General features: G+C 32.9%; 4 protein-coding genes across 5 annotated transcripts in view; 2 read left to right on the top strand and 2 right to left on the bottom strand.

Moving 5' to 3' along the window:
• Positions 1–3916, bottom strand: part of LOC129905157 (uncharacterized) — a 6357-nt gene extending 2441 nt beyond the window's left edge. Inside the window, exon 1 of the mRNA XM_055980561.1 lies at positions 1–3916. This exon is cut by the window's left edge and continues 1303 nt beyond it. The gene's annotated coding sequence lies outside the window, so the exon portion shown is untranslated.
• Positions 3917–29036: 25120 nt separating this feature from the next.
• LOC129906406 (LIM/homeobox protein Lhx3) lies at positions 29037–117202 on the top strand. Of its 2 annotated transcripts, none has more exons than XM_055982169.1 (7): positions 29037–29703; positions 99446–99620; positions 99688–99887; positions 99953–100145; positions 100225–100379; positions 116118–116309; positions 116369–117202. In XM_055982169.1, the coding sequence occupies exons 1-7, from the start codon at positions 29595–29597 to the stop codon at positions 116557–116559; spliced, it is 1215 nt and encodes a 404-aa protein (XP_055838144.1). In that variant the 5' UTR covers positions 29037–29594; the 3' UTR covers positions 116560–117202. The 2 variants fall into 2 exon arrangements, with proteins under 2 accessions (XP_055838144.1, XP_055838143.1); XM_055982168.1 differs by having other exon boundaries at positions 29048–29703; positions 99685–99887; positions 116369–117200.
• Positions 83485–85726, bottom strand: LOC129906408 (uncharacterized). Its single transcript, XM_055982170.1, has 2 exons — positions 85618–85726; positions 83485–85552 (listed from the first exon to the last, which is right to left on the bottom strand). Exon 2 carries the CDS (start codon positions 84661–84663, stop codon positions 83641–83643), a length of 1023 nt encoding a protein of 340 aa, XP_055838145.1. The 5' UTR covers positions 84664–85552; positions 85618–85726; the 3' UTR covers positions 83485–83640.
• LOC129906409 (uncharacterized) lies at positions 111458–112400 on the top strand. Its single transcript, XM_055982171.1, has one exon. It carries the CDS (start codon positions 111471–111473, stop codon positions 112398–112400), a length of 930 nt encoding a protein of 309 aa, XP_055838146.1. The 5' UTR covers positions 111458–111470.
• Positions 117203–144179: the final 26977 nt, after the last annotated feature.

Genomic DNA, 144179 nt, shown 5'->3' with positions numbered 1-144179 from the left:
AGTTTAAAGCTATTTTAAAGTTAAATAAGCAGTCCGGACATTGTATTTTATTCTCAAATACAATTGTTTGATAGACTGGGGCTAAAAGCAAAATTGCATAGGTATCCATTTAAAAACTAATTTCACATCCGTTTATTTTCAAAGTATGATAAGTCCAAAAGCGTTTTTATCTTTTGAGCTATCGCTCCAAAAATTAAAAACGAAACGGTATTTTGTAGCTAGGCAAGAGTTCTACAGAATATATTTTTTATAAATTTTTCTACGCATATCAAAAGAAAATAGAACGTTTTTTTCTTCTCCTGAAAAATTTAAAATCATGGACTTATCATGTTTTGCAAATAAATGATTCAATTGTAATGGTTAGTGAATGAATGTTTTGAATCCAACACCACACCGAGGTCAGAGAAACTTGAAAGACTACATAATTGAGACGTGTTCAACAAATAAGTATATGACAGGACATTGTGTTTGCGTGTAAAACGCATTATTTTACACTTGTCAATATTTAAAGACAGACGATTAGTATTGCACCATTCCCAGAATTTTTGAAGATTTCCTTGTAAAAGTTGACAGTAAGTTACTGAGTCAATTTTTCGAAATATTTTCACGTCATCATCGGCATAAATTAAAGACATAGAGCTACTTAAAATAGAAGGAAGATCATTAACAAATAAGACAAACAATAAAGGACCAAGGTGACTACCTTGAGGTACACCAGAATTAACTTTAAACCATTGGGAACATTCGTTTCTAAATACAACACTATATAATCTATTTTTGAGATACGAGGAAATCCATAAAATAAAGCGATCGTTAAGTCCAATGTTGCTTAGTTTCTTAAGTAATATTTCATGATCAAGTTTGTCGAATGCTTTACTGAAATCAGTAAAAACACAATCTACTTGCTTGTACTTTTCAAAAGCATCTAAGCAGAACGTTGTAAACTGTAGTAAATTTGTGACCGTAGATTTCTTTTTGACAAAGCCATGTTGGTTTTCACATATAACAGAGGTACAATGAAATGACAGAATATCACAGACAATGGGTTCGAACAGTTTAGGGATGACAGAAAGCTTGGCAATAGGGTATATTGCCAAGCTTTAGGTAGTTTGTCACTAATTTTTTTGGACCTTTCTTATGAATGGGAGTAAGAAATGCATTTTTCCATATAGCGGGAAACGTAGAATTACTAATTGACGTATTGAAAAGCACAAACAACGGGTAAGACACATATGTATATTGCACATTTTTTTCAAAATAAAAGATGGCAAGCCATCAGGGCTGGGACTGAAACACTCGTCTAACTTTTCGATATAATCAAGAATAGTTGCTTCTGAAATTGCAAAATTAATCGAGTTAAGATGTGAAATTTTATCAATTGAATAAGTTATATTTGAGTCATTTGTAAAGTCATATTCAAAAGCACCCTGGAAGAATTCGGCGAACATGTTGGATATAACCTCTGGGGAATGGCTAGTAGAATTATTATAAGTCATATGTGCTGGGTAACCGTCAGATTTTCTTTTACAATTAACATAATTCCAGAAGTTACGTGGATTAGATTTAATTAAGTTCATTTTCTGTTTTAGATATAAAGCTCGTATAGAGAAAGTTAGAGTAGCTTATAAATCCATCCCTTAAATGAATGTAACTATTACGGTTTTTATCAGTTTGTGATAGATTGAATTTTATCCAAGCCTTGTTTCTTTTGTTTTTAAGCTTTTTTATATTTTTTTTTTTTTATAATGAGCGCGCACTAAAGGGGTTTTGGGTACTCTTAATATGTATGTATACACAGTACGAGCTTTAGGAAAAGAGGAAGGGATGTAAAAGGAGATACCGATGCACATTGGTTTTAAAGTTCTGAACATTAAAATGGGAGGAAAAAACTGAGGCGGGTAATGCATTCCACATTCTAGTAGTGCGACTAAAGAAAGAATCTCTGTATTTGACGGTACGTCCGAAATTGGGCTCAAGTGTAAACTGATGGGCATTCCTTGAAGTACGAGTATTACGGTTGAATTGTTTAAGGGGAGGAATGCAGCTAGCTATTTCATTTGAACATTTTTTAAAAAAGTACCTATAAAATAAGGACAGGCATGATACATTCCGGCGGTGCTCAAGAGGTGGTATTGTATCAGTAATGGACCTATCACCTTTCATTTTAAAAGCTCTATTTTGAATTCTATCCAAATAACTCAAGTGGGTCTTAGGAGCACCTGCCCAGATATGGGAATTATACTCGAGCTTTGGACGAATATATGCTTTATAAATTATAGCTAGATCAGAAGGGGTGAAATATTTCTTACATCTTCGGAGGAAACCTAAGCATTTCGCAGAGTTTTTGGCTACATCGAATATGTGCTCATTCCACAAAAGGTGGTTTGTAATGGACATACCTAGAATCGAAAGCTGATCAGTTTCCTCGATGCAAGTACCACCCATGGATAGTGGCAAAGGGGGAAGGTTTCGTTTTAATGATAGTAAGCAGCATTCTGTTTTAGAAGCATTAAATTCTACGCGGTTTCTTATTCCCCATTGGACAATGCATTCGAGATCAAAATTTAATGAGCTTATCATATTTTGCCGTTGGAGTTCCACATCCGAAGGACATGGGTGTGAATCTTCAAACGAATATGAAAAGCTGAGTACTATCTATACTGCGAAACAATTTAATGGATTAGAAGTTTCAGAGAGCAAATCATTAATGAAAATGAGAAGGAGAGTCGGAGACAAAACGGAGCCCTGGGGCACACCAGCGTTTATTTTGTGGGTTTCAGACTTGAAACCATCCAAAACAACTTGGATTGAACGGTTCGAAAGGTAATTTCTAATCCAACGAAGAAGAGATTCATCAATACCGAATGCAAGCATTTTCGATAAGAGAGCTTGATGCCAAACTCTATCAAATGCCTTTGAAATATCAAGCGCAACAATCTTACTTTCTCCAAAACGATGTAAAGATTTGTTCCACTGATCGGTGAGATAAACCATCAAATCACCAGTGGATCTATTGCTACGAAAGCCATATTGCCGGTCATTAAGAAGCTTCCGTTCTTCAAGATTTCTTAAGTTGGAAATTAAGCAGCGTTTCCATGACCTTGGAAAGAAGGGACGTAAGTGCAATCGGACGATAGTTAGAGGGTGAAGAAGATTCGCCTTTTTTAGGGACAGGCTGGACAAATGCTGTTCTCCATCCACTCGGAACGAGACCAGTAGTGTAGGACAGATGGAAAAGCTTACGCAGTGGTTTTGCCAGCGGATTTGTGTATGTCAAGGTCTTTAAGAACTCTTGCCACTGCACGAGTACGAAAAAAGATAGGTCCCATAAAACTATTTACTCGCTCAAATGAAGGGGGAGTCATGACACTTTCTGTTAACGTTGAATTGGCAGCGAATTGTCTGACGAGATGGTTGGTTTTCTCAAGAGAACTAACAAAAGGAGTGTCATTGTAAACGAGCGTTGGAACCGAAGATGTTGTAGAGTTTCGAATATTTTTCACAAATGACCAAAAATTTTTACTACCTGTGGGACACTTTAGTATTTTTTGTCTTAATTTTTGCACATGCAAAAATTTGATTCGTCGAATATGGGCGTTGCTGGCCTTTCTAGCTTGCTTAAATCTTATCCGATTTTCCTCAGTGGGGTTGGCTTTATAATAAAGGAACATTACCTCTTTTTCCCTGATAACCTCTTTACAGCTCGAATCAAACCACGAATTCTCTTTCGGTTTGATTGTTTTAGCCCTATTCGGGATAAAATTTCTCATTCCGGAGAGAATTAAGTTTGTGATCATATCTGTACTGGAATCAACGTCACTATTGAGGAAACATAGCGATCAGTTAAAGTTTTTGAAAAAAGCGTTGAGACCCTCCTAGTTGGCTTTCTCATATTGCCAAACAGTTCTCTTAGGAGTTTTTTCTTTAACTGGATTTTTTTGACAAGAGAAATTCGCAGATATGACACAATGATCTGAAGTGTCTAGAGGCGATAATACACTTACAGTGTATTTATCAGGGTCAGAGGTAAGAAACAAGTCTAGAGTATTTTCAGCCCGACCAGCGACGCGTCGCGACGTCCGAAATTCGAGTCGGCTCGTTAACTAGTTGAGTTAAGTGGTTTAACTCAGCAAAAATCTCAACATACCTTCCTTCTGGTGATGTCTGGCCCGAAAAGCGAAGCCAAGAAGAATTGTGTACATTGAAATCGCCCGTAATGACGATTTCAGTGCGAGGGTGAAGGGTAACAATCCTTTGAATGGAGTCGGATAGAGCATCAAATTCATTAGAAGTTGAATTACTATCCAGATTTGGACTTCGATAAATAAAACATGTATGGATGATGCGCTTGTTAATTGTAAATTTGAACCACATGAAATTAAAATTAGTGTTAATGCACTGACCGTATTGTGGTTGAAGTTGATAGGCAACATCATTTCTAATATATATGGCGAGACCGTGGTGAGAAAAGAATAATGGCACCAAGCAATACCCATTAAGATTGAATTCAGAGCATTCTGAATTTTCACTTATCTGGGTCTCACCTAGTGCCAAAACAGCTGGCCTGTTTTGCACAGTATAAATGTACACATCGCAAAAATTCGATCTAAGCCCACGAATGTTGGCATAATCGACCCTGAAATTACCTATCATTTAAATATACTAAAACTTTAAAAAACCTTATCCGTCAATTACCTATATTGAATGTCTTACATAAATTCCAATTTGAGCTTCAACAAAACAAATTGTCACTAGTGTTATGCCTTAGTGACAATTTGTATCGATCCGCCCCTGGTTATTTATTAACACACACAATAATTTATCCGGAGTCGAACTGATAACGATTGCGGCATTATGAGAAGAAGTTCCACTCACAACAACACAATCATTAAGCTAATTTGACTGCGAGAATGTTGGGGGGAAGGAAAAGAAGGAAAACTCGTTATGCACATGCACTGAAGATTATTATTTGGAGGCGCGAGACTTTTTTTTTGTGATTTGGCGATGCTAAGGTTGTTGTTGTTATTGTATTTGCATTTTTTTGGTATTACATATATTATTTGGTTAGGGATAGAGAACTATTGTTGTATTTTTTTTTTCTTATAGCGGGAGAGGTACTGAGTTGTTGTTGTTTGTTATTGCACTTTATATGAACTTATTTTATATGCACGCCGCGAGGTTATTTTGTTTTTTTTTTTTGTTTAATTTGTGGGTTTTATATATTTATGTATGTTTTTGTTTAAAATGGGCTATTGATTTTTTTTTTTTGGAATTATTATTTGTTGTAAACATAAAAACACTAATGACAGGAACTATGTAAAACTAATTAGAACACAACGAGAACACTCTATGTAGATCGAACCATGGCGGGCTGCTATTAAATACACGTCTTTTGCGTAGAGGGACTGTTTCTAAAAAGCAAACAAATAATAGAGGTATTCACGATCCGATGCAACTGGTCTTGTATCATTGCAAAAGTGTAAAATCTTACAACACTACAACAACAAAATATACGGATTAAAATTTTACAAAAGTCTTGCACTTTTGCTATACCCTAGACCTATTGCAAAATAAAAATACAATAGAGTAAAATTATTTTTGACAGATGGCAGCTCACCGTCGCGTCGCCAATGTTAACAGATTGTCTTTTTTATTCTGTTTATTATAGTTGTCGGCTTGTCGGTACTCATGTCCCGTAATTTAGTTTCTTTTGATGTAAAATAATTTGGGAAAATTAATTAACCCGAACAAAACAAAGAATTAAATTATAAAAAATGGAAAAAAAAGAAGCAACAGTGGAGGAACAACCCGGTTAAAAAAAAACATCATGGATTTCATTCATGATTCAATATTTACTATAGATAAGAAAAGGGGCGTTCACGATCTATTGTAAAAAAAATAAAATTTTACATTTTAACTAGGCCTGTTGCACCAGATCGTGAATACCCCTAATATTTCATACAAATGTAGAATCATTTCGTCAAAATTAACATTACAGAAAACAGAATCCCAGTTAATGTCATTGAGTAAATTAAACAGTAGAGTAAAATTACATTTTTTAAAATTGAATTCATGCAGATCCTTACAGGCCGCCCCCACAGGAGATATTTTTCTCTAACTCAATGTCTAACATCTACAACAGGCATGTCAAACTTGCGGCCCGCGGGCCGCATGCGGCCCACAACGAATAACTTTGCGGCCCGGCCCTGTCCACATTTTTATTAATTTTGAGTTTTAGATTATAATTTAGATTTTATGTTCACAGCTTTTGACACACATGCACCTCCTTTTTTTTCTAATCAACAAATAAATATGGGACAAAACCAAACAAAATAGTAAATTTTATAAGATCTCGTGGCTTAAATCAGGGTAAGTTATGTGATTTCTTAAAGTGAATATTCTGAGTTAACCTACAAACGATTTTGGGGCTTTGGAATATTTTTTTAGTTTTTAATGATAAAAGTCTTTACGCCAGCATGTCTTGCTATCTTAAATGGTTGCAGAGTTTATAATTCATGATACCTACCTAGATGTAGCAAAACATTTATTGAGTTAAACTCAAAACTGGGAACAAAATTCATAATAATAACAAATATGTGAACAAATGCAACATTAAAATGCAAATTTGCATTCAAACGCAACCTAGCTCTTTTGGAACATCAGAAGATAAACCAGGATTTGATGTAACAAAAATACTACGCCAAAAATCTAAACTATAAAATTGAATACGAAAAAGACTTGCAGAATATTTCTTGAAAGATAAGTTCTCTTAATTTTTTTCGATTTGTTCCATAAACATAGAATTATTGCCGAATTTGACTTCGAAATAAGTTCCAAATTCGTTGAAATGCCCGATTTTATAAGTATTTTTGTGCACTTGAAAACTGCCATATAAAATCGCAGTAGGTACCTTACCTGTCGATGCGAGCAGTTATTTCAGTTATTAAGAGGAATGAGTTACCTGTGTCCCCTAGAATCAAAAACAATCTATTCAATAGACCCCCCCTTCCCATAGTAAAAAAATGCTTGTATTTAACTCCTCTGCAAGAATCAGTTACTAATTTTCTCCGCCTTAGAAAACCATTTTTGGTTCAAATTTTTTTTTTGTATTTTATATTTTTTGGGGAAATTGCGATAGCTAAGGCGGGGAAAATTAGTAACAGATTCTTGCAGAGGAGTTAAAAAACCTACAAGCATTTTTTACTATGGGAAGGGGGGTCTATCTCCCCCCGTTTAGGAGGGAGGGGCAATTTTCTAAAAAAGTAACTCAAAATAAAAAAAAATTATTTAAAAACGACGGCAGCACCTACAGTTATGAGTGATACATTTTTCAAAAGGCAGAATATTACACTTTATATTAGTTTTTAAATCAAGTTATTTTAATCAATACTTTTTGAAATAATCGATTACAAAGTCAAATTTTGGGCAAAAAAAGTTGAAAATTAAACTTTCAAGGTCAAATATATATATGATGTGGAGGTGCACCGCTGAGGCCTGCCAGACCAAGATTTTCTTACTAAGCATGCTGAAAACTACCACTGTACGAATTTTCAGCCTTAAAAGAGCTACCTTAGTCAAATGTGCCACTAGCTCTCCTACTATAGGGGACACACCTATAAAATCCTGAATAACTAACTTTGGTCTGAGAAAAAAAGGTAAATGAAAAAAAATTGGTTCCTCATTTTTGCTGTTTTTTTTACAAAATTTTTTTACATATAAAAATTGTAGCTTAACATGCTCTGCGGCCCACACAAATTTTTATCTCGCTGTTTTGGCCCCTTGTAACCATTGAGTTTGACATGCCTGATCTACAACATAACAATTTTCATTTTCTTGGCTGGGCAAATTTTGTTCGGAATGCCTCGTTCGCCAGAGGATGATGTATGATTTTTTGCGGACAAAATTTATTTTATATGCCGTCAATTATGTACGAATACTTCTTTTTGTTAAATTTTTTCAATTTATACATGCACTCATCGACAAACTATGCATGTACCTATTACTCCAGTCAAAGCGTCATTTGACCTTGCGCACAGAGGCATTGTTAGTTTTTATTTCATGGATCGATAGGGGTATATTTAAAAGGCTTAAACCCAATTTCTCACCACCTGATCATTCTTTTTAGCGGAGTTATTCACAAAAATGCATTTTTTGGGATATTTTACTTCTAAGCTAATATCTTTGCTCCAGTTTGTCGTAGACCAAAAACTGAACATTCATTCTCTTCCTTATAATATTTTCTATTGGTGTATGTAATTTTATTGTATTTGAGTGCGTAAATACAAAATGGCAGCCATTTAAAGCCAAATTTTTGTTGTTAAAAAACACATTTTCGTTTTTATTTCGAAAAAAACTTATATCATGGTTGACATTTTTCTAACTTGTTTTGTAGCCCTGTTCATGTCCTGCATTTTAAACCAAAGATGGCCGAGCAATTGATAAATGAACGCATGCAAAACCGGTGCGAAAACACCCAAAAATATCGTTTTTTGGGAATAACTCGGCTTCAGAATGTCCTACGACAAAAAAGCTTTTGATTGTTTGTTACAACATTTTCTATCGATTTAGTGCACATTATTTTTGTTGAAACAAATAAAAAATAAGTAATATTAAGCCAAAGACGTTTGTTTGTTTAGCAAACTCTTGCCTTATTATTTTGTAAACGGAGCAAGTATTGGCTAAAAAAATAAAATACTGTTGTAGTCCTTAAAATTATCTACAATTTAAAAAAAAAATTGGCAAAACAAAAAAATAATACAGTAAAATAAGGTGAAAAAAGGGGTAAATCTCGGAATGAATGCTAATAGAATTTTTTTTTTGCTCAATATCTTCCTTTTGCTTATGTTATAGAATGATAACATACCTCAAAAGTCTAGAAAAATCTCATGTCCGCGAGTCGCGATTTTCAAGGTCAAAGCGGGAAAGGAGATTTTCAAAATTAGCAATAATAGACAATGGTATTATATACACATATGATACATGTCTTCGAGGTATTTTTTAATGCTGATGCCAAAAAATCTAAAATCAAGACAATCTGGTCTCTGAAAAAAGTTATACCAGTTTTTCATCTGTCAACCTATATTATTATAACAGTTGTAAACTTACTACCGAAAAACCCTTAAAAGTTATGGTAGAGGAACCAAATTTTGCATGAAGGTTTTCATATCCATTATTATTAAGAATCAAAAAATGCAATGAAAAAAACATTCATATCTATGAAAAATTGGTATTTTTTGAAAAAAGGGGAAATTTTGGGATATGCACTAAAAACATCCTGGTACAATCTTGGAATGAGTGCTAATAGGCTAATTTTTTTGTTTCTATCTTTGTTTAGATATTCTATATCTTATGTCAAAAATCTAAAAAAATCTCATGTTCGCATGACAAATAAGGTGAAACCCTTATTTGACTGGATTAAAATATATTTTGTAGTCCACTACTACGGAGACAACCTTGCTCATGAGACAACAAAAAATAATGAAAAAACTACCCTTCCAAAGGAAAAAAAAAGCACATCTGTCAAATTCAATGGTAGACATTCGTGTTCAAACAAAATCGAAGAAACGATTGTCTAACATTGAATCATAACAAGAAATGGAGAGCCTCCACAAGACATTTCTTGTTAAGACACGTCAACATGACAAAAATTATCTCCTGTGGATGCGGCCTCATACGAAAGAATACGTGATATGGCCGATTGGCAATTTCTTCCTGAATAACCCCGTAACCCGTATATGAACGTACATACATTTTCATATCAACATGCAAATGTATGTATACATTTTTATATCAACATGAAAATGTATGTAGGTACTAGGGATGTTACGAATATTCGCATCCGCAAATGCGTAACTTCCGCATGATTTGGGACATCCGCCTCCGCATCCGCAATAATCAATGCGGATTTTCATGCGGATGCGGATGCAAAGAAGATGCGACAAGAAAGAAGTTGGGTGGAGCCAGCGAATGGCGCGTCTCACCGAGTAATACGTCTGTTATAGTCTTAAATATAGTCCGTTTTCACTAGAGCATTAAGTCGAATTTAATATTTTATAGTAATACAGTCAAATAAGGAGAAAAAAGGGGTAAATCTCGGAATGAATGTTAGTAGAAATTTTTTTTGCTCAATATCTTCCTTTTGCCATTCTATAACATATCTCAAAAGTCTAGAAAAATCTCATGTCCGCTTGTCGCGATTTCAAGGTCAAATCGCGAAATGGAGATTTTCAAAATTAGCAAAAATAGGCTATGGTATTATATACACATATGATACATGATTTCAAGATATTTTTTAATGCTGATTCCAAAAAATCTAAAATCAAGACAATCTGACGTCTCTGGAAAAAGTTATACCTGTTTTTCATCTGTCAACTCATATTATTATAACAGTTGCAAACTTACTGCCGAAAAACCCTTAAAAGTTATGGTAGATGAACTAAATTTTGCATGAAGATTTTAGAATCCATCATTATTAAAAATCAAAACAATCCATTACAAAAAATATATATACCTATACGAAATAATGGTATTTTTTGATGGAGGGGCAAATTTTAGGATATGCACTAAAGAAGATTTTTGTTCATCTTAGGAATAAGTGCTAATAGGTTAATTTTTTCATTTTAATCTTTGTTTGGATATTCTTTAACTACCCTCAAAAATCTAAAAAAAATCTCATGTCCGCAAGTCCTAATTTTCTTGGTTTGAAGATAAGGTGCAGATTTTAAAAAATTAATAAGAAAAGTTTAAATTTTTATATGTATAGCAACATAAGCGACATGAGTTAAAGGTATTTTTAACACTTATTCCAACAAAACTCACAAACAAGTCAACCTGACCATCCCTGAAAAGTAAAGCACCTTATTCATGTTGATCTGACACAAATATCTGAAGTGTAGTTTTTCAATTTTTTACGAATGCTTTGACTTATTGTTTTTTGTATTCATTAATGTGATATTTATGTATATTTATTCATAAACTTGTAAAAATGTGTACTTATTAATTTATTCACTTTGTTTATTAATTTATTACTTAATTATTGTTTATTTATTTATTTATTTATTTATTTATTTATTTATTTATTTATTTATTTATTTATTCATTTATTCATTTATTCATTTATTATTTATTTATTTATTTATTTATTTATTTATTTATTTACTTATTTATTTATTTATGTACTTATGTTTTTATCTATTTATTTATTATTTTTTGTATTTATTTATTTAATTTATTTATTTATTTAATTTATTTATTTATTTATTTATCTACCTATTTATTTATCTGTTTACTTAAACGTTTATAAACTATTTATTTATTCTTGTTCTAATTTTTATTTGTTATAATGTTATATGTTATTTATTTACTTTATGTTATTTATTTATTTATTGTTGTTTTTTTTTTTTTTGCTATTTTGTTTTTTTTTTTTTTCTGTTACCTTATTTATTTGAACATTATTACACCTTCGTGAATATTTACTTTTGTTTTCTAAATTGTTCTTTGAATAAAATTTATTTATTAAACCTAATTTAATTAATTCTTTTTTTTTTATTACTTTTGAATGAATGTTTTTTTTCGTATTTTCCTTCGATATATCCTTAATTATATAAATTTGTTTGTTTCTTTTTCTTAAATAATATTTCAGTTGTAAGATTAATTATATCAAATCTCTGAATTGTAAAATGCGCGGTCACAGACCTTTTTGAAAATATTATAACGAGATAAAAATATCTATCTATCTATCTATCTATCCATTTCGCGATTTGACCTTGAAATCGCGACAAGCGGACATGAGATTTTTCTAGACTTTTGAGATATGTTATACAGTGGCGTAGCTAGCCCTGTGGGGGCCCTGTATCCAATTATTTTGGGGGCCCCTCCCATCTTTATATAATTTTTTGGAAAAAGAAAATTTGAAAGCTGGAATTTTTTAGCAAGTGTCCATCAACTTCTAAAAAAAAAATAACTATCCCATTTTCAAAAATTTCATAGTTAAAACAATTTTTTTTCATTCCAAAATGTTATTTTTAATTTATATTAAAGCTTTTTAGTAAATGCTTTTGTAATAAAACTTCATTGAAATTGAATTATAGTGGCTTGTAGACCAGTGAAAATAATTTTAGCAAGAAAAAAAAATTAGCAGCAAATGGGTGGTTGGAAAATTCGATATCTTGGCACTATAGAGGCATTCAGAATGTCAAAGCAAAGACCATTAGAAAAGTTTGAGTGTAAATTCACAAACGCATCACTGCAGAGATGTTTTATGATCATTCCTGTAGCACGTTCATAAATGCAAATAATTAGCATCACTTAAAATTTCAATTGTTCATTATTACAAAGTTGGATAAACTGATGCGCAAATATCAAACAAAAAAGCATCAAGAATTTTCTTGATAAGTAGTTGATGCCGACGCGAGTTGGAGTAAAAATGGGGGAAAAGAAAAAGTATTTAATCAAATCCTAAATTGTTTATAAATAAGTTAATTTGATAAAATTCAGGGAATATTTTACCAGCGCACAAATTAAACTACTAAAAGAAACCAGATTAAAATATAAAAGTGAATTTATTGTAGGCAGAAAATCGAAGTCAGTATTGTGGAGGAAAGTTCTGGAGGAGATAAAATGTGTGGCTCCAGATTGTAATAACAACAAAGAGTTTTTATTAGTTGGACGTGATACTCATAAAAACTCTTTGTTGTAATTAAAATCTGGAGCCACACATTTTATCTCCTCCACACTAAGCAAAAAATGTTTTTAAACGTAAAACTTTTTGTCAATCAGCGTCGCATCGTAATCAGCTGAGCAACGATCAGCATCGCAAAAAAGCAGTGATGCTTACGGACATATTATTCACTAGTTTAAAAAATTCATCTGGATGTAAAGAAATTGAAATGTCAAAAATAAATCCAAATCCATGATATTCACTATCACACAGACAAAAAAATAGTCATTTTTAACTATTTTTACCGACTTCCAAAAAGAAGGAGGTATTCAATTCGGCGTTTGTGAATTTATCCTGAGTTTCTGTGTAAAATTTTTTCTCGCCAATATTACTGTCGTTTATGGAAAAATCGATCTTAAAAATCGTATTTTCGAGCTAAATTTTAGTCGAACTAAAACTCCCATACAAGTTATCGATAGTTTGTATGGTAATTTTTATATAATTTGTATGGGAGCTAAAATTTATCTGGCACAGCGTACCAGGCTTAAAGAACGAAATTCCAAACATTTCACATGGTAACTTTGGTAACTTTTTTGATTGAAAAATAAAATTTTGATAAAACAACATTTAAAATAGGTAAAAAACAAACCCAATTTTTTTTTTTTAATTTTTCTCAATATTACTGAGGTTATTTAAAAAAAGTTAAAAGTTTTAGATCTTTTTATTATCTGTTTGCGGGCAATTTATTTGTTCCCTTTGATATCCCATTATCCAAAATTTTCTCAACACCCTTATGCTGATAATATTTTTTTCAACTTTAGTTCCTTATACACATATAGACGAACTTGCGAGACCTACTTTTGTGTTGATTTGCGTGTCTTCGAATTGAAAAAAATGATTACTGGTTGAATTTGTTGTAGGGGAAAAAAAACTATCGACGCGAAGAAACTTAGCCGCGTGTACAAAAAATACTTATCATAACAATTTTAATAATAAAATATTTTAAGTTTATAGATTTTAGTGAATGTTTTTGCACGCTTCTTGTGCTCTGTGTCTTTGTGGGCCCCTATATCCCGGGGGCCCTGTTACATGGATACAGCTGATACAGCGCACGGTTGTCCAAAATGACTTATCTCGTTGCAAAAATCATAACTTTTGAACGGATTGAGTTGGCGGTACAATTTTTTTTTTTATTTGAAGGACATTTCTAGGGCTGTTATACCAATGAATTTCAATAAAATTATTTCACAGGGTGTTTCGGAATCATCGGCCAAAAACAGATTTTCTTTAAAAAAAAAGTTTAAATTAAAATTGGTATGCCATTTTGTAGAAATCACTAATCCACATTTAAAAACAAAATATCAAAAAAATACAATGTCCCGTTTTCGAAAATTTTATTTTTCAAAAAAAAATTTCAAAATTTTTTTAAAAATCCAAAATTTATTTTTTTTTAAATTTTATTTTTGGCTTATATTTGAGTTATATAAGTGCTTCTTCACAAAAAGTTTCGTTGAAATCGAATAAGCCGTTTCGGAGAATATCGGATTTGAAAAAAACGGTTTTATGGCAGGTACCGTAAAAAATCCATTCGGTTCCATGCATTAAGCCGAATAGGGTATGTGTACCAATCAATTGTTGATCCAAAATAAAAATATTTAGCTGCGCATGCTTGCGCACTGCCGAGATTTTGTACTTTGAAAAAAAAATGAAGGCAGAAGGAACAGATTTTCTTTAAAAAAAATGTTTAAATTAAAATTGGTATGCCATTTTGTAGAAATCACTAATCCACATCTAAAAACAAAATTTCAAAAAAATACAAAGTCCCGTTTTCGAAAATTTTATTTTTCAAAAAAAAATTTCAAAATTTTTTTAAAAATCCAAAAATTATTTTTTTTGAAATTTTATTTTTGGCCTATATTTGAGTTATATAAGTGCTTCTTCAAAAAAAGTTTCGTTGAAATCGAATAAGCCGTTTCGGAGAATATCGGATTTAAAAAAAAACCGTTCTATGGCAGGTACCGTTAATAATGATTTTCCAAAAAAATTTTTTTCATTAGAAGATAGACCTTGTTTTCAAACTTACATTTGAATTTTTTAAACAAAATCGTTGGAGCCGTTTTTGAGCAATTACAGCTTTACTGAAATTGGTGTATGACAAGTACCGTTATTTTTGGCCCAAAAAAATTAATTCCAAAAACCCCTCTGGAGGGTCTCCAAAAAATGCTACATACCAAATTTGAAGTCAATCGGTCCATCCGTTTAGGCTGTAGACCCTTATACAGACAGACAGACGGACTTCCGGGACCAACTTTTTTGGCATTCTCTACAATCGTAATATCATGGAAAAGTGTAATCTGAACTTTTTTTAGATGTGAATTAGTGATTTCTACAAAATGGCATACCAATTTTAATTTAAATATTTTTTTTTTAAGAAAATCGGTTTTCGGCCGATGATTCCTAAACACCCTGTAAAACAATTTTCTTGAAATTCATTGGTGTAACAGCCCTGGAAATTTCCTTCAAATTAAAAAATAAACTGTACCGCTACCTCAATCCGTTCAAAAGTTATGATTTTTGCAACGAGATAAGTCATTTTGGACAACAGTGCAGCGGTAGCTACGCCACTGATGCTATAGATGGGCAAAAGGAAGATATTGAGGAAAAAAAATTTCTACTAACATTCACTCCGAGGTTAAACCCTTATTTGACTGGATTATAGGAAATTTTTAGAATTTGGAATTCGAACTGGCCTAATTTGCGAAAATATAAAATTTGGGGTGAAAACAGGCTATTAATAAAGATCTTTCTTTCCGGACAAAAAAAAGTCCCAGTAAAGAACTTAACGACAATTTCTATCCACTCCACAAGCCAGTCTTCCTAAGGAACAATTATTTAGTAGTGGGGCTTAATTAACCAACCTCTGTGTAACCAACTTGATGCAGAAAGGTGGCGGTATTACTTTTTATTAAGTCCGCATCTGCAGATGTTAACTTTCAAAAATCCGCATCCGCATCTGCATCTGCGGATGTGAAAAAATCCACATCCGCAGCATCCCTAGTACGTATATATACGTGGTTATTCAGGAGGAAATTGCCCAGCTTTTAGGAAAACGTATGGGAGGGTCTACCCCTAGTTTAGCGGGAAGGGGCAATTAAAAAAAAATTCATTTAGTTTGGAAAAAAAATTATTAAAAATCAACGATTTTACCTACAAAAATGTGCTATACCTTTTTGTAAAGCAAAAAACCTCGTCTTTTATAAAAAAAAAATTAATAAAGCCATTTTATTGCATAGTTTTTGAAAAATTAATTTTCTAAATCAAAATTTTGAAAAAAAAATTGGAAACAAAAATGTCAATAAATTTTTTTTTCAAAATTTTATGATATGAAGTATTAATGCTGTTATTTGTTTTTAAACAAAAGCATTAGAATTGAAAACCCCACATATGTTTGGTTAAAAGAGCACTGTGAACTTCAAAGTAAGATAATTAGAAGAACTACTTTTCAAGAATAACCCAATTATAAAAAAAAATAACGTCAGAAAGGTATATGGAAAAATGTCATTTCCACCTTGCGAAACTAACCCACATTTCTAACAATTATAAAATTGAATTTAATCAACTCACGGTTCACTTTTGTATATGATTTTGTACCTACATAATAATACATTTTTTCTAGCTTCAGATTAAACATGAGCACCCCAAAAACCTTCAGAAAAGTATATTTTGGTGTTTGTGCAAAAAAAAAGTTGTGGGAAATTGACAGTTGTACCAAAGTTACTATAAGAACTTTTTCGCTCAGATGAACCTAAATTAAAAAAAAATTTAAACCCACTTTCATCTCCGAAAATTGTACATATTTTCGTCAATAGTTTTTTTTTTGGAAACATTGCAAAAAAATTTATAATAAATACGAATAAAAGAATACGCTTTTCTACAAAACAAGATAACAAAATCCATTCCACTTAAAACAGGAGCCGAGAAAATCACAAAAATGCATTTTTCACGCACGCACGCGATATCAATCTACAGTACCTTGCCATATTATTAGGCCCAAGCGAAAAAAAATACCATTTTTTGGTTCATGTTGCTGAATTTTTAAAGTTTTAGTCCAAACAAAAATTTTGGCGTTTCGTCCCGGTGGAGCTCACTTGGACTCATCAGTTGACTTATCGTGAGACACCTTGTCAATACGCAAATTTTGTTTTTATTCAGTTCAACTTACATAGATTTCTTAACGAAAACTTAATGTGAACTACACTTAGGAGCAAAAAAACGGAATCAAATAAATTATTTTTATTAAAAACCAAAAATGCAATGGATAAAATAATGTTTCTTCAAGTTTCATGGTTTCATCTAAAAGCTTGAATTTTTTATTTTTGAATTGTTGGTAAAACATAAAAATGCGTACGATAGTATCATCGCTATCTGTCAATCAATTGCACTTAATTTTTGTCTAAATGTTGAATTTTCTTGATACTCTCTACTTCAATTTCAGTTTTTTTTTCATTACGTTACTATTGACGTTATCTGTCAATAAATTGCACTTCATTTTTTTAAAATGGTAAATTTTTCAGATACGCTCTGTTTCAATTTCAGTTTATTTTTCCTTACATGCTTCATTTATGTTGATTGGATCTTTATAAAGTGAACGGTTTTTTTAATTCCTAGCATTGATTTAAAGCTTTTGTTTTAAGCTTTTTAATGGTGCAATTAACATTCATGTGTGTCAATTGCATCCTCACCAATTATCGTTTTTGCAGAACTCATTTTTTGATTCCATTTTTTTGCTCCTAAGTGTATATCCAGCAAGATTAAGATTTTAATCATTAAAACTGGAACAAAAGTTTTGCCCGTGGCCTGGCTAGTGAATAAAGAAGAAGAAGATTGGTTTATAATACAATAGCTCTGCTCGTCTGATGTTATAAGGAAGAAAAAAGTATCTCAAATCTTAGAACATTACTTCTTTATTTATGTAAGATGGGGACCTTGACATAAAGTTTAGAATGTCACGTTATTCCTCGATACAAAAATTTAAGTATTAGACCGGTGTGGTAATTTTCTAGGCATGAAGTCCATAGAAAACGTCTTTTGGAGCTTTTCCCCTTTTGTACGTTATTTTGTATCAAAAAGTATCAATTATTTGACTTTTTTTTAGTCAATCCGAATCTACATGATAAGTGTAAGTAAATGAGACAAAAAAAAATTTGAGTTGTTTCGACAAAAACTTTAAAAATTCAGCAACATGAACCAAAAAATGGTATTTTTTTCGCTTGGGCCTAATAATATGGCAAGGTACTGTAAATATGCAAATCTCTCATTGTAAACATGTTAAATGTCAATACATATTTTTACACACACAAACAAGTGCATAGTATCCAATGCACTGCACACACATATCTCATCTTTTACCTATATCCCCGCACGAGCGATATGAATATTAGACAATGCAAAGAATTTCGCTGACAAAAAAAACAACACAAAAATGTCAAATTTGTCAACTCTCACGCGCAAGTGCGATATTATAAACACGAAATTAACTGCTAGGAAAAACTACAAAGATAGATTATAGGCGTGTTTTTTGGCACAGCTATCCGTATTTGCAGTTGGAGCTTCCATGTATAACAAATACAACAACCAGCTGCAGATAAAACTAAAACTTAAATCTGGCTGCGGATAAGAAATTGACATTTTTTCGAGTATCTATACACGATCGGTGAAAATTTCGGATAATCGGATAACTCAAAGAGTCTCGAAGGCTATGTTCGCAGAGTGCCACGCACTTTAAAGCACATACAATTATTTCTACATTTCATTTATATACATATTTACTGTTGATTGAAACTTGGCCTACTCTACTCTTTAAATGTTTTTTAGTAAAAAACAAGACAACGAAATCAAGGGGCACGGTAGTGCCCAGCCAAGGTCTCTAGCAACTTTGGCACTACACCCTTATTTACAGGAAACAACTCAGGCCATTTTCGACCCCCCTCTAACTTCCACACCAAAGATGCTAGAAATTTAAAACTCGCTCAACTTCGTTGAGCTGGTCAAAACCAAACTCCTCACAAAATTTCAGCCTCTTACGATGAGTAGCTTCTGAGATATAGGGCTTCAAAAATCGCAAAAACCGTAACTGACTGCCTCACTGACAGATCATCAAAATTATGGAGAACTTCCCGTTAACGTAGAAACTTGAAATTTTACACGGTGGTAGGACTTGTGGTGTAAATTTTTATGTGGTATGTTATAGAATGCCAAAACGAAGATATTGAGCAAAAAATTTCTATTAGCATTCATTCCGATTTAACCCCTGTTTTCACCTTATTTTACTGTTTTAGCTACATACATATAGGAAGAATCATCATCAATAGAAAATCGAATAGTATTTTTTTTTTTGTGTGTGCATGCGCGGTTTGCAGATATTTTTTTTTTAATTCAAGAAGAGACATTTTTTTTTTTTTGCTTATTATATTAAGATAAGTTGAAATTAAGATAAATTGTAAAATTTTTGTTTTTAAAAATGCCAGGCGATAATAATGAGGGTGTCATAGGGGAGAATTACGGTGATGATCAAAAACCTCCACTTTCAAATGTCAATGTTAACTCTGTGACTTCTGTCTCGGTAAAGTTACAACCTTTTTGGCCAAAATCACCAGCAGTTTGGTTCATACAGACAGAGGCACAGTTTTCGATCGCGAAAATTAAAAAAGATATTGAAAAATATAATTATGTTCTTGGCGCATTGCCACAAGAAGTTCTCGAAACTGTTATTGACTTCATTCAAACCCCACCTGAATCTAGCATTTACGAGAAGTTTAAAAAAAATTGTTGGAATTCAATAACTAGTTTATTAAACGGCAACACTGTTTGCCTTATCATAATCTCTTATCAGCTGTCATTCTCGTTATCTATTAATTCTCCATCTCTTCCTGTTTGAACCTTTCAATAAGTAACATCACAAATAATTATATACAGATGTCTCATCTTTAAAGAAAAAAGTGACATATGAAACTGAAAATCACCACTTTGAAGAGCTTTTAAAAAAGCTCTTTTCAATGAAAAATTTGAGAAAATTTAAAATGCTTTTTTCTCTTTGGAATTTTGATTCTTTATTCTCTAATTCTCTTTTGCGTGGTCTTTGAGATTGAGTATCATGCAGTGGCGAAGGGTTCATATAACTCGATTATTTCCGTCTTACCTTTTGAAATTCTCAAACTCAACAACATTAACTTCTGGCAACATGAATATAATTTCAATCAACACCTGCACACGCTGTCAACATTATTTCAAATACTTTTCTTTCAGTAATACTCTACACACCTATCTGTTTTTCAACTCACTCCATAAACAAACACAAAACTAGAGCAAAAAAAAAAGGTAACCCGAAAAATGTCGTCTTATAAACAATAGAACAAATTTGTTTTCTTTCCTCTTTTTTCATTTACTTATTACTGCACTTGTGACCTCTCTGTTCAATACACGCTTTCTTATGGAAGAAAATAAGACGATATTCTTCGTCTTACTTTTTGGTGAATTTTTATGTATCTCTCATAATTTTCGCTCTGAGTTAATGAATGCGCAGTGCGCATGTCTGCTTGAGGTAGGTTTCATTTCTCATAGGAAGAAAAAAGGTAGAATAAGACGGTTTCCTCCGACTTATTTAGGGAATTTGTGTGTATCGCGCAATGAGCTGATGAACCAAATTATGTTGCGCAGGTTGTGGGTGAGGTAAGTTTTATTTGAAGAAAATCAGTTGGGAAAATATAAAAGGTATGGAACAAGAAAATAAGACGCTCCTTTCCGACTTATTATCTGAATTTGTATGTATCTCTCCACTGGGCTGCTGTGTCAAAGGTTTCCACTATGATAAGAAATATGCGTGGATGTTATATTTAATGTCATAAGGTATTTTTGTTGGCAGAAAGTGCATAAAATAACTGCAATTTCCATAGAGTGGAACAACTGCCCCAATTGAATTTAGCAAGTCCCAACTCCCAAGAAGAACGCAGTGCAATTTTGAAAATAATAAAAATTTAGATGATGCAAAAATTGTGAAAAGTTTTTAGATAGTAAGATTTAGTGTTTTGATTATGACTTTAATATCATTGTTCGACAAACAAAAAAGTCGAGAGCAAGAACTTTGCTTTGAGATTTTTTCTTAATTTGGTGCTCTGAATTCAGAAGTCACAAATTGTCATTTGCTTACCTCTAGGATTTTGAAATATAAGTTTCTATTTGCAATATTCTTTGAAAACAAATAATTTTGAAAAGAAATAAATATATTTTATACAGTAAAATACGAGTATGACTTTTTGAATTCCACTTCAAAATTACCGAAAAATAACGTTTTCTACCAGTTGAAATTAAAGTATTTCACAAACGTGGCGGTCCAATGCAATTTTCACTTCGGGAAAATCCTTAAGATAAGTATGGTTTTGTCCAAGCTCTATTTTGTATTTTTATATGTATTATTTTCTCTTAGAGGATTCGAATAATTTTAATCAGTTTAGTTTTATGAAGAAAACAAAATTGTATTTAAAGGACGCTCTTACTTAAAGTTTTGTATACACCTAGATAACTGTTGCTTCTGTCGGCGTCGAGAGATCTTTTTAGTTCTAAGGCGATTTCATGCATAGAAGATAGACTTTCTGATCTAGCACTTATATCTATAGGTAGAAAAAAACTTCTTTTAAATTCTAATTACTAAAAGTAGACTTGACTTTTAAGAAAAAGTTCTTGCTGAATTTTATGAAAGAAAAACGTAGAGCTTTGCACACTTTTTAATGGAAACTTTATTAAAAAAAATATAAGGCGTGTTTTTGACAATTCGTTTGAATTGATTAATTTCATGGCTTGAAACTCAGAAATGCATTAAAAATTTGGAATTGAATTTCTTGGTGACTTATTTTTCTTCGACTTACCATTTGAAATCATTCACGCCTCGCCACTGGTATCATGTCATCACAAATAATTATATACAGATATCTCATCTTCATAGAAAAAAGTGACATATGAAACTGAAAATCACCACTTTGAAGAGCTTTTAAAAAAGCTCTTTTCAATGAAAAATTTGAGAAATTTTAAAATGCTTTTATTTCTCTTTGGAATTTTGATTATTTATTCTCTGATTCTCTTTTACGTGGTCATAAACAAAAAATACCAAGACTGGAAACTTTCGTACGTCTTTCCCCTCAAAACCCTTTTGTGTACAGTGTTGTCTGTGATTATATGTGAAAGCTACCACGTTGGTAAATGACGTTAACACGCACACATTTATAGATTCACGACATTCACCACTCATCGGACACGAACACAACGATAGGTTCACGACATTTACCACTCCTCGCAGCTTGTAGGCAAACGTCAGTTGACTGCCGAGTTTCCAGTCTTGGTATTTTTTGTTTATGGTACTGAGTAAGGTCATGGTCGTAAGAGATCCTTTTTATTGTTCTCTTTTTAAATTAAAAAAAAAGCTTTTTTGTCGGCTGAAAAATTCTCTTCTCCTTTTTGATTCCAATTTAAAAAGCTCTTGTCGGCTGAAACCACGGTTGCCGGAGTGGGTAGGATCCTACCAAACTGGGTAGGTTTTTTTACTTTGGGTAGGTTGGTAGGTTTGAAGTCAATTTGGTAGGTTTTTCCAAGTTCTTTCTCTAAAATAATTTTATTTTTAATAATTGACAAAAAAAATTGTAATTATGTCAAATCTACCCAAAATATTTGTGCCAAACAAATGTGCCCATCTAAACCGAGAGTAATAATATTAAGTAGTGTATGTAAACCCAGTATCCTCATTGTTGGTGTCTGAACTCATCCATTTTCATGTTTTGTGTTGACACTAACTTCACATTCTTGATTAGTGATTTCTACAAAATGGCATTACAATTTTATTTTAAAAATTTTTTTCCAAAAAATTATTTATAAAAAATTGTTTTTTTAAAAAACATTTTGAAATTTTTTTTTCTAAAAATGCATGTTAATATATCAATCAAAACTGCATACTTGTTTTGGAGGGCAATTTAATTTCAGATTTTATTTTATTTTTTTAAACGAATTTTATTTTTTTTTCCAAATTTCTATATAAAAAGTCTTAAAAATTTAAGCAACTATAACTCCAAGAGCAAGTTCGTGCGACCCAGTCGTGCATTTTTTTTTTTTAAACAAGAATTTATTCTCTTAAAATCGAAAATTTTCGTTGGGTAGGTTTTTCTTTGAATTGGTAGGTTTTTTTGGAAACTTTGGTAGGAAATTTTTTATGCGAGTGGCAACCGTGATTATAAGTACAAAAAATCCAACATGTATAATTTATTTAAAACATTGATTAACAGTCACGATTGTGGAGCACTGGTTCGAAACAATTTTTTAAACCCATTTTCGTCAAATTAAAGTCTAAGGATGAATAGTTCAAGTTAAAAAGTTTACTCATGCGACTAAGAGGCTCATTAATACCATAGTTTGTTCTATGAAAGTCGATATGCAAAGGTTCAAATCTTCGTAGGAGGTGAGATCCACCCGGATAATTTATACCAATACAATCTAATAGATCAGGGGCGTCAATTTGGGAATTAATAAGCTGATGAAGAAAGATTAAATCATTATTTACACGTCTCTGTGCTAAAGTTTGTATCTGAAGAAGTTGAATGCGATGTTCATAAGGTGGCAAGTTGAAAGGGTCGGTCCAAGGAAGACCTTTTAGAGCGAAGCGTACAAAATTGTGTTGAATAGATTCGATTCGGTTTTTATGAACTTCATAAAAAGGACCCCATACTTGAGAAGCGTGCTCAAGATGGGGTCGAACGTAGCAGTTGTACAAAGATAGAGTAACAAATGGATCATCAAATTCCTTTGCCCAACGTTTAATAAAACCAAGCATTGGGCTCGCTTTATTTACTATAAAATTGATGTGTTCAGTAAATCCTAAATTTGAACTAAATTGGACTACCAAGTCTTTGAAGCTAAATACTCGACATAGCTTATGTTGTAAGATGTAGTAATCAAAAATATTAATGACTCGTTTTCTCGAGAATGTAATTGTTTGGCATTTAGCTGGGTTAAGTGAAAGGCCATTTTTACCACACCAAACATTAAAACTGTTAATATCGCTTTGTAGAAGGATACGGTCATTGTCAGACTTAATTTCTTTAAAAATCTTCATATCATCAGCAAATATGAGAATATCACTTGAAGTTATGCACGAGATTACGTCGTTTATAGTTAAAATGAATAAAAATGGGCCTAGGTGACTTCCCTGAGGGACGCCAGAGTTGGCTATAAAAAGATCTGAAAGACAGTTTCTAAATTTGACCTGATAGGATCTTTGGTTAAGATAAGATTCTACCCAGGCAATAAAAATACGTGGAAAACCAAAAGCTTTTAATTTGAAGATTATTATTTTATGACTAAGTTGATCAAATGCCTTTGAAAAGTCAGTGTAAACGCAGTCAACTTCATTACCTTTTTCTAATGCATTTGAACATTTATTTAAGAAGCTAAGAAGATTAGTTGTAGTAGATCTTTTTCTTACAAAGCCATGCTGCTTTTCACTTATCAGATTTTTACTATAAAATGCTAGACTGTCACAAACAACTTGCTCAAAAACCTTTGGAATGCAGGATAGTTTCGAAATAGGCCTATAATTCTTTATATCTGTCTTATCACCCTTCTTGAAAACAGGAGTGAGGAATGACTTTTTCCAGATGGAGGGAAATTTTCCTGACTTGATGGAAAGTTTGAATAAAATTGTTAGAGGCTGAACTAGGGAGTTTCTACAGTTTTTTAATACTATTGGTGGCACACCATCTGGGCCAGCAGAACAATCATCATTTAAGGATGAAAGAAGGTCTAACACAGTACTTTGCAGTACAGGGATGTTCGTACAGCTCGTTTCGGAATATGAATGTAAATTTTTGAAATAGACTTCGTCAACATCAACAGTCTCATTAACAAATGAATTACGAAAGTTACTGGCGAAAGCATTGCAAATGTCAAATGTTTGATGTAATGTAATATCTTCATGAGTGAAATTTGCTGGATATCCATCTGAGTTTTTCTTTGAGTTAACAAGGTTCCAAAATGACTTTGGATCTTTTCTTAGGGAATTTCCTTTCTCAATCATGTAGTCGGTGTACAAATTTTTTGAATGAGTTTTGAATTCTTCAAATAGTTCAACGTAAGAAGCGTGATCAACTGGTGAAAGGGTTCTTAAAAAAAGTTTCCATGCTTTATTTCGTTTATTTCTTAGTAGTTTTAGGTCTTTTGTGTACCAAGGGTGACTAAAATTATTATTATTATTATTTGATTTTTTCATGGAAATGGAATTTACAAGGCAACTGTTAAGGATGTTATAAAAATTTGTAACTGCTTCATCAATATTAGATAATGTAAGTATATTTTCTATCCCTGAACTAGATATGTTTTCAGAAAGCAACTCGAAATTTGCTTTTTTAAAATCAAGAGTATAAGAGCAATCAAAATCGTTACTGTTTTCAGTAATATGATTGCTCCAGTCAAAGAAGATATCCAAAGGTGGATGGTAACCGTCTATATTAGTAATGCCAGTTCTAGACTCTCTAGAACAAGAGTACTAATAGCGTCAGAGGAAAATACTAAATCGAGAATTCGATTTTTATAGTTTTTAATACAGCTTATCTGCTGTAAGTCAGTATACAAAATTTTGTCTAATAAAGCAAGCTCATTTTGTGAAGATGTTAGTGAAGCTTCTTGATATGTTTCATCATCGGAAGGGACCCAATCAATGTGAGGTAAATTGAAGTCTCCTAAAAGTAATATGTTGCTATTGGAGCAAGACAGGTCAAGTACGTAATCTAAAGCCATCGAAAGCTCTGTATAAGAGGATGATGTACTTTTTGGAGGGATATATACATTTAACCCCTTATTTATAAACTTTGTATAACTTTATACAACTGTTTAAATTTGGAAAATGTGATCAAAAACCATGTTTATTGTTGTCTTATAGCTGTCAAACTTATAAAAAAGAGTAGATTGTCTGTACCGCGAATAATGTGATTATTATTTTTATTAAACAAAGCATATTTCCAACAATTTGAAAAAAGTTATGTAGTGTATAAGTAGACAAAAATCTAATAAATACGACTGTTAGAATATAAATTGATTTAGTCATTGAAGAAATTTTAACGCAGATTAAGTCAATTGAGAGCTTAAACGGGAATGATATGGAAGAAGAAACAAATTTATTTCGAACCGCTACTAAGACACCTCCTCCGAGTTCCTTTGCATTTCCGGCGTGGCGATCTTTTCTGTAAACTAAGAACTCTTGACAAAATAGTCATTAAAACAGAAATGCACCCAAGTCTACGTTTTTTTTTTTGTAAGGCAATGATTTTTTTTTCGTTAACTTATGTATTTTTTCATAAGCCGATGAAGAATTTTCATAAGACATTTATGAAGATTTTCGTTACTTAATGTTGAATTACATAAGTTAATGAATGTTTTCGTTACCTACTTAATTAAAACTTTGATAAAGTAAGCTAAAAATTCTTATTTTTATTCTTTAAAATGAGTATGAAATTTTTCGTTAAGTGATGAATCTTTTCATTAAATTGGATTTTTTGGCACTAGATAGGGAGAAAAAGTGTATGAAACATTTTCATTAATTGATGAAGGTTTTCATATTACGAAAAATTACATATTTTCATTGAGCCAACGAAAGTTTCGTTGGGCCAACGAAAATGTAGTGTATTAACCGATTTTCGTAATTTTACGAAATTTATTATTTTCAGTGTAGTTAAAAAAATATTTTTTTATTGCAAACTGACATGATGAACAATTTTATTAACTTTTTATTAAAAAATACAAAAATACTTTACAAAATTATCACGCCTTGCCCCACGACTAAAATGCTAAAAATGTTTATTTTGACATTTTTCCTTCAAATTAACCGCTCAAACAAACTTAAAATTAAATTTTAGTTATTTCATTAGATTCTCCTAATTCTACCTTATTATTATCTTTTTGTTTCATCTAAAAACACTAATAAATGGTAAAGTCATTCTAAGAAGAGTTTACTCACTCAAAAAACATGAAATTACAACAAATTGACGAAGTTTTTTTTTCAAATAAATAAAAAATTGAAATAGGTGTAATTTGATGAGAACACATTTGATCATTATAAAACAAAAAAAAATAAAAATAAAAAGTTCATAAACAACGGTGCCCCACCAAAATTCTGATTCAATCTAAATTTGCAGGAAAAAATCAATTTCAACTCTTATAAAAATCACAAGAGACTAAAATGTCTCTTGTGATGCAAAAATGTACATACGTTTATTTAGATAACCCTCCTTAAGAGGCCTCCGGACAAAAGTTCGAACTTAGATTCGAAGATTCGTATCTGCGAATAAAAATGAAATAGAAAAAACTCAGACCTAAGAACATATTTGAACTTCGAACGAACATCGTTCGATTGTTAGGGATACAAGAAAAAAAGAAATAGAAAGAAGAAAAGAAGTAGGTACGCATATGCGCAGAGCTCGCACAACGAGTTTTTTTTTTGTTCGTTTGCACGATTTAATCTTTTGTGGAGAAGAAAAAGCGGTGCACACACCAAAGTGTTTTTTAATTTTAATTTAAAACTTAAAACTAATTTAGGTAATTCAAGGGTTTATTTTTCCAAGAAATAATTTATAAAAAAAAAAAACTTGGATTCTGCTATTTTTGGTTCCATGATTTTTCAAAATCGGCTCCTTGCCTCCAAAATATTCTGGCAACACTGACCTATACTACTGTTTTCATGCTTTCTATATTAGCCTGTTTTAATACTTAATTTTAAATCAATTTCTATACGGGATGCCGAACATGCGAAGGTTTTACTCTGTCTAAAAAAGATTGGCAATACAGGTAAGATAAAATAGAACTCTGCGACACGTTTTCTGCATAAGTCTATCACAAAAAAAGCTCACACAGCGATGCCGTATTACGCATGAAAAATGTTTTAAGTTTGATTGAAAAAGTACCTACCAGCTCTACTATCTTGTAAATACAATTGCACACTAACAATTTTTCTTAAAGAAAGAAACAGAGATATCTTTTTCCACACCACCAAAAGGTAATCACTTTACTTTTAGCAACACCCACTTAACGAAATTTCCTGAAAGCGCATGTTAAAATGTTGACATTTACTCTTAAAAAAAAAAAAAAAAACAAATATCCACCAACAACACTTATGATTTTTTTAACCTGAAAGCTCATTTAGACCTAATTTTATGTGGCCCGATCAATTGGAGCGCAACCTCAACCTCATATGCGCAACTGGAGGCAGCTAGCTGGGGACCGAGCAGGCTGGAGAGACTTGTTGGTTGAGGCCCAGATCCATATTTGAGTTGCAACTTATGATGTGGGTATGTATTTCGTAAATTCATATCTTTTTTTTTTTAATTCTAAGAGAAACGAAACTTTAATAAAATTTAAGTTAAATTGGACTCTTATTCTCTACTTTTTTCACTGCGTAAACCGTCACTGTAGAACTTAAATTCTTAAGTTTCGTTTGAGAGCAGAAGGCTTTAATAGTCCTTCATATGTGTAGATACTCAATTATTTAAGTTTTTAGGATAAGTTTTCCGCTCAGATCAACATACCTAGAATGCAACAGTGGATGTCGTTTGATTGTGGCGTACCTACTTAGTTACTTTTAGAAGACATTATATTATATAGTTTTTAACCATCCTTTCAAAATGACTAGGTACCGTGTCTAGAAATTATATACTGCGAAGAATATTTATCTCTTGATTCTACCACACAATGGCGTTTCAAGAAAAAAATAAACATTCAAATTGTTTAAATTCAACCTCCCAGTCTACGCAGGGCTTTTTGTACTACATAGTACGTGTGTCTACCTACAATCAACTCAAACCTCCTAAATATATCACCAATAAAGTTTTTTTCTAACATTTAAACATGCCTTCTGCTTTTGTTTTCAATAGAAACTCATAAAAAAAATCATTTGGGGGTGGTTGGGAGTGCATTGAGGCCTTCATTATTTCTTCCCTTTACACAAGATTCACCACCCCTTAAACAACAAGTAAAATGATTGAAACTCTCGTGGTACGGTTGTTGTTCTCTTCTCAAGTTTATGCTTAAAAACCTTTACTACCTTATACAAAACTTACTGAAAAAGCGAATTGTTTGTAGTTGAATTATCTAACGCAGTCCTTATAGTATCCAATGTACAGTAACGATTTCCCCCATAGATGCTTATATAAAATAACACCATTTGTATAAAAGCCACACCCTTAATTGTAACCCAACAACCAATCCAGACTTGAATTGTATAATATTTTTTTATTATGCGCCCTCTATGTGTTCTCTCAAATGTAGATAGACATTATTAAAGCTGTGCTGTTGGAAAGCATTGAAAATGTTACGATTCTATAGAGATATCTCGTGTATTATATTTTTCCATCTTCTAAAAAAAAGGGGGAAAGAATTTAAGGGTTGGATCGACCAAACACACCCTAGTTCATTCCAAAATTTCCAATGAAAACTGGAAAGGAATATTGTCATCAGTTTTTGGAATTTTTCGAATTCTGTTTTAGTCTTTGTCATGACATTGACTACGCGGTTATCAATTTAAACGTGGAACTAACAATTTGTCAAACTTACGGGTTAAGAACGGTGAATTGCCTACTACATATAACAAATAATCAATGTAATTGTTTCCGATTCCGCATATAACTTCATATACATACGTTTGTGATGGATTGAATAGTTTTTGAGTGCTGAAAGTGATACCCCTCCAAAATAATAACTGTGCATCAATTAAACCATTGAAAAACCTATTGAAATGGATAACAACACAGCTGCGCACGACATAGTTTTTACATTACCTTCACCAACAGAAACTTAATGTTTTTTAAGTTGATTTTAAAGCTAGTGAGCTTATTTTAACAAACCCCAAACTACAATGGAACTATTAAAGTTAATGATGTACAAAAGTGAATTTTTAAGTAGTTGCAAGAATGAAGAACGCGTTCCACCAATCAATTTGGATCAGTTACCAGTGTTTTTGCTGTGTAAGTAAGATCTACGTATAACAAGTTATTAAGTGCCCTTTGTTGTTTAAAATTAACAATTAAAATTCTCAATTTATCTATAAAATTATTCTTAAAAACGCGTTTTCTGTACGCAGACAACAGAAATTAAATAAATATAGGAAAAGGTGGTCTTAGATGGCTTCCCCCTAAGGAAAGTGTCCTATTTCTCCAAAAAAGTTACATTCTAAATTAAATGTTATACAATTCTCAACGCACTGAACCCCAAAGACGGATCACTAGTGAGAAGCAGATGAGAGGTAGAGCTATGATCCTCTCGAAACCGGATCATAATAGACCCGAATTAAAGGAAGAAGAAGATACTTCTTAGAGTTTAAAGTAAAATTAAAGTATATAATACTTTTGTTTCCATGTTACTTATTGTTCCGTTTTGTTACACTTTTTTTTCAAAGCAAATTTGTGTGTTTTTCTAGTTGAAATAGGGATATCGGTGGAAGAAAAAAGTGCTTCCACTTTAACTTTTCTATCTGTTTCATTGGAGTCTACTAATAATAAATGTTTTGGTTGATCTAGTACTATTCATCTACTCATGCTCTTCTGCCCGAGTAGATACGATTTGTATTGAATTCGTTGAAAGTGCGTTCCATTGAAAATCGCTAGTAAACTAGTACTAGTACCTACTTTGCCACCTCCCAAAGGATCAGGGCTGATAAATAAATTTGTTTATTTGCACAGACCATAATTTATGCAAACTGTTAAACTATGAGTGAGAATGAACTTTGTCTTTTTTGCAGGCAACATAAATAAAGTACCTATAGACCAGTGCCAATCCGGTTTTCAGAGGGCAAAAGTTGAAAAAGTTATTAGCAGCATAAGGGTGCTTGGAAAACTTAGGATAAATGGTATATGAAAGGGGATAAATAAATTGCCCACAAACAAATTGGGGGAAAGGGGGTGGATGGGCGAAAAAGTGGGGTGGGTGTCAAAAATCGTGGTTTTTTACGATTTCTGTCAAAAGTAGACCTCCTAGCGAAAAAAGTTAAATGCAACAGTCGTAGATAGTAAAAGTGTCTACAACTTTTACTCAAACTATTTTTTTTTTGTATATCCTCAAAAATATTGAAAAAACGCAAAAATACGATTTTTTTATTTTTTATTTTTATCTCTTTCAGAAATGGTTGGATTTTAACAAAACATAGTAAAAAATTACTTTGTTGTGTTTTCTATCTATTTTAAATATTTTTTGAGCAAAAAGTTAATTTTTGCATTTTTAACGAATTTAATTTGAAAAAAAAGCCTATTTTTCAATCAAAAAAGTTACCGAAAAATTTTTTAATTTTTGAAAAGTTTGGAATGCATTTATTTAGATTAAAATCTTTTTTTTAAGATTATGGGGAAAAACTATACTTTTGTTTTAGAAAATATTGAGAAAAGTTGAAAAAACCAAAAAAACGATTTTTAAGATCGATTTTTCAGCAATATTGTCGAGAAATAATTTTCCATAGAAACCAAATTATATTTTTCTAATGGTCTTTGACTTTCTTAATTTGAATCTAGCATTAGAATAGAATAATTGATTTCTATAAAAAAAACTTTTTGACTAGTGAAATCGAACAAGGCTTTCGATTTTATTTTCCGTGGTTGATTTCACTAGGGGTTGGGGTCGAAATTCTGTATGTTGCAAAATTCTGTATTCAAAATACTGTATGTCAAAGTTCTGTATGTGCAAAATCGGGTTTTCCTTATTGTTTTAAAATCTGCACTTGTAGGGTTTTGAAAAGAAAAAAAAAACGACGAACAGGACGGGAATCGAACTGGAGACTTCAATAGTCGCCCACCTTACCACCTGAACCAACCTGCCATGAAAATAATGATCGCGATTTTTGTTCTATAAAAATAATAAGAAATCTCCTTAAAAAAACCTTATTAATCGTTGATTTTAATAAGATTTCCTTTATTATGAAATGTATGGACGGTAAAACAATATGTTAGTTTTTAGCGGGTCATATTTTTCTCTGTGTGAAAGTCAAAATTCTGTATAGCAAAATTCTGGTTGGTCAAAATATTGTATTTCAAAACTCTGTACATCAAACTTCTGTATATCAAAATTCTGTAAAAATGATAATGTAAAAAAGTGCGCGCGCACTTTTTTACATTATCAAAACGATATTTTTTACAGCATTTTTACAGAATTTTGAAATACAGATATATTTAAAAGAGGGTTTACTATGAATTTTTAAGAGATCAACTTAATAAAGAGGCAAGCTTCTAATGCTGATAAATCTAGGTACTTTATTAGGAGCTACGGAAAAAAGAGAGAGAAAACAAAACTTCACTTATTTAAAAAAAAACAATCTGAATTAAACCACGTTGCATACCTAAAACGGATTTAAAAAACATTAAATTTATATTGATTTTGAAATTTTTTTTTGTAAAATGTATTTTGAATGTTTAAGAAAAGTTTGATTTGTGTTCCTAGAAGCATTTACTTTTTTACTTTAATAATTATGTTTGTATAAAATTACAACTTTACTGTCAATAATTATATTTAAAGCTAGTATTTAGTGTTTTTGATCAAAGGAAATTTCTTTAAAAATACTGAATTGAAAATACAGTATTTTGCCGTACAGAATTTTACAAAACAGAATTTTGCAAGTCAGTATTTTGTTCATACAGTATTTTGACGTACAGAATTTTGTATTTACAGTATAATGACTTACAGAATTATGGTCTTACAGTATTTTGACCCCACAGAATTTTGTCGTACAGAGTTTTGACAAGCAGAATTATGACCCGCTCCCTTTCACTAGTCAAAAAGTTTTTTTTAAAGAAATCAAAATATATTTTTCTAATGGTATTTTGTGCACTTTTTGTTTTTTCTCTCTTTTTCTTCAATCTTTTTCTTGCGGTTATTAGTGACAGAAATATAATATACCTTGTAAGATAGAAGTGTGATTTTTTACCGGAGCTGCTTACAACTCGACTTAATTTTTTGATTAGGTAAATTTAGAACTATGACGGAAGTTGGCGGAATTTCCCGTCCGGGAGGATGTGAATATATAAGAATGTAATGGCATGGAATAAACTGTAATTGGCGGAGAGGAACTTATTCTGTGTTTCAACTGAACGAAACGGAGGGGCACAGAGCTCGCAACCGCACTCGACTGAAGCAAATTTATATATGCAAAATATTATTCAAATTTATTTTAAACCTTGATTTATATATGGTAACACTGTCTCAACCTGCTGATCTTCTTTCTCTCTTTTAACAATTATTATTACCATAGCTTTAAGTCAGTTGAAATGTAATAGTCAAATAAGAAAGATGAATAAAGAATACAACATGTCGCAGTCGGAATAAAAAAAATATATATCTTCGAAAATCTAGAAATTAAAAAGAACTAAGGGCCCGTTGTACAAAGGTGGTTCAGCCTCGGATCAGGAATTTAACTCGCTGATTTCTGCAGATTAGCAGTGGATCAACTTTGGTTCAAGAATGTATTTAGCTATTTCAACCTATATGGACCTAGAACCAGTGCTAAATATCAATTTTACCACTGAATTCGGAAGATAAAAGTTGCTGAACCATGGATTAAATGTTTTTACAACTGGCCCTAAATTGTTTCAAAGTTATTTTAGTAAAAGACATAAAAACAAAAGCAATAATAGCCCAGTAATTTTAGGTTTTATCTGTGGAAAAATTCCTACTGGGCTGAATTTTGGTATACAACTACGTTACGTAGTGAAATCGCTCTATTCTATTCCGAAAACTGTTGATTTTACAAAAAAATGCATAAGGCAATATTTGTAGATAATTTTATAACGAATAATTTTTCTACAGACCCTTATTGACCTACGAGCAACACGTCGCGAGATATAAGCGAAAAACTGATTTTCGTGACCTTTTAACCCATATAACTTCTAACGCCAGCACGATATCAATGTCGATTTTTCACATCTTCGTTAAAACGTCGTAACGAAGGTATATACCAAAATTCAGCCCAGTAGGAATTTTTCCGCAGATTGGGGTTAAAAATGCCTAAAATTACTGGACTATAAAATATAAACAATATAAAATAGACAATTTTCTTAAAACAAAATAAATAGATACGAAAAAAAATCAACAAAATGAGTGGCATACATTTTCAAAAGCCGGGTCCATTGTCAATGGATGGAAATATGAAAGAAAACTGGAGAAAGTTTGAGGTTATGTGGGAAGTGTACTTGGTGGCATCAAAGACAAGTAGTAAAGTCCAAGAAATACAAGTTGCTCGATTTCTCTCCTGCGCTGGAGAGTAAGCGATTGAAGTCTTTGGAACTTTAGGATTATCCGAGGCAGATAAAAACTCCTAGATGTTGTTGTTGTTTAGGCTTTTAAGGCTTATTGTGTACCACGAAGCAATTTGTATATGACCAATATTTATTTTTTTTGCGTTATCAACATGATGGGGAGCCGTTTGAACAGTTCATAGCCGATATTACAAAATTGGCAGAAAACTGTGAATTTGAGACTCAAAAACAACACATGATTAGGGATCGCATAGTCATTGGTGTAACGGATCACAATGCAAGATTGCAGTTACTTTAACAAGACAGTTTGACCTCGGTTAAGGCAAAGGAGATTTGCCGTGTGGTTGATGAAACGGGAGTTCAAGCGAAACGAATGGAAGCAGAACGAGTCAGTAACAGCTTTGAAGAAGACAACGGCGAGTCATATTCGAGATGAAAATATGTTAATTCTGTTAACTCTAGCTCTAATTTCAGATTTTATAGAGAGAGAGGGGACCAGCACAGACTGATGAGTTACGATACCAGTAAAAATACACTATGTTTTAAATGTAATAGATCCCATTTATTTGGAAAATGCCCAGCCCAGGGAAAGAGATGTATGTCTTGCGAAAAATTAAATCACTTTGCCAATGTTTGCAAAAGTCGGAATAATTTTGGAAACCGAAGAATGGTTACGGTTAATGAAGTTTGACACAATAATAATGAATTTGAGGATTTTGGTGCTGATTCAGACGATGGTTGGGTGATGTATCTAAGAACTGTGAGTGTTGCCAGAATATTTTAGATGCAAGGAGCAGATTTTGAAACACTAGAAGCCAAAAAGAGAAGCTTTCAAAAATTGGTCAAAAAACGCAGAACAATTTTTTTTGGGAAGAGATTTTCGATTTTTTTTTTTATTTTCAGACAACTTTAGCTTATCCGTTTTGTTAATATATTTTGATTTTGATGCTCGTTGACGGGCGTGAACTTAAATTTTTAGTACCTACTAGGTACTTTTTTTTGGGAAGAGATTTTCGATTTTTTTTTTTTATTTTCAGACAACTTTAGCTTATCCGTTTTGTTAATATATTTTGATTTTGAAAGTTCACGCCCGTCAACGAGCATCAAAATCAAAATATATTAACAAAACGGATAAGCTATGGTAACTTTAGCTTATCCGTTTTGTTAATATATTTTGATTTTGATGCTCGTTGACGGGCGTGAAAATTTAAGTTCACGCCCGTCAACGAGCATCAAAATCAAAATATATTAACAAAACGGATAAGCTAAAGTTGTCTGAAAATAAAAAAAAAAAATCGAAAATCTCTTCCCAAAAAAAATTGTTCTGCGTTTTTTGACCAATTTTTGAAAGCGGCTCTTTTTGGCTTCTAGTGTTTCAAAATCTGCTCCTTGCATCTAAAATATTCTGGCAACACTCACAGTTCTTAGATACATCACCCAACCATCGTCTGAATCAGCACAAAAATCCTCAAATTCATTATTATTGTGTCAAACTTCATTAACCGTAACCATTCTTCGGTTTCCAAAATTATTCCGACTTTTGCAAACATTGGCAAAGTGATTTAATTTTTCGCAAGACATACATCTCTTTCCCTGGGCTGGGCATTTTCCAAATAAATGGGATCTATTACATTTAAAACATAGTGTATTTTTACTGGTATCGTAACTCATCAGTCTGTGCTGGTCCCCTCTCTTTCTATAAAATCTGAAATTAGAGCTAGAGTTAACAGAATTAACATATTCTCATCTCGAATATGACTCGCCGTTGTCTTCTTCAAAGCTGTTACTGACTCGTTCTGCTTCCATTCGTTTCGCTTGAACTCCCGTTTCATCAACCACACGGCAAATCTCCTTTGCCTTAACCGAGGTCAAACTGTCTTGTTAAAGTAACTGCAATCTTGCATTGTGATCCGTTACACCAATGACTATGCGATCTAAGTGAAATCTTCAAAAGCCTATTTGGCGATAAATAGCCTCTTGCAACTCTGACATTGGGTACAATAATTGTATTGCCTACAAAACATAAAAACCAAGTTGTTTATGTTTAACATCTTGTTGTTGCTGGTTCCACTTCACCGATTTTAGGATTAAAGTCGTGTATAGAATTTAATTTGATATTTAGGATAGATGCACTTGAAAAAGAGGTAATTAAAGATTTTTTGATAAAATATATAGATAATTTTCAAGGTACAGATAGATTTCTAGATAAGTGTGATTTGATTTTAAAACAAAACTCTACACCAATTTATAGACCACCGAGACGTATACCTTTAGGGTTGTAAAATAGAGTTGAGCGAAAGTTAAATGAGATAGAAAAAGGCGGGCGTGCCGATCGGTTTCGTTATTAAAAAATAAATTAAAACAAAGTTAAAAAGATAAGAAAATTAATTCTTTTGCTTCTTCAAACATTTGTTTAGTTAAATTATTGAAAATAAAAAAGTATGTACCTACATTGTACATTTATTAGTTTATTACAAAAAAAAAAAACAGATTTCGCTACATGAATACTCGTACATACGTAAATAAATAATATACGAAGAAAAGTGTGAAAAAGTTGTGAAACAAATATGAACAACAAGTGAAAAAAATAATAAAAAATTAATATTTTAGTGAAAATAATAAAATAAATAGTTCGGAGCACAGCTTGATCTTTTAAACAAAAATTTGCCTCTGAACGTTCAAAGCTTCAAATTTGTGTTTCTTTTTCTGAACATGTCTGACCTTGTTCAGAGTGCGTTCGTTTGTTGTGTTTTAAAATGACGTCTTAGAATAAAATTATAAGAATTTTAAGATAATTAAAAAAAAATTGATGCACACATTTTCCATTGATTTTTTTTCAATGTAGTAATTTTCCGTAGTAAAATTTCTTAATACAAACTTTTCTTATTTGCAATAATTTTTTAATTGTAAGAGGAAGCAATTAAAAATTGCATTAAAAATGGCATTGTACGACCCTGCAGGCGTGTATGTATTTAAACGTTATGTTATGCAATAATTTTAAATTGTATACTAAATCATTAACACTATTAAGACTATATACTAACGTCAGATTGCTTTAAGTTTATTAAGTACATATTATATCCGATGTGGAAACATTCTCACTATGCTTAAATTTTAACTTTAACGTTCATATCATTAAAAACTCCACGTTTAGTAAAATTTAATCATTAGCCAGATGTGTCCCTACTGTTGTTTATGTACCTGGAAAACAATTGCATGTCGCTGACCTCTTATCAAGAAATTCAGTACATGATCAAACAGTTAATACAGAAACACTCTCAAAGAATTAGTCCACAGTATGCGATGCAAAGAAAAAATTATTTCAAAATAAAACGAGAACTGATGATACCCTGCAGAAAATAACAAAAAATTATAAAGAAGGGTGACCTTAAAATAAAGAAAAACTAGGCGATGATTTAAAACCTTTTTGGCAGCTAAAAGATAGAATTTATTAAGAAGACAATTTGGTATTTTTTGATAATCGTGTCATGGTTTCTAAGAAATCAATAAAATAAATGTTGAACATTTTACATGAATCACATATGGGCATTACTCGTACAATAAGTAGGGCAAAGGAGGTTATGTACTGGCGTCATATGGATGATGATATGTATTCAAAATTTTATAGCTAAATGTCGTATTTGTGAAAAATACAAACCTCAAAATACAATGCACTTATTAAAATCACAACCAATACCAACATTGCCATTTCAAAAATATAAGTTGATTTACTAGAATTTCAAGGTGAATCATACTTAGTAGCTACCTATAGATTATTATTAGAGATGCCGCGAACATTCGGCCACTATTCGGTATTCAGCCTATTCGGCCTATTTTTTTGGTATTCGGCCGAATACCGAATACCAAATGGAGAAGAAAAAAGACATAAATTGTTATAACAAAATGTGAACAAAGGTGAAAAAATTGTAATTTTAGTACTTATAATCTACCAAGGCAAGTTGTGGTGAATGAAAACTAATTGTTCCGCATTTGTTGGTAGTAAACGATTACGTTTATCTTCGTAGACTATTCCTGCTTCGGAAAATAGTCTTTCACTGTAAACACTTGTCCCAGGAGACGAAGGGTAGGCTTTAGCAAATTTTGTCAAAATTGTAAATTTTGTAGTATGGGTTGACCACCACTTGAGTCCGAAGTTCGATCTTGGCGAACAGTCCTCAATTCCATTTCAGATGTCTACCTTTGCAGTAGTAGGTAGTGTGTTCAGACATTTATCTTAAAAATAGTTCAGCTATTCGTCGTTACAATACGATGTTGTTGGTATTTTTTTAAGCCACATCTATTCTTGAGACAGAATATTAAATTTTTGAAATTACCAATGTTTTTTTCTGAGCGTCCTTGGCCGAATATTCGGTATTCGGCCGAGGAGTGTGGCCGAATATTCGGTATTCGGCCAAATCAATGTTCGCGGCATCTCTAATTATTATTGAAAATGGATTGAGTTACACGGAACCAGAGATAAAGCGTTATAAAAATTTTAAATAGAACTGCACATAGCGTTATAAAAATTTTAAATAGAATATTTTCTACTCAAGGTATTTCAAAAACCATTGTTTCTGATAAAATCAACCTTTTAATAAGTTTTCACTAAGAATTTTTGCTACTTTTATGAACCTTGATCAAATACCTACACTAGCCCACGTTTTCCACAATCAAATGGGTTGGCTGAAGAAGACGTCCATATTACAAACACCTTTGTTGGATTATAGATCCATTCCTATTACGGGAATAGGTTTGTCTTCTGCTGAGATGTTAATGTCAAGAAAGTTGAGAACGTAATTTCCTATTCATGAGAAAAAAATAAAACAGGTCACGCCAAGCAGCGTTGCCGTTGAAAATTTTTGAAAAGTCGCTAAAAAATTCGCTTTGAGAAAAAAAAGGTCGCTAATCTGAAAAATTGAAAAAAATTCGCTTTTTTGTCGAAAAAGTCGCTATTTGAAATAAAAAAGTCGCTAAACTGTTTTCATATGTTTTAACATAGAAAAATAAACGCAAGTTGTCTTAAAACAAAGTTTTAATTAATACGAAAAAAAATAACAAAATTATAAACTAAAAAAAAAAACAGTCTTCATGTTAGGAACCTAAATTTAGTTGGAGGCTACGCTTGGGCCTTTAACATTTGAAGTATGAAACATTTAATTTGAACAAGAATAAAATATTAAATGAAAAAAGGCTTTCAAGCTTGCCAATATATTTTTTGCCAATTCCATTTTTTGGTTGGCTATTTTTTCATTGTATGTGTCTATGTATTCTTGTTTGATTTGACATCTGAATATGAATATGGAAGCAGTGCAAAAGAACACACCTACCTACTGACATGCAATGTAATGGACTTTGAGTTTGAATTGAAGATGTGGGTATGGAAATGGATGAGGTTATGGGCAGGCGTTTTTCTCTTTTAACTCAGAAAAAGGCTTTGAACAGAGCCAGAAATTCTGAGCACACTCTGAATAGCCTCTGAGCGCTCAAAATTATTTTTAAAACAAATCTGAACATTTTTCTATGGCTAATGTAAGTCGTCGTAATTTTTTTTTACAGAAACAAGAAATAAAATTTAAAACTTGACTACTGCACTCTTGCGCCATTATTTTATTTGTTTGATTTTTTTTCAATTTCACTTGCTAAATGCTTGTGTTCAGCATTCAACTCAATCTGCTCAGTTATTTTATTATGAGTCCATCGATCGCGCTCTGAACAAGCTGAGCTTGTTCACGTTCAGATCGAAAAAATAAACACAAAGCTCTAAATGTTCAGATAAAAAAGAAATAAAATTTTTAGAAAAAAAGTCCCTATTATGAAATTAGTGAAAAAGTCGCTTTGAATAAAAAGTCGTCTCTTGGTCGCTAAAGCTTCAAAAAAGTCGCTAATAGCGACTAAAGTCGCTTAGCGGTAACGCTGACGCCAAGTAGGTATATACAAAATCTCTTAGAAGTAAAGCAAAACCGAATGGCTAATGTAAGTCGTCCAAGAAAAGAACTAGAATTGAAAAATGGAGAAAATATAGTGTATGGGCATTACAACAAAGGGAAACAGGTGTGGTACTATCTCAACATAATACACCGCGATCATATTGGTTGAAAAATAAAAACAATAATATTATTCGATGAAATACAATGGACTTAAGAAAGTCTCTTAACAAACTTCAGATAAGACTACCCTGCGAATAAAATTTTACTCATGAATCAATTATACCAGTTATTCGAAGTGACAATAATTTAAATGAAGAGCATATCCAACTGGATAACAATACAAATAAAGATGTTCAAAAACCTAAGAACCCAGAATTGTCCTCGTCGACATACATCACTTAATACGGTCGTTCGGTTAAAAAGCCAGATTTTTTCAAACCAACATAAATTGATATTGAATCATAATGGGCACGTTCAAACAGTTAACATAAAGCTATCGGATAGCTTTTTGTTGTTGTAAACAATGTTAAAAATTAGCAAAGAAACGAACCATTTTCTGTCAAAAAATAATCTGAAGGTATCCGAGAATTTCTGGTATACCTCACGTATCCGATTGATCAGCTGATAAACACTTGGCCTTTTTTTATTTTGATTACTTTTTGCGCGACTATTCAGCTTGAAAATAAAATAAATTTGCAAGAAATATAGTTAAATCGAAAAACTAGAATATGTTGAAATTTACCCCTGCGCACTCTTACAAACTAAGTCGCGCACTCTAATACAGTAGTATGTATAAGAGTGCACAAATGACCTAATGTGGTTTTTTGTTAATATCTAATGAATTAATAGTTCTTTGTTACCAGTTTTAAGTTTTTTTTAGTTGCTTTGATTATAAACTAAAAACCATATATAAAAAAAGTAGTTAAATTCTTTTTGTTATTGTTTTATTTGGTGTTTTGTCTAAAGTGCGCACTCTTGTACCACCTTACCCTAAATTATATATAAGTGTAGTATTTACTCGTAATGAAGAAAAAGAAAATGAATTTAAAATGTATATATTATGTGCTTTTCGAAAAACACACAGCGTCGCTTTGAAGAATGGTTCGTGTAACTTACCCCTTAAACTTCTACGTGTCATAAATGTTCTGCCTATCGCCTGCTTCGCCACCCGTTTCAGTTAGAAGCAAGGTCTGTGACATCTGTCATCTCATAGCGTTTTCTGTATTCCCCGTGAACGGTCATATTTTTTTTTAATAGACCAAAGTTAAAATAATATTTTATTATAAAATAATTTACTAAGTGCTATTTATAAATCACTAGCTGACCCGGCGGACTTCGTTCCGCCATTTCTTGTATTTATTTCTAATTTTCGACTCTGTAATTACTTAATTTTCAAATGAAAAAGAGGATCAAAACTTGAAAAGTTCATAAAATGAGTTTAAAAATATTCACTTTTAATCAACTTTTAGCAAAAGTGGCCTATGCAAAATACTCATGCATGCGCATGATTAAAACCTATACTTCCTATAATTTTGAGATTTTTTGCAGACTTTTAAAAATTCAAAAAAAAATAATAAAAGACTACTCAAAAATGTCCCCAAAAATTAGTTGTTTTTCAAAAATTTGTATTTCAAAATACAGGGTCTATGACAAAAATCCCCCTAATATATTTTTTAATATCTTTCTAATGGTGTAACTCAAATTTCTGTGCAAAATTTTGCGTACCTCTAATTAGTCTTTTGTCGAAGGGGTATGACTGCAAAAAAACCTTCACAACCTGGTTTTGAAATTTTTTTGAATTTTTTCAATACCTTTTTTAACTATTGAATAAATTTGTCTATCATTTAAAAAAAAGTCAACACTTTACGACTCACCGTATAGAAAATAGCCTCTTTTTTTCAATGTCGTGTTACCCCTTTTTACCCTATAAAATCTTAAATTTTTTTGCCTTAAACCTTCTCCTCTTATGCCTCTTTGATTAAAAAGAATTAAGAAAATAAGTCAGTCGGTGTGGCCGGTCAGCGAACGTACACAAAACCAAACTTTAATATATATAATAGACTACCTGACCCGACGGACTTCGTTCCTCATTTTTCTAGTATTTATTTCCAATTTTTGGCTTTGTAATGTGTTAACCTTTTCCAATACAAAAAATCGGGCCACAACTTGATATGTGGAGCACAAACATAAAATTGTATAAAGTATTAAAAAAAGCTAACTATTTGTTTGACAGCTATTATAATTTAATTTTAATATTATCAAGGTATAACAACATAAATTTTCAACGGAAAGCAAAATGGTGCTATGTCCTTAACAGATCCTATGGAGTTACAATAATTTTGCTTTCCCAGGCGATATGTACGTTGTATGCATGCCACAGTTTTTTTCTGTTATTGGCACGGGTTTTTTGCGTCAAATGGTTAAAAAATGTTTTTAAAAACAAAATCTTATGTGCCTCGAACTCCTTTCAATCACTTGCAATTGCTACTAAAATTTGATATTTTTTTACTATTTAGGAAATTCAAAAAGGAGCGATTTTTTTTTTGTAAATTGTAAAAAAAACCGACTTAAAGTGAAAAGATTCCGTCTTAATTCTATGCATACGTCTAAATATTAAAATATTTTCTTAAAAAAACTAAATCATTTTAAATTAATGCGGAAATCGTATTAATAAATGGGAGTTGAAACAACTTAAACAAATTTTAAGTTTCAGTTTATCATACCAATTTTCAACTGTGAGATAGCTTAGTGGTAAACAATTTTATTTGGGGAAATAACATTTTAAAGAGTTTGTTTTTTATTAGCCTTGAATATGAGCTTTTTGAACCCCAAATATTGAATTTGGTCATAACTTGACAGCAGCGCCATACACCAGGTCCAACTATAAAACAAAACTTGTCTCGAATGAACCTTATCAAACGCAACAAAATTCATAAAAGTCTATACAGCCGTTCGGACTCCAAATATGGAATTTTACTATAACTTGACAACAGCGTCAAGTCTTCCGAACTTCAAATATGGAATATTTGCCTTTAATTTGACAACAGCGCCACCTAACGCATACAATTATAATTAACAAAACATGGATGGACCTTATCACACAAACAAACTTTCACAAAAATCTGTCAAGTCTTTCGGACTCCAAATATGAAATTTGTCTATACATATTTCGGCAACAGTGCCACCTCCCGGGTCCAATTTATGAAACAAAACATTTTTCGAATGAATTTTATCCGACACAAAAAGGTATTATTTTTTTTGATACAAACCATCTACATATAAATACCTTTCAGCCAAACGGGAGTTTATCGGCCACACACACTAAACGAACTCTCTTTTATATATAAGATTATGAGTGATATACCAGATCAGGAGCAAGAAAGAAAACGACAGCGTGCTCCAGAAAGTGAGGTTAGTAGAAATTACACCTCGTCCGAGTCGGAATCTGGTTGGAATTCTTCAAGACCTCCAAAGAGGAGATCAAAACAACATCCAACGATTGATGCTCTGATTAATCAAGTAAGTTATTTAACCAATTTCATAACATCCCAACAATTTTCATCCTCGGGTGGATGGAACTAATTGAATTTACAATCAACAAGTAAAGCAAGAGACGGCAGTATACCTTTCTTGATTAATCCTGTTCAGACAAGTATGCTCGATTTTGGTGAAGCAAAAACCTCAGTCTACAATAAATATGCAATTAAGCAAGCACCTCATGCTTAAGTGGAGTCTTTAATAAAGCTACAGCATTTTCTTTCTAATTCATGGAAAGGTGTAAAGTACTCGAAGTCGCTCCAGGGTTTCTTAGCTGCTCCTGGCTTTATTGAGATAAGATTAAATGATGAATTATGTCATCTAAATAGAGGTAAAGACTATTTAGCATCGACTGAAAGAGTAATGGCAGGTCTAACAAATGGCCTTTTGGATTCAAAAGATTTGATGAGATCAGGTTTACAATCTGTAATAAACTGGGCAAATAATTCTTCCAGTGAGTTTACTCAACTTACTGGATAAGTTTGTAGAATTATTTGGACCAAATTCTGAAAATTATAAAGTCATGGAACAAATGTTACAAGTTGTCTGTGGAAAGAGGGCCAAGTGCATCGAAGTAAGACGTGAGCGCATTCTATCGGAGATGGGAAATAAAAACTTGCAGTCCACATTACGAAAAGTACCTCCAAGTGCTGAACATCTTTTCGATCAGACCAATTGGGCTCGATAATTAATTCGCTTGGTGGTACATCTATGTGGCTCAATCCGCCTCCTTATTTAAAAGATAAGAAATAAACGAAATACGAGTTTCCATGAACCGCCCTCAAATGCTTTTCATTCATCACGCACTTTTCGTAATAATTTTCGTTCGTCTAATCGAGGCAGAACAATTTCCAAGAAAAAAAGGATTCAAAGAATAATTCCTTTCGTACAAAAGATAAGAAGTGAAGATCAAAACAAATTATTCAAGGGGGGTTGTCTTCAGGATTTTCAAACAAATTGGATTTCCTTGGGAGCAAACAATTTTATAATGAAAATCATCTCCGGTGTTCGAATTCCTTTTTGTCGGAAGCCCCCCTTAAATTTTCCAACCCCCGAACTGATGACAAAATTTTCAACCACCACTTCTCCAGATATGACGAAATTAATAAACGAATTGAAGCTTCAAAAAATATTGGAAACGCCGAACGTCGCAGGCCCAAGTTTCTTGTCCAAAATGTTTCTTGTTCAAAAAGCGACGAAAGCTTTCGTCCTATATTCGACCTTCAAAGTCTGAATTCTTAAATAAAGACGAAGCGTTTTCAACTAATTTCCCATGCATTAGTCCCGGACTTTCTTCAAAAACACTACTGGATAGTAAAAATCGATTTATCTCAAGCATACTTTCATGTTCCCATTTCGATGAGCCATCGTTGTTTCCTAAGGCTAGTTTACAACGAAGAATTACTCGAAATGACTGCGCTATCATTCGGCCTATCTCCATCTTCTCAGATATTTGCTGCTTTAACGAATTGGATCGCGGAGATCCTTCGGAAGCGTGGCATTCGGGTATTAGTCTACCTAGACGACTTTTTGGTTGCCCATCAGGACATAAACAAATTAATTTCACAAACCGCGGAGGTTGTGAATACCAAAAAGCGGTTCTAGATCCAATGCAACAACTCGAGTATCTTGGAGTAACATGGGATACCAAAGCCAACACAATTTTTCTTTCACAAAAGAAAACAGAAAAGATATTACATGCAATAGAAAACTTTTTGACCAAAAAGCTCCACAGCCAGAAACAAGTGCAAAGATTGTTAGGTCAGTTGAATTTTGCAACGTTCGTTGTTCCAAGGGGTCGACTGTACTGCCGTCAATTGCAAATATTTTGTCGCCGTTTCAATCGAAAGCCAACAAAGAAACAAAGGGCTCCACAGCAAGTAATTGTCGACCTAAGATGGTATCGCGGAACCATTCACATGAAGGCAGACTTGCACCCAAAGCCCTACACCAATTTCTTAACGACGGATGCAGCGGACACATGTTGGGGAGCTCAGGTAGACGAAAAATTGTTGTACGGTCTCTGGACCAAAGAACAAAAAAGTGGCATTCGAATCGAAAAGAGTTGTATGCAGTTTATGCGGCCTTGGCTGCAGAAAAACATCATCTGAAAAATGCCCACATTTTTGTCCAGTCAGACAACAAGACATTGGTAGCATACATTCGAAAAGAAGGCGGAACACATTCCTTATATCTACTGGCACTAACACGAAAAATATTGATGCTGGCAGACCGCTTGAAAATTCGTCTGTCAGCACAATACCTCCCGGGGAGGTACAATTCCATTGCGGACCATCTGTCTCGGGGACGGCGTCCGCCAGAGTGGCACCTGTTGTCTCCGGCAACAACAAAAAATTTCAATCATTGGGGCACTCCAGGCGTCGATTTGTTCGCGTCTGCAGAAACAACCGTCGTCAACAGCTACGTCTCATTAGACTGCAAAGATCAATTAGCTCTCTTCTCAAACGCCTTAAGCCATCAGTGGGTCTTCCCACTGGGTTGGATATTTCCACCACCCAATGTTATGCCAAAAGTGTTAGACCACTTGAATTCGGCAAAGGGACTCTACATTATAGTGGCACCAGTTTTTTTTTGAGGTCACGAGCCCTAACAAATCCGATGGCAATAGAAAATCTACAAGAAGTTCTAGTGGATGTGTCAACGAACCTTCCGCCAGCTCAAGACCGTCTGGCCCTTCAGGCTTGGTTAGTTGGAGGTGGGGCCAACTAATAAACAATTGGTCTACTCCTGAAAAACAACTTTTCAATGACAGCTGATGGAGGCTTTCCACACTAAATACATACTATCCAGCAATTAAACGATGGATAGACTGGTGCAAAGAAAAGAAAGTGAACCCGAACTCACCACAATCTCAAGATCCCTACTAGCGCATTTGTTTTTAGATGAAAATCTGGCGTATAGTACAATTTTAGTCCATACATCAGCCATAGCTTCTTTCTGTGTCCAGTTTTCAGAAGAATCATCTGAAAATATTTTGGTTAAACAAGTACTTAAATCAATTGCATCGGCTCAACCGAGGAATGTACAAATGCCGATTTGGGATCCCCAGATTGTTTTCGATTGGTTGGCTTCGTGCAATGCTAAGAATACATTATTCGAAGCATCTAGAAGAACGGCTACAATTCTCTTGTTAGCTTCAGGTCGCAGAGTGCATGATCTAACGTTAGTACGGATTTCAAAAGATAACATGTCTTCAGGGGATGGGGATATGATATTTTGGCCAGTATTTAGATCGAAAACTGATTCCAATACTCATAGGCAGTCTGGATTGCTTTTATCCAAGCATCCTAATCAAAATGTCTGTCCAGTATATTGGATTAATAAGCTCATAGCTATTTCGGACAAAAGTAGAGCAAAGGTAAACGGATTGGCAAATCTTTTTATAACCTTTTCAGGTGATCCAAAACCAGCATCTAGAACTGTAATTGGTGGATGGGTTCGATCAGTGCTCAGAGATGCTGGTATTGAAGCATCACCAGGAAGCATCAGATCAGCTATAGCTTCAGCGAGCTGGGTAGAAAATCATTCCATTCAGGATATACTTGCCAGAGGCAATTGGAAAAGCGAAAACACCTTCAAGAAATTTTACTGTAAGGAGATACAAAAGAAAGAGAAAAATAATTCGAAACTTTTATTTCGAATTTCCGTCCAGATTGAAAATGTATAATGATTTTGATCAATGTTTAAAAAAAAAAAATTAATAAAATGAAGTTTCTTTTGGTTAAATTTTTAATAAAAATTAACCTTTTTCACATAGCGTTTTGTGCCTTATCACCAGCAGATATCAAACACGTCTTCAAAGCGACGCTGTGTGTTTTTCGAAAAGCACATAATATGAAATTTTGAATTACAACAAAATTTTTATTATGTGTTGAAAGAAAAACACACAGCGTCGCAGGAATATCATCCTAGTGAAGACGCTATGAGATGACAGATGTCACAGACCTTGCTTCTAACTGAAACAGGTGGCGTAGCAGGCGATAGGCAGAACATTTATGACACGTAGAAGTTTAAGGGGTAAGCGACGCTGTGTGTTTTTCGAAAAGCACATAATAACAATTTTGTTGTAATTCAAAATTTCATATTATTAGTTATATTATAAGTATTAAAAAAAAAGATGAAAAGAAAAGAAAATGAACTTAAATGTATATATATATTATATTATAGGTAAATTAGTTATATTATAATAAGTATTAAAGAAAAAAAAAGGAAAAAAAATTCTAATTTTATATTACCTATACGATAATAATGAATATTTCATGTATAAATTTGTACAGTATTATATTTCAAATTTAAGTTTATATGTTAATGTATTGGCATGCATCTATGCACATTCTAAAATATGTTTCTCTTCAGTGGGATGACTAAAGGAGGGAGATGATGTATATCAGTGGCGTAGATAGCTTTTTGCTAAGGGGGGGGATAGATCTAGTTCGCAAATTTTTTTTTAAGTTTTAATAATGCTTCTTTGTACTGTTTTTATTCTCTTTACATTGGAGAAAGTTCTTTCGGTAGTTGACGTAGAAACCAGCAGTGTAGCTAATATCTTTAATAAAATATAAATACCAGGACAACTTTTTTCGGTGCAGCTTTCGAGCGCTTTCATAGAGGAAGTATTTTTCTTTCAAAATTTTTTGTAAAAATTTCATATTTTTTCCAACTTGGCACTAGAACAAAAATTGTGACCAATATTTCTATAGTAAGTTGGAATAGGTGATCCCGTACATGATCGTATTTTTTTTATTAAAAAAACAAAACCGACTTCCATGGATTAAAACTGGGTTTTATGGTTTTTCTAATAGTACTGAACAGGCACCAGCTTTTCAATACCTACAAAAAGAATTATCAAAACTGGTTCACTCGGTCCAAAGTTATGAGGTGACAAACAAAAAAAAAAGTACAGACGAATTGAATAACTCCTCCTTTTTGGAAGTCGGTAAAACAGTTAGGAAATCCCGATTGTTTAAATAATATTTCCTTCTTGGATGAAAACTATAAGGAAATCTTATTGTTTTTGTTCTATTTTATGTGGTCTAGTTTTTGGTAAAACTCAACAGTTTCATTAAATTTTTTAGCTGCTTTGTCTATTTCAGACGAAGAATCCTTAGAAAGAACCGGAAACCCTTCTTGTGTGTTTTCATGGTTTGTACATTTTTCTCCAAGGCCCATTACATAGAAATCGAGAAAAAGATTGAAAACAGTAACACGAAAATATTCTTTACTGTACTGTGAACCGAAGGGTTCGAACGATTCTTTTGTCGCTTCACTATTCTCTTATGTTTAACGCCTATGTCAAGGATTTCAGCTAATTTTTCCCATATACAAAAAACTTTCGAAAATGAGTCGTCTTCTGTCCGTTTAATTTTTAGTTGATCCCTTAAATCTTTAGCGAGCTCCATTGCTTGGACCAAGTCTAAATTCACTCTTTGAAACACCGACTTAATGGCAACGAAAGTTGGTAAACCATATTTATAACCTTTAAGCTAATCAAGAACTCGAAATCCATAGCGTTTTTTTTCAAAGTTCGCTTCTTCAACTTATTTATTCATGACTGTTTATACTGCCCAATTATCGATCCCAATGGGGGGGTATATATCCCCCTGATCCCCCCCCTATCTACGCCACTGATGTATATATGGTAACACTGTCTCAACCTGCTGATCTTCTCTCTCTCTTTTAACAATTTATTATTACCATAGCTTTAAGGCTGAGTGGACCACGTAAAAATCGGGTTATCGTTTACAAATCGGTGAATAACTTTTACATTTTTAAAGATAATTGAATGACAAGGCTAAATATCTTCATCCCCACAATTTCCAAATTTGTGCACTTGTAATTAAGAGAGAACAAAACATGATAAAATTTTCGTTCTTTTAGAACGACCTGAAAGACATTGGTTTGTTTCTTAGTTAGACTAAAATTTTTATTTTTTTTATTTCTATTTTGGATTGAGGTTGAATCAAACTACGGAGTAAAACTATTTTGAAAAACTAAAAATGTATTTTTCATAGAAAAAAATTAATCGAAACTGAAGCTATTTTTCCTTATGTTACAATGTTTGAACATGTATAACTTCTGCAATTATTGATAAAATTCATCGAAATAAAAAGAAATAAGTACCTCAACTCAAATACTAACACATTGATTAGTTTAAGAAATTCATATTAAGTTTTAAGGTCTTAACCCTTAACTATAGTGGTGAAAATTTGTGGTGTTTTGAAATGATAAAATAAAATACAAAATTGAATTTTTTTATAAATTTTGTTTTTAAGCATCAAAAGATAACAATTTAAAAAAAAATAAAAAAATAAAAAAAAAAAAGAGAAAATTCATTTTCAACGGTTTTTATTAACTTTTTAAAAGTTGATGTGGGTCCCCTGGACCCACCACTATAGTTAAGGGTTAAACAACAAAAAAATACTAAAAGGTCATTTTTTCTTAACTTTTTTTAAAAAAAGTGGTTTAATTTCTTTGTTTTTCAAAGTATGATTTTGATTTTTATTTTATTTAAAAGCTTAGTTTATGGACTATGGAGTAAAACTATATTTTGTTAAAAAATATTATTTTGTAACCCTCCAAACGCTTTTTAAGTAGTCCCAAAAATAATAAACTGTACTATGAAACCAGAATTTTTAGATTTTTTGTTATATTTTTTTTATTTTTTTTTCATTATTTTTTCTATCAATATCAAGTTAGAAAATAAGAATTGCTATAATAGTTTTCTTACAATTAATTTTTGAAAAAGAGTCTACTTTCCATTTTTTTCCTCAGAAATTCATGGAATGCGTATGTATTGGAATTTGTAGTTCAAACAAATTCCGCTGGCGCTAGTTGTATCTCTCTCTTTATTATCTTCTATTTTGTTTCTACATGATCTCTCGCACTCGCTCTGTCGAGTGGTTGTTTGGTGGTATAAAGAATAAGATGAACTTAGGTATCTGCATTCTACATATTGTTTGTACATAGGTTTTTCCATAAAAAAGGATTGGCGCCAGGCTAAGTGCATGCAAAGTGTTGTTGTATTTTTTTCGCGAAAACGAGAGGATACAGGAAATCGATCTCTCGCACGTTTGCAATGTATGGTATCTGGTGTTGTGTGGTAGGTATATGGAATAGGATAAACGAGTTTTTTTTTTTGTATTCTTGTTTTTTTTTTTTTTAACTGGTTTATTTATCTCTTTCATAAATTTATGATGTTGCATGTTAGGTATTCTTCTGAGCAACTGTATGGATATATTTTTTTCTATGAAAACAAAATTTGGAAAGACAGGCAGTCTGTAATGTTATTCGCATTATAATACAAAAATCTAAATTTTCGAATTTGACTTTATAGATGAAATTGTCTTTTTCTGTGAAATCGCGCACAACTATTCTGCTTCTCAATTACCTCATTTGTATAATTTTTCAAAACAAACTTTTGAGAAATATGACCAGTCAAAAACTTCGCTTAGTAGGCGAAGATGGCATCTGTGAAGTCAAATGCCCATCATCAGTCAAAAACTTGACTATAAGCGATGCAGTTGAAAAGAAAAAACTAAAATATCTTCAGAAAAGCGGAGATACTTTTGTACTAAAAAAAACGACGATTATTTTTATCAAGTGCAAGGACAACTGCACATTACAAAACGATCCCATTGTTTTTTTGGTGTATGGACATCATGCGATTTTGTTTATATAAAAATACAAAAAGACGACTCATTTTGGGAGGACAAAATAAAAAACAAACTACTAAATTTTTATAATAATCATTTTTTATTGGAATTATGTGATCCACGGATTCCAAGAAGTATGAGGGTATGGAATACGTAATATAACAGCAAACGATCTACTTTCTATTAGAATATTATTACTTTTCAAAACTATGTGTATTTTTCTAAATCTGTAACACTATTTTCTTTTTTCGTTCCATACCTTCAAATTAATTTTCAATATTCAGTAATATTACATCTAAAGCAGTCTAACATTTAAATTGTTTTTTGTTTTTTTAGTTATAAGGAATTTGTTATGTTTATCACCTTTCTAAATAAACTATTGAGTATCTTGTACCTACTTTTAACCTCTTGTAACCCAACATCGGAAATTTTAAAATTAATAATGTCAATCGACTAGCCTTTAGCTATAATAAAACACGTATTTTTTAAAAATTCAATATCTTTATTATTTAGGTACTTAGTTATTTCGAAATTTAAGGAGTAAAAAAATAAGTTTAAATAATTTATTTTTGTAGATAAATGCAAAAATTGAAGCAAAAAACTTTCTAATATTTATTTTTAGGCGGATTCCTAAAATCCAAAAATAAAACCCCGTTACTTTATGCAGAAAAAATATTTTTTCTGAATTTCGTTGTTTTTACACAAATTTGCTTGTTTTCAAAAAAAGCCGAACTTTCAACTTTAACTGCCAGTTTAAAACTATTGGTGTCATTTATTGAAAATATGATGTACTATTTCGATAAAGCAATATCTAAAAAATATGTTATAAGCTTCAAAAGAAGAAAAATATAGTTTTTGCAACTTTTGTGGGACCTTTGTTGATTTGTAACAGATATGTCACATGGGGCTACAAGGGGTTAATAATGAAATAAAATGTATTGTTTATATACCAAAACTAATTAAAATCCAAAAAATTATTATTATAATTTCGTATGTAAAAACAAAAAATATTTATTTATTTATTTTATCTAACTTAATTGAAGAGAAAAATATACATATATATATGAATAACAATAATATCAATTAATAATATAATATATAAATCTATGTACAAATTCGAAAGAAAAAGTTAAAAACATTCAAATAAATAAACAAATATGCAGCGATGCCAACTGAGGCATAATTATGCCTTTTAGGCATAATTTTATTAGCTAAGGCATTGAGGCTTATTTTTTGCCAAAAAGGCATAATTTTTTTCATTCTACTCTTGATTTATATTTTTAAAGTTTCTTATATTTTTTTAAATATTTTGATAAAAAGACTAAAAACTTATATTTTCTATATCTATTAAATAAAGGTTGTTCGAAATTTTATCTACAGAATTTGTTTTTACCATTTAACTCTTGCTGGTGTTCAATTTTTTTTTCACACTAATCTTTTTTACTAGAAAAGAATCTAAATTTGTTGCTGTAAAAAAGTCTAAAACGCTTGCAAATAGGCTAATATTTTTGGTTGGTGAAAAAAATTGGCTTCGTATTTCTTCCAATAATATGAAGCAACGTCTTGAAATATTCCTTTCGAAGAAAATAATTTTTTGTTACGTGACAAATAAGTTGCCTTAGCCACGATTTTTCAATCGTCAGTTAGACTATCAGAAGAATTAAATATAAAAAAAATTATTCCTAGGAATAATCTCTATCCGAGGTTTATCTGACTATTGAAAAATTGGCCCTTAATGTATAAATTGATTAAATAAACATTTCGTTTTGTGTACCTACTTTTTGTATAATGTAAACTAAGAAATTTAAATTGAGGCATAATTTATTTGAAAAGGCATAATTTTTTCTCAAGTGAGGCATAATTTTGACTGAATGGGTTGGCAACGCTGCAAATATGTGCTTAATAGTTTTAAAAAATAAACGTTTTATTTGACAAAAAAAAATGTTGAAAAAATTTGTTTTTAAACTACTAAAATAAATATCATCACTGAATAACAAAGAAAAAAAAAGTCGATCAGATTCCTGCGCCTACGAATACTTGCAAAAGTTATATAGAATACCAAGTGATGTAGGTACATAGATCCGCAGAAAGATAGAAAAATTCAACACTGAATATCATACCATTTTTTTCTTCATAAATATACCTACTATGACTCTTGCACATAGAGTAAAACCAACGGAAAACGAAAACACAAGTGAATTCGGTTGCGCAAAGCTAAACCGCAATATACACTTGCAAGGCTTGCAAGTTGCAACCCTTTTTTTTGCTATTTCCTTGATGCTGATTTGTTTTTTCTACCTAAATAGACTTTAATTTTATGACTTTGGTTCTCTAGAAAGGGAAAGAGAATGCAAATAAAGATACCGAGAGAGAACTGAGTTGAGATGACGTTGAACCATAAACAAAAAATACCAAGACTGGAAACTCGGCGGCCAACTGACGTTTGCCTACAAGCTGCGAGGTGTGGTGAATGTCGTGAACCTATCGTTGTGTTCGTGTCCGATGTGTGGCGAATGTCGTGAATCTATAAATGTGTGCGTGCTAACGTCATTTACCAACGTGGTGGCTTTCACATATATTCACAGACAGCACTGTCACTAATACACACAAACTCTTTTACATGAAGTCTGAGTTCGTCATTCGGGGACACCCACTCTTAAGGCTGAGTGGACCACGTAAAAATCGGGTTATCGTTTACAAATCGGTGAATAACTTTTACATTTTTAAAGATAATTGAATGAAATAAATTTTATTATTTAGATAATAAACAAAGCTAAATATCTTCATCCCCACAATTTCCAAATTTGTGCACTTGTAATTAAGAGAGAACAAAACATGATAAAATTTTCATTCTTTTAGAACGACCTGAAAGACATTGGTTTGTTTCTTAGTTAGACTAAAATTTTTATTTTTTTTATTTCTATTTTGGATTGAGGTTGAATCAAACTACGGAGTAAAACTATTTTGAAAAACTAAAAATGTATTTTTCATAGAAAAAAATTAATCGAAACTGAAGCTATTTTTCCTTATGTTACAATGTTTGAACATGTATAACTTCTGCAATTATTGATAGAATTCATCGAAATAAAAAGAAATAAGTACCTCAACTCAAATACTAACACATTGATTAGTTTAAGAAATTTATATTAAGTTTTAAGGTCTTAAACAACCAAAAAATACTAAAAAGTCATTTTTTCTTAACTTTTTAAAAAAAAGTGGTTTAATTTCTTTGTTTTTCAAAGTATGATTTTGATTTTTATTTTATTTAAAAGCTTAGTTTATGGACTATGGAGTAAAACTATATCTTGTTGGAAAATATTATTTTGTAACCCTCCAATCGCTTTATAAGTAGTCCCAAAAACAATACACTGTACTATGAAACCAGAATTTTTAGATTTTTTGTTATATTTTTTTTATTTTTTTTCATTATTTTTTCTATCAATATCAAGTTAGAAAATAAGAATTGCTATAATAGTTTTCTTACAATTAATTTTTGAAAAAGAGCCTACTTTCCATTTTTTCCTCAGAAATTCATGGAATGCGTATGTATTGGAATTTGTAGTTCAAACTAATTCCGCTGGCGCTAGTTGTATCTCTCTCTTTATTATCTTCTATTTTGTTTCTACATGATCTCTCGCACTCGCTCTGTCGAGTGGTTGTTTGGTGGTATAAAGAATAAGATGAACTTAGGTATCTGCATTCTACATATTGTTTGTACATAGGTTTTTCCATAAAAAAGGATTGGCGCCAGGCTAAGTGCATGCAAAGTGTTGTTGTATTTTTTTCGCGAAAATGAGAGGATACAGGAAATGGATCTCTCGCACGTTTGCAATGTATGGTATCTGGTGTTGCGTGGTAGGTATATGGAATAGGATAAACGAGTTTTTTTTTGTATTCTTGTTTTTTTTTTTTTTAAACTGGTTTATTTATCTCTTTCATAAATTTATGATGTTGCATGTTAGGTATTCTTCTGAGCAACTGTATGGATATATTTTTTTCTATGAAAACAAAATTTGGAAAGACAGGCAGTCTGTTGCGCAAAGCAAAACCGCAATATACACTTGCAAGGCTTGCAACCCTTTTTTTTGCTATTTCCTTGATGGTGATTTGTTTTTTCTACCTAAATAGACTTTAATTTTATGACTTTGGTTCTCTAGAAAGGGAAAGAGAATGCAAATAAAGATACCGAGAGAGAACTGAGTTGAGATGACGTTGAACGTGAGCAGCGTTGCCAACCCATTCAGTCCAAATTATGCCTCACTTGAAAAAAATTATGCCTTTTCAAATAAATTATGCCTCAATTTAAATTTCTTAGTTTATGTTTAAAAAATTATTTATACAAAAAGTGCAAGTACACAAAACGAAATGCTTATTTAATTAATTTATACATTAAGGCCCAATTTTTCAATATTCCTAGGAATAAAAATTTTTTATATTGAAATTTATTCTTCTGATAATCTAACTGACGATTGAAAAATCAGGACTAAGGCAACTTATTTGTCACGTAACGGCAACTTATTTTCTTCGGAAGGAATATTTCAAGACTTTGCTTCATATAATTTTTTTCACTACTAAGAAATACTAGCCTATTTTAGACCTTTTTACAGCAACAAAATTAGATTCTTTTCTAGTAAAAGTGATTAGTGTGAACAAAATTCTTCGAAAAATTAAACCTTAACAAGAGTTAAATGTTAAAAACCAATTCTGTAGATAAAATTTCGAACAACCTTTATTTAAAAGATATATAATATATTAGTTTTGTCTTTTTTTTAATCAAAATATTTAAAAAATTATAAGAAACTTTTAAAATATAAATCAAGAGTAGAATGAAAAAAATTATGCCTTTTTGGCAAAAAGTAAGCCTCAATGCCTTAGCTAATAAAATTATGCCTAAAAGGCATAATTATGCCTCAGTTGGCATCGCTGAACGTGAGAGATGTATGGCGAAGAAAGGTCACTAATACACACAAAGTCATTTACATGAAGTCTGAGTTCGTCATTCGGGGACACCCACTCTTAAAAATAAAGCCCAAATTCTTAACGGAAGAACTGTATGCAATTGAGTGGCCATTTAAAACTAACCTAGGAAAACTCGAGTCATCTAAATTGTGTTTATAGATAATTATACTTTGTGATTTGCTCGGGTTCAAGACTAAGTCATTGTTAATGGTCCACTCATGAATGTTTTTTAAATCATCGTTAATATTACAAACAACGTCTTCAACTAGACCGATCGAGAAAGGTAAATAAATTTGCAAGTTATCGGCATAAAGATGATACTTACAGTTATTAATAACTTCTACAACATCATTAATAAACATGCTAAAAAGAACTGGGCCCAGTAATGAGCCTTGAGTAACACCTGCTTTAAGGTCTACAAAATCAGATATTAAAGATACAATACATATAGCTTGTTTTCGGTTCGATAAATAACTGTTTTAAGGCGCATGAGGAGAAATTAAATTTAACTTTTAGCTTATGAATAAGGATTGAATGATTAACAGATCCAAAAGCATTTCAAAAATCCAGCATACATAAAACAGATTCATTGTTTTATGTGAATTTCAACGTACTCTGAAACTTGTTTGAACATTATTTTCTCCAAACCTTTCGAAAGAAACGGAAGAATGCTAATAGGCCGAAAGTTAGATAAATCATTAGAACTTCCCTTCTTACGTAAGGGAATAACCTTTCCTGCCTTCCAGCAAATTGGAAAAACTGACTTGTTCAAACAATCGTTATAAATGTTGGTAAAGCTGGGAAGAAGTGCTGGTAGCAATAGTCGGATAAATTTGGGTGAAATATTGTCCAAAGCAATAGCATTAGAACTAAACTAGGTTTGCAAACCGTTCCAAGGTTTTTCAAATTGTTCCACAATATTTTGGCGGAATTTCCTGATGTGTTCAACTTGTCCCGGTAATATGTTTTTTTAGAATCTCTAATACATCTAACCACTCTATTGCTGCAGGATTTATAACGTTCCGGTGTAAACCAAGGGCAGTTGTTGTTTCTCTGGATTGGAACATACTTTTCATATAAGTATTTTAATAGGTTAGTTAAAAATTCAACTTTAAAGTCAATTGAAGAAGAATATCTAAAAGAATGCCAATCGATTTGTAAAACATCTTGGGAAAGCTCTTCCAAATTGATGTTTTTAAAGTCTCTGTAAAATATAAATTTATTTTCATTGGAACTTTCAATCAAGTTAAGTCATGATCAGCAACACCATGGTTTTATTAAAAAACAAAACTTTGTTTTTATTTGAAACAACACACAAATCGATAGGAGTTGCACTTGTAAGTGTAAATCTTGTAGGAAAATAACTAACAATATGCAAACTGTGGGAATCAAAAATGTTTTCCAAATGGTTACATGCAGATGAGGTAACACTTACATCAACATTCAAGTCAAGACATAAAATTATATTTTCGTATCGGGCACTATACCTAGACAAAAATGATTCAAAATCTTCAAATGGAAAACTACCTGGATGTCTATACACGCAGTTGATCAATTCTTTTTCATTAGTCAAAACAATTTCTACTAAAAGGCACTGAAATCATTAGTTTTAAAAAAATCTGAGGACACAGCTTGAATTTCATTACGCACATAAATCATGACTCCAGAGGAACGCACATCACCATCACATCGAAACAGTCGGTAGCCTCCAATATTCAGCTCCCAGTCTTCAATTGAGTTCTTTGAACTAGTTGATAACCAAGTTTCAGACAAACAAACTATATCGGTTGTTATCTTTGAGATAACGCTTCGAATATTCATATGACAAACTCTTAAAGAAGTGCATTTTAAGAAAGGCATTCAAAGGCTCCAATAGCACGATTGGAAGAAAAACCAATTTTCTCAAGTGTGACCGAAGCAGCGGCAAAGAAACTTTTAAGAAATTTGATGCGTTCATCTTGAGAATGCAATTTAACAACAACGGGGGCAGACTGTTGATCTTGACGCATGACTTCAGGCTTTCCTTTAGAAATATTTTTTTTTAAACGAAAGACATCGAAGCAGAGTCGGATTTACAAATTTTCATGGTATAGGCTTTTCAGTTTTTGCCGCCCTTGCCCCTTAATTTTTTTTTTTTTTTTTATTTATATCTCTCATACAATTTTTTCAGGTTATAGCAAATTACTCGAAAACGGCTCTAACGATTTTGATTTAACTTAGAAGACGTAATACTCAAAGCAATCTCATAAAAGTCAAATAACAAAAAAAAGTTTTTCATTTTATAAAACTTTACCCTAAATGTCGGCTCTTCCCCAACATAAAATTTTTTTTTAATTTATGGGCCAAAATACTATTTAGTGCCTAAAAAAATGCCCCTTTTTTTAATTTAATTTTTCTTGAAGAAAAAGTACAAATTAGTAGAAAAACTGTATTGATTTATAAAATTAACATTATTTACTACGGGTTTGAAACCCAAATTTGGATCGAAGTGTTTACAAATCACGGTAACATTGTGGTTTATTTTGGTAACGCAGTGGTATTTAAAGTTTTAAAGCTCATTTTTGGTAATTTTGATTATGAAACTTAAGACTGGGTTCCCTTTTTCAGCAAAGTCAAATCTCATGTAAAAGCATTTGTGTGTATTAGTGAATGTGTTTCGCTCTCTCGCCATCGAATTCTCTGGTTTTTTACTCTCAGGGTGTTGGTTATGGTTTTCATTCATTGTCTCTTTGTGAAATCGCCATCGCACTCACGCGTGCGGGGTGACATGCAAATGGATGTTGGTATACTACATAGATCTTTATATGGATATGGTGTTTGTGGACGAAAACTGGTTTGAAATTCAATATTTTCATGAAAGATTTCTGGAGTGTATACCTATTTATTTTTGAAATGAAAACTTGTTTCCATGTTGCTGTTGTGGATGGCATTTGAGTTTTTTGTGTATCAGAGAAATTTTTTGCATTATAATAATAATTATAGTTGTTCAGCGGAGAAGCAGGTAGAGGATGTGTTATATGGGTGCATTGATATAATATACTTGACAGTATCCTTTGTGTAGTTTGTATAAAAATATGAGTAGATGCGCAGAAGGATTGGTTTTCAGGTTCTTGCTCACTTTTCAGTTGTTCTTCGTTGAGCAATTTTTTATCTCGCACACGCGCGTGCCGGCTGACATGGAAATGTATTTACTTACAATATATAGAATGTTTAGGTTCTTATCTATATGTTGTTTGAGGATGGACTCGATATCAATCCAATTTACTTTCAACACCTTTTTAATAAAGATTTTTTTAGAGTCACCAATGCAATGAACTCAGTTGAATCGATTTTGTTTTTTATTTACCTATACCTACATTATTAGGAAACAAAAATAAGGCAGCATTAATAACACTGGTCAACAAAATTGAACATTTTTTTTGCCACAAGAACCAAGATATACTTTTCTATAGGTTTTTGATATGCTGAACTCGAATCTGAAGTCAAAAAAAATTTGATTGGCCTCCGTTTTTGAGATATAACCGTTATAAAATGCTGAAAAACGTCATTTTGGCTCTTTTCTAGCTTCTGTTTTTATGTGGGGTAATTCATTATAAACAAATTTGTTGCCAATAGCATTTTTCTGATTGCGCATTCGAGTTCAGCAACTCAAAAACCTTTAAAAAAGTATATTTTGGTTCTTGTGGCAAAAAAAGTTTAATTTGTTTGGCCAGTGCTATTTCTGAGTCAAAGACCACTCCTTAAATTTTAAATATCTCGGGAAGTAAAAAAGATATCGGAAAGATTTAAACATTTTTTGAAAGAATAAAACCAGTTCTTATAGGAACCGTTACAAATTTTTTCATAAGGAACTACCCCACATAAAAACATAACCTCGAAAACAGCCAAAATGACGTTTTTCGGTATTTTCTAACGGTAATATTTCAAAAACGGAGGCCAATAAACATTTTCTGACTTCAGATTCGAGTTCAGCATATCAAAAACATATAGAAAAGTATATTTTGGTTCTTGTGGCAAAAAGCTTGTTGACCAGTGTAACTTATAAGTTACTTTTTTTTAAACCTTGAAATTAATTTTTCAACTATGTAATCAAAGTTTAGGGAAGTTTTCAAAAATAATTTTCAAGCTCAACACTTTGAAAAAAAAAAAATGATCTATTTTTTCAAACTGATATTTTATTTATAAATTCAGATAGGCATTAGCTACTTTTTTGCTTGTTTCCTCAGTAGGTGTAATTTTAAAAACTTTGTTTTTGCTAAGGAAACATACTGAGCATCTTCACCTATTCAAAACTATTTCTATAAATACCATCAGGTGCATTCTAACCACAAATACACTTATATAACCCTTTACACATTCCCCCGCGAAAATATAACTATTATACCTACAAACCTACAAAAAAAAACCGAATCCGCAACATATAAACAAAGACTATGAAAAACAAAACGATATATTTATATTATATAACCCCGCACGCACGCGCGAGTGTAGTATAATAAACAATACAACCCAGAAATCAACCTAAATATAGAAATCAATCATTGTGCACAAGCACATGTCAAATGTCAATACACATTTTTACACACAAACAAATGCATACCACATATCTAATCCTTTACCTATATCTCCGCACGAGCGATGTGAATATTACACAATGCAAAGAATTTCGCTGACACCAAAAAAAAAAAAAACCCAAAAGTGTCAACTCGCAACCGCGGGTGCGATATTATAAACACGAAATGAATTGTTAGAAAAAACCCAAGAGTCAACAAAAACAAAACAACCCTTTTTGAAAACAAAAGATAATGATCTTGCAAAAAATATCTACTATCTACCTACTCTCTGCAGCATCTTCATAATTTCATGAATGATTTCTGCCTGCCTGAGTGAGGAAATAGGAAACAAAAAAAAAAAAGTACATATTATGTAAACACAAAAAACAAAAACAAAATATAACGAGAAAATGAGAGCGCAAGAGCAAGTTTTTTTTTCAATAAATAGAAAAGAACAGAAACAAAGAGTTCATCAGCGCCAGCTTATGCGTGGCATTCTTTTGAACTAAATTTGCATGTGTGCGTGATCAATGGAATTTTCAAAGTAAAAAAAGCTAAAATAGACACTTTTTCAACAATTTATATTAAAAATACTGTGAGCAAAAATATATATTTTTTTTTTTGAAACTGATTTGAAATATAATGAAAAAAAATAATAAAAATAAATTGTGGATGCTTTGACTGCCCCTTCCTCAAAAACAGAATGCAAATATTGGTTTATTAAAATCAAATTTTTAGTGTGTAAATAAAAAAAATATTTTTTTTTGGCAAACGGGTTGCATGAACAACTTTATTAACTTCTCATTAAAAAATACAAAAACATTTTAAAAAATAATCACGCTTTGCCCCACGACCAAAATGCTAAAAAAGTGCATTTTGACACCTTTCCTTCAAATTAACCGTTCAAACTAACTTCAAATTAAATTTTAGAAATTTTATTGGATTCTCCTAATTTCCCTTTATTGTTTTCTTTTTGTTTCATCTAAAAACACTAATAAACGGTAAAGTTATTCTAAGAAGAGTGAGTAAAAAAACATGAAATTACAACAAATTAACGAAGCTTTTTTTCTAATAAAAAAAAAAAAAAAAAATCTGTTTCGCGTACTGCATGAAAACACATTTGATCATTATAAAACAAAAAAAAAATAAATAAAAAGTTTATAAACAACGGTGCCCCAACCAAAATTCTGATTCAATCTAAATTTGCAGAAAAAAAATCATTTTCGACCCTTATAAAAATCGCACAAGAAATGTTTCTAAAATTTAAATGATGCAAAAATATTTGTACGTTTATTACCTTTTCAAAAAAGTACGTTTCATAAGATTATCTTATAAACTGCAAAAGTTATACAACAATTAGTCAACCGTCTTCCATTAAAATGCTATGGAAACCCTCCCTTAAGGGCTCTTAGAATTTGGTAACATGTTCATTCCAAATTCCTACGGTTTTCGATTTAATGCAATTCTTGTGAAATTTCGAAAAATACCTACTTCATTTCGCTGCAAATTAACTAACAATTTCAAGTTTAAAAAAAAAAATCAATTTCTAATTTTTATTTGAGAGCAACACCGCAAAAAAATTGTACAGTGTAATAATGGTTTATAATTTTAAAAAGTTGCCCTGTCATTGCAGTTTTCAAAAAAGTATAAAAGTTTCCAAAGTTGCAGTTAGATCGCAAAATATTACAATTTGAATTCAACAAAACAGGGTTTTTCAGAACAAAAAACAACCAAAAATAAACACATTTTCTCGAACTGTTATTTGTGTATTTTTCTTTGAACAAAAAGCTCTATTTTTGTTTGTATTTTTACTTTGAAAGACCCTGTTTTGTTGAATTCAAATTGTAATATTTTGCGATCTAACTGCAACTTTGGAAACTTTTATAATTTTTGAAAAATTCAATAACAGGGCAACTTTTTTTAAATAATAAACCATCCTCACACCGAACAAATTTAAAAAAACAAAAATCAACAATGGGCGCAGGAAGCAAAATACTGTTGCAAAGTAGGGATTTTTCGAAATTTCACAAGAATTGCATTAAATCGAAAACCGTAGGGATTTGGGATGAACATGTTACCAAATTCTGAGAGCCCTTAAGTTTCCCAATCAGCATGTTTCGTTTGATCCATTACTTTTGGGACACCCTGTATATTGATAAAAATGTCCATATTTTTTTCAAAATTCACTGTCAACTTTTTAGACACTAAATAGTATGTATTTTGGCCCTTATATAGAGCCAGCTCTTAACATCTACAAGTAAACTGTTAGTTTAAAAATGCTTTATTTCGTGCATTTTATTTCAATGAGTTTGAGTTCCGCATTAAAATGATGGTTTGCACGAAGGAGTCACTTCGGTTAAACCACAGCTGTGCACAGGTTTGTTCTTAACATCATGAAAATCTTGGGTAAAATCACAATGTCGTGTCATTAAAATCACTGGTTTCCCCGATAAACGGATCATTCCGAAAACATCCCGAATTACTTTGGAAAAATAACATTATCTCTACACTTTAAGAATCGGTCGCTGCTGTACGATTGTGTTTTTTGTTTGCTAAAATCATCTTCTAATCACGTATTGCTTTGACAAAATCTTCGGTAGTCGGGAAAAAATTAAAGCACGGGTTGGCCACTAAAACCAAGGGTAGGGTTAGTTCGGTTAAATTAATGATTTGGTTGTCCCCTTAAAATCACGAGATTCCTCTTTAAAAGTTTCACGGTTTCCACCCGAATCTTTGCTGTATTTTCGCCAGTAAAACACGGATAGCTTTGGTAAATCGCTGGTATTTTTGTACAACCATAGGTTTCCCAAGTAAAATCACATCAACTTTTTCAAATATGTACAAGTACATATGATAGCTTCATTAGTCCTTCTTATTCTCATGTGAAAACTCCTAAGGAACGTGATTATTAAAAAAACACGAAGGTTAAAATATAGTTTGTTGCGTGTACCTAATTGTTCTATTTTTTTAGCGTATTTTTTTTTTTGAGATTTTCATAAAAAAAATACAATTGAAAGCACGGTTTAAAATTACAAAATTATATATAAACTATAGCCAGTTCGTAGCCGCCAACCAGTAGTTGGAAAAGGAGAATACATTCACCCCTATTACGTAAGTTGTTTCGTCATATTCGTGTCATAGGAAAGAGGGGCGAAGAGTGAAAAGGACTACCAAATATATTTCTAATTTAAGACAACTTGTAATAAATAGTTTATAAAATAAATTAAATTAATTAATTTCCCGGAACTAGATAAGCACTTGTACTACTCGTTTGACATTTCGCACTTCGAAAAAATTATGGCGACAAATCCGAGAAAGGCTTGAAATGTATAATTCGTAATAGCTTAGAAGAAACATATGCCTTGAGTGTGTTAGGGACGGGGCGTAATTCAAAGCTATTACAGTTCTCAAACATACACCTTCGAGATGAGTTTGGCGTACTTCTCAATCCACTTACAGAATTGAGCTAATGGAACTTGGTTCTCCGATGTAACTTGACGTGATCCAAAATCAATTCTTTGCCGACAAGGATGGCACATTGCTCCTAAACCATTAAAAGCAATCTGAAACCAAGACAGCCAAGCTTTACAATAACTTCCATATAAGCTTTCAAGTAATTCGTTAAGTTTTAGAGGCGAAATCTGACATCTTTAGCTCATATCCATTTTTACAACAGTTGAAATCGTTAAATAATAACGATTAAAATACACAAAGACGTACTTCTTGTGGTGGATCCATGTTATTTAAAAGATATTCCACAAACTTCCTTCGATTGAGGCCTCCGGACAAAATTTTGAGAAAAAATGAGAAATTTGGAAAATTTCTGCACAGTTTGTGAGGTCCACAGAACACTTATTGCAAAAAACTAATTTGCTAATGAATGATTGACATTTAATCTAAAATATGGTCTAGCGATATTTTTATTTTAAAAATTTTTTTCATAACTTATTTTAATATTTCAATAACAGTTTTTGCAAAATAGTCCAAAACAACTTTTTTCTTGCATAGTTTAATAGAAACTGAAGTGTGAAAACACATATGATATATATGTCAATTTAAAGGTAATGAATAAAATTAGAATATGGTCTGAGCGGATTTTTCATTTTTGGCCCTATTTTTGAATAATCATTTCATGAAAAACATCAAATTGCTCATTTTCTAATGCATTTTTAAATGTGTAGTTATATGAAAAAAGCAATATAATTTTCCCTAAATGACAAAATACTTTCTTTAATTGATCTAACAAAAAAAATTCATCATGAAAAACATCAAAAATGCTCATTTTCTAATGCATTTTTAAATGTGTAGTTATATGAAAAAAGCAATATAATTTTCCCCAAATGACAAAATACTTTCTTTAATTGATCCAACAAAAAAAAAAATCATCAAAAGCTACTTATTATTGCAAAATAACACAATTAATAAAACTCTATTTTTTTATCAAAAAGTCGTTACTTTCTGTTCATCGATTTACCACCAGGGTTGTTTTTTCGAAGATACCTCTTTTTTGTTGGAAGTTGGAACATAAACAAGTTGGAAGTAAGAAGAAACAAAAAAAGAAGTATGACGATAGAAAAATGTAGAATGCCAAAAGTGATAGGTGGATAAAAGGGTTATTTTTGTTTTCAATTACAATGCGGATCTGCGGATGTTAGACAGGGACATGAATGTAGGTACATAGATCTTTATATTGATATGGTGTTTGTGGACGAAAACTGGTTTGGAATATTGTAGTGTGTTTGGAATATTGTAGTGTGTACCTTTTTATTTTGAAAAACCAAAACCATTCACATATACACACATACCATACACATTAAGCGAATTACCTAAGTGTGTGTAATAATTCTTCGTTACGAAATTTCTTGGTTGGCTCCCCATGCCAGGCATGCGTTAAAATCTATGCAATAGCTTAATACAAAAGAAAACTTTTTTTCATGTTGTTGTTGTGGATATCATTTGAGTTGTTTGTGCATCAGAGAATTATGTTGCATATAATAACTAGAATTGCTCAGCGGAAAAGTAGGTAGAGGATAGGTAGAGGATGTGTTAGAGCTCTGTTATAGCTATCAGTAAAATCCATCAGTAAACATTTTTTTTAGCTATTTCGAACACTTTAAACTTTTATTTTGAGCAAAATATTGATGGAATAAGTTGGGAGCTTATTTTAACTAATTTTTTCAAAAAGAAGCAATGCATTTAGTGTTAATTTTATCCACAAATCCATTTTATAAGTTTTACTGTAAAATGAAATTTCATCAGTAAAATTTATAAAATGAATTTGTGACTAAAATGTAACACCAAATGCATTGCTTCGAGACTATAACAAAAACAATATTTTTCTACCGAAAATTACATACATTTTCAAGTTTTTCTATGCACTCTTGTCATCTCGATTTTCAATGAAATATATGGACATTTCTGTATAAACATAAAGTACATGCCTTGACCTTCGACATGCATAAAAAAATTTTCACAATTATCACAAATCACAATACAAAAATCAGACTGCAGTGTTACTGATTAGAAAACAAAATAAGCTTTTGTGGCGTGAGCTTATAAAATCGAGTAGATTTAGACTACGATCTTGGGGATTAGAGGGTCAACAGTTATTGTTTGAAACCGGTTTTAGCTAGCATGGGTATTGAGGAATGCGAAATCCAAAAAATAACGGGTCAAATCCGATTTTTGTTTTTTCACTTATGACCAGATTTTGGGAATAAAATCTATGTGTTAAAAATTGCCGGTTCTGCCGTTTTGTTTTTTAAACTAATAATAAATTTATTTTCAAAACTTTTTTTTTTTAATTTCATAAATAAAATGATGTAAAAAGATTATTTAGATTATTATTTACAGAAAAAAAAACAGTGTTTTATATAAAAATGTTTCAAAAGTACGATATGGACAAAATGACATACCCTAGCTATGGACAATACGACATACCTTTTACATCATAGAAATTGTTGTTCTTTTTTAATTTTAATTTTCAATATGCTATGTGTTATAAGCGAGCTTCCTACCGCCAATCATAGTTCAGATGATGCGGGGGCCATTGAAGCTATTAACGAAAACAAAATGGGCTCGCTGGCAACATCAAAAACATTTGGTGTCCCGCAATTTTGGTTTTGAAAATTAATTTTTTTTAAACTGTATAAATAAAATGGCTTTATTTTTTTTATAAAAGACTAGGGTTTTGGCTTTACAAAAAGGTATAGCACGTTATTGTAGGTAAAACCGTTGATTTTTAATAATTTTTTTTCCAAATTAAGTGAATTTTTTTTAATTGCCCCTCCCCGCTAAACTACGAAGAATAGACCTCCTTCCAATACGATTTTCCTAAACGCTCTAGGTTTTTGGCAATTTCCTCCTGAACAACCCCGTATATGTACATACGTACATACATTTTAATATCAACCCGGGCTATAGCGATATACCTACCTTAAGAGACAATCGGCATTATCACGTATTCTATCGTATCGGAAAATAATCACAATCACGAATGATATGAAATTTCCGACTACGGACGGATTCCGTGATCAGTTTTTTGGGAATCGTAGTAAATTTCCGATACGAATGGAATTCATAATAACGGCTAAATATAATAAGCTCATTAAATTTTGATCTTGATTGCATTGTCCAATGGGGAATAAGAAATCACGTAGAATTTAATGCTTCAAAAACTCAATGCTGCTTACTATCATTAAAGCGGAACCTGTCTCCTATGCCACTATCCATGAGTGGTACTTGCATCGAGGAAACCGAAAAGCTTTCCAATTTCAGTATGTGCATTACAAACCACCTCCTGTGGAACGAAAACATATTTGACACCGTTAAATCCGCTGCGAAATGTTTAGGTTTCCTCCGAAGATGCAAGAAATTTTTTTCCCCGTCTGATCTAGCGATCATTTATAAGGCGTATATTCGTCCAAGGCTTGAGTATAACTCCCACATCTGGGCAGGTGCTCCAATAACTTCGTTGAGTTTCTTGGATAGAATACAAAACAGAGCTATAAAAATGATAGGTGATATTTCAATAACTGATACAATTACGTCTCTTGACCACCGTCGTAACGTATCATGTCTCACGTTGTTCTATCGTTATTTTTATAAGCAGTGCTCCGATAAAATAGCTAGTTGCATTCCTCCCCTGAAACAATTCAACCGTTATACTAGTGCTTCAAGGAATGCTTATCAGTTTACCTTAGAGTCCAACTTCGGACGTACCGTCAAATACAGAGATTCTTTCTTCAGCCGCACTACACAAATGTGGAACGCGTTACTCTCCTCTGTTTTCCCATCCCATTTCAAAACTCAGAACTTCAAAACTAATGCTCATCGGTATCTCCTATCAAACCCCTCCCTATTTGCCTAATGCTCGTACTGTGTTCACCATATTAAGGGTACATTAATCCCTTTAGTGCGCGCTTATTATAAAAAAATATATGACAACATATCATTTTCTTCAAATCAGACGGATTCAAATGTGCGAATCTGTAATGCCATAAAAGTTAAGATGACTTATTAACATTTTGCTCACCTGAGATGCCAGCAAATTTGTCTTGAACAACATGCAGATCAACTTCGTACAGCTTCCCTCGAGTGTGCGCTTCAAACATGCGGATACCATTCGGATACCATTCATAAACAATGCGGTAACCCCTCTCGGTCAAGCTTCGAATCGACATCAAATCGCATTTCAAATCCTTTACATATGAAACATTTTCCATCTTCTTTGCAGAACAATCACCATTGTAAAATGTTTTCACAGAAATATTGCCGATTTGATTTGCTTAAATATTTTCATTTTTCTTCGCAACTGTAATTTGAAGCTCTTCCATGTTCTTCAGACTTTCAAAGTATTGTTTGTTGTTGACCATATGCTGGGTGTAGGGCTGTAAAAGTAACGACAAAATGAGTACTAGTACCCGCATCATAAAAATTTATAAAATTTTGTTTGATTGATTTTAGGAAACCATTCCTTTACGAAAAGTAAGACATTGTATTTTGTATGTCATACTCCACCGTGGTTTGATCAACATATTAAAACTCTTAAAAATAAAAGAAACAAGGCTTAGGTGAAGTTAAATCGATCTTGGAGCGATGAAGCTCAAAATGAATATACTAGACTTAAAGATAAATTCATAAACTACTCTAATTTTCTTTATTCGGACTTTATATTAAGAACTGAAGATGATCTTAAATCTAATCCACGAAATTTCTGGAAATATGTAAATCTTAAGAGAAAAGCTGATGGTTACCCAACTAATATGAGCTACCAAAATGCAGAAAGTAATTACCCAGAGGACATTGCAAATATGTTTGCAGAATACTTTAAGACTGCTTTTGATGGATCTTCTTCTTGCTATACTTATAAAACTTCCACTGTTGATAAACACATCAACATCTTAATTCGATTGATTTTTCTATTTCTGAGGTACCTATCTTAGAGTACATTAAGAAAATAGATGATTGTTTAAGTCCCGGTCCTGATGGTTTTCCGGCTTTTATGCTAAAAAAATGTGCCATATATATATGTTATACCCGTTATATATACTTTTTAATCTATCTATGAAAAACTGTAAATTTCCGGCCCTTTGGAAAATGCATTCCTTATCCCTACTTTCAAGAAAGGTAAAAAAACTTAGTTTTAAATTACAGACCAATAGCTAAACTATCTGCTATTCCTTAAATGTTTGAATCTATTATTTGTGATAATTTGTCTTTTCATTGTACCTCCGTTTTATGTGACAATCAACATGGTTTTGTTAAAAAGAAATCCTCTGTAACTAATTGATTACAGTTTACTACATTTTGTATTGACGAGTTTGAAAAAAAAAAAAAACAACAAGTTGATTGTATTTTTAGTGACTTTAGCAAAGCATTTGACAAACTTAACCATCATGTACTTTTAAGAAAACGGGTTGGGGTCGAAATTCTGTATGTTGTATTCAAAATACTGTATTCCAAAATACTGTATGTCAAAATTCTGTATGTGCAAAATGCTGTACGAACAAAATTCTGAAAGTCAAAATTATGAATAGCAAAATTCTGGTTGGTCAAAATACTATATTTCAAAATTCCGTACATCAAAATTCTGTATATCAAAATTCTGTAAAAATGGTGTAAAAAATATCGTTTTGATATGTAATGTAAAAAAGTGCGCGCGCACTTTCAAAACGATATAATGAAATCCTTGCATCAAACAATTGCAAAACAATGGGATTTTATTTATTACAAATTCATGAATATTACAAAGTTTAACTTACATAGGTATTTATTCCAATTAAAAAAGAAAGAAAAATTACGCCTTAGTCAACCTGATTTTATGACTTTTGTGGTTAGGTAATTTTCAATCAAAAATGACAAGCAAAAATGGAGAAATTATTTGACATGTTTCTTCTTTAAATATGTGCTGCCACCAGACGGGCAGTACGAAAAACACCATTAAAATATTTGATCTTATAATTCCTAAATTTGAGCAATTGTAATTTAGAGAGCATAAAAAGCGATAATTTTGGTCTTTGTTTTAGTACGATCTATTTTTTGTGCTTGTTTCTTACTCAGACTAAAAATTTTATTTTTCTTAATACTATTTTGGATTGAGATTGAATCAATCTAAGGTGTAAAGCTATTTTTTTTATTGTAGTTATAGTTATTAAAAGATTTAAAGGACTATTAGCACCGTAGATTGATCTACTAAAAATGTTACTAATTGGCAACTGCCTTCTCAAACTATATTGACTAGCAGTGAAATTCAAACGACTGAGGATCAATGGAGCTGAAATTGATCCATTGATTATTCCAACAATAAAAAAAAAATTGTATATACGCTCTGTGACTTGTTAGAGATGGGAGATTTATTAATTGAATACGTTGAGCGTAAGGTGGCAAGTTAAATCGATTCGACCATGGTAATAATCTTAAATCTTCTTTGAACGGACTACAATCTGTTTATATGAACCGCATAATAAGGTGCCCATACAACACAACCATACTCTAAGATGGATCTTACAAAAGAGACATAAAGAGTTTTTAAAACATAAGGATCACGAAATTCACGAGCAAACCTTTTAATAAAACCGAGATTCATGTTAGCTTTTTTAATAATATATTCAAAATGGTCAATAAAAGTAAGTTTAGAGTCCAACACTATCCCAAGGTCAGTAAAACTAGACAGATTACACAATGGTGACAAATTAATAGCGTAATTATGCACAATCACATTTTTCTTGCGTGTAAAACACATTGTTTTACACTTGTCAATATTTAAAACTGCACCATTCCCAGAAACTTTGAAGGTCTTTTTGTAAAATATTACAGTCTTCTACAGAGTTAATTGTACGAAAAATTTTTACATCATCGGCATATATAAGAAACATTAAATCAACTAGGACTGACGGAAGATCATTAATTAATAGTACAAATAATAACGGACCAAGATGGTTACCCTGAGGAACACCGGAGTTAACTGTAAAATATTTAGAACGTTCACTCTTAAAAACAACACTATATAACCTATTTTTGAGATATGAAGATATCCATAAGACATAACTTTCACATTAATTCGGATCCATGCTTACAAGATTGGCCTTAATATTTGTCTCTGGAATCTGATTTAAAAAAGCTCTATTATTCGATTGAAAGCCGACTAGGTCGAAATTAATAGCTTTGCAAATTCTTAAGGCATCATTACTTACGGATACTGCCTCTTCGAGTGAGCCATGACTATTGAAGTAGTCATCGACATAAGTTCGGTTGACCAATCCATCAACAGCTTCTGGGCACTGGGTTTTGTAGAGATTGGCGTGGTGGTTCTTCAAAAATTGGACACAAAAGGGGGAACACCGGGGCCCAAACATCATCGCCTGCATGACGAAAACTGTTGGTTGGCGACTGGAATCACAATTTCTCCAAAGGAATCGCTGACACTGCTGATCGGCGTCACGTATTTGAATGCGATGGATCATCTCTTTGACGTCTGCATTAACGGCAAACTTTCTCTATCTTAATTTGAAGAGTCCAGCATGCAGAGGAACAAGGTTATCTGGACCTTTTAACAATCGTGAATTTAGAGAAGTGCCATCTACCTTCGCTGCAAAATCTGCTACGACCCTCGACTTCGGCGGAGACTTATTAATATTAAAAACGATAAATATTGGAACGTACCATATTCGCTTCCAATCCTGCTCCAGCTCTTCCGCCGTCGCTATTCTAGCGTAGCCCTTCATCACTAGGTCTTCATGTATTTGGTCATCCAGTTTTTTAGGTCTGGATTCTTCAATAAAGTTTTCTCAAACTTTACAAGTCGCCTTTCAGCCATAGCGTAACTATCTGGAAGATTGGCTTCATTACTATCCCAAAGAAGCCCGATTTCATATTGTGCTTCAACTCTACAAAGCGTCTGTTCCATAATTTCCAATGCTCATTTATCGGACTTGCTTACAAGAACCCCACTGTGTGGTTTAACTCCAAACGCATCGGTTGAAAAGTGTCGCATAACGAGATCGTGCAACTCTTCATCTTGCTTGGATATTCCATGGAAATAGGAAATTGACGCTACTTTAGGAGAGTTTACACAAGACACACTTGATTGCAGACCAGTTGTTCCAACAGTTTCAAACAGACATTCAAAGCAGATAGACGTGCAGCGGATAGTTTTAAACACTTAACAAAAACAACCACCAAATCTACCAGCGAAGGGTTTTACCTGCGACGATTTTCAAAAGTTTTACTACCCTGTGGTAATAAAACCCGAAATCATTAGCAAAGTTAAGCTACCTAAGCCAACCCTTAATTAATGTGCGCATGAAAATATCGTGCGAGGATTTAACTAAGTGGTGCCATTTAATAATTAAAGTAAAAACAATTAGCAGCAATTAAAAATGGGTGAGCCTTTTAATCTTGAAAGTGCGTTTATTGCCCTGGAAGAACTAATTAAGAGGATCATCAACGACCTGGGTCCTGAACACGGATCGCGAATCAATAAAACCCTAGGAAGTTTTATCACAAGGGATGATCAATTGCAGAAGAACAAAGAAGACAAAGCCGAAGATGAAATGGAAACCGAAAGTGAAGAAAGCTCATCGACACACGCCAACGATGAAGTGCAAACCAGCCAAGATGAACCAGTCAGCGAAGAAGAGGATACTTGTGATTCTGCTTCCAGCTCGGAAATTGATGGTGAATCTCCCCAGCCAGGACAGAAGAGGCCTAGGAAATCCGGAAAAGGAGCAACTGCAGCCAAAAAACTAATAATCACGGATTTCTACAAGCCATCAACAGCAACAGCCCAGCATTCCCCGAATAAGCAGCCAACATCAGCCAGTCCAAACAAGCCGCCAACAGCACAACAGTCACAAGCTGCAACTCAGCCACCAACAGCTAAACAACCAGCAACAGCAAGTACAACTGCCGCCCAGCCAACGCCTCCAATCACCACCACCAAGACAACAGGAATGCCACCATTCTTCTGTTTTTCCGCTAACATCGCGGAAATCAGCAGATTCTGCAAAAATAAAAACCTCATGGTGACATTTAAAAACCGGAGCACAAAGACAACCATCATTTCAACTGGGAACCGCCAATCTTTTGAGGACATTAAAAACTTCCTAAAGGCGAGGAAGATCCAATTTAATACCTTTACACCCCGAGAAGATAGGAAGAACCTACTGCTGCTGAAAGGACTTCACTTCACACTCGCAGCCATTGAAATAGAAGATGAACTTAGGATCGAGGGTCTCCCAGTCATCAAAGTCACTGAATTCAAGTCCAAAAAGGCACAGGGCAAAGAATTCAACAACTTCGTCGTAGAGCTAAGTAAGAGCTGTGACATCGCCGAGGTCTACTCAAAGACATTGATAATGAACCACCGGGTTCATTGGGAGCGTCTTAGGACCAACGACATCGTGCAATGCCGAAACTGCCAACGTTTTGGTCACGTTGCCACAAACTGCGGCCGCCAATATGTTTGCGTTAAGTGCAAAGAAGACCATGAACCAGGACAATGTAGAAGGAAGGAAAACACCGGATCGGATGTATGGTGCGCCAACTGTAAGAAGGAAGGACATCCAGCTAGCTTCAAAGGATGCCCGACACTGAAAGCTAAGCTTACCGAAAGGAATAAGGTGCTAGCGGAGAAAAAGTCTCACCAGGAGTTTGCTGCTAAGTCAGCATGTACCATTACCCGGCTAGCAGTGAGCTATGCAGCAATGGCCCTAAAAGCACAACCACCAAAGGCAGCAACACCCAAGCCAATAGCACCAATGAAGAACCAAACACAACAACAACAAACCAGGACTCCAACAAAGAGCATCCCACTTAAGACAGGGCCAACTAAGCCCACCAGACCAGCATCTACATCAGCACCACCACCGATGAATCTCAACAACGAAGTTGAGCGCCTCTTCGGAAGTGACCTCGTGTCAGTGATGCAGAAAGCCCGGAGTGCCGTTCCGTCTAACTATGGGCTTCTGAGTGATAAAGATAAGTCCGCGGCCTTAGCCACCTTCATTTACACACTATGTCATTAAAGAAGCTCCGCATACTGACGTACAATGTCAATTTATTGTACAGCCTGGAGAAGAGGACATCATTCAACTTGTTCGTGAAGAACAACAGCCCAGACATCGCCCTCATCAGCGAGACCAACGTGACACGGAAAAATAACATTGACATCGTTGGATTTAACACCTTCCGACAGGACAAAGCTGAGAACCGCAGAGGGACTGCAATTTTTGTAAAGAAAAATATAAGCACCAGTGAAACCATCATCAAAGGACTCATGACCAGTGAAGCTACTGCCGTAATCTTAAACCTAGGAAGAGATGAGACACTCACCATAATAAGCGTGTACTTCAAATGCAATTCTACGGCTAAAAACATCCAGAGCGACTTACAGACCCTCAACGGCACACTCTCGAGAAGCACTTATGGACTCAATTCAATTATTAATGACTTTTATTAATCAAATTTTCTTGTTTAAAATTTGTATAACAATTCATTTTATAACATGGCCTTACGCCGTCTGCCAGAGTGACAACTTAAGTTTTTTACAATTCAAATAATAAAATACATATAATAACTCATGTAATAAAGTGTATTCTAAAATAATTCATCAATAATTCTTCTTCTATAACGTAAGGCCCGAGTGATGTATTTATAAAGGTCGTTCCATCCTTCGCCATTTAGTATGTTGTGCATTTCGTTGTTTGTAAAATAGTTTTTGCCGTATACGTCCCTTCTGATTTCAATCAAGACAGGGCATCTACCTAAGAAGTGCAGCACGTCCTCTTTCTCTCTCATGTTGCATAGGCCACAAATGTTTGGGAGATCGGTTCTATTGGGTACGAAATTGAGTGGTAGTATCTCTGCTCTTGTTTTGAAAACTATTGTTATCAAAGCTGTTGGATATGTGGGGCTGAAGTAGTTATTGTTGCACAGGTTGTGGTTGAGCAGTAAATGAGTCTGTGGCTTGACTCTCTGGATTTAACTTCGAATTCATCTCTCTTCTTTGTTTCGACTGCGTTTATGAGTTCATACAGTTTCGCTTTCCAGGAGCCCAAATCGTTTACTTGAAGATCAAGTGATTGGTTGCAGTAAGTCGCTAAGCGTTTCCATTCAGCCATCCATGAATTTTGTTTCCTTATTACCATCATACTTATTATCTTCGGTAATCTGTTATCATCGAGCGTAAACGTTTTTAGAACATAGTCCACTTGCAGTTTGAGTGTCGAGATAAACAGGGGAGAAAGTCCAGTTTCTAGTAAAAGTATGTGGTTTGGCGTTGTGTTTGGTAGCTTAAAGGTCCTTTTCAAGAAGTATCGCAAAAGTTGTTCGATATCATCATACTCTTTATAGCCCCATATTTGGGCTGCGTAAAACATAATTGCTTGTGAGGTTGCTTGAAACACTCTTTATTTTACAGCCGGATCCACATTCGAATGTTTCATAACACCCCTCCAGGTTGCGTTAAGGGCATTTTTCGATTTAGCTAGCTTTAAAGCAATATGCTTTCTCATATTTAAATTTCTGGTAATAAGCATTCCTAGGTAGTTATATTCGTTTACAACCTCAATATCCTGACCTGCTAACTACCATTTTTCGTTTCTGCAATTTCTGCCCCCTGCTTGTCGAAAGATCATAACTTTTGACTTGGTAAGATTGATCTGTAGCCTCCATCGCTCACAATAGTCAGCCAGCCTGTTTATCATTAATTGCAGTCCATGTGGTGTCTCTGCAAGTGCTACAATATCGTCCGCGAACATAAGATGGGTTACTCTCACAGTGTCGATTAGGTTTATTCCTCCAGTTCGAAAGATGTCTTCGATGTCATCGATATAGAGAGCGAACAGCAAGGGGCTGAGATTGCAACCCTGTCTTAGGCCGATTTCTACTTCAAAGTCTTGAGATAGTTCGCTTCCATTGAAAATAGCTGAGGTCGTGTGAGCATACAGGCTTTCGATAACTGCCCCAAATTTCAAAGACATTCCTTTGTTATACAATTTAAGCATTAAAGCTCTTCGATCTATAGTATCAAAGGCTGCCCTAAAATCTAGGAAAAATGTGTACAATTTTTGTTTTTTATTCATACAAGTTTCTGCGATATTGGTAAGGGTATAGATTTGATCTACTGTTGAATAATCTTTTCGAAATCCTGCCTGATTTTCACTTAAAAGGTTGTTGCTTTGTACCCAGCTATATAAACGATTATAAAGTACTTTAGTAAGAATTTTCATTGATACATTAAGAAGTGAAATTCCTCTGTAATTTGCGGGATCGGTCACATCTCCCTTCTTATGAATGGGTTTTAAGATTGCCTTGTTGAAGAAATCCGGAACTGATCCTGAATCTAAGATACAGTTGAATGAAGCTGCAAGTTGTTCAATGAACTCAGGGGTGCTAAACTTGAAGAATTCCATTGGAATACCATCCGAACCCGGAGCTTTGTTGTTTTTCGATGCTTGTAATGCCAATTTGATTTCGGAGACTGTAAATTGAGAGTCAAGCACTTCATTTTGATAAAATGGGGTGGCAAACTGGAAAGCGGTAGCCTGACTGTTTGTGGTCATTTCTTGGAAATGTTTTTTCAGATCTTGAAGCTCTATGGGAATTGTTGTATTTTGGGTGTCCTTCTTGTTTATTTCTCTCACTAACTTCCAGAATTCTGATGCATTTCTGCAACCAGAGAAATTTTTTGCAATATTTTCTGCATGTGCTTTTTGTTTAGTTTTGGACAGGTCTTTATATTCTTTGTTTAGTTGAATGTATTTTCGCCTAAGGAAATCGTTATGTGGGTTTTTTCGTAAGATCTTTAACCAGACAAAAGACTTGTTTCTTGCTTGAGCCAGTTCCTCATCAAACCATTTTTCTCTAAACTGGAGGCTTCTACTCTTGTTTGTTCGATTGCATATTGAAGGAATTGATTTTAACACAACTTCATTCAGGTCTTCTACTGTAGGCACGTTGTTGCTGACAAGCATTTGCGAGTTCAAGTTATTTGTTAAAGCAATATTATATCTTTCTGCAAGTGCCGGTTTCCACTTATATTTACTTAGCACCGAAGATGACGAACTTGAGAACGAGAATTCATTTGTTTGGTTGATTTGTATTTCAATTGGGAAGTGGTCGGAGAACATTTGTGATTTCACTTTGAAGTCATCTATCAAGTGGCACCAATCTTCTCCAGCTAGCGCATAATCTATGGTTGAACTTCCTTGGTGGCTTATGAAAGTAAAATCACCGTCATTGTCTCCAGGCGAGCAACCGTTGCAAATGGCAAGACCAAAGGAATTGCATAAATCAATAATTTTCCTTCCCTCTGCGTTTACAATTAAATCTCTTGATTTGCGAACTTTCCCCCACATTTTTATTTCGCTTACTTCAGAACCAGTTCTAGCATTAAAATCCCCAATAAGTAAAATATTTCTGAAGTCGTTTTTAAATAAGCTGTCAACAAGTTTGTTGAACTGATATTCCCAGTGGCTGCAGTTGATATCAATTGGAAACAAGTTTAGTTTATAATGAGAAATTTTGAGTTCAATAAAAATTAGTTCATCAACGTTCTTTAGAGTGCATTCAATATTTTTTAATGTTCGTTTAAACCCCAATAGAACCCCTCCGCTCGCCCTTCCTTTAGAATTTTGTTTTAATGCTGGTATCCATTTTACTTTAAATTCGTTAAAATACGCTTCATACGATATACAATGTTCATTGGTTACATGTGTTTCGACTAATACAATAATATCATACATTTTTAAAAAATTCATAAAATCAAAATTATTTACTTTATTTTGTAATCCTGCAATATTATAACTAACAATTTTTAAGCTTATATTATTTAAAAACTGACAGACGGCAATTTCCTAATTTGTTTTAATGTTTTGGATCACCCTATCTGAGCCACCTACATCAACACCATCCTCAGCAAGCTGCAAACTGCATCCAACTTCACTACTCTTCGTTGATTTTGACATTACTCGGCTGTCACGTTGATTACCTCGTTGTTTATTTTGTTTTATTATTTCAGAATATGTTTCATGAAAAAAGTCTACAGGCAAATTAAATCTTTCGGATATTAACTTTAAACCATCTTGTTCATCTGAAACAAAACCAGTTTCATCACAACATCGCACCACAACCCCATCAATTAATAGCCTATCGTCACGAAGTGCGACTCCTATCCGCTGATTTTTCGTTCGGAGACATTTTCGCAGTTGTAAGAGTATCCCTCGCCTGTGTCTGATTGCTAGTGGATAGTCCCTATTGACCGTGATACCTGTTCCCTTTAAACATTTTGTTTGCTTTAGTACTTGAAACGCTTTGTTTTTGGTACTAAACTAGGCTAATATAGTGGCAATTCCATTGCTGTTGCAGCTTAGTTCTTCGATTTGTTGGGACGAGATAATTGTTTGTGACTTAGCCAGACTCTTGCAAATGTTTTCGACTTCAAGAAGTTGGTCGGAACCTTTTTTTTGCATTTTAAAAATGAGGTTAGATTCGCAGTTGCCTAATTTTATCTGCTCGACTTCATTTTGCAGATATTTGCACTTGTTTTCAAGTTTCTCTAATGTCGACTTCAGACTATCATTTTCATTTTTTAACTCAGCCAGATCATCTCTAAGTTCGACTATATCCGCTTTCGTGGCTAGGTCCTTAAGCTTTTGGTCAAAGAGTTTTTCGAAGTCTGTGATAGACATTTGACCGACGCACTGTTGTCCAAAATGACTTATCTCGTTGCAAAAATCATAACTTTTGAACGGATTGAGGTAGCGGTACAGTTTTTTTTTTAATTTGAAGGAAATTTCCAGGGCTGTTACACCAATGAATTTCAAGAAAATTGTTTTACAGGGTGTTTAGGAATCATCGGCCGAAAACCGATTTTCTTAAAAAAAAAATATTTAAATTAAAATTGGTATGCCATTTTGTAGAAATCACTAATTCACATCTAAAAAAAGTTCAGATTACACTTTTCCATGATATTACGATTATAGAGAATGCCAAAAAAGTTGGTCCCGGAAGTCCGTCTGTCTTTCTGTCTGTATAAGGATCTACATCCTAAACGGATGGACCGATTGACTTCAAATTTGGTATGTAGCATTTTTTGGAGACCCTCCAGAGGTGTTTTTGGAATTAATTTTTTTGGGCCAAAAATAACGGTACTTGTCATACACCAATTTCAGTAAAGCTGTAATTGCTCAAAAACGGCTCCAACGATTTTGTTTAAAAAATTCAAATGTAAGTTTGAAAACAAGGTCTATCTTCTAATGAAAAAAATTTTTTTGGAAAATCATTATTAACGGTACCTGCCATAGAACGGTTTTTTTTAAATCCGATATTCTCCGAAACGGCTTATTCGATTTCAACGAAACTTTTTTTGAAGAAGCACTTATATAACTCAAATATAAGCCAAAAATAAAATTTCAAAAAAAATAATTTTTGGATTTTTAAAAAAATTTTGAAATTTTTTTTTGAAAAATAAAATTTTCGAAAACGGGACATTGTATTTTTTTGAAATTTTGTTTTTAGATGTGGATTAGTGATTTCTACAAAATGGCATACCAATTTTAATTTAAACTTTTTTTTTTAAAGAAAATCTGTTTTTGGCCGATGATTCCGAAACACCCTGTGAAATAATTTTATTGAAATTCATTGGTATAACAGCCCTAGAAATGTCCTTCAAATAAAAAAAAAAATTGTACCGCTAACTCAATCCGTTCAAAAGTTATGATTTTTGCAACGAGATAAGTCATTTTGGACAACCGTGCGACGGAGCCAGGCATAATTTTTCCTTTTTTTGGTGTTGAATAATTAGTGGATGGTGACGTTTCTTCAGCCTTTCGTTTGTCTCTTTGGCCATACGAATAAACTGTTTGTTTGGGCTTTGTGTTTTGCAAATTACGGTTGATTTATATCTTACGGTTGTGATTTTTGTTTGGAATTTTAGTTGATTTTTGTTTTCAATTTAATGCTTATTCTAGTTGAAATAACGTAAAATCTTAACTCACTTTGTAAATGTGACGTTCTTCAATAAAGTGTGTTCGATTTTGAATTTTTGCGTTTGTTTTTGTTTAGAAATAATAGTTTTAAAATGAGCTATAATTTTTCACAACTTAACACAGCACTGACAGTGTTGCCAATCTCTTATGGACTTATGGACTCATCCAATTTGCCAATAAGGCAAATATTGGTATACCAATCGCAACGTGCAAACTCATGCTGAAGCAAGAAGCTATAGAGGCAACAAACATACGATGGTCAAACATTATAACTTGCCAAACGACCAAGCAGATCTGGCCTAGGCTAGATCCAAAACGTTCAAAAAATTTGTTGTCTCTAAGCAGATTGCATATCAGCTCTGTAATAGGTGTCTTAACAGGACACTGTCTCATAGGTAGACACGCCATAAGACTTGGCGTAATCTCTAACGACTTCTGTAGAAGTTGCCTTGATGAGGAAGAAGAAGAAACAATCCAACATCTTCTCTGCTCATGTCCTGCCCTTTCCAGTAGACGTAAAAAATACCTGGAAAAATATTTCTTAGAAGTTACCAGTGAACTAATCAATACTGACATCTTCAACCTTCACCGCTTTATTGAAAGCTCCAACTGGTTTAATTAGTGAGGAATTTCCTCACAAAATCATGGTATCACAACGGACCAATAAATGGTCTAAGTGTGTCAGTTGTTTTCCTGACAGCCATTTCTACCTAACCTAACCATATGGACTCATCGGCGGTGATTTCAATGCTAGACATCACCTTTGGATGGATACAACTATCAACACTGAAGGGAAGGCAATATCCGACTGGTTGGATTTCAACAGTGCCCAACACTCGTTAGTTGTAATTTCTCAACCGAAACCAACCTACCCAAGAACACCTTAAACATTGGACTTCTTCTTAGTAACATCGAATTTTGTGCATATTCATCCTGATTTCTGCAACTTTATCTGTTCAACAATACCCAGCGACTCGGACCATGAAGCAGTTCAGCTCAGTATTAAGCTTCATCAGCCCATCAACTTAGTGACACAACCAGCAAAATACTTCATCAACTATAGGAGATTGGATATAGACTAGACAGGCTGCAGAGAGAGGTTGAACAATCCATCACTTTCCCACTACACAACAGAAATCTCCAGAATGTTGAAATTGATGCTGCTATTGATTCTCTGGAAACGGCAATCACAAGTGCACTGGACAATCAAAAACAGCCGAAGACATCAAAGGACCGCTACCAACATCTTCCAGTACACGTGCAAAATTTATACGCACACAGACAGCGGTTAAGAAAACGCCTCCAAAGGATCCACCAGCGGGACTTAAACACATCAAATGCCAACTACCGGACAGTGTGGAGTGAGCTGCAGTGCTACAACATCATGCTCCGTAACGCCATTCAACACTTCAATAACACACAGTTCCAGAAGAGACTGCAGTCAATAAAGCCTGGACCTGATGCCTTCAAGAATATCAACCGAATTGTTGGACAGAAGTCACCAATGCCGGAAGTTATTAACACCAACAATGGAGAAGCAACAACATCTCAGGAAAAAGCAGAAGCATTTGCAGCCCACTTCGAAGGTAACTTCACACCGAACCCTTCCGCAGACCCAGTCTTCTTACAGGAAATGGAAGCATCCATCCGAAGGACCTTAGTACCTAACATCGATGTAGCAACATTCAGCAACACCAATCCCGCAAGTGATCCAGTTGACAGTCCAAACCTGAGCACCCCAGAAGAGATTGCCGAAATAATTAGCCTATCCAAACCTAAGAAATCAGCCGGACCGGATGGCATTTCCAACTTCGTCATTAAGAGGCTCCCGCAGACAATATTAATCTTCTTAACCATTATCCTTAACAATTGCATCAACAACAGCTACTTCCCGCAGAAATGGAAAACTGCAAGAATCGTGGCAATTCCTAAGAAAGGTGCGAGGAACATTATATCTAATTACAGGCCAATTTCTCTTCTCAACAACCTAAGTAAGCTCTTGGAAGAGCTGACACTGAGAAAGCTCAAGAAGTTTTGCAGCGATTTTAACATTATCCCAGACATGCAGTTCGGCTTTCGGGAGAAGCACTCCACACTGCATCCGCTCATGAAGTTCCACCAAGACATCACCTCAGCTTTGAACAACCATTAAGTTACGGTCGCATGCTTTCTGGATGTCGAGAAAGCATTTGACAGCGTATGGATAGATGCCCTTATCCATAAACTTCATTTACTAGGCTTCCCTGTAGCACTAATAAAAATCATTTTTTCTTTTCTTTCTTCTAGGAACTTCTTCGTAGAAGTGGAGGATAGAAAATCAGCAATGAAGTGCATTACAGCTGGAGTTGCCCAAGGATCAAAACTTGGTCCCTTCCTCTATAGTATCCTGACGTCAGACCAGCCGCTTGCAAGTGAGTGCGAGAACCTGCTTTACGCTGACGATTCGCTCACATACTACAAGTCCGTCTCGCCAACGATAGCTGCCAGGAAAGTTGAAGCTCACATTCGAAAACTGTATGAGTTCTACAGTAAATGGGGTATCCGGATCAACTCATCCAAATCGGAATTACTGTGCTTTAGACGAACAGGAGGACGAAGCATTCGGTCAGCTGCAAACTGTAGGAGCATCACACTTACACTACCTGATGGTACTAAATTGGCAGCCAAACGCAACGCGAAGTATTTAGGGATCAACTTTAACGAGCTCCTGAGGTTCAACCTTCAATCTAGGTCTGTCCTGAAAAAAGCCAACTACGCCTTCCATCGCCTTCACCCCCTGATGAAGAGAAGAAACGGATTAAGCCAACCAACGAAACTCCTGATCTACAAGCAGCTTCTTCGACCTATCATCGCCTATAGCTTTCCGGTATGGTATACCATTTCCAAGACAGCCATGAAGGAACTTCAAATTTTTGAGAGGAAAATCCTGAGGATCTGCACCGGACTTTACTTCGATCGACAGCGACAAAAATACTACAGCAACGAGCGACTTTACGAGGAAGCAAACATCATGACGTTAGAAAAGTATCTGCTGCAATCTGCAAAGAAACTTGTCGGAAGCATAGCCAACCACCCCAATCAGCTGATGAGAAGCATGAGAACCCAACAACGACATCCCGAACCCAGATACCTTAGTGCTTTGGATATTCTGGATGAGCACATAATCCCAACCGACAACGAGGAAGTAGTTTACTTTTACGCCGAAACGCAATCGGCCTACTACCGCGGCTAAATGCCATACCACCCAACCCACCATAATCAATACCACAACTGGACAACTGGGACGGAACACCCCGAGGATAACCTAGTCAGCAGACTTGTAAAATTAAGCCTATTCATGTACTATATTTATATATATTTTATCTTTTATCCATTGTATAAGGATAGGCCCCATATGTGCCAACAAATTTTATATCAATCAATGTATCTTATTAGAAATAAGTTAAGCTTAAGTCAATTGTATATAGTATGTTCAATAAAACAAAAAAATTGAAATTGAAAAAACCAGTTGTTCCAAACACAACCCAACCTAGGGGTGTCTTAATAGCTCTTGGTTCATCGTCCATTGTCGACCTCTGCTAGCCTGGTCTAAACCCAAAAGAATCTTCGGTTTTGCATTATTCAGTTCAATTAACGGCAAATCTTTAAGATGAGCAAAAGATTTCTGTAAAGTGCTGACATTGACGGTCTGGCTAGGAAGTTCTAAACCATTAACTGTGTATATATCCTTCAGTGTGAATCGTTTGACCTTATTCACAGCTGAGACACCTAAAGTTGTTCGTATTGACTGCTCTGTTCTCGAAACACCCTTAGTCCAGTGCAGTACTAGAGATTCGGGCTCACCTTTCAGGTTCAAGTATTCATAAACCTCTCGTTCAATCATCTCAATCGAGGATCCATCATCTAAAAAGGCATATGTATGTGTCCAAATAGCTGCCGTTGGTCGAATCGGAACAACCTTGAACATCACAGGTGCCTTAACTCCAAGATGTGATGAGTGAATCTGTGCACGTGGAGTGAACGCAGGAGCAGATGAATTTATAGATGATCTTGGAGCAGTCAGATGCAAAAGAGGGTGGTGGTGCTTTGAACAGCCTTCAATTCCACAAAACTTCCTTTGCGAACACCTATTCCACTTGTGTGGCACTGGATCTAGGCATCTGAAACATATGGCATTGTTTTTCGCAAACTCGAACCTCTCGTCTACTTTCATCGCCTTGAAAGCTTCACAATCACTCAGCACATGCACAGATTTGCCACACTTGACACAAACACTTGCGTTGGATACTGACTGGTGAGTCAAAACTCTTTTTGACACAGCTGCACTGACTGCCTTGTCTCTACCTGGTGGCTTCGATGACTTCGATAACTCTGGAGGTAAATCAAACAACTTATCAGAAATGACCACTGCAAAATTTTCTAAATTTGCATCAGGATTCTTTATTTTTCGTTTCTGCCAATCATGATACAACGACGGGCACATCAGTGAGAACATAATTGTTATTGAGTTCTTTGCTAAGATCCATGGAGTTGATATCACCAACGAAACCATTTAATGTCACGGCCCATTGGCGCAGCTTCATATCGCTTCCAGAACTTAACACCGGCAATTTGAGAAGATTTATATGTATAGTAACGCAACCGATCGCTCACCAACCAGCGCCTTTCTAAGACGCGCTACGTTCTCTCTGCTGTTGTATCTTCCCTTTTCGGTAGTAGACTTGTACACTAACTCAAAATAAGGCCACTCCTTGTGATCGTGACCCGAAAACGACGGCAACTCTTGCACCTGATTACGAGTGAGAATCGTTAACAAGTTTGACATATCTGATTGCTGGCATAAACTTGTATCGGAACTTCTTGGTTCAAGATGATCGTCAGCCTTATGAGGAGTTGAATGAGCGTGAGACGAATTTTCCAAAATTTGCTTATGCTTGCAACCAATCTGACGAACTGCTTCTAGTCCAGCGTTGGCGAGTTTTGTCAATTCAACAGGCCTAGAATTAACTTGACTAGGGGCTCCTTCGTTGCTGTATGCAATTTTGATTTAAGCACGTCCATCTCAGCTTTAAGTAATTCGATTTCGTTGAGTCGTCTGAGCTAACTTGGCTGCCTCAATCAGAACATCGAAATCATCAGAGTTTTTTTCACTGGCAGCCACTTGTTTGCTTTTATCCCCTTCCCTATCTCGATTTTTTGCAACATCCTCGCATTCATTCTTGTGACAGTACCACGGAGTTGCAGTACAGTACAAGGAAGGAACAAATTTAGCACAGTTGAAATGCGACCAACGAGCACAAGTTTCGCACGCAACCATTTCTTCATCGTCCGGCAAATTGCCGCCATTGGCGACGCAGCTATGTGCAATTTCATCAGTCATCTCTATTAAATAAAATTATGTTGACCTTCGGCGATTCGGATTCAATTCCCAAATAAAAATCCTTGCATCAAACAAAAATTAATTCTATTTATTACAAATTCATGAATATTACAATGTTTAACTTACATAGGTATTTATTCCAATTAAAAAAGAAAGAAAAATTACGCCTTAGTCAACCTGATTTTATGACTTTTGTGGTTAGGTAATTTTCAATCAAAAATGACAAGCAAAAATGGAGAAATTATTTGACATGTTTCTTCTTTAAATATGTGCTGCCACCAGACGGGCAGTACGAAAAACACCATAATTAAATTTTAACTTTGAACTGGAACTATATATGACAAATTTACTTTACAAATCTGGCGAGATGACAATAATCGAATGAAATAAATTTTATTATTTAGTTAATAAACAAGGCTTAAAATATTTGATCTCATAATTTCTAAATTTGAGCAATTGTAATTTAGAGAGCATAAAAAGCGATAATTTTGGTCTTTGTTTAAGTACGATCTATTTTTTTGTGTTTGTTTCTTACTCAGACTAAAAATTTTATTTTTCTTAATACTATTTTGGATTGAGATTGAATCAATCTAAGGTGTAAAGCTATTTTTTTATTGTAGATAGTTATTAAAAGATTTAAAGGACTATTAGCACCGTAGTTTGATCTACTAAAAATGTTACTAATTGGCAACTGCCTTCTCAAACTATATTGACTAGCAGTGAAATTCAAACGACTGAGGATCAATGGAGCTGAAATTGATCCATTGATTATTCCAACAATAAAAAAAAATTGTATATACGCTCTGTGACTTGTTAGAGATGGGAGATTTATTAATTGAATACGTTGAGCGTAAGGTGGCAAGTTAAATCGATTCGACCATGGTAATAATCTTAAATCTTCTTTGAACGGGCTGCAATCTGTTTATATGAACCGCATAATAAGGTGCCCATACAACACAAGGGTTGGGGTCGAAATTCTGTATGGGCCAAAATTCGGATTCCAAAATTCTGTATTCCAAAATTCTGTATTTTAAAATTCTGTAAATTCAAAATTCTGTATTTTAAGATTCTGTAAATTCAAAATTCTGTAAACACAAAATTCTGGATTTCAAAATTCTGTATTCCAAAATTCTGTACTCCAAAATTCTGTAAATGATAAAAGAAAAATTGTTTTGAAAATTAAAAAAGTGCGCACTTTTTTCATTATCAAAACAATTTTTCTTTTATCATTTACAGAATTTTGGACTATTGATTTTTGATATTTTCTATGCAGAACCTTGAAACAGTTTGCGTTCGACAGCTTAAGTTAAGTGTTATGAGTTAATCGTGATATAAAATGAATTCAGACAAATGGAAAATATTAACTTATTAAAACCTAATAAAGGAAAGGATAAATTGTGTGTCGATGGTTTTATTTTTATGTTTAATAACGAAGAAAGAACAAGTTACAAAAAAAAACATGGAAAATGAAATATTTTTTTAATGAAAAATCTCGGAAAATTTTTCGGAAAATAGGGTACTTAACTCAAATTAGTCATGCACTTAATAACTCCATTCGAATTTTGTCGAAAAAAATTGAATTTTTTTTCAATTATTTATGTCCAATTTTTTCGAAAAAGTGGAATTTTTTGAAAAAAAAAAATAAATTCAAGTTAGTAGAACATGAATTTGTATGGAAAATGAAAATATTTTTTTTTAATATAAAATCTCGGAAATTTTTTTCGAAAATTGGGTACTTAACTCAAAGCACTAAATTATTCAAGATAATTTCAAAAAAAAAATTTTTTCGAATATCACAGAAAAAAAATTATTTGTGTAAAAAAAGCACTTGATATATATTTGGGGTACTTGCTCTGCTTACTTGAGGGACATGTTTTAATGTAGAGATTTAGAATTACAGAATTTTTAAAAGCAGAATAATGGATTTACAGAATTTTGAAAAACAGAATTTTGGATTTACAGAATTTTGAAATACAGAATAATAGAAAAGCAGAATAATGGAATACAGAATTTTTTCTTCAGATACAGAATTTTGGTCATACAGAATTTTGGAATACAGAATAACGACCCGTTCCCACAACACAACCATACTCTAAGATGGATCTTACAAAAGAGACATAAAGAGTTTTTAAAACATAAGGATCACGAAATTCACGAGCAAACCTTTTAATAAAACCGAGATTCATGTTAGCTTTTTTAATAATATATTCAAAATGGTCAATAAAAGTAAGTTTAGAGTCCAACACTATCCCAAGGTCAGTAAAACTAGACAGATTACACAATGGTGACAAATTAATAGCGTAATTATGCACAATCACATTTTTCTTGCGTGTAAAACACATTGTTTTACACTTGTCAATATTTAAAACTGCACCATTCCCAGAAACTTTGAAGGTCTTTTTGTAAAATATTACAGTCTTCTACAAAGTTAATTGTACGAAAAATTTTTACATCATCGGCATATATAAGAAACATTAAATCAACTAGGACTGACGGAAGATCATTAATTAATAGTACAAATAATAACGGACCAAGATGGTTACCCTGAGGAACACCGGAGTTAACTGTAAAATATTTAGAACGTTCACTCTTAAAAACAACACCATATAACCTATCTTTGAGATATGAAGATATCCAATATCCATAACACAAAACTGTTGCTAAGACCTATATTTTGAAGTTTTCTTAGGGAGCGGGTCATAATTCTGCTTGTCAAAATTCTGTACGACAAAATTCTGTAGGGTCAAAATACTGTAAGACCATTATTCTGTACGTCATTATAGTGTAAATACAAAATTATGTACGTCAAAATACTGTATGAACAAAATACTGACTTGCAAAATTCTGTTTTGTAAAATTCTGTACGGCAAAATACTGTATTTTCAATACAGTATATGTAAAGAAATTTCCTTTGATAAAAAAACACTAAATACTAGCTTTAATTATAATTATTGACAGTAAAGTTGTAATTTTATACAAACATTCTATATTTTATATTCATAATTATTAAAGTAAAAAGTAAATCAATTCAAGGAACACAAATCAAACTTTTCTTAAACACACAAAACACATTTTACAAAAAAATTTCAAAATCAATATAAATTTAATTTATTTTCAATCCGTTTTAGGTATGCAACGTGGTTTAATTCAGATTGTTTTTTTTAAATAAGTGTAGTTTTGTTTTTTTGTAGTGCGCGCGCACTTTTTTACATTATCAAAACGATATTTTTTACACCATTTTTACAGAATTTTGAAATACAGATATATTTAAAAGAGGGTTTACTATGAATTTCTAAGAGATCAACTTAAGAGGCAAGCTTCTAATGCTGATTAATCTAGGTACTTTATTAGGAGCTACGGAAAAAAGAGAGAGAAAACAAAACTACACTTATTTAAAAAAACAATCTGAATTAAACCACGTTGCATACCTAAAACGGATTGAAAAAAAATTAAATTTATATTGATTTTGACATTTTTTTTGTAAAATGTATTTTGTATGTTTAAGAAAAGTTTGATTTGTGTTCCTAGAATTGATTTACTTTTTACTTTAATAATTATGAATATAAAATATAGAATGTTTGTATAAAATTACAACTTTACTGTCAATAATTATATTTTTTAAAGCTAGTATTTAGTGTTTTTTTATCAAAGGAAATTTCTTTAAATATACTGTATTGAAAATACAGTATTTTGCCGTACAGAATTTTACAAAACAGAATTTAGCAAGTCAGTATTTGGTTCATACAGTATTTTGACGTACAGAATTTTGTATTTACAGTATAATGACGTAAAGAATTATGGTCTTACAGTATTTTGACCCCACAGAATTTTGTCGTTCAGAATTTTGACAAGCAGAATTATGACCCGCTCCCTAAGAAAACTTCAAAATATAGGTCTTAGCTACAGTTTTGTGTTATGGACAGGGGCGTACACACCATTGGGGCAAGTGGGGCGGTGCCCCGGGGCCCCCAACACGCCAGGGCCCGTAAGGGGACAATGAACCACTTCGGACACTAGAGGGACAAATTATATTTTTCAATGAATTGTTATAGCCAGCCACATAATATTTCATCTAAAAAAATATATATAACTAAGGGGTCCCAAAAAAATAAATTGCTTTTTGAAAGAAAAATTACATATTATCTTGGGGCCCCAAAAAATATAACTTGCATAAACTTAGCGACCAACAAATGATAGATATATCAGGGGCCCCAAAAAAAATAAGTGGGCGTATACGTAACTTTTTATTTGTTCTTATTTTCTATTGAAAAGGGGCCCCAAAATTTAGCCTTGTCCCGGGGCCCCGACAACTCAACGTACGAATCTGCCTAGGTAAGTATTCATTTGCAGAAAGTTTTTTTCTTTTCCTTGTTGGTGTTTGTATCAACATTCATTACCTATCTCGCTCTCTCCCATTTAGTTTCTTCATCTCTAAAAATCAACCCTCTCTTGACCATGATCAAAATCTGCAGAAATGTAAAGCGAAATTTATTTGTAAAAATTATCGTGAAGAAGAGACTATTCTTATCAAAATAAAAATAATAATAAAAAATGCAAAAATACAGTAAAATAACATAATGCAGCTAAGTTATTGTCCTACTTCTTGTATACAAATCTGTCATAGAAATTTTACTGCAAAATTAATCAACAATTTTCAATGGAACCAGCCATTATTTATGCAGTTTTGGAAAATAGGCTATCACAAACAAACTAGGTTGTCACAAACGATTTCTTTGGTAAATTCTAATAGTTTAAACAATTTCAAATGGAATGAGTAAAAATTTAAACCAGCCACAGAAAGATTTTGGAAAATAGGCTATCACAGCAAACTAGGTTGTCACAAACGATTTCTTTGGTAAATTCTAATAGTTTAAACAATTTCAAATGGAATGAGTAAAAATTTAGACCAGCTACAGAAAGATTTTGGAAAATAGGCTATCACAATCAATTTGTTAAACCACAAACAATTTTGTTAGTAAATTCGAAATATGTTAACAATTTTCAATAGAATGAAGTTAAACATTAGATAAGGTTTACCCATAAGAGTTTAGATGAAAATGGTAGTCGCTGACTTATTTTGATTTATAAATTAAAAATTCAAACTCTATTTCCCTTCATTGAAGTAGAAACAACAGTAGGTTATGCTTACAATCAATCTTCTTTACTTGTATACATTTGCAACATGTTGCTCACCTCAAAGTATAAAAACTCACCTCAGCATCATGAATCCTATGCATAGCTCCGCCCATATTGATAAACAAAATGAAAGTGTGGTGAAATTTAATTAGTTTTTCTTATTTCTCTCGAAAACTAAGTTGTCACAAACGATTTTATTGATATATTCGGGAGTCACAAACGATTTCTGATCGAATGAGTATAAAAAAGTCCATACTATTTCAGTTTTGAAAAAAAATGGCTAACTGGTACTTTTTTTTAAATTTGTTAAGAACTAAAAAACTAGCGAGTCACAAAACTTTTTATTGCTGTCACAAACAGTCACAAACGAATGACATAAAAAAATATTCAAAAAGTTGATTTTTTAATTTTTTTTTTATTTTTCATGTGTTTACATCTACCCCAGAATATTTTTCATAATGGGAAAATGTGAACATCGTATTCTGGGTGTAAATGTAAACAAACATATATTATTGCTGAGTTTATTGATTTTAGTAAAAATAAAGTATTTTTACTCAATTGCTACACCATCATAGTGGATGATGTTCTTGACGTAAAAAAAATTTTTAACGTTCAGAGCTTCTCAGGATGCATATTGGGTGCTTATATAAAAAATCAAATGAAGAAAATAAAAACTTTTATTGGAGTTTGGAAAAGTTGTTGTCAAATACCTTCTTGAACTATTTATCATATGGATAACGACATTTTTTAAATATCAAATTAACATTTTTCAAATATCAGCCAAAAATGCTCTATAAAATGTGTTTTATGATATTTAAAATGTTAAAACAATATTTTTATTATCAGGATGATATTTCAATGTCACATTTAGGAAATTTTTTTTGATATTTTATTATCATTTTTTCATTTCAATTTCTCATTCCAAATTATTGAAAAATAGGTATTAAATAAAAAATTCTTAATGTGTACTAATTTAAAGGCGCTTCGTGTTTTTTCGAAGTAAAATGTATGATTTACTGAGAAAATTTGATCGGCAATAAGATTTTACTTCACATAGTTTGAGAAAAAATAATATCACCACTATTTTATAAAGAATATTCACTTTCAGTAATGTTTTGAAAAAAGAAAGAAAATACTTAAAATAATAAAAATAATAAAAAGAAAAAGAAAGAAATAGGTAAAATCTAGTCAACATTGATATTTTAATTGTCAAAGTGAAATTTTCACTATCCACCTAAAATTAAAAAATGTCAAAATGATATGATAAAATATCAAAATTGATATTTTAATTGTTGGACGACTTTTGTCACTCAAAAATGTTAATTTGATAGCTGTTATCATCAATTTTTTTTTTTTCGGTGTAAAAATGCCATATTTGACAGTAATTTATACAAAAGAATTGCCATCATTTCATATTTGCGTTTGAAGATACCTTTCAAGTTGTTCCGTGAAAACATATTAGAATCTAAAGTCAAAACAAAAAAAGACATGAAATTGTTTACATTTACCCACATTGACAGTAGCAACAGTACAAAAAATCATCATCAGCAACACTGAAAGAAATCATATGACACGCGCAACATCTGTACATAACTATAATCCCTTTGTGGAATAAATAATAATAATTGCCGCACAACAAAATCCCGTAAACACATCATGTCAGAAGATCATGTTAAACTTCGATTGCTAGATTTTAAGGAGAGATCCAACTACGGCAGTGAACAGTCATCACCATCAACGAACATTATAAGCTTCGACATTATAAATCAAAAAAATAATTTTATAAATTTTTATATTTTAACCTTGAATTAAATATATAATGAATTAATCTTGTGTTTAAATAGTTCATTCTTTCATTTATTTCTAAGGAGCTAAAAGCATAAATAATAGCCTATTTTTTATGGTTTTTCGCTCATATTCATTTACTTCATTGAGCCCCTCTACAAGAACCACTTATCAAATATCGGTGCCAGTGGCGTAGCTACCGCTGTATCAGCTGTATCCATGTAACAGGGCCCCAAACAATACCGTCTTTACCATAAGGGCACACGGGGCCCGTGCCCAGGGCCCCCATTCTCAGGGGGGCCCCGAAGGAACGAATATTATATTCTCAAAACATTTTTGTCGGTCAGACCATCTACCAAAAAATTTTTTTCTACACCTATACGGAAAATATATGTTTTCAAAAAGAAAACAAACTATGTGGCGTTGTATGCGGACAAAATTTTAAATCCAAACCACCAAACCTAAATTCAGTTTTCAAAAAAAAAATAAGACAATAATATTTTCAAAAAACAAGAAAAATACCTTTTTTTCCACTGTAGGTAAGATTATTTATTAATAAAAACAACGAATTCTCTTCCATTATCTTTTTCCTTAAATAATAATTTCGTTTGAAGTTTGCAAAACTGTCAAATTTGTAGTGCGTGTTAAAATCAGTGTAAAAATATGAGTAATTCGTATTAAAAGAAGAAAAAGAATCAATTCGTCGGCAAAAAACATCAATACTTTTTCCGTTGGAAAACGTTTGAGAAAAAACTATTGCCGGCTCGTCGACGGTACATCAATGTTTTGGTTCAATGGAAAACGCCATGGTACAATGGTTTCAATTTGAATTGCGAATTGCTCTCGTATTTAAAGATTGACACATAAAATTCATTAAATAACTTTAAAAAAAAATTGTTTTTCAAAAAAAAAAAAAATTATTTTTTAAATCCAAAAATAACACCGGCACACAAAAAAAATGTCATGTACCAGGAACCAGACCTATCTTTCTATATGTTTTAGGACCCGCTGAATTGGAATTTCAAGTCTGTTTGGCCCTGTCACCCTCCACTTTTGAGTAAAATGCAAAAAACTCAAAAAAAGGAAGTTTTTTTACCTTTTTTGGGGTCATTGTTGCATTTTTCTCAAAACTGGAGGGTGACCGGGAAAAACGGACTTGAAATTCGGATTCACCGGGTCCAAACACATATAGAAAGATAGGTCTGGCTCCTAGTACATACAACTTTTTTTTTTGTGTGCTGGCACTGTCGCGACATGTTGCTGTCATCCCCGGCACACAAAAAAATATCCAAAATAATTTTTTTTTTTGAGTTTTCTTAGTTTTAATGTCAGTATAAATCGGTTATCTTCTAAACGGTTATAGCAATTAATTTGCTGCCAAGGAACTTTTTATAGAACGTTTAATTCCCTACAAGAAAACATCTTGCTAATTTGAAAATATTGAATTTTCAGTGAATTAGAAAATTTTGAAATTGAAAATTGATTTTTTAATTTTTTTCTCGATTTAAATCGTGAATAACTTCTTTAGAACTCAATTTAGGGAAAATTACTACAAGACCTTTTTTGTAGAAAATTAAATTTCATATAAGAATCTGTCGTGATTTTAGTTTTTTATTCACTTATTTGCTCATCACAAAATTCCAAAGTGAAACAGTCAAATTGAAAAAACATTTCGATTTAAAAAGCTTAATTACTCGAATACGGCTCGTCTGACGAAAATTTTCAATAAGATCTTTTTTGTAGGAAATTTAATTTTATATAAGAAAAAATGAACAGAAATTTTTTTTACTTTGATCGTCTAGCAGTTCTGTTGTAAAACGTCATATCATGTATAAAAATAAAAAACACCGATGATAGACCTCTTAAAATTTTTTTTAACGGCTCAAATTTTCACCAAATTTTTTTTTCATCGTCCTGAACAAGATTTTCGATATTAATTTCAAAAAAAAAAATATTTTTTTTTTTTGGCCCAGTCTAGTGCCCAAGGGCCCCAGGATATAGGGGCCCACAGTTAAACTTTTTTTGATTACCAGTTTTTGTGCATGTTTCTTTGGAAATTTAAATGCAAGTAACGACTATTGTGTTTGAAATTATAAATCCTGTTTCAAAAGTCCTTCAGCATGACTTAAAGAAACAAAACATTTTTTTTTTGGGAAGTGAGACATGTTTTCAAAATTAAAAGCAGTAACATAACGAAGCGCTTTTTTGATAGTCCGGTCAAATTAGACATTTGAGGTTACATAAATTCCCAGCAAGCTGAAAATTGGTAGGATTGTTGGAAATACCATCATAAATAAAATTTAAAAAGTCCTCATTGATCCGAGACCTGGAAAAAAATTTACGGGGGTTCAAAGGTCAAAAAAATGGGTTTTTCACGATTTTTAGCAAAACGAAAAGTCTTATCAAAAAATTTTCAATGCGAAAATTGTAGACCAGCTTATTATCTATAAAAAGTGTCAAGACACTTTTTTCCTCAGACCCACCGTTTTTTCGATATAACTATTCAAAAAGTTGAAGTTGAGTTGTAGTCGTAATAATCAGGCCTATTTTGAAAAAAAAAAAACCCCAACAGAAAAGTTCCTAAAATTTTACTATCTTTTAGCTTGAATTTCGTTCTTCAATGGTAAAGAATATGGGGAAAGCAAAAAAATATGAAAATTTTATCCATTTTTCCGATTGGGAGCCATTCTCCCGAAACAATTTCCCTGGGAATTTTTGTTTAGAATAGGTCTGAATATAAACAGGGTGTCCGATAGGGAATGGACAACCCTAATAGCTACACTTATGACTGTTCCAAAAACAGATATAAAAAAGTGCTATCGCAACCAGTTCATAAAATATTGACTTTTTTTCGTTCAGTGTATTTTAAATTTTATCATCTTGTGTTTTCGTTCACTACAACCACAAATGAATGAATTTTATTTATTTCTTTTTTTTATATTTTTTTATAATAATTGGGTGAGTACATATTAAGTTTAACAACTTCATAGCTTTCTTTTTCTTAAAAAAAAATTTGAAATCTGTTTTTCGAGCAAAATGAAAAAAAAATATTTTATGAAAAATTTTAAACAACTGTGGTACAAAATAAATCGAAGGAACCTAGGTGGCCACCTTTTTTAAAAATACTCTCATCTAAGAGGAATTTCAAAATGGTAAAAGGTTTGTCATACCTAGAGTTATAAGGAAGTTATCGGTACCATGAGTCTGGTCAAATAAGACCAAAAAAAGGGGTGAGGTTACAAAAATTCCCAGCAAGCTGAAATTTGGTAGGATTGTTGGAAACACCATCATAAATAAAACCTAAAAAGTCCTCATCGATCCGAGACTTGGAAAAAAAATTACTCGGGGTCAAAGGTCAAAAAAACGGTTTTTTCTTGATTTTCAGCAAAACGGTAAGTGTTATCAAAAAATTTTCAATGCGAAAATTGTAGACCAGCTTATTATTAAATTGTCATGACACTTTTTTTCCTCAGACCCACCGTTTTGGAAATATAACGATTCAAAAATTTTGAGTTGTAATCGTCATAATCAGGGGTCGAATTACGGCATACGTTCGTTAACGAATGGTTGCTATGTGTCCCTATCGTTTTCTAATAATTAAATAGAGACAGAAATAGTGAAAACGTTAACGTATGATCGTAATCGTGTACCGTAATTCCACCCCAGGTCTATTCTAAACAAGAATCCGGGGGATATGTTTTCTGAAGAAGGGATCCCAACTGAAAACTTCCCGAGATCTCAGTCTCTTTAAGCTTGAATTTTGTTCCCCCATGGTTAAGATTGGGAGCCCTCCTTCCGAAACTTTTTTCCCGGGAATTTTTGTTTAGAATAGAAATGTATAAATAAATCCGTGGAATAGGCCTACCGGCGAAACCACATTAAAAAAACGCGCTAGGTACACTACCTCAAAGGTGGCGTGGAAACGTGTGCATAATTATGACGATTACAACTCAACTTCACCTTTTTCGAATCTTTATATCTCAATAACGGTGGGTCTGAGGAAAAAAGTGTCATGCCACTTTTTATAGATAATAAGCTGGTCTACAATTTTCGCATTGAAATTTTTTTGATAAGACTTACCATTTTGCAGAAAATCGTGAAAAAAGCGTTTTTGTGACCTTTGACCCCATGTAAATATTTTTCCAGGTCTCGGATCGATGAGGACTTTTTAGGTTTTATTTATGATGGTGTTTCCAACAATCCTACCAATTTTCAGCTTGCTGAGAGTTTATGTAACCTCACCCCCTTATTTCAGTCTAATTTGAACGGACTATGATGAGTTGGCAGAAGTTATAGAATAGAGTTAGAATTTCAAATTCGGAATCGTACTTTAAAGTCAACGTGTACAATTGCCACCTGGGATATTTTGATAGGTTAAATTCAACAAGGATTTAAGAGTCTTCTTAGAACCAGATAAACTATATCCATATTCAAATGATGTAGTAAAACAAGGATCAACAAAACTGGTAGAAAACTAGAATAAAGAAACTCCTGTTGGTTTCTACGAGGAACTAGCTGCTTTAAAAATGTGCTTAAAATCGAAAATCCACAAAATTATTTCATAAAAGAACTTGCTAAATTATTACGTCCCTTACTTTGGCGGAATCAAAGAAAAACGAATCTCAGATAATGTAGCTAGTTAAATGCTAATTTCTTGTCCAAAAATCAATTTTGTAGATTCTATGAGAAGTTTCATATTTCAATTTTAACTTTAAAAATACCTTCACTTCTGGTTTGCTCGGGCAGTGGATTTTTTTTTTAAATACCTGTGGCCCGTTCTTTTATTAAAATAAAATTAGCTTTGGTTGTTGTGCCAAAAAATGGTTGTTGTTGTTTTTGTTAGATAATTTCAACTTTTATTTAGGAACGACTAATACATTCTGTTGATCTGTCAAAACCAAATTGTTTGAGATCAATTTTATGAATAAATAAACACGAAAGAATTAATTTGGTACTGAAATAATTCTTTAAAATTGAAATCTCAGCAAATTGAAAAAAAAGCATTAAATAATATCAAATATGAAAACAAATAAAAAATTCTCTTCTCACATCTTCCCCTCTCTTCCCCATTTAGTTGTGTTTGACAGATTAAAATTGGGCGCATTCACGAATGTAGTGACTGAGTAGTCGAGTTTCAATTAGCTTTTGGAATGCGAACACTAAAAAGCTAGTCAAATGTAAACTGTCATATTTTACAAATGAACACATATGAAACTAAAAAAATTGTGCATTTTTTGCTTTTAATTTGAATTAAATAAACAATTTCATAATTTGTATTTGAAAACTGCACAATTAATTTCATTTTGAATGCTTTTTCATAAATTCTACTAAAAAAAATTAAAATTAAAATACAATTGTTTCCATCAAACAGCTGACTGAGAAATGTCAACTAACTTTGAAGCCGAAATTTTTGCACTATGTTGGAGGGAAAATTTTAACTAATTTTTTAGTGTATTCAGCCAATCAGTACGAGTTGACTACGTAATCACTAAATTCATGAATGCGCCCATTGCAACTCAAGTCCAGAAGCTGAATTGGAAAAAGCTACAAAATATAACTATTTGACACTTAAACAATGAATTTAGGAATGATTTTGTGACGTCATAATAGGTGTGTTTTTTATTACCACCGGTCTTAACTGGACAAAAAAAACGCATCGGGGCTTAACCTGAAATCTTGGCAGCACTGTATATTGAATGTTCTGAAAACAGCAGACACAACAAAAAATTTAGAGTTGTCATATTTTTCGCTTTCGTCATTTTCTTGTATTTTTCATATATGTTTTACAAAGAGATACAAAAATGTATGCTAGCAAAACTATTTTAATACATTTTGTCCTTCCAAACGTGAGTTTTCACGTTTTTAAACAAATTCTAAACAATTTATGAAAAAATTAGTTTGGTAGCACAGATTTAAAACTCTTCAAAAAGTTAAGCCCAGAGAAATCTCCGGGCTAAACAACTAAGCCCAAGGGGCTAAGGTGTTGTTGTATTTAACATGTAAACTGCTTAGCCCAGACTGCGTTTTTTTTGTCAAGTTCAGACCGGTTGTAATAAAAAACACTCCTAATGTTACATATTGTTATTTTTTTCTCATTTAGGAACGATGATGTTCGATGTTAACAATAGTTAACATCGGCGAATAAAAGAACGCATTTCTGCTGTTTTTTATTTTTTTTTTTTAGTTAGTAGGTAAGTAGGCTTTTACGGTGCAATCCCCAATTTTGCAGCTCACTTATATTTGAAATATTTAAGGTTTTATAAATAGGTACAAGTTAGCTTTCAAAATACGAAAATATGTTAAATTCTAAATTTTTTTGCAGATTTTGAAGTTACCCAGCCCGAAATGAATCGCTTACATTCCCGATTTTGTAGAAAATTAATCGAGCTTCAAAATCGAGGTTTAAGCATTTCATTTGGATATGGGTAGCTTCAAATTTCTACAAAACAGCCCGGAAAACTATACAAAAATGCGTTTGAGAATTTTCACTTTTTGAACTAATGTTCTTAAGGCTTAAGGCTGCGTCAAAATGTAGGAGATGGAGGGGGCCCCAAAAAAAATAAGCAAATCACTTCCAGTTTTGGGTATCTTAGATCATTTTTTATTATATTTTCTTTACTGTTAATGCTTCCTATACAATATGGATGCAATATATCAAGTTTGAAGATGAGATCTCAACTTGACTTAAATCCCTGACTAAACCCCTGGTCCTAGAAGAATGATTCATACCTTTTTGAAAACGTTGTTTAATGTAGACAAGAACCTCGTCAAATTTTGATTTAAGTCTATATGTATACCAAAAAAAATGGCCTCATAAGTCAACGCATACCTAATTCAAATGATATAAAACTTTAACCCTCTTGGGGCACCATCTAGTGTCAAAATGAAAATCTGAAAAAATTACAGGATATTTTTTTATTATTTAGAAACAGTTCTTCCACTTAGGAACTTTATTCTCGAAAAAAACCTAAATAACGAACGCACTAATGTATATTCCAGTTGAATATTTACTCATATTTCCTTTTTCTTTCAGCAACAATTCCAAAATGTGGAGGATGTCATGAGCTAATTTTGGATCGATTTATATTGAAAGTTCTTGAAAGAACGTGGCATGCGCAATGTTTACAATGTAGTGAATGTAAAACTCAACTTAACGACAAGTGCTTTGCTCGAAATGGTCAACTTTTTTGCAAAGACGACTTTTTTAAGTGATTAAGTTTCTCATCTGGAAAAAGAGTAATCAATTGCTAATTTGTTTTTAAATTTTTGTAGAAGATATGGAACTAAATGTTCGGCGTGTGATCTGGGCATACCTCCCACACAAGTTGTCCGGAGAGCACAGGAGAATGTTTACCACCTGCAATGTTTTCTATGTGTTATGTGCTCGAGAACTCTTAATACTGGGGATGAATTCTACCTTATGGAAGACCGGAAATTAGTTTGCAAACGTGATTATGAAGAAGCCAAAACAAAAGGTAAGTGAGTTTTAAAAAAAATAATTTATATTATATGATATTACAATAACATACAACAAACACAGGGCTTTATTTGGAAGGATCGTTAGATGGAGACCAGCCAAACAAAAGACCTCGCACAACAATTACAGCAAAGCAATTAGAAACGCTTAAGAATGCTTATAATAGTAGTCCGAAACCTGCACGTCACGTACGAGAACAACTATCTCAGGACACCGGCCTTGACATGAGGGTTGTGCAAGTTTGGTTCCAAAACAGGCAAGTAGCAGTAAGCTCTGATAATTGAATACGCAGAGATCACTAATAAGTAACATTACAATATTTCTAATATCTATAGGAGAGCAAAAGAAAAACGCCTGAAAAAGGATGCAGGTCGCACTAGATGGAGTCAATATTTCCGATCAATGAAAGGAGGGGGTTCCCCGCGAACTGATAAGTTCCTTGATAAGGATGAATTAATAAAAGTGGATTATGATAGCTTCAGTCACAATGGTAAATCACATCTTTTAATTTATTATTTTTGTTCTAAAATAAATTAAATTTTTAAAGTTCAGGTTCAAGTGACCTCAACTCCAAAGTGTTTCGCCCAGGTACGACAGTGGGCTAATCTGTTAAATCTGTCGTACCCTTACTAAAACGCCTAATTTTGGTCGATGCTTACCTACTCTTATTAAACTCACAGCATGAATATACTGTGAATTTAAACAAATTCCCTTAGAATATTAAAATTCACAGTATATTCATGCTGTGAGTTTTATAAGTGTCAGTAAACATCGACCAAAATTAGACGTCTTAGTAAGGGTACGAAAGATCTAACATCTAACTGATGAGCTCACTGTCGTAACTGGGCGAAACGCTTTGGAGTTGAGGTCACTTGAACTTTACAATTGAATTATATCCAATCGCTCCATTTAAAATAAAAATATTTTGCATTATTTTTTTCGTTTTTATAAATTAACAATTCCCGGTTGATTACCTGAGGCCAAATCAAAATAATCTATAGATAGAAAACCCCTCACAAAATATTTTTTTTATTTTTTATAAAAATAATAATTGAAAATGGTTTTTTTTTTAATTTTTGAAAGTTGACTTGTTGCAATTGATAAATTAACCTTCAAAACTAGCCTTAAAAATGTATGTATTAATTCTTTCAAAAATTTAAATCAGTGTGTACCAGAGATCCAAATGAGTATGTTCGAACCTGTTCGAACAATTTCAATTTTTTAAAATGATCGTTCGTGCTCGATCGTTTTCTCTCTATACTCGTAAATCATCTTACTCGTAAACAAAAATACTCACAAACAAAACCACACAAATTGTTTGAACTCATGAGTATACTGGATCCTCAATACCCATGAACAAAATTACTCGTAAACAGATTGACTGTTCATAAACACTAGGCTTTACTCGAAATGATCGAAAGTGATTGAAACGTTCGAACCATAAACAAAAAATACCAAGACTGGAAAATTTCCTACGTCTTCCCCCCCAAAACCATTTTGTGTTCAGTGTTGTCTGTGAATATATGTGATTGCCACCACGTTGGTAAATGACGTTAACACGCACACATTTATAGATTCACGACATTCACCACACATCTAACACGAACACAACGATAGATTGACGACATTCACCACACCTCGCAGCTTGTAGGCAAACGTCATTAGACCGCTCAGTTTCCAGTCTTGGTATTTTTTGTTTATGGTTCGAACGTGATCGAAAAATCATGAACACTTTGAACAATGAAAACAACCACTTCCAATTTCTACGTCCTCTAGGTACCTGTTGCATATTTTTTTTATTTAGGTTTTGAGGGTTGGTGGTTTGCGGTACAACTGCAATTAAAGCAGGTTATTTTAATTTTACAATTATGGTTTAGAAAAGGATTTTCAATGACTGAGTAAATAAAAAAGTAATTAATCGTTAGGTAACAATACAAATGGGGTAGTGGGGAATGCCCAGTTAATTTGTGCAGGTAGGTGCGTAGTAGAAACCTATCCCTAAAAAATATGCAATAATGCGATTTGGGATGATTGTTTTTAAAACAAAATTACTATTTTTTCGGGTAGGTATATTGGGGAAATTACAAATCAGCATGAAAGGGTTAAAGGGAAAGTTATGAATGAAATATTTTAGTTCAAAAGCTGATTTCTTGCGAGAACAATATTTAAATAGTAATCTTCTGAGTTCATTTAAAAAAGTAATAGTTTTGTAAAAAACAATGGAAGAACAAAGTATTAGCTTAAATCTTAATAATAATATATTTTCTATTTGCGACAAAAGAAACTGCCGAAGTAAGGTATGGGGGACTTTTGGCGAAATAAAAAATCAAAATGGTAATACTATACCAAACTTTGTGGCATGCAGATCGTGCAAAAAACGACGAACCTTTTGAGGCACAGATGTTTTAAAGAAACCTTGCCAAATATAAACAAAGAAGTGATTGTGTCGATGGCCCATAAGAAAGCAGTTTTTGATGTGTCCGTGAAGCTGTGCATTGAAGATATTAGACCGTTTTCTACTGTAGAAGGCTCTGGAATGCAGGCATTTGTTAAAGAGCGTATAAAAATCGGTGCTAAATACGGAGAACATGTTAACGTGAAAGACTTGCTTCCCACTGGAACAACCATAAGCAACAATGTAAAAAATATTAACAACAAATTAGTGGAAACAGTCAAAACAGAACTCGGTTTTGTTAAAAACTTTTCGGCAACAACAGATTTGTGGACTGACAGCCTTAAAATGAGATCCTACCTGGCGCTTACTATTCATTACATAATAAATGAAAGTTTATTTGAACGAGTATTGGCTGCGGATGAAATTTAAGCACCATTGTCAGGAGAAAATATTTTTGACAAAATAAAAACTATTTTCTTGGAATATGGAATCACAGACAACATAAATTCTGTTCGTTCTGTTACTGACAGAGGATCCAATGTCATCAAAGCTTTGGAAAATAATCTTCGTTCCAATTGCTTCGGTCATCTTTTACACAATGTTTTGGAGAAAGCGAGTGCTGAAACACCTCAGATGAAACATTTTTTTGAAGAATGCAAGCACATAAAATCTTGAATTGTATTCCCGCAACATCAGCAGCATCAGAACGAGCATTTTCACAGGCTGGAAATATAATTACAGAAAAACGATCGAGGTTGAACCCAGAAACTGTAAATAATTTGATGATTGCGAATTCAAACTTAAAGATAAATAAAATTTAAATATTTTTTTTTTCATAAATACAAGTGTCATAATTTTTAACTTAATTTAATTTATTCAATTTTTTGTATCTAGCATTAAGATTTATTTAATTTTTCTTTTTTTTCTGTATTTAATTTAATTTTATTCTAATATGTTTTTCTTCATTTCATTATCTTGTCAAATTAATTAATTTAAATAAAACAAATATAACTTGCTTTTGTGTACCAAACTGATTCTCTTTTATTTATGCTACAAGAAAAACCACCCTCGAACACTATGAACATTTCCTTTCCAGTTCGAGTAATTTCGATCACATTGATCATAAACGATCATTTTACTCGATTTTACTCGAAAAGAAAAATGATCGTTTGAACTCGTTTGAAATGTAGGATTACTTACGAGTCATATTTGAGTTGTGTTGATTCTGTTTGTTCGAGATCGTTTTTTTCGAGTAAGTACTCAATGTTCGTAAACAATATCGACTCGTTTGGTTCTCTGGGTGCCTCCAGGGTCATACTTTCCCCATACAAATTTGTATGGGAAATTTTTAACTTTTACGTAAAATTTTTTTCTCTCTAAATCATCTATTTTTAAAATGTTTGTTGATTCTGGTTGGAAAATAGTTTCATAGATCATATTCAAAATTTCCTGTTAATTTTTTTTTTTTATATTTTATTTCGGTTTTTGAAATCATTAGCTGTTTTCGTAGTTTTTGGTTTTACGTTTTATTTTATTCTTCTTAAAGAACACCACTTATCACACAATTTTAAATGCAGTTTTGTTGGTTTCTATTTCTTTTAAAATATTGTATTAAAAAATATGTATAAATCAAAAATTAAAATTTTTTAAAATTTGTATTGAAATTTTTGCAGTTTTTATACGTTTAAATTTATTTTTCTCAAACTACAAAAGATTTGTTTATAATATTTTTATTGAATTTTGTTCAACAATTATCCACCTAAAAAATAAAAAATAAATTTTTAATTCGTACCCATTTTTGACTAAAGCAAAAAAACACATTTTTTAGAGATTTTACCTGGTGCAGGTTTTCCTAAATATCATAAAATCTATGAGTTTTCTGGCAAACTTGTAAACAAAACATTATTGTTTTCTTCATACGAATAAATTTATAAAACACTATGTTTATAATACATTAATCGAAGAAAATCGGTCCAAAGTCAAAAATTATCATGGGTAAGAAAAAAATAATTCCATTTAAAAATTAATATCTGAGCAATAAAAAAAGATATTAACATTTCTTAAATGCAGGTACAAAGATTGAAATTTCTTCTAAAAATCAAGGCATTAATGAAGTTTTTATCATAAGTATTAACGGAGTTAATAACATTAACATGAGTAAAGGCATACCAAAGTAAGCGTTTTCTTAAATCATCGCTAAAGGGTATCAACTTTGCAGATAGAGACACCATGTATTGTTTGCAATTTTTTTGATGTCAGTTTAGTTAGGTGGATAATTGTTATACAAAATTCAATAAAAATATTATAATCAATTCTTTTGTAGTTCGAGAAAAATAAATTTAAACGTATAAAAACGGCAAAAATTTCAAATAAAAATTTTAAAAAAATTAAAATTTTTGATTTATACTCACATTTTCGAATATTTGAAAAGAATTAAAAACCAATAAAACTGCATTTAAAATTGTGTGATAAGTCGTGTACTTTAAGAAGAATAAAATAAAACGTTAAAGCAAAAACTACGAAAACAGCTAATAATTTCAAAAACCGAAATAAAATATAAAAAAAATGTTTAACGGGAAATTTGGATATGATCTTTGTATGGAACTATTTTCCAACCAGAATCCACAAACATTTTAAAAATAGATGATTTAACTCAAGTTATTTAACTAATTTATTCTTTCTGAGAAGACCGCGCCCCAAAAATTTAAAATCTGGTTTTTAAACTCATGTCACATGTAAAACCTTTTTCTAAAGTACAAGACAAACTCAAACGTTTTTTTCTGATGCCAGAACATGTATTTTGAATAAATACATGATTTCTTGTTTTACCAAATAATGCAAATAAAATTATTCTAAAAAAATTGTTAGAAGTTATTTGGTTATTTTTGGTCGGAGTCTGGTCCCAATTTAAAAATTCTGCTATTTTTCGAAGAAGAAAGCACTTACGTTAAAGTACAAATCTCCACACTCTGACAAATTTAGTCCCAAAAATTTCTTTGGGCAAAAAATGAGTTCTGTATTATTTGTTATTTTTGTAAACTTTTAAATAAAAAATATTTTAAAACTTAAATGAAACTCTTCAAAGGTGCAGGGAACTAATTTCATGGGAACTACCTTCACATGGGAAATAACTTCACCTCTAAATAAAAAATATTTTTAAAACTTTAATGAAACTCTTCAAAGGTGCAGGACATAAACAAAAAATACCAAAACCCTTTCGTGTACAGTGCTGTTTGTGAATATATGTGAAAGCCACCACGTTGGTAAATGACGTTAACACGCACACATTTATACGAACACAACGATAGGTTCACGACATTCACCACACCTCGCAGCTTGTAGGCAAACGTCAGTTGACCGCCGAGTTTCCAGTCTTGGTATTTTTTGTTTATGGTGCAGGGAACTAACTTCACGGAAACTACCTTCACATGGGAAATAACTTCACCTCTCCCACGGGAGAATCAATTTTGAGGTGTGAAAATAAAAAATTCCCGCGAATTTTTTATTTTCGCACCTCAAAATTGATTCTCCCATGGGCAAATTTTTTTTCCGCTTTGCGTTTGGACTTTAAGATTAAATAGAGTTTATTATAGTAACCCGAGCTCAATTTATTTCGCGCGAATTTTTTATTTTCACACCTCAAAATTGATTCTCCCGTTGGCAATTTTTTTTCCGCCTCGCGTTTCGACTTTGAAATTGCATTGCTCGATCTTTTCACTTTGGGTTTGAAAAATGCAATTAACTGACATACAAATTTAATTAATAACAATTAGTTACAAAACGTTATTAGTGAGGCGGCTTAGCATTAAAAAACAGTTCAATCGTGCACTTTGTGATAAAAGCATGAAATTCATATCGTTGGTAGAACTCAATATTAGCGTTATTTTGAGATATTGGGCCACCTTGTATTGCATCTGGAAGGGTAGATACAAGACTTTTCCTGTGTTGCACTCGATTTGTTGCATATCATAGTATAGGCAATGAAACATTTTTATTAATATGATACATGATTTCGAGGTATTTTCTAACGCCCGATCGAATAAAATCAATACCAAAATGTCTCGACCACCATGTAAAAAGTTATTGGACTCTTTATGAATTGTCTTTTACTCAAAGAGGTAGAGTCAGAATATTACCAAGTACTCCTTGAAAAAAAGTGGCAGGTTGATAAAATTTTGTGTGGACGTTTCATATACCATAGAAAAAAATAATAAAATATGTCCATGAAAAAATTTCAGGTCAAAGGGTGTTTTTTCTAGCGAGAAAGAACACTTTTGAAATGGTACCATTGCACCACATGGAAAATTTATGAATTTTTTTGAACTGCATATATATTTTATACATCCTATAAGAACCAAAAATAGAAAAAAAGTTAATTATATTTACCATGGAATATTGAATTTTCATGCAAAACTTAAATTGCTTGCTTTTATTTTTTATTAAATTTTCATACAAATTAATGTTTTTAAGGAGTGAGGTGCAATAGTAAAAGTTTGAAAAATAATTGTGCAGTTTGTGATAAAAGCATCAGATTAATAGGATTGTTAGTACAATATGTAACCCTCATTTTAAGATATAGGGCCACTTAATATTTTACCTTTAATGGCGTTTATAACGATGCACATAAAGCAAATTATATGAATTTTTGTGAAATTTGTGATTATTAGATGGATCATGTACATCCTCCTAGGTTAAATATTAAGTGGCCCAATATCTTAAAATGATTGTTACATATTGTACTAACAATCCTATTAATTTGATGCTTTTATCACAAACTGCACAATTATTTTTCATACTTATACTATTGCACCTCACTCCTTAAAAACATTAATTTGTATGAAAATTTAATAAAAAATAAAAGCAAGCAATTTAAGTTTTGCATGAAAATTCAATATTCCATGGTAAATATAATTAACTTTTTTTCTATTTTTGGTTCTTATAGGATGTATAAAATATATATGCAGTTCAAAAAAATTCATAAATTTTCCATGTGGTGCAATGGTACCATTTCAAAAGTGTTCTTTCTCGCTAGAAAAAACACCCTTTGACCTGAAATTTTTTCATGGACATATTTTATTATTTTTTTCTATGGTATATGAAACGTCCACACAAAATTTTATCAACCTGCCACTTTTTTTCAAGGAGTACTTGGTAATATTCTGACTCTACCTCTTTGAGTAAAAGACAATTCATAAAGAGTCCAATAACTTTTTACATGGTGGTCGAGACATTTTGGTATTGATTTTATTCGATCGGGCGTTAGAAAATACCTCGAAATCATGTATCATATTAATAAAAATGTTTCATTGCCTATACTATGATATGCAACAAATCGAGTGCAACACAGGAAAAGTCTTGTATCTACCCTTCCAGATGCAATACAAGGTGGCCCAATATCTCAAAATAACGCTAATATTGAGTTCTACCAACGATGTGAATTTCATGCTTTTATCACAAAGTGCATTATTTTGTTGCTAAGCCGGCTCACTATATTATGATAAACACGTTACAAGTTTCCACATTTCAATTTTATGTCCTTTTTGAAAATCTATAAATTCAAAACTCCCGTGCATTTTTTTTTTCTGAATCTTTTCAAAACCGTTTGCTTTAAAAATTCAATTCATAGATGCAAAATCTATTTTACATATGGACTGCTAAAAACTGTAGTGAATCAATCAAAATCTAGTGCCAATTTCTAATAAAGGGTAAACTTTAATAGGGTTTTCAAAGAGCTGTGCCAAAAAGTGTTTTTTTTTTAAGATAACGATTAAAATATTAAATCATTTCAATAGCAATCAAAGGCAACATATTAATTCTTAACTCTTTATTTCTCCCAATTGAATTTTTGTGACTCAGTACAAATGTAAGCCCTCCATACTTTATTTATATAAAGAATTTTTACACTTTTTTTTAATCTTAAATTACTTTCAAAATGTATTGGTTTTTTAAGAAAATTGAATAAAACTTGATTTTTGCACTGTGCTCAAATTTCTTATAATCTTCAAATCCAATTTTAGGTGGGAAATATCTTCGCACAATTTCTCCATGAACTTATTTCTCACCTCAAGTGGGACATAGGACCAGGAAAGAGTGAAATTATTTCCCACTAGAGGTGAAGTTATTTCCCATGTGAAGGTAGTTCCCGTGAAGTTAGTTCCCTGCACACTCTTCAAACATGGCAAATAACTAAACCAAACAAAAAGACCTACTTTTCCAGCATATATGTAGTTATCAACAAGGACAAAGGACCTCTTTATACTTAATTGTACTTCCGAAGTTTGATTCAAGGTACAAAAAAATTCCTATAATTTTCGTCATTTGTTCGATGAAATTTCGTCAGATCTCCACAATTATTTGGATTACCTAAACTTTAGAAGGGAGATACTCCAACTAATAAGCTAATTAAAGGTTTTCACCGAGTAGTTCAACCTCCTGAGGCTCCCGTTGATACTTCAAGTGAATTCTTTTGTTACCGTCTCATCAGTTGGGAGAGCCTAAGTGAGAAATTTCCTTCGTTGGGAGGTAGGTAAATAGCAGCAACCAATGGCTTACTCAGATTCGACCTGTCGAACATGGGGTGGAATAGCTCTTAACTTGATAGTAGGAGTCAGCCACGGACAGAGTTATGCTCTTTTAGAATCATTTTGTATTCTAAATAATATAAGAACAAATGTTCTGTCATTATTCTCAAGACCTCAATCTCAACGATGCAATTAATATAACTCGGGATTAGAGTGGTCTACGATTGTAGAAAGCACTTACGTTGAAAAAAAAAAAATAAAATATTTATTTTTTTCAAAAAAAAAAAAATGAAAAAAAAACAAGATTACCTACAAAACCTAAAAATTGAACTGTTGCTAGCACCCTCTTGCGCCTAAGATAGCGAATTGAAATTTTACAACGTTAATGTTATAGAGTAGTGGAACAAATTTAGCGGGTGGCCCGACCGAAAATCGAAAAAAAGATTTTTTGGGCCACACTACTCGGGATATAAGCTTTTGAACTAACCATATCGTGAGTTACCAACAAAAATAAGAAATTAAATGAGAGGTCTCCAAAACAAAACCGCTTACACATGGGTTAAGTATTATATTACAGTCGAATGTGATCAAATAAAATTTTCCATCTGTGTAAGGTGATATAGACCAGTGCCAATCCGGTTTTCAGAGGGCAAAAGTTGAACAAATTATTAGCAGCATATGGGTGGTGGGAAAATTTAGGATAAATGGTATATGAAAGGGGAAAAATAAATTGCCCACAAAAAAATTGGGGGAAAGGGGGTGGGTGGGCGAAAAAGTGGGGTGGGTGTCAAAAATCATGGTTTTTTTCGATTTCTGTCAAAACTAGACGTCCTATCGAAAAAAGTCAAATGCAAAAGTTGTAGGTAGTATAAATGTCTACAACTTTTACTCAAACAATTTTTTTCTATAACCTCAAAAATATTGGAAAAAATGCAAAAATACGATTTTTTGATTTTTTATTTTTATCTTTTACAAAAATAGTTGGATTTTAACAAAACTTGGTTAAAAACTACTTTGTTGTGTTTTCTATCTATCAAAAATGTTTTTTGAGCAAAAAATGAATTTTTGGATTTTTGACGAATTTAATTTGAAAAAATAGCCTATTTTTCAATCAAAAAAGTTACCGAAAAAATTTTTGATTTTTGAAAAGTTTGGAATGAAATTATTTAGATTAAAACCTATTATTTAAGATTGTGTGGAGAAACTGTACTTTTAATTTAGAAAATATCGAGAAAAATTGAAAAAAACAAAAAAACGATTTTTAAGATCGATTTTTCCGTAAATGACAGTAATATTGGCGAGAAATAATTTTCCATAGAAACTAAATTATACTTTTCTAATGGCCTTTGACCTTCTTAATTTGAATCTAGCATTAGAATAGCTCAAATGTGAAAAGTTTTTGAGATATTGAATTTTGAATGTCCAAAACACTATTTTTGTGATGTTTTGCATGGTAATATCTTCGGATTCGAGCTCAGTGCACAAAAAACCATTAGAAAAATATACTTTGATTTCTATAAAAAAAAACTTTTTGACTAGTGAATTCGAACAAGGCATTCGATTTTTTCTGCCCTGCTCGAATTCACTAGTCAAAAAGTTTTTTTTTATAGAAATCAAAGTATATTTATCTAATGGTTTTTTGTGCACTGAGCTCGAATCCGAAGTCAGAAAAATTCTATCACATCACGTTCTTGAGATATTACCATGCAAAACATCACAAAAATAGTGTTTTGGACATTCAAAATTCAATATCTCAAAAACTTTTCACATTAGAGCTATTCTAATGCTAGATTCAAATTAAGAAAGTCAAAGGCCATTAGAAAAGTATAATTTAGTTTCTATGGAAAATTATTTCTCGCCAATATTACTGTCATTTACGGAAAAATCGATCTTAAAAATCGTTTTTTTGTTTTTTTCAATTTTTCTCGATATTTTCTAAAACAAAAGTACAGTTTCTCCACACAATCTTAAATAATAGGTTTTAATCTAAATAATTTCATTCATTTCATTCGTTTTTATTAGTAAATTTTTAAATTTAATTTCAAATTTTTGTGTTAGTGCACTGAAAAAAGTGTACTATTTTGTATTTATCTATAATAATTCTCTTAATTGTGTTAAAAGTGTTTAAAATTAAATAGTATAATATAGTAATAAAAAAAAATAGTCTCCGGTAATTATTAAAAATAAAAAAAAAAAACAAGTTTCCCTCAGTTTGAGTGTTTTTTTTCTTTATTTGCATGTGTCAGTGTATTTTTCCTATAGGTATATGCATTAGCACTTCCCCTCATTATAAATTCCATTTATTAGTTCATAGCTCACTTTCTTTTGTTTTAATATTTTTAAGCCCATTTTATTAGCTTCTTATTTGAATTCGTTTTTAAAACATTAAAAGCGTCCGTTTTAAAGTGGTAAAAGCGTGGTTCTTTTTGATTATTTTTTTTTATTCTTAGGGGTTCAGGTTCAATTCCCGCTGTCTGACAAAAAATCAATTTCTTTTTTTTTTTAATTGATTTTCATACAATTTTTTTTTTTGTTTTTTTTATTATTTCTTATTTAATTTGTTTATTTCAATATTATTATTTTTTCTTATTTTTATTATTTTTTTTATTTTTTATATTTTTAAATATCATTTTTACTTTTTTTTATTGTATTTCTCATAAATACCATGGTTTGCTCGACTAAAAATTGTTCTGATGGGTCGATTTCTACTCCTTTATATGCTTGCTTCGGACCGTGTGGTAATCTCTACCATGCAAAATGCATTGGTTCCACTAATGGTTTTATTGAAAAGATTTCTAACTCAAAGTTTGCCTATTGGTATTGCCCTGATTGCCGCGAATTATCTATATCTACATTAGCTTTCAAAATGTCTTCTTTTAAAGCAGACATTTTAAAACTCTCAAAAGGTTTCGAAGAACTTCTGAATGTTTTTAATACTGCGGTCTCAAATTTAAATTCTTTTTCCATAACTAACAGTATGGTAAATAACTCCACTTCAACTGATGATTTAGTTCCTGACCTTCCTCCAAATTTAATTTCTTCTCACGATGATGATATTCTTGCCCAGTCTGGTTCCGGTATAAACAAAGCTCATGTACGTACCCAAAAAGTTAACAAAAAAAGAAGGAGAGACAATTCATCGAATGTGAAAAATTCTGGTCCATCTCCAAAACGCACAAATCTCAACACAAATCCTCATCCTATTGCCGTATTACCTGATCCTACTCAACCAGTAGCCTCGACAACCACCGTTGCTAGTACTAATATAATCAAGGCTGTTTCGAAACCAAGATCGATTTTCGTTTCACGTTTAGACCCTAATACATCTCCTGATGATATTATTTCCCATTTAGTTTCTTGTAAAAGCATTCCTTCAACAACATCTGTTAAGTGCACAAAAATAAGTAAGCCCAATAGTTTTATTTCATCATTTAAAATTGTAACAAACCCAACTTATTTTGATTCCATTTGCAACACTCATATTTGGCCCCTAGAAACCTTAGTTAAAGAGTTCTCCATCACAAAAAAACACCCTGTATCTAAAACACCTTCGACAAAAAACTCAGCAGGATTGCCCTCTTTTACCAAAACGTAAGGGGGTTACGCAGCAAAACCGCTGACATCTTCATGAATTCACAAACATTTCCACATGATATATTTATTTTAACAGAAACTTGGTTAAATGCTAGCTTTTTAGACACGGAACTATTTTGTCAAGAGTTCTTAGTTTACAGAAAAGATCGCCACACTGGAAATGCAAAGGAACTCGGAGGAGGTGTCTTAGTAGCGGTTCGAAATAAATTTGTTTCTTCTTCCATATCATTCCCGTTTAAGCTCTCAATTGACTTAATCTGCGTTAAAATTTCTTCAATGACTAAATCAATTTATATTCTAAATGTATATATCCCTCCAAAAAGTACATCATCCTCTTATACAGAGCTTTCGATGGCTTTAGATTACGTACTTGACCTGTCTTGCTCCAATAGCAACATATTACTTTTAGGAGACTTCAATTTACCTCACATTGATTGGGTCCCTTCCGATGATGAAACATATCAAGAAGCTTCACTAACATCTTCACAAAATGAGCTTGCTTTATTAGACAAAATTTTGTATACTGACTTACAGCAGATAAGCTGTATTAAAAACTATAAAAATCGAATTCTCGATTTAGTATTTTCCTCTGACGCTATTAGTACTCTTGTTCTAGAGTCTAGAACTGGTATCACTAATATAGACGGTTACCATCCACCTTTGGATATCTTCTTTGACTGGAGCAATCATATTACTGAAAACAGTAACGATTTTGATTGCTCTTACACTCTTGATTTTAAAAAAGCAAATTTCGAATTGCTTTCTGAAAACATATCTAGTTCAGGGATAGAAAATATACTTACATTATCTAATATTGATGAAGCAGTTACAAATTTTTATAACATCCTTAACAGCTGTCTTGTAAATTCCCTTTCCATGAAAAAATCAAATAATAATAATAATTTTAGTCACCCTTGGTACACAAAAGACCTAAAAATACTTAGAAATAAACGAAATAAAGCATGGAAACTTTTTTTAAGAACCCTTTCACCAGTTGATCACGCTTCTTACGTTGAACTATTTGAAGAATTCAAAACTCATTCAAAAAATTTGTACACCGACTACATGATTGAGAAAGGAAATTCCCTAAGAAAAGATCCAAAGTCATTTTGGAACCTTGTTAACTCAAAGAAAAACTCAGATGGATATCCAGCAAATTTCACTCATGAAGATATTACATTACATCAAACATTTGACATTTGCAATGCTTTCGCCAGTAACTTTCGTAATTCATTTGTTAATGAGACTGTTGATGTTGACGAAGTCTATTTCAAAAATTTACATTCATATTCCGAAACGAGCTGTACGAACATCCCTGTACTGCAAAGTACTGTGTTAGACCTTCTTTCATCCTTAAATGATGATTGTTCTGCTGGCCCAGATGGTGTGCCACCAATAGTATTAAAAAACTGTAGAAACTCCCTAGTTCAGCCTCTAACATTTTTATTCAAACTTTCCATCAAGTCAGGAAAATTTCCCTCCATCTGGAAAAAGTCATTCCTCACTCCTGTTTTCAAGAAGGGTGATAAGACAGATATAAAGAATTATAGGCCTATTTCGAAACTATCCTGCATTCCAAAGGTTTTTGAGCAAGTTGTTTGTGATAGTCTAGCATTTTATAGTAAAAATCTGATAAGTGAAAAGCAACATGGCTTTGTAAGAAAAAGATCTACTACAACTAATCTTCTTAGCTTCTTAAATAAATGTTCAAATGCATTAGAAAAGGGTAATGAAGTTGACTGCGTTTACACTGACTTTTCAAAGGCATTTGATCAACTTAGTCATAAAATAATAATCTTCAAATTAAAAGCTTTTGGTTTTCCACGTATTTTTATTGCCTGGATTGAATCTTATCTTAACCAAAGATCCTATCAGGTCAAATTTAGAAACTGTCTTTCAGATATTTTCATAGCCAACTCTGGAGTCCCTCAGGGAAGTCACCTAGGCCCATTTTTATTCATTTTAGCTATAAACGACGTAATCTCGTGCATAACTTCAAGTGATATTCTAATATTTGCTGATGATATGAAGATTTTTAAAGAAATTAAGTCTGACAATGATCGTATACTTCTACAAAGCGATATTAACAGTTTTAATGTTTGGTGTGGTAAAAATGGCCTTTCACTTAACCCAGCTAAATGCCAAACAATTACATTCTCGAGAAAACGAGTCATTAATACTTTTGATTACTACATCTTGCAACATAAACTTTGTCGAGTATTTAGTTTCAAAGACTTGGGTGTCCAATTTAGTTCAAATTTAGGATTTACTGAACACATCAATTTTATAGTAAATAAAGCGAGCTCAATGCTTGGTTTTATTAAACGTTGGGCAAAGGAATTTGATGATCCATTTGTTACTCTATCTTTGTACAACTGCTACGTTCGACCCCATCTTGAGTACGCTTCTCAAGTATGGAGTCCTTTTTATGAAGTTCATAAAAACCGAATTGAATCTATTCAACACAATTTTGTACGCTTCGCTCTAAAAGGTCTTCCTTGGACCGATCCTTTCAACTTGCCACCTTATGAACATCGTATTCAACTTCTTCAGATGCAAACTTTAGCACAGAGACGTGTAAATAATGATTTAATCTTTCTTCATCAGCTAATTAATTCCCAAATTGACGCTCCTGATCTATTAGCTTGTATTGGTATAAATTATCCGGGTGGATCTCACCTCCTACGAAGATTTGAACCTTTGCATATCGACTTTCATAGAACAAACTATGGTATTAATGAGCCTCTTAGTCGCATGAGTAAACTTTTTAACTTGAACCATTCATCCTTAGACTTTAATTTGACGAAAATGGGTTTAAAAACATTGTTTCGAACCAGTGCTCCACAATCGTGACTGTTAATCAATGTTTTAAATAAATTATATAATGTTGGATTTTTTGTACTTATAATTGTATAACTTGTAAATTTGTTCGTAATTATTTTGTTTTACATTGTGCATGTGGGAGGTTGTATTTTTTGTTTACTAACCACTAACATGCACTTATGATGAGCCTCTGATCGTAGATAAAAGCTTGTTCTAAGCTTACTACATCAAAGAATCTGAAGTGAAAAAAAAAAAAAAAAAAACTTTTCAAAAATCAAAAATTTTTTCGGTAACTTTTTTGATTGAAAAATAGGCTATTTTTTCAAATTAAATTCGTCAAAAATCCAAAAATTCATTTTTTGGTCAAAAAACATTTTTGATAGATAGAAAACACAACAAAGTAGTTTTTAACCAAGTTTTGTTAAAATCCAACCATTTTTGTAAAAGATAAAAATAAAAAATCAAAAAATCGTATTTTTGCATTTTTTCCAATATTTTTGAGGTTATAGAAAAAAATTGTTTGAGTAAAAGTTGTAGACATTTATACTACCTACAACTTTTGCATTTGACTTTTTTCGATAGGACGTCTAGTTTTGACAGAAATCGTAAAAAACCATGATTTTTGACACCCACCCCACTTTTTCGCCCACCCACCCCCTTTCCCCCAATTTTTTTGTGGGCAATTTATTTTTCCCCTTTCATATACCATTTATCCTAAATTTTCCCACCACCCATATGCTGCTAATAATTTTTTTTATTTTCAAAAATTATTGGCACTGGTCTAATAGTCAAATATTTTTTATAGAGAATAAAACGTATTTTAAATAAATTTCAGCGTTATATATTTAATTATAATGAACCTATGTCTTGAATGTTAATGATCGTTTTTTTTTAGATCAGAGTAATGACAGCTATAGTACGGTTAATCTGGGACTTGAAGAAGGTGCTTCTCCACACAGTGTAAGAGGATCCTATACGCGGGGCAGCGGAAGTCCCCATATATACCCACCCAACAACTCACCTCCAGCTATTGGATCTGGCCATTCTTTTGGATCATACTCCGATAATATCGTTTACACACATTTAGGTATACACAATTATGTTTTTTTCCCTTATAACATTACTATAAAATAACTATGTTTGCAGGCCATTCTGTTAATTCCATAGCAAAAGGTTCTAGAAATCTTCACGTTGTCCCAGGAAGTGGTATATCCGATTTAAGTAATGACTCCAGCCAAGCACAAGGATATCCCGACTTTCCTCCTAGCCCTGATTCATGGCTGGGTGACTCAAGTAGTGCCAATGCCACTTCATCGACACCCGCTGTGCAATACTGATATACAAGAGTAATGGCGATGATTTAAATCTCACGCGCTACCCTATTCTCATCTTTAACATAAAGCCTGTAGAATAATAATTGAATATAATTATTTTTCACCTCTTTTTTATTGGATGAGAAATTGTGTTATAGCTACCAACTATCTTTTATCTAGTGATGGGTACCTCATACATGAGGCAATACAAATGTCCCATACAGCACTCTGAAATGTCCCATCACCTCAAAGCAAAAAATGTATTAACTCACACCTCTCTTTACTCTTTCGTTTCCAGAAAAAACTTATTCGTATTTCTCTCTGTCTCTTCTCATGATGATGAGCAGATGAGGAATGAAATTGAGTGTATGAGGAAAAGGAAAATCATCAATGTACCGCGCCACGAAATGTGTGTACATAATGTATGTGTATGAAGAAATGCATGAAGAGTAAAGAGTACCAATGTTTTAAAATGAAAAATAAATAAATGTATGAGGTTTTGTGTTATGGGACATTTGAAGTAGGTACGTATTTTGAGGGGAGAAAATTAGAAGTAATGAGGAGGAGGACGTGACGTGACGTTTGTTTTTTTTTTTTTTAAGAAAGAAAACGAGGAGGACATACGTCAATGTACTAAAATGAAACCAATAATAAAAATATGAAAAAGAGAAGAATGAAAAGAAAGAAAGGAAAGAAAAGAAAGAAAAAAAAAGATAAGAATGAAAAGAAAGAAAAAAAAGAAAAAGAAGAATAAGAAAGAGTTGTAAATTGAATGAGGTTTGTTATTGTTATTTTTATTTTTTTTTTTTTTTGTAATCGAAATTGTCCACTAAAATTGGTTTGTCCCATGGGACATTTGAGGTGGGACAAAGTACCACCTCATTTCGAAAAATGAGTACCTCATACAAACTCATTTTAAATTCGTGTCCTACCCATCACTACTTTTATCTGTGATACACTGCTGGTATTCATACTGTGGCCGTGGCATATGCAATTGGTGATATAATCGTTTAACATAAGCTGTATTTTGTTGGTAACTATGAACTATATAGGGTCGAAAATGTATAAATTCCGCAATAAAAGGAACGATGTTACTCGCAACTACAACCAACGAAAACTTTTGTTTGTCCTTGTAAAATTTTACTTACCTACCAATTAAACACGGCAATAGTTTGGATACTAGAAGTGTGTTACAGGTATTATAAGGAGATATGTAATAGCAAACTTGCTTATGTAAATATTCTTGTATGGCTCCAAAGTTTCAAACCATAAGCCCAATGCCCAATGATAGGTGTGCAAAAAATAAAATTCATATGAATTCAACAAACGTTTAAGAAATTTTAAATCTGCACCCATTATGTTGATCAACATGTTCAACAATAGTTCCAAATCAATGCATTTAATATTTAAGGCTTTTAAGAAAATATTAAAACAATTTTTATAGTCTATTTTCAATACGCTTAATAGTGGGGCTACTTAGCAACAAAATCGTGCACTTTGTGATAAAAGCATGAAATTTACATCGCTGGTAGTACTCAATATAAGAGTTATTTTGAGATATTAGGCCAACTTGTATTCCATCCGGAAGGGTTTTTCTGTGTTGCACTCGCTTTGTTGCATATCATGTTATAGGCAATGAAACATTTTTATTAATATGATACATGTTTCGAGGTATTTTTAAACGCCCGATCGAATAAAACTAATACCAATATGTCTCGACCATCACGTAAAAAGTTATTGGACTCTTTATGAATAGTCTTTTACTTAAGGAGCAAGAGTAAGAATATTACCATACCAATAATCGAAACGAAACATGAATGAAGAACAAAATATCTTCCAAGAAATGCGATCTAGGACCGGAGGGAAAAACAAGAATGATCTACCTGCCAGACGAGCGTACGGAACCATAAAAGATTTGTAATCATACATACACATCAAACCGTCCAGTAAAGACGGTCGGTTTTAGCAACCCTTACAAACATCTAATGTGTTCTAAGAAAATACTTATTCAAGTAAAAGCTGTACACTTTTTACAACGTTGTGTACATATATCTATATACCAACAAGCAACTAAAACCAAACAACCCATATAATAGTAATTACTTTCTAACCACAGACAAACTTTGCAGAGTTTTGCAAAAAAGAGCCATTTTGTTGAGTTTTGCAAAAACCCCAAATAATTTTGTTGAGTTTTGAAAAAACCATTGATTTTAAATATTTATTTAAATTAAAACTGTTCACTTTTTTAATATTTTTATTTTGTCAACTTGTGCACCTGATCATGCCAAAAATTTCGATACCAGTACCCATTGCATTTTTTGCGTTTTTTGAGTTTTGAAAAAACGCTCACCAATTACTCATTGAAAATAAGTTTTAGGCTAGTGAAATTTTGTATGGGCGTTTCACATCAGTCGCCACTGATCTAGGGGGGAAGTCGTGGAAGTTATGACCCCCTCAAAACCTGAGGTGAAAAACAGAAAATTATAAGGCAAAAGGTGGAAACGAGCTTTTAAACCATATAAAGGGTTTCTTTATTGCTATGGACTATGCTTTAGGAAATGATTCACGGGCATATTAGCAAGAAGTCGTTTTTAGTTGTAAATATAATGAGGGCATGAAAAAAGTTTTGATTTCTTACACATTTTTTCAATGAAAACTTTTAAAAGCTGAAAATCATATAATTTTCCAAGATATAATAACTTTTACATGATAACATGTATCCCGATCCACGAACGATCTATCATAACTAATCGCAAAATCTTAATTTCATATTTTGGTTTATGAAGAAATACGCTTTTCTTTGTAACAAACCTGTGTGGAGGAAATTTATTTCATCTTACACATATTTCTTTTTAAATTGTAATTTTTTTTAAAAGCTATTTTTTCCTCTAGAAGATCACATTTCTAAAATGCAAATAAAACATATAATTATACAATTATGACTCGGTACTTTTTTATAGAAAAAAAACTTTTATGGTTTGATGTTTCCGCAATTGATTTCCCCTTATACACCCTCATAATGTTACATTACTATAGGATTTTGTTGTGCTGAGCTCGAATCCGAAGTCAAAAAAAATTCTATCACATCACGTTTTTGAGATAATCCCATTAGAAAATAGAAAATTCCGCTTTTTACCAGTTTTCGAGATTATTTCTTTACTTTTGGTTGTTTGTTTTAAAAAAATTTGTAACGGTTTCTAAAAGAAACTAAATCCGTTTAAATCTCTTAAATAATTTTTTTCTTCTTTGAGAAATCTTAAGTTGAAATCAACGTGTTTGGTATATCTCATGTTTATTTTCTTTTAATAGCAAATCTCGAAAAGTTCTTTGCCAATCGCTTTCAAATTTTGACACAACGCACAGTGTGTAATTTTGCCAATCTAGCGGAACTAAATTCGTGGTTCCAAGTACACTTAATTTTTGCTATGAAAACCAGTTTAATTATATTAAATATGTATTTCTACAAGTGCCTTATTAATTTTCAGATATATATATATCTAATTATTAGTCCGATATGAGTACATATGTACAAAATAGATGGGGAAGAGCCGACATCGAGCAATCAATTTTGGGAGTTGTTTTTCAAAACTATCTATATCTCGAAAACGAAGCGAGATATCGAAAAAATTATTTAATCTTTTTGTCTTATATTATCATGAAGAGTCTATAAAAGTAATTTGCGATCACAAAAATCTGATATACGGTTTTTGAAAATATCGAAAATACGTTTTTGGCCTATAAATCTGAACAAAAAAAAATTGTATGGACGCCACAGCTATTCACAAAAACCCTTAACGGATTCTGATAAATAGAATATTGAGCGAGGTCCTAAGAACCATTTCACGAAAGATACATGCGGATACATTTTTAAAACGCTTGACGAAGTCAGAACAAATAATTGAAATAAAGGGCCTAAGGTCTTGAAACAAAATTAAATTTTCTTCCATTTTAAGACTTAACAATACATTTTTTTTGTGGTAACATCATAATAGAATACCAAAAAATAATTTAAAAAAAAAAATGCTTGCCCAGCTAGCTTTGATAAATAATAAAATACACAACTATTAGTTTCACTCAAAAAAATCAACTAACTTTAGATATATTTTTGCTTATTTTAAACTTATGTTCATGACACTGCAGAACGCCGCATGCAGTTTTAATTTTTGTTTCTTTGTTAACATTTCATTGTATGGAATTTAACCTTTCATTATACATCAAAATATTTATATTCGGAAAACTTCGAATTTTAATAAAGTTCCACTAGATATGTAAAATTGCACACTGCAGCGTTTCATTTACATTCCTGTAAGTTCTTATATTGTTTTAACAAGAAAAAAGTTATATTTTTCTTACTAGTAATTATTTAGTATAAATATCTGACACGGTCACGCTTTGATGTATCTCACCGCGATTCACCACCTTCCAAATAAAAAAGCTTGCGAGATTATAAATGGAACGTTGTGTCAAAATTTGAAAGCGATTGGCAAAGAACTTTTAAGATTTGCTATTAAAAGCAAATAAACATGAGATATACCAAACACGTTGATTTCAACTTAAGATCTCTCGAAGAAGAAAAGAGATAATTAAGAGATTTAAACGGATTTAGAAAGACAAGAAACCGTTACAAATTTATCTAAAGCAAATAACCAAAAGCTAGGAAATAATCTCGAAAACTGGTAAAAAGCGGCATTTTCGATTTTCTAACGGGATTATCTCAAAAACGTGATGTGATAGAATTTTTCTAACTTCGGATTCAAGCTCAGCACCAAAAAAACCTATAGAAAAGTATATCTTGGTGTCTGTAAAAAGAACCTTGTTGACCAGTGTTATTTATTAAAAAAATGCATTAATATTTTGAGCACTTTACCATTTTTTTGATCATCTTGGAAGTAAATTTTGCTTTGCTTGCTTTTATTTTTTATTGAATTTTTATAGAAATTTAAGTTTTGAAGGAGTGAGGTGCATAAGTAAAAGTATGAAAAAAAATAAGTAGTACAGTTTGTGATAAAAAGATCAATTAATAGGATTGTGAATATAATATATAACCATCATTTAAAGATATTAGGCCACTTAATATTTTACTAGGAGGACATATATAGGTCTTCTAATAATAGCAAATTTTACATAAATTCATTTAGTTAGCTTTCCGTGCATCGTTATAAACACACAGGTAAATTATTAAGTGGACCAATATCTTTAAATGAGGGTTAATATTGTATTAACAATCCTATTAATTTGATCGCTTTATCACAAACTGCACGATTATTTTTCATACTTTTACTTATGCATATCACTCCTTCAAAACTTCAATTTGTATAAAAATACAATAAAAAATAAAAGCAAGCTCTTTAAGTTTTTCATGGAAATTAAATATTCCATGGTAAATACAGTTAAAGTTAGTTTTATTTTTGATTTTCATAGTATTGCAATGGTACCATTTCAAAAGGTGTTCTTTCTCCCTGAAAAAACACCCTTTAACCCAAAATATTTTGATGGGCATATTTTATTATACTTTTCAATGGGATGTGAAACGTCCATACAAAATTTCATTAGCCTACCACTTATTTTCAATGAGTAATTGGTAATATTCTTACTATTGCTCCTTAAGTTAAAGACTATTCATAAAGAGTCCAATAACCTTTTACGTGATGATCGAGATATATTGGTATTAGTTTTATTCAATCGAGCGTTTAAAAATATGTACCTCGAAATCATGTATCAATATGTTTCATTACTTAAACTATGATATGCAACAAAGCGAGTGCAACACAGAAAAACTCTTATATCTACCCTTCCAGTAGGAATAGAAGGTGGCCCAATATCTCAAAACAACTCTTTTATTGAGTACTACCAACGATCCTTTTATCACAAAGCGCACAATTGAGCTGTTTTCGAGCTGTGGGGAATGTCATGAATCTATCTATGTGTGCGTGTTAACGTCATTTACCACAGTGGTGGCTTTCACATGCATTCGCAGACAACACTGTAAACAATAGGGTTTTGAGGGTGAAACGTACGAAAGTTTCCATTCTTGGTATAGTTTGTAGATTCATTATGGTTGCTCTTCATGTTTTCAAAATCATGAAGACGCTGTCCGTTCGATTTTCACATAAGCCCATGCGAACTCATGCCTGTTACAGTTGGGCCTTAATAGCTTTGTTCCTTTGGGAGGTGGCAAATTACAACTAGTAGATTACTCTCGATTTTCAATGGAACGCACTTTCAAAGAATCAATGCTTTTCTCATCAACTCGGTAAAAGAGCATAGAGGAAGGAATACCTAGAGAGCCGACTCGTATCCCCCTTGCCTAAAACACCCGCAAATTTAATTTCAGATAATTGGTATACATCTCTCTTATTTTTCTCTTGTTTTCCTATCTGTGAATACGTTTGAAAGCTATAATGCGCTTAATACCTTCCTTTCACCAGTAGATGTCCTCACAAACTTTGAATTTAAACATGATTTTGGTTTGTACATGAACTTGAATAGCTCAAATAGCTCACTCCAGATACCCACCTTTCAATAAATATGTACAGAAATTTAAAAAAAGGTTCGTGTTTTGAATTTATTATATTATTTTTTTATGAATTAATTCCTCTACTGAGCACTTAAATTGTTTTTAATTGTTTTGAGCACAACTCCACAGTTGAATGTGTTGGTGCCATTTAAAATGCACGGGAAAACTACCACATATAAGCACTGTGGAGTTTTTCCTCTCATTGCAGCTTGTAGGGTGGAAGAGAAAAACCAACCGAAGTCGCGTCTCTAGGTATTCCTTCCTCTATGTAAAAGAGCATGAGTAGTTCTAGTACTAAATGTACTAGATTATCTACTCATGAGTAAACTACCACCTCCAATGGAACGGGGCTAATTCATATTATGAAAAGTAGATAATTTTAACTTCCAGTGCATGGATTTGGCACGTATGCTGAACATGTTTCTCAAAATAATGTGGATTTGTTTTACGCTCATCACAAAATATTTGAACTGTCAAGCATCAACTTTTTACATATCTCCTTCTAAATATTTGTGATTTATTGAATTAGAAGCACTTTGTGTTTTTATTCTCGATCGTTGAAATATATGTATATTAAGAAGTATGTAATTTTAATACAGATAACTTATTTTTTTGTTTAAATAAATCCGAAAATTATTTCGATTTGACTTGACAAATGTTGTTTAATTTAAGTTCCTTTTTAAGTGTTGAAAGATGCGCCTTTTTTGGCATTATGTCCATTTAAATATGTAAGAAACTGAAATATTTCCATAATTATTGCTCAGATTATAAAAAAACACTTTTAGTTTAGTGTGCATTAGAGTGACCGCAAGAAAACGATTTTCGAAATTTGGTAGGGGGAACCCCATAAAATGTTCCGCCTTTGCAGATTTTTAGATAGCCAAAATTTCAGCTCGATTGGATAACTCTAAATGGTGCCGACACTCGCTCAAAGTATCAAAAATCTTTGTTTTTCACTGTTTTTCGAAGAAAATTAGCTCTAGCTCCCAAACAGATCGGGTTGTTTTCACTTTTTATATATTAAATTTAAGGTAGTGTTGCTACACATAATTCAGATGCTTAATTTGTTTAGTTTTACTTAAAAAGAAAAATTTTGTCATCAATTTAAATTTTCAGTACTTACCTCAAAAAGAGCTGAAGTGCAAACTCAATTTAAAATTAAACTTTTTTTTAAACTGTTTTATTTAAAAAAAACGAAACATTTAACAGAATTCTAAGGCTGTGTGTGAATTGCGTTAAATAGTTAACACCGTGTAAAATTTTTGACACTATTGAGGTGAACAAAAAAATTTCAGCTGTATGGCTTATTGTTTAATATTTTTCTCTGCTTCTTTTCTGCTATGAAACTCCTTTTTAATAAAAAAAAAAAAAACAAAACAAAACCATCTGCAAAAAAAATTTAACTCAAATTTAACTAGGTCCCAGAGCCCAATAAATTTTTAAAAGCTGAAAATTTTGTATTCACCTCAATAGTGTCAAAAATTTTAACTATTTTACGCAATTCACACACGTCCTAAAAACAAAAAAAATAACATCGTGTTACATATCTTATACATAATTAATGAAGTAAATACTAAAAATATTTAATCAAGAGATTTACAAACTGACTACTTGAAGTACATATTGTTTTTGTTCCTCATCTTTAGTTAAAAGGTTATTAAAATCGGTTATTAATTTGACTCCTCTTTCTGTCATGTCATTTACGACTTTAAGTTGCACTTTTTTAAAGCCTTCTTTAAAATGCGGGTTTTCCGGCCAAGGATTAGGATGTTCTTTGAGAAAACTTGTGTCTATTTTCAATCGGCTGAAAAAGATCAATGTTTCTTTGTTCACAATATTTTTTAACCCTGCTGTGACAAATTGTTCATCTTCATGTGTCTGTAGCTTTGGATTTACTATTCTGTTGGTTTCCGTATCACTGGTTTTCAAAATTATGTTGGCCGTTTCTAATTTTTCGCCATCTCGTAAAGTTAGGTCAAAGAACGCCAGACCTGCCAGCTCTGAACTCAAATACCATAAATGGTTTGAGAATTTAGCAAAAGCCTTCTCTGAAATATATTTGTCTATCTTGCGGTATTCAATCCGATTACGCAAAAGATCAAGATCTTGTTTAGGAGCCAGATAAGCTCTTGGGGCATTAAACCAAGCAAAAGTTTTTTCTTGTTGAATGTAAGTCTGATTTTGAAACTACAAAGTCAATTGGATTTTGCCCTAGTGCTTCTATTGTAGCTATAATTATGCGAGAAGCATTTCTATCAGATGCCTTACATTGGTCCAATAACATAGAAAGTTTCATTGTTAATAGCTCTTTCACCCCACGACTATACCTCATACTTTTGATACCCGAGGGCCCAGAGATAGAGAAACATCCATTCTATCCCAATCCGCAGAATAAAACAGTTAAAAAAAGTTTAATTTTAAATCGAGTTTGCACTTCAGCTCTTTTTGAGGTATGTACTGAAAATTTAAATTGATGACAATATTTTTATTTTAGAGTAAAACTTAACAAATTTAGCATCTGAATTATGTGTTACAACACTACCTTTAATTTAATATATAAAAAGTGAAAATAACTCGATCTGTCTGGGAGCTAGAGCTAATTTTCTTCGAAAAACAGTGAAAAAACAGAGATTTGATACTTTGAGCGAGTGTCGGCACCATTTAGAGCAGGCATGTCAAACTTGTGGCCCGCGGGCCGCATGCGGCCCACAACGAATAACTTTGCGGCCCGGCCCTGCCCACATTTTTATTAATTTTGAGTTTTAGATTATAATTTAGATTTTATGTTCACAGCTTTTGACACACATGCACCTCCTTTTTTTCTAATCAACAAATAAATATGGGACAAAACCAAACAAAATAGTAAATTTTATAAGATCTCGTGGCTTAAATCAGGGTAAGTTATGTGATTTCTTAAAGTGAACTAGGAAGCGAATATTCTGAGTTAACCTACAAACGATTTTGGGGCTTTGGAATATTTTTTTAGTTTTTAATGATAAAAGTCTTTACGCCAGCATGTCTTGCTATCTTAAATGGTTGCAGAGTTTATAATTCATGATACCTACCTAGATGTAGCAAAACATTTATTGAGTTAAACTCAAAACTGCGAACAAAATTCATAATAATAACAAATATGTGAACAAATGCAACATTAAAATGCAAATTTGCATTCAAATGCAACCTAGCTCTTTTGGAACATCAGAAGATAAACCAAGATTTGACGTAACAAAAATACTACGCCAAAAATCTAGTTAGTAAAAAATGCTTGTATTTAACTCCTCTGCAAGAATCAGTTACTAATTTTCTCCGCCTTAGAAAACCATTTTTGGTTCAATTTTTTTTTTTTGTATTTTATATTTTTTGGGGAAATTGCGATAGCTAAGGCGGGGAAAATTAGTAACAGATTCTTGCAGAGGAGTTAAATACCTACAAGCATTTTTTACTATGGGAAGGGGGGGTCTATCTCCCCCCGTTTAGGAGGGAGGGGCAATTTTCTAAAAAAGTAACTCAAAATAAAAAAAAATTATTTAAAAACGACGGCAACACCTACAGTTATGAGTGATACATTTTTCAAAAGGCAGAATACTACACTTTATATTAGTTTTTAAATCAAGTTATTTTAATCAATACTTTTTGAAATAATCGATTTCAAAGTCAAATTTTGGGCAAAAAAAGTTGAAAATTAAACTTTCAAGGTGGTGCACCGCTGAGGCCTGCCAGACCAAGATTTTCTTACTAAGCATGCTGAAAACTACCACTGTACGAATTTTCAGCCTTAAAAGAGCTACCTTAGTCAAATGTGCCACTAGCTCTCCTACTATAGGGGACACACCTATAAAATCCTGAATAACTAACTTTGGTCTGAGAAAAAAAAGGTAAATGAAAAAAAATTGGTTCCTCATTTTTGCTGTTTTTTTTTACAATTTTTTTTTACATATAAAAATTGTAGCTTAACATGCTCTGCGGACCACACAAATTTTTATCTCGCTGTTTTGGCCCCTTGTAACCATTGAGTTTGACATGCCTGATTTAGAGTTATCCAATCGAGCTGAAATTTTGGCTATCTAAAAATCTGCAAAGGCGGAACATTTTATGGGGTTCCCCCGAAAAAAATTCGACAAAAAATTTTTTCTATGGGAGTTGGGGTCACTCTAGTGTGCATTAAATACATGTATGTTTACTTTAGGAAAAAAATGCGTGTGTAGACTGTAGATCTATCTACTTTAGAAAAACAAAGAAATCTGACTAACGATTAATGAATTACTTATTAGAGCCGTGTTTTATTGGTATGTACTCAGTATTTTACTCAGTAAACATTTTATGCCGTAAACAACAACAACCAATTATTTTAATTTATTATTAATAATCCTTTATTGTCGAAGGGTCAAAAATGTAAAAGTTTTGAGAACAAATTTCTCTGTAAACCAACAAATAAAAAACTTTTTTTTTCCTTGGAAATCATTTGTTGTTGTTTCCCGTGCAAACATTTACTGAGCTAAGAAACTTAGCAAGAAAACAAATCATTTTCTGTCAAAAAATAATCTGAAGGTATCCGAGAAAGGCACGTTCAAACACCTATCGGATAGGGTATCTGGGATACCCGTATCTGGAATATCTCTTTGAACGAAAAGCTATCCAGATAACTTGCAAAAGCAGCTACAAAAAATATGTAAATATTGAAAAGAGGAAATTGTTTCTTTTGAGCAATTTCTTTTATTTTTATTGTTGCATAGGACTTGCACAATCGATTTAACTTTAATTCTTGCAAATTTATTTATTTTCAAGCTGAATAATCGCGCGAATAGAAATCAAAATAAAAAATAGCCAAATATTTTATATTTATCAGCTGATCACTCGGAAACCTGAGATATACCAAAAATTCTCGGATACCTTCAGATTATTTCTTGACAGAAAATGGTTCCTTTCTTTGCTAATTTTTAGCAATGTTTGCAACAACTAAAAGCTATCCGATAGCTTTATGTTAACTGTTTGAACGTGCCCATTCTATTATTGATGTATGATGGGGAATGCGGAATATCACTTAGGCTAGTCGCGCACATTCAACTTGATCAAAACCAAATAGTTTAATCACAATTCACCAGTTGAACGAACAGCGCTCACATGGTAAACTTCACAAGCAATCATAGCCCAGTAATTTTAGGCATTTTTTACCCCAATCTGCGGAAAAATTTCACTGGGCTCGATTTTGGTATAGACCTTCGTTACGGCGTTGTAATGAAGATGTGAAAAATCGACATTGATATCGCGTCCGCGTTAGAAGTTATAGAGGTCAAAAGGTCACTAAAATCAGTTTTTCGCATATATCTCGTGACCTGTTGCTCGGAGGTCAATAGGGGTCTATGGAAAATCTGTTCGTCATAAAATTATCTAGCCCAGTAGGAATTTTTCCGCAGATAAAACCTAAAATTACTGGACTACAACGAAATAAGCCAACACATAGGTTTCATTTTTTTCAAGAAACAAATCTACTGCCTTTAAATAAAATCTACTGCACTTTTTGTTTTAAAATAAATCAGCGATTTTCATGTGAACAAGATTCACCCGAAAAAATTCAATTTTTCAATTTTACTTTTACCCTATTATAAGTTCCGTGCGGAAAGTTGTTCACGTTCAGAAAACTCCCCGTAGTTTGAACTTTTTTTCAGGTAATGAGTGAGGTAGTCGACAGGTCTTTTCTAACTAAAATTTTAGTGACGCACAAGGAACTAGTTTTGCCAAAAATATAAATTCCATTCGGGGGAAAATTGCAATATATTTTTAATTTCTATGCGAACAAAAATGTTTCGGGTTCACGTGAATCTCATGTTAAAATGTTATGAACATATTATTTTTGTTTGATCGTATTTCTGATTGCAGTCAATGCATACATTTGTTCTGTTCTGTTCTGTTTTTGTTATATTTTCTTTTTATAAGAAATAAATGTTGAGTTTTTGTTAATTTTTATGAAATTTTATACAAATATAAAAATCTACTGCGAAAAAAATGAATCTACTGCGTTATTTGTTCAAATCTACTTCGACATTTTTTTCAAAAAGTCCCATCCCTGATAGGTTTAGGTACACAAAATCTAATCTATCTCTCTCATACTTTTCTCGCAAATACTTTTGACAGCTGTGGCAAATTCCGACTGAGAAAAAAAAATCAAGTGTGCAATTCACACGTGGTAGAAGCGAAACCTTAAAAATAATTTTTCTTGCAAAAAGTAAAAATCGAAAAAATTTACCTTATTTTTATTCCATCATCTTTACACACGTGTTTTGAGGTATTTTCACGTTTTTAAATTAAAGATTTTGTAACTTGTAGATCACGTACCGTTATGTTTGATATATCAAATAAAATTGTCATGTGCCCTAGATCAAAAGATACAACGTGTTTAGAAAAAGAACATCTTTTTACCGTTATCTCAGGATTTTGAATATTAGATTAAATGAAATTTTTCACAATAATAGTTTATTTAATTACCTATCTACAGTAAAATTCTCATTCAATTATCTATTTAAACAAAAAAGTTATAATCAATTGATTTTTCCTATCGCTTTTTCGTTTCATCTTGTCACTACGATACTAAAGAAGTTTTCACTTCAAAGAATTACACCATTAAAAAGCTTATAAAATTTCCTGAAGAATAAAGCCATACTTAAATTTTTATAATGCCCAAAAAGTATAAAAATAATTTATTGAAAACAATCATTTTCATCAAAAAAATCGAAAAAAACACGTAATTTTATCTTCTCACGCTATTAAATCCATTTTTTTCCCTAACAACCTGTTAAAATTTTTACACCATCTGAAAGTGTATTATCTTAGCTCAAAATATTTATATCGATCAGGTCTATGAGACATCTACAAAAAGAGCTAGAGTTTTTTAAACTCGATGAAATTTCATCAAAAAAAGCAAAAAAAACATTTATTTTTATGTTCTCATGCTATTAAATCAATTTTTTTGTTTGACAACCTGTAAAAAATTTTATATTATGTGACAGCTTATTGTTTCACCTTTCGTATGACTTATCAATCTCATTTCAAAGATGCCTACAAGAGAAGTTAGAATTTTTTAAAGTCAACCATGTCGAATTTCCAGACTGAGATTACGGTACTTCCTACGGTGCTGTGCAATAACACCTGCGGCAATAACCCCTGCAGGGGTTATTTCCCAAACCAAAAGGAAATAACCCCTGCAGGGGTTACACCTGCAGGTGTAATTGCCAATTTGAATTGGCAATAAGCCCCACACATGAGTTAAGCTTAAACTCTCCATTAAACAAATTTAATAAAAAGAATGCAAAATATTATAGTTACAAATATTGTTGTCATACAAGTTGGAATTTAGAGAAAAAAAAAATTTTACCGTATTATTCAGCTGTAAGCTTCAGTAATCTAATTATGAAAAAGTTCAGTTCACAACATAAGTTCGAAGTGAAAGGTCACAACCCGAAAAAATTACCAAAAATGGATAACGTCGAATGTTTGAACTTTAAAATTGTGCCGAACCTACGACTAATAGCAAATTATTATACATTGAAGATGAACAACAATGTACGTGTGCTACATAAAGAATTGTAAAGCTAGTGTTTCAGTGTCCAAGTCCAATAATATTTGTAAAAAGCTTAATAATTGTGTCCAAGATCACGAAAATCAACGGGAATTTTTTGACAAACTGAAATTAATGAATTAAATGAATGAATCAATTAAAACAAAATGCGAAAAAATAAGCCTAAAGAGAAGTGGCACGCGCGAAATATATGATAACAAATGTTTAAAAAAATCAAACGCTGCCCATTTAGTGCAATACTGTAAAATGCTACAAAATTTATGTTATAAAAAACAAAACACTGCCGAAAAATCCCAATTGTCCCCTCGATATAATAAATATGTTTAAAAATACGTCGGTTTTAAATCAATTTGGAACAACTAAAGCGCAATTCCTATCAGGAGAGGAATCCAAATTGTTTTATAAGGAAACCATTATTGAAAAGGATTTCTCATATTCAGTGTTTTTGTCACCTTCGTTCCGTCAAACAATTATTTCCTCTCCTCAGTTAGAGAGGAATTATTTGTTGGACGGAACAGACCGAGAGCCGGCAGCATATTTTGGCAGTTTTGATATAACCGAAATTCGAGTGTGCACATATCTAGATATGCACCACAGTATGTCAACGGAAAAAGTCTGGCAGTGATCTTTTTCAGCTTTCAGACGCATCCAAAGTGCAGCAAAAAATCAACTTTTGGCGTTTTGGTATAACCGAATAAATGTACACCAAAAAATCATGAAAAATCCCCTGATTTCAAAACTGTGGGTACTGCAAGTTTCTTTTTCAGCTTTCCCCCCGCCATGCCAGACCGCTTTAAAGCATTTTTAAGTGCATTTTTCTAATAAAAAACCTAATTTCTTATTTTCTGTTATAAGGTATAACCGTATGATGGTAACAAATTAATATTCTATGTCTATTCCAGGTCTAGAAAATATAATTTTTGGCCAGCTATTTTTCAGCCTTCCCTCTGCCAGACGCGACGCATCCAAAGTGCAGTCAAAAATCAACTTTTGGCGTTTTGCTAAGTATTAACCGAATAAATGATACACCAAAAAATCATAAAAAATCCCCTTTCTTTCATATGTGCTCATGTCAAATAAAACTGAAGCAATATACAATCACTTGTTTCAGTTTATAAACAATAATTTGTTTGAGTTTAATGCAGTTTCGTTCATGATGGATTACGAGCAAGCGCTAAGAAATTCTTATAGGCGAATTTTTCCACAAGTTTTATTGAAAGGCTGCTGGTTTCATTTCTGCAATGCTTTGAAAAGAAACTCCATTAAAATTAATAATGAGTTTTTAAAAACCTTAAAAAATAACCATCTTTCCTCCCGAATTAATAAAAAGTTTATCGTCTTACCACTTTTCGCACCCGCAAATATAACTCGCGCATTTGCCTTATTAAGAGTTTATGGTGTCCCCGAATGACGAACTCAGACTTCATGTAAATGAGTTTGTGTGTATTAGTGACCTTTCTTCGCCATACATCTCTCACGTTCAACGTCATCTCAACTCAGTTCTCTCTCGGTATCTTTATTTGCATTCTCTTTCCCTTTCTAGAGAACCAAAGTCATAAAATTAAAGTCTATTTAGGTAGAAAAAACAAATCAGCATCAAGGAAATAGCAAAAAAAAAAGGGTTGCAAGCCTTGCAAGTGTATATTGCGGTTTTGCTTTGCGCAACCGAATTCACTTGTGTTTTCGTTTTCCGTTGGTTTTACTTATGTGCAAGAGTCATGGTAGGTATATTTATGAAGAAAAAAATGGTATGATATTCAGTGTTGAATTTTTCTATCTTTCTGCGCATCTATGTACCTACCTACATCACTTGGTATTCTATATAACTTTTGCAAGTATTCGTAGGCGCAGGAATCTGATCGACTTTTTTTTTCTTTGTTATAGTATTCAGTGATGATATTTATTTTAGTAGTTTAAAAACAAATTTTTTCAACATTTTTTTTTTGGCAAATAAAACGTTTATTTTTTAAAACTATTAGGTACATATTTGTTTATTTATTTGATTGTTTTTAACTTTTTCTTTCGAATTTGTTAAATAGATTTATATAATATATTATTAATTGATATTATTGTTATTCATATACAGGGTGTCCCAAAAGTTTTGGGACTACTTAAAAAGCGATTGGAGGGTTACAAAATAATATTTTCCAACAAAATAAAGTTTTACTCCATAGTCCATAAACTAAGCTTTTAAATAAAATTAAAATCAAAATCATACTTTGAAAAACAAAGAAATTAAACCACTTTTTTTTTTTTAAGTTAAGAAAAAATGACTTTTTAGTATTTTTTTGTTGTTTAAGACCTTAAAACTTAATATACATTTTTTAAACTAATCAATGTGTTAGTATTTTAGTTGAGGTATTTATTTCTTTTTATTTCGATGAATTTTATCAATAACTGCAGAAGTTATACATGTTCAAACATTGTAACATAAGGAAAAATAGCTTCAGTTTCGATTAATTTTTTTCTATGAAAAATACATTTTTAGTTTTTCAAAATAGTTTTACTCCGTAGTGTGATTCAACCTCAATCCAAAATAGAAATAAAAAAAATAAAAATTTTAGTCTAACTAAGAAATAAACCAATGTCTTTCAGGTCGTTCTAAAAGAACGAAAATTTTATAATGTTTTGTTCTCTCTTAATTACAAGTGCACAAATTTGGAAATTGTGGGGATGAAAATATTTAGCCTTGTTTATTATCTAAATAATTTAATTTTCATTCAATTATCTATAAAAATGTAAAAGTTATTCACCGATTTGTAAACGATAACCCGATTTTTACATGGTCCACTCAGCCTTAAAAGACGAGAGTACAAAAATTGAAAACTTTCCACTATTGCTACTTTTGTTGCATATTTTGAAAGACAGTGGATGCAGAAGGTAAGAACTAATTATATCATTTTTGGGATTGATCAAATTTTTACCTATTACGATCACAGGAAGGACCTTCATCATTTTCTGTCCATAATGAAAGCACCAGGACTACTAGTAGTCTAGAAGGCTACATCTACAACTCACAACTGAACAAAAAGCTTGTTAATAATGGCAATTTTTGTAAATCTTTGAACTGTCTTTTAGATGAGGACTTCAAGATATCATTAGAGCTGAACAACCTCTAGATGGGACCTATGGCGTTTTTCAATGCCCTTAACAAATATTTAAAAAACGAAACGACTTACCTAATCGAAAAAGCCACAAAAAAACTTGAAAAAAAAAGAAATATCAGTAAAAGAATTTTTAAATCAAATGAGCAATTGGTAAAACCCCCATCCATGGGGGTAAGCCTTGTCGTGGCGGATGGGCTTACGGTGACTACTACTATGAAGCTTAGAGCTATGCGATCGCGAAACTTGTTTTCGCAGAAGGGCCTCCCATGGTTGACAGGTCGAAGCGGAGTAGGCTGTTGCTACTAATTACCCCCCCAACGAAGAAGTGTTCCCACCAAGGCACTTCCAACAAATGACGGTAGCGGAAGAATTCTTTTTTAGAATCAACGGTAGCGTCACCAGTTCCAGTAAGGCCGAACTACTTGGTGAACACCTTATATGAGCTACTCAGACATATTCAGAGCACAGGTCTATAAGGAGCGGCTTAGCCAACCTCTCGTCCTTGGAGTCATCAAAGGGCCTGGCCCTCCAGGTTGGGGGCTTCTGCCGTCGCGGTAACTGCCCGACCAGAAGTAGGATGGAGTTATGGAACGACAACAAGCCTCGGAAACGGACGGATTTACTGATGACGACCCTAGCAAACGAAATAAGGACAACGAATTTCGAATCTGCACGTGGAATGTTAGGTCCCTTAACAGACCTCGTGCAGCCGAACAACTAGCGGAGGCCCTCGACTGCTATAAGGCAGATATAACTGCCATCCAAGAAATGCGATGTGAAGGGCCGGGCAAGAGAAAATTGAAGACCCACGATATCTACTACGGCGACTGCAACCGGCAACAGGGCACATTTGGATGTGGATTTGTCATCGGAGGCAGACTCAGACAGAACGTCCTGAGTTTTAACTGTGTCAACGAGCGCCTCACCACGATCCGCATAAAGGCTAAATTCACCAACATAAGCCTGATATGTGCTCACGCCCCCACGGAAGAGAAAGACGATCGATACCACCAAAGATAATTTCTACGAGCTCCTCGAAAAAACCTACGAGCAAATCCCAAGCTACGACATTAAAATTGTCCTGGGTGATTTTAATGCAAAGCTAGGAAGAGAAGATATCTTTGGAAGCACAGTCGGAAAGCATAGCCTGCACGAAAACACATCCCATAACAGATTCAGGCTAGTCGACTTTGCTGCGGGGCAAAATGTTGTCATAGCAAGTACGCGTTTCCCGCATCTCAGGATTCATAAAGGGACATGGAAATCTCCAGATCAATCCACCATCAACCAGATTGACCATATTGCGATCGACGCTAGACATTCCTCCAGTATTATGGACGTCCGAACGTTCCGAGGAGCCAACATTGACTCTGACCACTACCTGGTTGTAGCCAATGTACGGATGCGGATTTCCAGACCATCGCCAACACAAGGAAATACTGTGAGGAAGTTTAACGTCGGACGACTACAATCGCAAGAGATTGCCAGGTCCTATTCCGATCGCGTCTCGAATAACCTCTTAAGAAGTCCTACGCCGCCAGCAGCAAGTATAGATAACCAGTGGCAGCACTGCCAAGAAGCCATTAGAGATGCCGCCTCTGAAGTGCTGGGTTTCACAAGGCCACCACAACGAAACCCCTGGTTTGATGATGAATGCCGGCAAGCACATGCAGCTAAACAGAAAGCATACAAAGCGGCGCTGCACAGAAGGACCAGAGCTGCCAATGAGCTCTACAAGCGGAAAAGAACAGAGGAACATCGGCTTCTCAGGAGAAAAAAGAGGCAACACGAGAAAGAAGCGATCGTGGAAATAGAGGGATGCTATAACAGGAATGAAGTTCGTAAGTTTTACCAGAAGGTAAAAAGAACATCTCAGGGGTATAAACCTAGAACTGAAGCCTGTAAAGACCAACAGGGAAACATCGTAGTAGAGACGCAAGCGATGCTGAGAATTTGGAAAGATCACTTCTGCAATCTCTACAATGGCGATGACGAAGCCAACCCCGCCCAAAGACAGATTGCACCATTCAATCTCGACGATGAAGGCCAACATTTCCGTCCCCCCGACCTGGAAGAAGTGAAGGCAGTCATATCCAAGCTTAAGTCAAACAAAGCCGCTGGAGCTGACGGCCTTGCTGCCGAACTATTTAAAGCAGCAGGAGATGACCTGGTTAGGAGTATGCACCAGCTCATCTGCCGAATATGGTCGGAGGAAAGCATGCCCACAGAATGGAATCTCAGCATCGTGTGCCCGATCCTTAAGAAAGGAGACCCTCTAACCTGCGCCAACTACAGAGGAATCAGCCTCCTTAACATCGCATATAAGATCCTCTCTGCCGTACTATGTGAACGTCTGAAGCCGTTCGTCAACAACCTGATAGGTCCTTATCAGTGTGGCTTTAGACCAGGAAAGTCCACCATCGATCAAATATTCACATTACGGCAGATCTTGGAAAAAACCCAGGAACAACAAATCCATACCCACCACCTGTTCATCGATTTTAAAGCCGCGTATGACAGTATATACAGAGATGAATTGTATAGAGCTATGTCTAGTTTTGGCATCCCTGCAAAGCTCGTCCGGCTGTGCAGGATGACGATGGAGAATGCACGCTGCTCCGTCAGAGTCGGTAAAGACCTAACCGAAGCATTTGATGTCGAAAAAGGTTTTAGACAAGGCGACGCACTGTCATGCGATTTTTTTAACATCGTTCTTGAAAGAATTATACAGAACTCAAACGTCAACACCAGAGGCACAATCTTTCAAAAGTCCGTTCAGCTGCTTGCATATGCCGACGATATTGACATAATCGGAAGAACTCAGCGTGATGTCAATGGCGCTTTTGTAAGCATTGAAACGGAAGTGGCAAAAATGGGTTTAAGGGTCAATGAGGGCAAAACCAAGTATATGCTGTCGTCAAAAAAGGACACACAACACCGACGCATTGGACAAAACGTCACCATCGACAGCCATAACTTCGAGGAAGTAAAGGACTTCGTCTACCTAGGCTCCGCTATAAACACGGACAACAACATCAGCGCTGAAATCAAACGGAGAATCACTCTTGCCAACCGCTGCTACTTTGGTTTGAGAAGGCAATTGACCAGCAAAGCTCTCTCTCGAGCAACTAAGGTGTCCCTATACAAGACCCTAATCATCCCAGTCCTGCTATATGGTGCAGAAGCATGGACTTTAACGAAGGTGGATGAAAACATCTTGGATTGTTTCGAGAGAAAAGTTCTTCGTGCGATTTTTGGTCCCGTGTGTATTGATGGTGATTGGAGAAGAAGGTATAACAACGAGCTTTACGGGTTGTACAAGGACGCTAACTTAGCCAAGAGAGTGAAGGTGCAGCGCCTGAGATGGCTAGGTCACGTGGAGCGCATGGACAACAATGCTCCGGCCCGGAAAGTTTTCGACTCCAATCCAGAGGGACGGCGCAGTAGAGGAAGACCTCGTCTGAGGTGGCGCAACCAAGTGGAAGGGGACCTCAATCAACTTGGCGTGCGCAACTGGAAGCAGCGAGCTAAGGATAGAGCTGGCTGGCGAAGCTTGTTGGTTGAGGCCCAAATCCACAGCGGATTGTAGCCGCCTTACGGCGCTGGTCACCCTAAGTAAGTAAGTAAATTGGCAAAACCAAATAATAAATTTCAATGAGGACACTGAATTAATCAATGATAATAATTCATCAATTTCGGGCGATTCCACTGACAGTAATATTGGTTTTATAGAACCTGAAAAACCCTTGCTGTGTATTATTTGTTGTGAAAGGCCGCGAGATATTGTAGTTAATCCGTGTAATCATTTTATGTTTTGTAAAACCTGCTTTGAAATACACAGTAAAGGCGCCCTACAAGATGGAAATTCAAAGGGGTTATTTCCTTTTGATTTGGGAAATAACCCCTGCAGGGGTTATTGCCGGGTGTTATTGCACTGCACCACTTCCTACACTTATGGCTGGTCATCGGCAACAGATCTCCACAGTTGTTTTGGGGTATTTTTCAATTTTCTCAATTTAAGATTGTGTAACTTGTAGAGCACGTACCGTTTTGTGTGATATATCAAAAGGTTATGTTATCAGCATGCGTATTAAAGTTAAATCAAATTTGTATGTGCACTAGGTCAAAAGATATAACGTGTGTAGGAAAAGAACATCTTTTTACCGTTATCTCAGAATTTTGAATATGAAGTTAATTGAAATTTTGTACAATTGTAATATTTAATTACCTATCTACAGTACAAATTTCATTCATCTATCTATTAAAACAAAAAAGTTATAACAAGTTGAATGATCGTGTCGCGTTTTCGTTTCATCTTGTTTCAAATCACTACGATACTAAAGAAGTTTTCACTTCAAAAAAGAAAGAAAAATTAATTTATTTTGCGAGATAGCGATATACTAAAAAAAGGTATATTACTTAACTTGTTAACTTGTTACAAATGATAGCTACGGAGTAGATGTGTATTTGAGACCGGCTCCCTTGTTTAAATTCTCGAGTGCTATAGACAACGAAAAATTAAAAAAAAACTTACCAAAAATTTCGTTTTCAGTACTTTGTTTATTTGTTAGTTTAAACCTAAAAGAAGTTCTTAATATCTAATTAAATATTGAAAAAAAAAGTGTTTCATTTTCTTTTTGTTGCGATAATGTCAGGCTGAGAAAATACCGGTGCCACTACTCGGAGCAAAGCCATAACCAATACCACACCGATTATTTCTCAATCTCAGTCTCAATCCACAAATACTTTGACCCCCAACAAAACAGTAACAAGTGCGAACGAAGAGTGTAAAAATATGGACCGACTGTGGAAAGAACAGAGCGACTATATTACCTCCATAAACAATACAAAAAATAAAGTCACTGAACTAGGAACTGCCCTTTCAAATGCTAACACAAAAATTGATGTACTCAACTCCGAAATAAGTGTACTAAAAAAAACAATTACTTATGTAAACAAATAATGCACAATCACGCAAACCGAAATGAAAAATGTTAAAAAAAATTAAAAACGTACAAGAAAACCGTAATGTTGCAAACGATTCTTTTCTTTTTGGCGTTCCACATTTCGAGGATGAAAATCTAAATTCGACATTCAACCTCCTTTGCAACGCGTTAACAATCAAACCACCAACAATTAAAACAATTTACCGCACGCCCGCCCGCACTGAGTCTAAAGACACACCGATTATCATTAAATTTAAAACACCGTATGATCGAAATTTTGTTCTAAAGTTAATTGCGCTTTTTGTAAACAAAATAATAGAGACCTTTGCTTACAAGTCATAAACTTAAACTCTAAAAATGCTCTCCATACGGGAGAAGCTTTGACTAAAAACCACCAATTAATCTTCCAACATGCAATGGCCTTAAAAGAACAAAAACAGTTGTCATCTGTATACACATCAAGAGGAATAGTGTATGTAAAACGACTCATTAATGAAGCTGCCGAACCGATCGAATGAATGGAGAGTTTGGACAGGGTTGCCTGCTCCGAAGGTTAAAGTTATATATATTTTATTTTGATCCCATTTAGTATCATCAACTAGTAAATTTTTTTTCTTTCTCTTTTTCCTTTATTTAAACTAATTTATCTTTTTTGCTCTATTTTTGTACTCATTCTAACTTTTTTGATTTAATATAATAAATTATATTCATTTTTTGGTTTATTTTTCGTTTGCCATTGTAATTCTCTTTTTTTTTTTATTTAATAATTACTCTCTTTTAAATAAATTTAAATTTCATTTGCTTATTATTGTATTATTTTTTCAATTTCATCTACTTATTGTTATAATTTTTGTAATTTTTTAAATAATTGTTATTCAATTTGAATCTGTATTTATTTTATAAATTTTTATTATTAAATAATAACTTGCTTCATCTTATCAATTCTTCTCCTATTGAGTCGTGCTTATTATTCTTATTTCGATCAAGATCATCCTAAACAATTGCTAATTATAATTTGAGAACCATGATTAAAGTATTGAATTGCCATCAAACTGGCCTTCGAGTGTGTCACATTAACGCACAAAGTTTAATGTGTAAAATCGACGAATTTCGCTTTACATTTGAAGATTCAAGGATTGACGTGGTTTGCGTATCTGAAACTTGGCTTAATATTTCGCAACCAGTTTTGCTCACTTGCGGGCTATAAGTTGTATCGTGCAGATAGAGTTCGTTGCAGAGGTGGGGGCGTTGCTATGTATGTGAAAGAAGGGTTAAAATGCAGACCCAAGTTCTTTTGTTTAGAGGATAGTGAAATTGAGTATGTTTTTGTCGAGTTAGCGAATGACAGTGAAAAGCTTCTTGTAGGTACAATATACAGACCAAACAGAAATATACGTATCTCTCCACTTATTTCTACATTAGAACAAATTTCAGTTTCATATCCTAAGGTTATTCTGTGTGGAGATTTCAATAGCAACCTTTTTGATGAAAATGACTTAACAGTACTTATTTCTCTTAATCTTTACCAGGTAAACACATGTAGATACTGCCACCCATTTTTTCGAATTTTGAACCCACTTTATTGGATTTATTTCTGGTGAGCGATAAAAACAAAGTTATTCGTAACGATCAGCTATCTACGCCAGCTTTTACAAAGCATGACTTAATTTTTTTAACTTTCGACTTCCACGTTAATATTCATAGTCATATCATCGAATACCGTGGTTCAAAAAATCAACTACGCTTCACTTGAAATGGATCTTAGAAACATAAACTGGAACAATGTCTTGGAAATCCAATCTCCCTGCGAGCAGATAAATTTTCTGAATAGTAGTGTGAATAGATTATTTGAGAGTCATGTACCCTTAAAAACCAAAACCTGCGCTTCTAACAACAAACCTTGGTTCACAAATGAAATACGTTCTTTGACGGTGAAAAATCTTTCGTCTTGACTGCTTTCACCAAAAATTTACCTCTTTGCGCAACAAAACAGTTCAACAAATTCGTAGTGCAAAAGCGTCTTTGTATTCTAACCGCTTCAATACGTCTTTAGGAATTAGGCAAATTTGGAATAACTTGAAGATTGTCGGCGTTGGAAAAACTTCTGCTGGTTTACCTGAAGGTATAGATATCAACGGTCTCAACAAATCTTTCGTTTGCAGCCCAATTATTAACCACCAGTCTTTAGACCCCGTTCAGTATTTTGAATAGTTTTTGTCTGCGCATAACGCCAACTCAAATTCATTTGTGTTTTCCCCAATTACTGCGGAGGATGTTGTAGAAGCTCTACTTTCTATCAAGTCTAACGCTACAGGACTGCATAATATGCACCCTTCATTTTTGAAAATTATTTTACCAACACTCTTGCCTTTTACTACCCATATATTCAACTCTATTCTAACGCGAAATGAGTTTCCAACACAATGGAAAAGAGCAAAAGTTGTACACATACCAAAAACCTCAAAAGGAGATGAGCTTAGGCCAATACCAATATTACCATTTCTTTCAAAGGTTTTTGAGACAATAATACAAAAACAAATAAATGATTTTCTGAATCTATTCAATTTATGAACTCCTAACCAATCAGGCTTTCGAAGGAAAAACAGCTGCTTTACCGCTTTGTTAAGTGTTTCCGAAAATATAAGGAAAGCTATAGACGAGGATAATGTCACATTTTTAATACTCCTCGATTTGTCAAAAGCTTTTGACATGGTCAATCACATGGTACTCTGTGAAAAACTGTCCCGTGACTTTAACTTTTCTTCTTCCGCAGTAAGGCTCTTATTCTCTTACCTAACTGATAGAGTGCAAGCAGTGGAAGTTAATAAAACTCTTTCCTATTTCCTACCTGTCGTTAGGCGCGTTCCGCAAGGTTCAATTCTTGGCCCGTTGTTATTCTCAATGTATGTCAACGAACTTCCTACAATTCTTAGACAATGTTCAAAACGCATGTACGCTGATGACACCAAGCTATATTTGATCTGCCCCTTGGGGCTTATTGAACACTCTGCAGCTTGCATAAATGAAGATTTAAGCTTGATTGAGCGTTGGTCGGTTGATAACTGCTTACTTCTGAACCCAAAGAAATCAAAGCGTCTCGTTATTTCAAAAAGGAAAATAGATGTATCTTATTTTCCAGCAATCCTTTTAAATAACTGTGGTCCGTTCTTTTATTAAATATAGTTAACTTTGGTTGCTGTGTCAAAAAAATCGTTGTATTTGTTTTTGTTAGATTTTGTTAGAAAATTTCAACTTTGATTTAGGAACGACTAATGTTACATTTTGTTGATCTGTCAAAAGAAAAATTTTTGAGATTAATTTTATGAATGAATAAACACGAAAAAATTAATTTCGTACTGAAATAATTCTTTTTAATTGAACTCTAAGCAAATTGAAACAAAAATATGCATTCACTAATTTCAAATACGGAAACAAACAAGAAATTCTCTTCTCACATCATCATCTTAAACCTAGGAAGAGATGAGACACTCACCATAATAAGCGTGTACTTCAAATACAATTCCACGGCCAAAAACATCCATCGGCGGTGATTTCAATGCTAGACATCACCTTTGGATGGATACAACTATCAACACTGAAGGGAAGGCAATATCCGACTGGTTGGATTTCAACAGTGCCCAACACTCGTTAGTTGTAATTTCTCAACCGAAACCAACCTACACAAGAACACCTTCAACATTGGACTTCTTCTTAGTAACATCAAATTTTGTGCATATTCATCCTGATTTCTGCAACTTTATCTGTTCAACAGTATCCAGCGACTCGGACCATGAAGCAGTTCAGCTCAGTATTAAGCTTCACCAGCCCATCAACTTAGTGACACAACCAGCGGAACACTTCATCAACTATAGGAGATTGGATATAGACAGGCTGCAGAGAGAGGTTGAACAATCCACCACTTTCCCACCACACGACAGAAATCTCCAGAATGTTGAAATTGGTGCTGCTATTGATTCTCTGGAAACGGCAATCACAAGTGCACTGGACAATCAAAAACAGCCGAAGACATCAAAGGACCGCTACCAACATCTTCCAGCACACGTGCAAAATTTATACGCACACAGACAGCGGTTAAGAAAACGCCTCCAAAGGATCCACCAGCGGGACTTAAACACATCAAATGCCAACTACCGGACAGTGTGGAGTGAGCTGCAGTGCTACAACATCATGGTCCGTAACGCCATTCAACACTTCAATAACACACAGTTCCAGAAGAGACTGCAGTCAATAAAGCCTGGACCTGATGCCTTCAAGAATATCAACCGAATTGTTGGACAGAAGTCACCAATGCCGGAAGTTATTAACACCAACAATGGAGAAGCAACAACATCTCAGGAAAAAGCAGAAGCATTTGCAGCCCACTTCGAAGGTAACTTCACACCGAACCCTTCCGCAGACCCAGTCTTCTTATAGGAAATGGAAGCATCCATCCGAAGGACCTTAGTACCTAACATCGATGTAGCAACATTCAGCAACACCAATCCCGCAAGTGATCCAGTTGACAGTCCAAACCTGAGCACCCCAGAAGAGATTGCCGAAATAATAAGCCTATCCAAACCTAAGAAATCAGCCGGACCGGATGGCATTTCCAACTTCGTCATTAAGAGGCTCCCGCAGACACTATTAATCTTCTTAACCATTATCCTCAACAACTGCATCAACAACAGCTACTTCCCGCAGAAATGGAAAACTGCAAGAATCGTGGCAATTCCTAAGAAAGGTGCGAGGAACATTATATCTAATTACAGGCTAATTTCTCTTCTCAACAACCTAAGTAAGCTCTTGGAAGAGCTGACACTGAGGAAGCTCAATAAGTTTTGCAGCGATTTCAACATTATCCCAGACATGCAGTTCGGCTTTCGGGAGAAGCACTCCACACTGCATCCGCTCATGAAGTTCCACCAAGACATCACCTCAGCTTTGAACAACCATCAAGTTACGGTCGCATGCTTTCTGGATGTCGAGAAAGCATTTGACAGCGTATGGATAGAAGCCCTTATCCATAAACTTCATTTACTAGGCTTCCCTGTAGCGCTAATAAAAATCATTTTTTTTTCTTTTTTCTAGGAACTTCTTCGTACAAGTGGAGGATAGAAAATCAGCAATGAAGTGCATTAGAGCTGGAGCTGGCCAAGGATCAAAACTTGGTCCCTTCCTCTATAGTATCCTGACGTCAGACCAGCCGCTTCCAAGTGAGTGCGAGAACCTGCTTTACGCTGACGATTCGCTCACATACTACAAGTCCGTCTCGCCACCGTTAGCTGCCAGGAAAGTTGAAGCTCACATTCGAAAACTGTATGAGTTCTACAGTAAATGGGGTATCCGGATCAACTCATCCAAATCGGAATTACTGTGCTTTAGGCGAACAGGAGGACGAAGCATTCGGTCAGCTGCAAACTGTAGGAGCATCACACTTACACTACCTGATGGTACTAAATTGGCAGCCAAACGCAACGCGAAGTATTTAGGGATCAACTTTA

The sequence above is a fragment of the Episyrphus balteatus genome, chromosome 1 (genome assembly GCF_945859705.1).
Source record: "Episyrphus balteatus chromosome 1, idEpiBalt1.1, whole genome shotgun sequence".
NCBI lineage: Eukaryota > Metazoa > Arthropoda > Insecta > Diptera > Syrphidae > Episyrphus > Episyrphus balteatus.
The sequence above is the reverse complement of the archived record's forward strand: the minus strand, read 5'-3'. Positions and strand labels throughout refer to the sequence as shown.

Excerpts from the sequence above, each read along its gene's own strand:
- LOC129906406 (XM_055982168.1), top strand. The coding sequence starts at position 29,595 with ATGGAACTATTAAAGTTAATGATGTACAAAAGTGAATTTTTAAGTAGT. Across the intron at positions 29,704-99,445 it reads GTTACCAGTGTTTTTGCTGT|CAACAATTCCAAAATGTGGA; the intron begins GTAAGTAAGATC and ends TTTTTCTTTCAG. Across the intron at positions 100,146-100,224 it reads CAAGTTTGGTTCCAAAACAG|GAGAGCAAAAGAAAAACGCC; the intron begins GCAAGTAGCAGT and ends TAATATCTATAG.
- LOC129906408 (XM_055982170.1), bottom strand. The coding sequence starts at position 84,663 with ATGGTTTCGTTGGTGATATCAACTCCATGGATCTTAGCAAAGAACTCA.
- LOC129906409 (XM_055982171.1), top strand. The coding sequence starts at position 111,471 with ATGGTTTGCTCGACTAAAAATTGTTCTGATGGGTCGATTTCTACTCCT.